Source organism: Vanacampus margaritifer, chromosome 12, assembly GCF_051991255.1.
Source record: "Vanacampus margaritifer isolate UIUO_Vmar chromosome 12, RoL_Vmar_1.0, whole genome shotgun sequence".
Taxonomy (NCBI): domain Eukaryota; kingdom Metazoa; phylum Chordata; class Actinopteri; order Syngnathiformes; family Syngnathidae; genus Vanacampus; species Vanacampus margaritifer.
In genome coordinates this window covers 18748656-18892834 of record NC_135443.1, presented here as the reverse complement: position 1 = coordinate 18892834, position 144179 = coordinate 18748656, and the positions used below count along the sequence as shown (strand labels likewise).

Here is a 144179-nt window from a genome sequence, read left to right as displayed (position 1 = left end):
ATTTTTTTTCTTGACTGCTTAACTATGGGACCTACGAATATAAATTACAACAATAGTCATAAACGTTGAAGATGCTTTGATAATCTGTCATGCAAAAAAATGTTGCTTCATATAACGTCAGAATTAATGGACTTCAAAGATAATCTGCTTTGCGTTTGAAAAAAAAACTACTTTTGAGCAAGACAGCTTGTCTTTTTAATTATATAATCATCAAATTAAACAATTGAAAGAAACAAACTATGGTACTAAAATTTCAATTTTTTTTTTAAACATAAATATTTAAACTTTGTCCTAAATTTACCATCTAATTGTTTTGTATTCGTTTTTCATCCTTCTCCAATAAAAATATACAAATAGAGGAGCTTTACATTTCCAAGGAAACATCTATTTATCCATTAATGATTGATTTTAGATCAACAAGTCCTCCCGACCTATGTGGTTGTATTTATTGGAGGATTGTCTCTTTTAGATATACATTTATAATGTACATTGTAAATGTCCATATTAGCTACATATATTGAAGTTACTTTTCAAGAAAATATGCAGGTGCTAACAACGTAATATTATACAGTATAAATGTAGGCATGCAACAGCAGAGGTGGCTCCTCAGGCCCGGCTGACAGAAGGAGGGCGTCTGCATTTGTCACGGGGTTGTTGTTCAACGTGACGGCCATGTTGTCCCCCCCCCCGTGTAACTGTGGCACCACCGACATGATGTGGCACGCGTGGCGATGCTAAGCAGATCTGAGCTGGCTCCTCGCCTCACGCCAATCTGTGTGGTCTCCTCCCAGGGCAAATGTCTCCTGCAGCGCTGACACACAAATACAAACAACTACGCACATGGAGCTAAATGGCTAATCATTCATAGTTTCCGTGTCCTCCCCTTTGGCACTCAGATTTATTCCAGTTTTAATTGAGGAAGTCTTATTCAGAGACACAGCGACTGTTGGAGTAGGGGCCAGTATTTGAGGACAGGGACCAGGGACCAAGCCCTGCTGTGAATGGCAGAAAATAGAATTTAGGAATTACTGTATAGACTATGTTATACTGTACATATGGTATCCCTATTGTTATCTGGTGAGATTAATAATATTAATGCAAATCATTTTGTAAATATATTAAAATATGTTCAGCCATAACTACAGCAGGAACTCAGTTTTTGACAGTATTTCATTCCTATTTTGACTTAACAGTGATTAGCCCTTCTACAATGGCTGCCGTGTAATGGAGGGAATAAATGAACTGCATAAAGGGTCAAAAAGTGAAAAGAAATCCACAATATTGAAGCATGACGAGTAAGCTATTTATACTATGAGAGGTGCTGATGGTATTATCTTGACAGTTGACCCTCGTCTGAACCAAGCATACTTATCCACCAAAGGCTCAAAAGTTTACGATTATTATTAGCTTCAATTTTGTTTTGTACTTTGTCTCTTTTGGTTTTAAAAAATCATTCATTTCAACTGTACTATTTTAAACCTCAATAATTAGTAACCCTGGAAATAATTCCCCTCCACAAGTGGGTCACTAAGCAGCAGCAACAGCAGCAGCAGCACAAGGTCAATCTTTGAGATGCATTTAATTATTGGTAGCTCACAGGTAGGATGTTGTGATCTTAATGAGAGTCTATATGCGTGTGTGATCATGAGTGTGTGGATGTTGCTTAATGTGTTGTGGGTCTTTAATAAGTTCGGGCCACTGGAGCCCTGGGTTTAATTAAGTGTTCAAGACAGATTTAGGCCTCGGCAGCACACCGCACTCGCCCTCTACAGGACACACACACACATACACACACACACACACACGCACACACACACACACACACACGCACACACACACACGCACACACACACACGCACACACACACACACACACACACACACACACACACACACGCACACACAGCATAATGTAATGCAAGCATTATTCTGTATTGCTCAAGATTAAACAACTGGACTAAAATGACACTAAGTAGAGTGTAAACATTTGTCGTGGTTGAAAGTGTGAAGTTTGTTAGCTGGCAGGTTGCAAAGATAATGTAAAACGACAGGATGGCACCATTTTTTTTTCTGGGGTAGGCAGGTTCTTCCACCGTGACTTGTGAACCGGTAAATTGAGAAACTAATTCACTCAAAAAAGAAAAGAAAATGCCATGTACTTTTTAGTAGCTGGTAAGCTACTTTGTCTTACAAAGGAACTCCAAGGACAAATAGACAAAATAACACAACTATAAAAATAAAATAAAATATGGGAGCACTGTATTTCCAGTTTTCTCTATGCTTAGCAGGCAAACAGCAAATGTTTGACTTTCTAGTAATAATGTAAAAATAATAGAAGGGTTAACATGCCATTTGCATTGAAGCATGGTGGGAATGGTTCCATCACGGTAAAAAAAAAGAAAAGAAAAACTTCCAGCTATGTTTTTATCCAGATATATTTATTTACCTTTTACCAAACCTTCAAACTGACATTTAACATCAAAGCATTTACGCATTATTCATATGGGACATTATAGCAAATAAGTGGTAAACCAGACATATATTTTTTAGCACTTTTTCAAGGTGGCAAATCATAATAAATGCGAGAATTAGTGAATAGCAAATAAGTGACATTTGTAGTTCTTCCTGTGCAATAAATGTGTGTATGTGTGTAAACCTACAATCATCTCCTCGCAGGTGACATAGAACCTGCCTATTTTGGTGTCGAACCGTCTTACTTGAAGCTTCCTTTACGATGAAAGTCAGAAGTATGTTACTGAGTGAGATTGTGCCGATTAGGCTCCTCCAGCCTTCTTACCAACATCTTCATTCCACATCACCCACCACCCCTTAGAGAAGACAGGGCATCGTTAGTATGCAGACCAGCGCAAGTACAAACTGCATACTTCTCTTCAGAAATATGAAAATGAAATATTCATGACTTGAGAGAGCAATCGTTTTGAGAGGGAGTGTGTGAGTGAGAAGGATGAGGATGGTAGGGAACAGTTGCCACTTTTTCTCCACATTGCCCATCTTGTCCAACGATTTGTAGGGAAAAACTCCTCACCTAGATTTACTTACACCTGCTGGCTTTTTGTAACCTGATCAACATAAAGTACAGTGTTACATCATAGATTATTTTGTGGAAAGCTGATTCTTTTTCTTTTTATGCCCTTGTGTGGAGGTTCACTGTCTTAGTTTGTTTCTTTTTTCCACTCTGGTCCTCTGGCAGCTGTCACAAAAACACCGCAAGCGCTTCCTTTCATGGTGACGCGTTGAAATAAAAATAATAATAATTTTTTAAAAGTGTGAAAATAATTTGGAAGCATCCCAGATGACAAAGTGAAAGTAATAACTTAATTTCTTTGATCAACAATGGGGAAAATTATGCGCTTTGTTTTCCACATTTCTGAGTGATTTATTTTCTTGTCGATTTTTCTGGAGTGTGCCTGCATCTTCCCTTTGCAAGTACTGCACTTTTGATTAGTGCCACACTGAATATTCAGTTTGACTTCTGCAGGTTTTTGTTGACGACTTCCTGTCTGCGCTCATTAACTTTTTGCTCGCCTTCAATGTTATGCGAGTCAGTTCTCTGCTTTCCATGCCTATGACTTCATGAGCATGTTGGTGTTAATTTTGTGAGCATAGGAAGCTGCTTTACCCATGCAAATTTATTATTATTAACTTAGTAATTGTTAATTCCTTATCTGGTGAACATAACTACAATATATATATATATATATATATTATGTGTTCTATATTATATTATATTATGATACATTCATTAACATTTAACTTTAGTATAAAGCACTATCTTCTGTCATTAGCATGCGTGTATGAACTTGTATTTAGCACTGAAGGTGTCACAGAAACTTGCGTAGCCTCTCATTATTCTTCACAGACGGCAGATGACTTATTGATTAAAAGGACTCATTTATTCAGATGAGACATCTGGAGAAGCCTATTTTAGTCATGAAATCAGCCCTGCTTTTCTTCTCCAACCCCCACACCCTAAAAAACACATCACACATTTTATAGCATTCATCCCGGAAGATCCAAATCCATCCACAAACAAAACACTTGAAGATTAAATCAATTTAGGAAGGTACCTAACTTTTGGGTATTTTCATTTATAATGGTCTATTTTTCAAATCAATCCTCATCCATTTTCTATAGCCCTTGTCCTGATTAGGTTGTGGGCAAGCTTGAGCCTATTTTCTATTGCTATTATCTTTTATCGCCAGTACTTGGCAAATTAGTCATTTTTCTCTCTCTCTCTCTCGCACATAATAATAATAATAATAATAATAATAATAATAATAATAATAATAATAATAATAATAATAATAATACGCTGTTATACCCATAAGAGATTATTTTCCAGTATGTAAAATGAATATCACCTCAGGGCTTTTCCAAATTATAATTTTTATAAATGTGTTGTGTCACTGCATACACTGCTAAAATTAATATACCATTTATTGGCTGTTGAAGCAAAATCTCTCCAGCTGTAGTCATTTATATTATCATTATTCATTAGCATTCAATAGTCAAATAAGAATTTTATCCAGAGACTTTAGTCTGAAGTTAATAGTAAAGTAAACAGTGCTTTCGTGATGTCATACATCCAGCCAAATGACATGGAAAATATTTTATACAAATCAGTTCAGTCCATTTTTATGTCCTGGGCAATTATCCCCAAATAAAATACATTGACTTGATTATAATTGTATTTCATTCATTTAGGTGAGCAATGTCGATTTTGACCACACAAGTGAGTGAGAAAATATGATTCCTTGATATGCCTGCTCGAGACTGGCAATTGGAGAAAAAGTCAATGAAGAGGAGGCATGACTTGCTAAAGGGGAGTAAAAGTCAATGTTATTGGCTGCAAGAGTCAGCAGAGCAAAGGGCGAAGAATTAGGAAGGTGGATTCGAACTGCTGCTCCCATTTGGTGACGTTATCTCTTTCTCTGTACCACAAAGCCTTTAATCTCAGGCCAGTATTTTACGGGGGGGGCGGGCGGTTGGGGGTTCAGCACAGTGCCTCAGTTCAATAAGTATGCCATGGCCTTCATGTGCCTCCTGTGTACATATGTGCACACGTGTGCTATTGAAGTGGAGCTTTTTGCAAGTTCATGTGAAAGCTCTTGTTTTGACAGGCGCTTGACGCCAGGATTAGATGAGCAATGAGAGTTATATTAATCCTCGGCTGCTAAATACCACCCTGCCCTTCCTGAGCCCCCCAAAGGCTCCTAAAACTGGGCAAGGATGGAAAGACCGGGATGGTGTAAATGTGTTGTCAAAGCACACTCATTACACAAAGGTTATGGATGGTTGTGCATCATAGTCCTTAGTAAGTCCTTCGATTTGTGTACTGTATGACCTCTACATGAACCTGCTTCTAATGAGATCCACATGGCCCCATCATGTAGCTAAGTGCCTAGATTGGATTTATTGCCAATTCTGATTCTTGACCGATATATATCCTGAATATCAAAAATAACTGCTGTCCTTGCAGTTCTGGCATCAGGCTGGCGGCCGTGGCTCAGGGTGTAGAGACAGCCGTCCAGTGACTGAAAGGATGGCTGTTTGGTCCCCGCTCTCCCCGAGTCATGTGTTGTTGTGTCCTTGGGCAAGGCACTTCCCACACATTGCCTCCATCCAGTGCTACTCACACTGGGGTATGGAAGGTGCGAATGTTTGGTGGTGGTCGGCGGGGCCGTAGGCGCACACTGGCAGCCATGCTTCCGTCAGCCTTCCCCAGTGCAGCTGTGGCTACTTAAGTAGCTTACTGCCACCAGTGAGAATGTGTAAACGCTTGAATAATGCACCCACTGTGAAGCGACTTTGAGTGTCCAAAAAAAGCTCTAAATACTGTAAATCGAATGCATTATTTTTATTATTATGCTTACATTTATAGGGATTATGCATTTGGTCTTTTTACTCTGCAGTCCACTTGGCTGATATCAGAGCCACATTTAGAGGTCAATTAATCAATTAATTGATTAGTTGTGTAACTGAATGATTTGAAATCCTGTTTCCATTCTAGTGTTATCCTGTGTTGAGCTAACTAATGTTGCCCGGAGGAGTTGCTTATTGGATGGAGCTCAAGTTCCCATAGCTGTCATCATGTTCGTTTTCTTTAAACAGCAAGCTGGTTGTACTCCATGTCCATCTTACCTTAATTGCTTTAAGACTTGACTCTTCAACAGATCAATTCCACATAATTGACCAAATTATTCCCAGTCATTTGAGTACTGCAACATTAATTACTTTTGCGTTCTAATCAAGGAATATGTTCCCATTATAAAGACTTTTTTTTAGTTTTGTGTTTTTTAAATCTTTACATGCATTTACCTTACTTAATAAGCCCTTAAGTTATTAAAGGTAACTTCCTTACAAAAGTTATTTTTTAAAGCTCCCTCGAAAGAAAATCAGAATTTCTAAATGTTTTTATTATACTGCAGTGACAGTAACCTTGAATTTAAAGTGAACATGGACAGCTTGGATATGACATTATAACTGGCAGATGTGACATGAGGAGGCTGAGCGATCCATCATAGCACTTTTTTTTCTCGCCATCCATTTCAAATGCGTGCCTGCATGCGTGTGTGTGCGTTCTCTCCTTGGGCATGTGATTGATGGAAGTAGGACGAGAGGCTCGCATGATCCGTTTAGATAAAGGAAACTTCACTCAAGTCCGCTTATATCGCGCTCCCATCGCGCGAGCAACACACTCCTGCAAAATACTTTCACATTTTTACAGAACCCGATCAGAATATTTTCCTCGTCAGCAGATTTTATTTTAATTTTTAAACTGCCAAAAGATCGTAGCTGGTTAGTTATTTACTTTCAGTATTTAAGAAATGTTAGTCTTTGTTCAATTGCACTGAAGTGTCTTACATTTAACACAATTAGTGTCCAAAGTAGGCTGTTTCAGAGCTGCCCAGTGTTGGCAGAGGTTTGCACTCCATCTACCTACTGCCTTCAAACTTTTATTTGAACATGTTGGCAGAGTGCGCAATGTGAGGGCGTTCATATCTGCATACAGGAGGAGTGCCACGTAAAGAGACAAAAAACATCTTACCGTGTGGTTTTGAAAAATCTAATTTGAACTTCTCCTGATGAATACAAGCCTTTCAAGGTTCTCCTGGGAAATAACAGAAATAGATTCAGTATAATATTCTCCTGGGCTGTAAGCCACATTTTAACACTCTTATGTGGTTTAACTGTGATACGAAATCAGCAATTGTAGTTCTAAGATGTGAAAATCAAAAGTCCTTAAATTTGTGTAACTTTGGCATCATGTGGGAGGGATCACAGATGAGAGGTCTGAGGTTCAAGTCCCAGTCCAGGTCCTCGTTTTTGCTGTCGCACAATTTTAAAAAGAAACTATTGTTAATGTAAAACATAATGTCATCATTTGATTCTTCACCAACAGAAAAATGGCAGCAGTTTGAATTCAGAAATATTGTGTTAATTTAATAGCTTATTATCACCAACAATTCTAACTTCAATTACTTTTAGGAAAGAGTGTAAATCCAAACAACAATTCTAAAAAAAAAACCCATCCATGTAATTTCCATCACCATAGAATAAATTATCCTTTGTCTTATTTTCCATTTACAGGACACAACCTTCTGTAACCTCTGTATTTATGTCAATGAGGGTAAAAAAAAGAAAATAAAAAAAGTTGATAATCAGACAGGATTAGCCCCAGTAGGAGATGGAACAGAGGCTGTTTTGGAATCTTAATTGAAAGACTTGCTGCTTTCTGTGTGTGTTTCATATGTAGGTCACGAGCGTGTTTGTAAAGCGTGTGTCTGGTGTACACGAGGGTGATGCTGTTGTGCTGCAAAAGTCAAGTAACTTAACAAAAATCCTTGAGCTGCCTCCACTGTCAATGTGATGAGACGCCTCGGGAGTGGTTGATCACTGGAGTCATGGTCAAAGCAATCGAGGGCCACTGCAGATGAATGCCTGCTTTGAGTATAGGCACGAAAACCTTGTACAGACTTTCTATGTTAAATTTCTAGCTACGCCCCTGCTCAAAGCCTAAGAAAATCTGAGTTAGCATTAACAATATAAAACTTGACAGTAATTATTTTTTAGATGGTATTTGTTGACAAGAAGAACTATGCTGACCTCCTTCCACAGAACCGCCACAGTCTAATTAGTGATATAATCAGTAGTGTATATAGTCTGAGGTCCCCAGGCAAAGAACACTACATAAAATTATCTGGTTTCATTATGTTTGCTAACTTTGTTGGAGGTGGCCTTGCTAGATGAACTTCAAAAGTGATGTTAACTATTTTCTGTGTTGGTCTAAGGAAATATGTTCTAAAAATAAATGTAAAAAATCACAAGCTAACGGTGAAAGTATTTTTCAACAATGGTCGACGCTGGATGGAAATCTACTAGAGACAGCTTATAAGAAGACCAAGCAGCAACTTAGGGCCCCGGCCACTAGGGGCCGTCCAATCTGGCAACCACATTTTATATATATCTTGTTGGTGGTGGTGTTGAGAATCGATTGGGACTAACATTCTGATTATCCTGAATCGTTGGCATTTTTTTTTTTAACAGCAAAACAACTATATTTAAAAAATTTGAGGTGGCCAGTGGTCCTATCGAATGATGAATGGTGCAGGTGACTGTATTCAAAGTCAAACAATGCCCAGCCCTGGATAATATACTCTAGACTGTTTTGCTTTTGGTCATTTGTACTCCTGGCAGTGACTCCTACATTTCCAATAAATACAGGTACTGTGCCATAATACTGCTCACGTTTAATACCTTACATAGAGTGGCTGTGCAAATGCTAGTATTTCACACTACAGTCCAGAGTACAACCAGTGCGAGAAATGAAGAGAGGAAGTGTGAGGGAGGTAGATTACAACAGCAGAACTTAAAAAAAAAATGTATATTTTTAAAAAGGCTGGTAGAAATTATTTGCTGGTAACTCTACAACGTAACCAGCCACATTGTTTGGTGATAAAAAAAACAAAGTCCATATAGAACTCTAATTGTTTATTATAGTTTGTGTGACTTTAAAACAACTTATTTTGTCAGTTTCAATACTTAATTACAAGCTTAAAACAAATGTAGCTCAAATTCTTTCTTTTCATATTTTCAAGTACTGACAGTCAGTTGGGATGAGAAGTTTGAATTACTTTTGCAGTGCAGCAAAATCTGACTAACAGATATGAAATATGGATGTATGGGTTACACAGTAGACGATGAAGAAATGGCGCACATATGGGCCCCATGACATTATTTTGCTTAGGGCCCCCCCCAAATGGCCATATGATCAGACAATTTATTTGTCTTAAGACTTGGTCAAGAAGCATGTGCCTCATTATCCAAAGGTTATTTTGGACACCATTTTCCAAGTAAACAATTGTATATTTGTGATGACAAGGCAGCTCAATACAATCGTGATTTTCTGTTGTTTTGATGTTAAAAATGTATTGTTTTTTGTTGTAGACGTTTTGAAAGACACAACTGAAAATTTTAAGCAGGGGCCACAAAGCCATTCCTCGCCAGTGTGAGGCCTTGTTCTAGATCACAGGTGACAGATGTCAGTTTTACACCCTTGTTGCCTTTGTATGCTAGGTCATGGTTATGTGTGACAAATTACACGTACATGTTCATATTGGAGTTACGTGTTCTATATTAAGGCTATGGAGCCATAACATTTCCATTAATCAAAACAATCCCTCTCAAAGCTATGTGTTGGCATAATAATAAGACACCTGGGTATGTGACCTTGTGGGTCTCGAGGCTGGAACACAGGACCGTTTTGTGTCTGTGTGACCTTGTAAACCTGGAGGTAGGAACAATATGAATGTTAAAAGATCATAAAAGGAAAATGAATATAGTAATGTAGTAAATGATAAAATCACATTTCTGATAAAGTTTCCCTCCAGTCCTGTAGGTGGTAGTAATGGGCATTGCAAAATGGTTTACAGCTGCTGCCCAACAACTAACCAGAGCTGACAGTGTTAAATGATACATTCTGAGTGTTAAATGATACATTCTGGCAGCTGCTTTCTGGATCAGGAAAGATATCTAAAGGTTCCTTCTTTGGCCTCATGCCACATCATGCCCAAAAAAGTTATAGATTTCCCAGTAGTAAAAAAACCAAAACCCTACATGTTCAAATACTGTAATCCATACATCGTAGCAGCCCCCCCCCCCCCCCCCTATTATATACAACAACAAAAATGCTTCTTTGTGCAGGTTACCAGTTTATTGTAATACTTCCTCTTTTGCTATCCCGTCTTGCCTATTGACAATACACCCTGAATACTCAAGAATCAAATTGGAAAAATGCTTCTGATGAAACCAAATGTATGTGTTTGCAATTTCCTATTTCAACCCTGTAGTCCTTTAATCTCTTGCAGCGTCTGTCAGATAAACCACTTTGCATGGCGCTGAGTCACTCATTCCAGGGATTGTTTTTTTTCATTATTATTTTTTTTAAATAAATGAAATAATCCACTCTAGTGTCACTGCCAACTAGAGTTAGCACTTACTCAGATGCAGGAATTGTTATGATAGCATTTGACCTGCTCGGACATCCTGGTCTTCCTCAACAAATTCAGACTAGTGGCAATTCTGCTTCAGGGAAAAATTAGAGCCATTCCCCTTAAGATTCCGCAGCACTTAAAACAAGTAGTACTAGTTATTCAATATGATAGTAATGAATCAAATCCTATTCTTGTGAGTCTAGTGCTATGTGCATGTAGACATCTCTGGAGACCAAGCTGTGTAGGGTCTTCCACATTTTAAAAAATCGATTAACAGTTTTAAAAAATCTGTAATGTGTGAATCAGGCTTAAGTGCTGGCTAATATTTCCATTTCCAAACAGCACTGCCAAACAGGAACAAAGCGGCCTGTCAAAAGCTATGACATTTCCGCATGATCCCACCGCTAATCGCACGCTAGCCTTCTTGAAGAGTCATCAGCATGTGTCGGCCTTCAAAGTGTCGCGCTCGGCGTATTAAAATCCGTCTTTGTCGCCGCTTCTGATCTCGCCGCGGAGCCTTCAGCATGAGCCGTTGCATGTGCTCATCATTTTTTTGCGGCGGTGTGTGCCGTTTTTCTTCTTCTTCTCTCTCTCCGATATCCCCCCGCCAGTCGTGAGCAAGCGTGGCACCACGTTAAGACCGAGAATGTGCATGTGTCGGAGCTGTCCCTGTAATCCTTACAGCAAATAAAGGGAGGCTTACCCAGTCTGGTGCACATAAACACCAGTGCCGGCTGGCAGGTCCATTTCCCATGCATGTTCCTTGTTTCTTCTCACCTCCAATGCTTCATCTTGCGGTCGTTCCACTTTCACTTTCTTCATGCTAGTCTTCCCAAGAAGTCTAAATGACCCCCCTCTGTTCCCTTTCTCCCTCTCTCATGGACTTGCACACAATCCCAGCAGCTGAAAGCGTTGCTGCTCCTTTTGCCAAGCCATTTCAGGGATTTGGGAAATTGGCTCGAAAAGCAAAAAAGGATTACCCTCGCACCCACAACAATTACACTCATCTTTACCGAGCCGGCCGCCAGAGCCGTTGAATAATAGGAGAGTTGCTGAGGAGGGATTTGCACTTTGCTCTGGCTCTCCGAAACGGCACATTCGCAGCTGTCGCCGGTGCATATTTTAGTCTTTAATATTCTTAAATGTGAGACTTTCTTTGTCTCAGTTGTTTCCACACCAGGGCTGGACTGGCCATCTGGCATACAGGGCAGATGCCCGGTGGGCCTGCGTCTATTGGGGCCGATGCAGTGCTTTTTAATTATTATTTTCCTCCTTTTTTTTTTTTTTACAGCAAGAGACCGACCCACAATTTAAACGGGCTAGTCCATTAATCCATTTCAAATATAGACAGCAAACTAAACCAACATAATTCAATATCAGTGTCAGAAATATGTGCTAGGCAGGGGTGGTCAGGAGTCGGGGCCAAGTGGGCGGGCTTAAGTCAAATGCAAGGGCCAATATTTTTGTGCCAGTCCAGCCCTGTTCCACACTAATAAAGATCCATCAAATGCATTTTTTTGGGATAAGGGTCTCTATTTGGATGACTTGCGCGCCATGCATCATGAGGACATGAGTGATGACTCTTTTAATGAATCAAGAAAGAGCCAATTATAAGCACATTAATGTCCAAATTCACAAAATGTTTGCCGTCACCCCTCATCATTCATCTGCATGTTGGAAGCTGATTTGCGTATGAACGTTACATTACATGAAACATACAACTAACTACTCTTTCAGGTGAAATTTCAGAATTAAAAATGAAATAATGTACACATTTTGATATTATGAGACCAATATAAACTCTAACAACTGAACAGTTGCCAATGTGAGGCTTCTAACAGGAATGATCTCAGGGGGAAGTTGCTGACAGTGGCAGAGTGTCATCAGTAGCTTGCAACAATGGTTGTGTCCAAATTCACAAGGCTGGGTTCTCCGAAGGCCGAATTTGTCAGCTGCATGACATCACTCCTGGTGCAACTCGATCACAAGTACGGATTTACACATAAATGGACTGTTGGTCAATGCGCTACTGACAAGCTGCATTGGTTTCACTCCAGGTCACAACGTTCCCTAAATATTCCCTAAACAATCTTAATGGTTCTTTAAACAGTCTTAATTGTCTTTCTTGTATTGAACATTTTCAAAATTTCTTTGCGGCAAAGAAAATGAGAAATTTTGAACGTGTTAAAAAAATTCTTGCAAAAATAAAAAACATTAAGACTGTTTTGAGAACATTTAGGAAACTTTGCGACCTCGAGTGAAAACTGACTAACTCTGACGTGAAATCAACAAGCGCTAGTGTCACAAACATTCACCCCTCAATTAGAAACATCGCTTTACTAAACACTAAATGATGTTTGTCGAAACTGTAAACCGAGGACTCTGTGGATGTATGCTGATAAGAATTACTCCATCTTTGTGTCCAGATATCTACATTTATTTTATTTCCAGTTCCTGTCACAGCCAGGTGTCCCGATACTTTCATCTTTACAAGGTACATTTCGGATATAATTGAATTCTCTAACTGTCCAACTCTGCTTTATTTCTTTGAGCTGACGTTGCACTTAAAATGATGACTCTATAATAAAAAAAAAATGCACAAAAAAGACTAAAAGCAAGTGAGAGAATGTGCAGTGATATGCAAGAGAGAACATCCAGAGCATTTATTGCACGAGGGCTTCTTTAAAAAAATAAAAATAAATCCCCAATCATCATTTTTTCCCGCCTGAAAACATTTGAGGGCTTGGCAAATCAGTTGAATCTTTCCTCCCCAAAATCCCAATTCCCTGCCTGTTGAGATGAAAAAATGGCGTCCTTGAAAGAAAACAAAAAGACAAGTGTGCACACTATGTAAGAGGCTGACACACTGTCACATTCCTGACGTGTCCCTCCCATTCGAGTCCGTCACTTTTCCGTATGCATGATTAAGCCGTCACAAGGTTGCTGCTTTTGTGTTGCTTACGGGAGAAAATGTCCTACTGTGAGCCAGTGAGAAAAAGCATTTATAAATAAACAACGACATCCTGCTTTTTGCTCAAATTAGGCAGATTCCCTGGGAATGAGTGTCTATTAATACACATTTTAGCTGCCATACGCTCTTTAGTGTGTTTGGTGCGCTGGCAGCGGCGTGTTTGGTGGACTGTGTCAGTGTAATGCGACGTGAATAAAGACAACCTTGAGGAGAAAGTTGTCAGTCGTCGTCCTCCTCGTATGTCAATGCACACGTCGCTTAGTCCTTTCTCATCTGTTGGTCTTGGTGGCACTCGAGTGATTAGAAACACACACGCAAAAACTCCTGCTGCTTACTATTGAATTACTATCATCCACTCGAGACCACAACTAATCCCATAGGCATCCTATAAAAAGCAAGTGGAGAAAAAGTCAAACTAGATCATAAAAAATGTAATTATCCATGCACGTAAAGTTGTAAGTAGGTAGCAACAATACATTATCCTCCTGCGCCAGCTGAGCTTCACATTAAAATGACATTATGGTAATTTTTCTTTTCTATTAAAAACTCTATTGGCACCTGAAGAAGAAACTGAACCAGCCAAAAACACTTACAGTGCAATCTATAAAGTCAAAGATCCATGAATTTGGAAATCAACCCATTTTTGATTTAAGTTGGTGGTTCTCAATTATTTTTTGTCACTCCACCCTCTTCTCGACAATAAATACCATACTATCATTACCTCTGAAGATGAGCAAATACACTTTGTGCACTCTGACAATGAGTGCAACTGCCACCTACTGTAGTGGGTGTGCAATTACACTTTATTCTGATACAGCAGGGGGAAGATGGGGGGTTTGCCCTTTTATTGACTGTCGACCAGTCCAACCAAAGTCAGCAATGACTGACTACAGCTCACCTTTATGAGGATAAGAACTATAGAAAATGGACGGATGGAAAAATACCATCTATATTGGCTTTATGGCGGATAAACAGCATTACATTGAACAAAGAGTAGATTTTATTTAGGTGACTTTTGGATCGTGTGCATCTCGTCAGAATAAATCCAAGTGAAAGCAAACATTTTTCTGCTCTAGCTTACCCAATTTCACTCCTGTTTGCTTCGTCCATGTGCTCAGCCACGCTGCTGCCCCATCCCATTAAGTGCGCACGAAACATGTGTAGCGATTATTTGGGTTACCGTAATGGCTTATGAGGAATTTAGACGGTACTGAGGGGGGTTGTAATTTCCTCAGCAACCTCTGGGGCACCAGTTGTTTGTAGGCGCAAAATAAACAATAAAAATTCTATTATCAAGTATTCATAATCTGAAGTTGATAATTTAGTTAATCGTGGAGTTCTTTGCTTTCATAAGAGAATTACTAATCCACTCAGTAAAGACAAATGATTCAGCAGAAATGAAATTTCTAGACAACAAATTTATTTTGTAAACACACATATATGAGTCACAGCCTAACCTATTAATGAAACGGAATAGAAATGTGAGTCAAAGATAAAAATAAAACTTGCAACCTAGCTAACTAAGATAAAAAAAAAAGTGTAGATGAAAAAGGTAGATGGGGGATAAAGATGGAAACGTTTGACCTGTCAATTCTTTTATGTTTGAATAAAAGCGTTGCACCAGTAGTATATGGTCAGATTGCAATGAAGGCGCAACTCACGGACTGGTTCAGTCGCACGGGAGAGAGAGAGAGACAAAGAGAGAGAGAGAGACTCGAGCGTCGATCCTCGGTTGAAAGCTGGAATGCTGCACCAGGTTTCCACTTGGTGGCGAGGTGCACGAGCGACGTGGAGGCCGTGGCAGGTCCTTGGCTGGCGCACGTCCAGCTGGAATGCTGCCCGGGAGTCTCTGGCTGCTGGTCGATGATGCACGCGCGCCGTGGAGGTCGCGGCAGGTCCTTGTGTGAGCGCTGCAGGGCGGCTCGGACTCACGGCTGGAACAGACACGCACGCCTTGGGGGATGCGCAGGATGTTTGCGAGTCCTTGCTTGATGCGCGCTTTGGGACGCGCATTGTGACTCAAAGGAAGAAGCTGCATGGTCATCCTCAGCGACCATGTTTCTCGTGATGATCAGGAAAAGTACATGGGCCCAGACGTGAGGTGGAGAGAGGGTGGAGGAGCTGCAGGAACGGAAGAGTCCTTGAGCAGTTCATAGGGCGAAGGAGAGGGGAAGAGCGTTCAGGAAAAGAGTTCCAGGAAAAGAGAGTCCTTGAGCAGTTCATAGGGCGAAGGAGAGGGGAAGAGCGTTCAGGAAAAGAGTTCCAGGAAAAGAGAGAGAAGTTCCTTCGCACGCTGGTTTTAAAAACTGTGTCTCAAGGGGGGCCGGGCCGTAGTCACGGCCCTTCCGTGCGCATGAAGCAGACTTGGTCGACTAAGACCAAGCTTTTGGGATAGTATTTGATATTTTTTTATCAGAATTGACAAGCCAGATGCTTCATTTATCATTCTGAACACATTTCAAACATTACCGCGATCATAAAGTTATTGAATCCGCTAAGCTTACTAATTAGCTAAACTTAGGTGGCTACAGAAATTACACACATCATTCATTTGAGATAGACATACAGGTTGTGTACAAAGATTACAACAGGAGTTACTTGATGTCAGTCAAGTACATACAGTTCGTGTATGTCCCGAATTATGTAGACTTCAGATTAATTAGGAGCGGCAGGATTCTTGAGGATAACCGATAGTGACTGTTGGAGGGCACTGTTGTACCATACACCTTCCAAGGGACATTGTTTCCCAAAAAAACACATGGCTAATTCCTGTGGATAGGCCAGACCATAAAAGATGGTCTGGGGACTGCTTATCAGATAGGATTTCAGGTCTGTCGGAGCTGTGATATGCGTTTCCTGGGGGTTATAAAACGAAGTCCAGTCCCTGCTGGAGGGAAACTCAAAGAGTCCTTTTGAACTGAAAACACAGAGTCAAGACACGCACACACATTCCCCAGGGGGAAATGTTTAAAAAGGCACATAAGATGGAGAAATTGAGGGTGACGGGCAATATTCGTTACACATGCGAGGCCCTTCAAAGTAAATACATATTCATTGAAATACCGACGCGTGGCAAGAATGTTGTGTGTTTAATGTTGATTTTTTTCCAAGTACAGGAAAAAATATGTTTTGTTGATGTCATCGCTGCAAGCTTGATTTGCTCTCATATTATTTGTGCATTTGCCCAGTTTTTGTTTTCAGTAAGTGCGCTAATGATGAATTGTTTACTGGCTTGTTTTGAAGCACTGTTCACGCTGCATGTTAGTGTTTGATTGTGAGGTTTTGTTTTTGTTGAACCAAGGCTTATTTTGTGCAAATTTTTTCAAAGTACTTCCTCGCAGCAGAAAACCACAGCTGGAAAGAAATATTTTAATGAATAACCAGTGGATATATTATTCACAATTCTTGCCACACTGCAGCTGTTATTTTTTATTTGAGTGATGTTTTATGTACATGCTCAAGTCACCATTTACGTCCAAGCCATGTACAGTAGTTGGATAGGAGAGGCTGACAGAATATTGTGTCTCAATGGATAAGGCGTTAACAACCCTAAAAAATAGTAAAGTACTGTACAGTATATTAGAATCATATTTATTGGTCACGTATGTAAAAACACACACAAAATAATGTGTTACGTTATCACATTAACAACCTGTCCGAGAAACACACAAAAATAACACAGGGAAAGCCTGGTGGTTCGCAATTCAGTGTCTCAAAATTTTTGGGGAAAAAAAAGATACATGAGGGAGGGAAAAAAAATCAAGGCCCAATATGCGTATGAACCTCAAATGGTGGGAAAAAAATCGAGCCATTGTCTACTTAGTGCGCTGAAACCACGGCCCTTTCAACTGTTAACTATCAGTCGAATATCAGTAATATGAATACCAGCACTTAGAAAACGATGGTATACTTTATGCTTAAACCAAATACTTGTTGGGAACCTTACCCTTAAGATTGAAACGTTAGAAATTAATGTCTTAATTTTGGGTGAAAGTTTTGCTGTTATTAGTGTGGTTATACACAATAAATTCTGTAGAGTAAATTTGACTCTATTTTAAGTGGGACCAAATAGACTCAGTTCTGGAGTAATATTTACACTTGGAAGAGAGTAACATAAAGAATTGAAAATAAATAAATAAAAGCCACTCAAGGGTTGAGGAAAGAACTCACAGCCGCCAACTTGGTAGACAGCCGATTTACTCGCTGAGCTACGCAACTCCTGCTGTGTGTTAGTACAGTATATCGTTCATGTCAGCTGGAATCGTCCTAACTCCAAGACCAAAAACAATGTTTTTTCTCCTCTTGGAGATGGGCAAGTCTCCCAAGTTCAATGTCGGGAGTTCATTCCCAACCCTTGGGTGACTTTTATTTTACAATTTTTTTCAATTATTTATTTTACTCTCTTCCAAGTGTAAATATTAGCCTACTCTAAAACTGAGTTTATTTGGTCCCACTCTAAATAGTCAAATTTACTCTACAGAATTTATTATGCAGTTTGTAGTGATCTAGAACTGCACTACAGTACACCATACTGAGAGGTTTTCCTCATATGCTTGTCACCCTATTTATTGCATTTCTTCACAATGTAGCCGGCAGCGTTTATTTTTTCAAGGCATTTATTTTAAGGATGAGAGCTCCTTAATCTTTGATGTGGATGATTCACCAGGCAATTAATTTAGTGGAGGCTACTATTTGAGAAAATGGAGTGCCTAATTTCATTTTAAAACCACAATAATAAACCGATAATTGAATTAGTACCTCTCTGAAAACTGAGCATTATTATCCAGTTTACGTATTGACTCTCACGAGATTGTGTTAAAGTGTACCCACTGTTGTGTGATTGTGTAACCCAAATGTAGATCATTGTTGCTCTTAAAGTTCTCCTCGCTGCTTTCTTTGACTCCTTTTCTCTGCAGTGCTGTCAGATGAATCTTTGTCTGTTTAAGCAGTGTACCATCATTAATGATAAAGTGTGTGTGTGCGCGATATTCTGGCATGAATGTGGCTCCTTGCCTGGGCAATTATTCCCTCTGTTGGAGGGAAACAGCGCGAGCACCTCACAGCTCAGCCTGTTTGGCCTGAAGTTGCCTGGGGAAAGTGAGCGCAAAGTCATTGTGTGCTATAAATGTCACTTTGGGATTGGGCAAAATTGTCATCCACGACCACCCTCCCACCCTTTTTTTTCTTGGTGTAACGGTGACTGATGAGGAGTCATTTCTCTTATATTTAGTGGAGTTTAGCACCTATTTGTTCTTATTATTGATCCAATTGTAGTCCTCTATTTTACTAACATGACACATAATCCTGAGGGCTTTGATCCTACTGCTGACCTTCCTATAGCCTGTAATCCTCTATTGCTGTAAGTGTGTGTGTAGGTGAGTGTGTGTGTGCTGACATGGGGCTGAGGGAGCAGTGCGCTAATAGAAAGTCTATTGACTGGGCTAGTCACTCATGGCTGCTGTAATAGCTGCCGGGCCACTCTGGGCGCCAGTCGATAAAGTGCTGCTTGTCTCGGTGGGCCGGTGTGAGACCTCTGTCAGCAACCAGAACAAAATTAAATGTTTGATCGACCACCTTCAAGATGCAGTTTGTGGTGCGTTTGCCCGAGAGTGCATATGTTTTCATTTACTGTACTTGTTGAGGAAGTTGGGTTTTCATCGAATTTGAGCGTTTGCAGTTGTGGGCACAGAACACGGAAACAAAGTTTGCTGGATGTAACATAGGCTACAGGTAGACAATAAAATAGAAAACCTTATCATGCTAAAGTTTTGGATTATGCTGAGTTCATGTTTATCGGGATCTAAATTATTATTATTTTTTTAAGAAAATGTGGTCACAGTAGTTGTGTATCACAAGTATTTGATGTGTTTTTTAGTGATGTGGCAGTATCGTGGCCTGACGGTTGGCATATTTGCCTCACACTTCTTAACTCTCTCAATACATATGACTTATTATTACATCATAAACGTCATAGTCGCCGCATACACATGACGTATCAATACGTCATAAGTTTTTTTTTTGATACACGAGTGTACGGTAGGGTCTGGCACAGCTTCTGACTGAAGGAATAGGCTTGACTGCAATGTTATTTAAAAGAAACGGCCAGCAGGTGGCAGCAAGTATAAGATCAGGCAGTATCACGCAAGGATCTTGTTGAAGAAGAGAAAAAGTGTAGATTGAGACTGGGAGCGTCGTCTGTCACTACCAGCGTGTTGTAGAGCAGCAGGGAGGAAGAAGAAAATAAGCGATCAGCATAAAAAAACAGTTAACCCTGCATGTTTGCTTTTTAGCTTTAAAAAAAGTATCCTCATCGGTTCATCAAAGCATAACAGCGGTGATCGAGTTGCTGCTCGTCAAGGAATGACGCTTCGTTGGGCGAGCAAACGCAACGAGCAACCGTCGAGCGATGATCCGCGGGGTTAACGGCTCGTTTTGCCGGTCACATTGACCCCTGGACGACTGGATGCTGCGGCAGAGCTGCAGTTCGACCAGTCAATTGTTTATTTTTATGTGTAATAAACTGTTATTTTGTTATCAAAAGCACTTTTTGGAACATTGGTTTATTGCAAAAAAACATTATGCAGATGTTTGCGCTGTCACAAAAGAATCAATAGTCGTGTTAAATTCGAAGTTGTGCTTGAAATGTTTGTTTTACAAAAAGCAAATTTTTCAGGAATTGGAATTTCGACAAAACTTGTCTATATTCTAACGCTGATAACTAAAGCACGGAAAAAAGATAGAAATACACTATACATAAAATATATATATGTATATATATATATATATATATATATATATATATATATATATAACTGTAAAGTTACTTTTAATTTTAAATGAAATTCTCAGTAAAGTATGTGACTATTAATGACAAAATGTAGGCATATGCTGGAGGTGAGTTTCAATGTGGAAATGCAGGTTTTACATAGCACCCATAAATCCATGGTCCTGGTGAGTAGCTATGGGTGCGTCTCAGTCATAATCCCTCAAACTGCACTCTGCTGTATGCCTGGACAGCAAACAGCTGACTCCATGGTCACATTGTTGATCCATCAACACACGCAAGTTCCAAGTCTCCCTGGATACGTTTTTTGGCAGCAATAATGGAGTCTTACCGGGAGACAAAATTAAATTTGCGTGGTTAAAACTGACAGATGCGACAAATGATGTTTTATATAGTGTGCACAATACTGTGACTTGCACCTTTTCGGTCCGCAGAGAAATAAACAAGTTTGTGCTGAAACTTTTAGAAAGTTAGTGCTGTGTTGCTGGACAGCTCAGGTCATAACCCCAAAAGTTATATATATATATATATATATATATATATATATATATATATATATATATATATAGATATATATATATATAGATATATATATATATAATAGAACATAGAGAACAGGTCAAAAGTTTAAACTGAGAGAATGTATAATTTTAAGGGAAAACTATGTTGTTTTAAATTCCATGGTGTCATTTACACCACTGTGAGGCATCCCCTCTTCTTCTTACAAAAATCTGCAAATGTCTGGGGATTGAGGAGACTTGTTTCTCAAGTTTAGAAATAGGAATGCTGTCTCATTCTTGTCCAACACGCGTCTCTCTAACTGTTCAACTGTCTTGGGCTGTCTTTGTTGCACCTTCCTCTTTATGATGCGCCAAATGTGCTCTATGAGTGGCCATTTCAATACCCGGATCCTTTTCCTACGTTGTCATGATGTTGTAATTGGTGCTGCATGTGGTCTGGCATTATCGTGTTGAGAAATGCAAGATCTTCTCTGAAAGTGATGATGCCTGAATGGGAACATATGTTGTTCTCGAATCTGAATATACTTTTGTGCATTGACGATGCCTTTCCAGATGTGGAAGCTGCCCATGCCTCACACACTCATGCAACCCTATACCATCACAGATGCAGGCTTATAAACTGAGTGCTGATAACAACTTGGGTTGTCCTTGTCCTCTTTAGTCAGTATGATATAGCGCCCCAGTTTTCCACAAGGACTTTCGAATCGTGATTCGTCTGACCACAAAACAGGTTGCCCCTTTGCCACACTCCATTTTAAATAACTCCTGGCCCAGAGAAACTCCTGCGCTTCTTGGTCTGCTTTAGAAATGGCTTCTTCTTTGTACTGTAGAGTTTCATCTGGCAACGGCGGCTGGCACGGTGGATTGTGTTCACCCACAATGTATTCTGGAAGTATTGCTGAGCCCTTTCTGTGATTTCCCTTACAGAAAGCATTCCTGTTTGCGGTGCAGTGGCGTTTATGGGTTCGAAGATCATGGGCATCCAGTATGATTTTTCGGCCTTGACCCTTACACACAGAGATTGTTCCAGATTCTCTGGATCTTTGGATGATGTTATGCACTGTAGATGATGATTACTTCAACTTTTTTGCAATTTTTCGCTGGTAAACACCTTTCTGATATTTCTCCACTCTCTTTCTGCGCAACATTGGAGGAATTGGTGATTCTATACCCATCTTCGCTTCTGAGAGACACTGCCACTCCGGGAATCTCTTTTTATACTCCAATCAAGTTGCCAATGGACCTCATTTTTAGTAACTTGTCTTCCAGCTGTTTTTTTTTATAAGTGCAATTGACTTTTCCAGCCTCTTATTGCTACCTGTCCCAACTTTTTAGAGATTTGTTGGCACCATGAAATTTACAATCAACAAATTTTTCCCTTAAAATGATACATTTTCTCAGTTGACCTGTCTTGTTCTACAAAATATTGAAATTTGAACAAAATATTGAAATTTGGCACTTCTACATAATTGCATTCAGTTTTTATTCACAATTTGTATAGTGTCCCAACATTTTTGGAATTGGGTTGTATATATATAATGACAGAATCAATCACAGCAGCTGACTTGATGCATCATGTCTGTCGCTAGTAGGGTCCCCGAAGTAATGCTGGGGGGTGAGCGGAGTAGTGAGGTTGACTGACAGCACAGACATTCAGACTGGGGGTTACAGACAGGTGGCGACACAGCAAGGTTCCTCTCACGGGAGGCTGAATTTGGATGGACTTATTCGACATGCACGTACTTGGGATGACACAGTGCATTATGGGAAAGCACCTCCTTGATCACATGATCCTTTGGGGGAGTGAAGCAGGGGTTGTGTTATCGAGGCATGGCAGCCTGACGGTTTTAATCCCGCTGTCTCGCCTCTAACCTCTGACACCTGCTTCCTGTCACCATGACCGGGCGGCCATGGTGACAGGCCGAAACGAGGTCATCACATTTGAGTTGCAAAACACCTCGAGAGGCAGTTCCGCAGCCTCGCATTCCGCCGTCGACCTTTCATCATCCATCTTCCTTTGTTGGCGCTCGCGTGACCATGACAGACAACTCCCGTCTCGAGATAAGTGGCACATGTATGCCCAGCGGCAGACGCGGCTAATACGATCACGGCTAATTTCTGCCGAACTGATGGTAATGCGGCTCTGTGAGAGAAACGTTTCCAAGTGCAAACAAACATGTATGAAAATCAAAAGGAGAGGCTGATTTAATTAAGGTAAAATTAACTTTGAAAAGTTATGCTGCCTCCCAGTGAGCCAAGATCCGCTTCAATTTCATTGTCGTACTTGGCGTCAGCAGGTAGCAAGACAACCTGCTGAGATAGACAACATAACACATAATTGGGACCTTGGGCATTTATTTACACAACTGAACATTGAGGCAGATGCCAAACTCCACACAGGAAGGCGAGAGCTGAGATTTTAACTACAAATCTCAGAACTGTGATGCACACATGCTAACCACTTGTCCACTTTACTACTTTTTGGAAAAATATTAATGTATATCACCAGAGATGGGAAGTAACAAAGTATAAATACTTTGTTACTTTACTTGAGTACTTTTTTTAGTAGTCTGTACTTTCCTGAGTATTTTTTAGACCAGTGGTTCTCAACCGCAGTCCTCAAGTACCCCTGTCCAGCCTGTTTTTGTCTTCCACAGCCATTACCGGTGTTTAAAACAATCAGCTAATCAGCAAGCTCTGCATGGAGCCTGATAACGATCATCAGCTGTGTTGGCTGTAGGAGACATGGAAAACAGACTCGATGGGGGTACTCGAGGACCGGGGCTGAAAACCAGTGTTTTAGAATACTTTTTACTTTTATCCGTTACATTTTAAGAGTAAATGTACTTTTTATTTTATCATTTTCAAAACACGGTTGTTACTTTTGTTTTTAAATGTACAAAAACGATTAAAATACTTGACCTTGACGAAAAAGCAGCCGTCAGTGTATCCTTGCTCCGCCAATAATATGAAGCGTTTCACACGGTCCCCTGTAAATATGAGGGCAATGTGCGCTGCCACAACAGAGGATAATTTGAACTTGATAACAAGTCAGAGTCAATTGGCTAATGTATCGCCCTTTTTGCTCCATTAGCTAATATTTTTCAAATTGACGTAGGAGGAAACATCTGGTAAAAATGCTTTTTTACTTTTACTTTTACTCGTTTAGTACATTTCGTTTAGTACATTTCAGAGCCTGTACTTTTTTACTTTTACTTGAATAATTAGAGTGAGTACTTTTACTTTTACCAAAGTTGTTTTTTTACACAAGTAACTGTACTTTTACTCAGTACTTATCCCATCTCTGTTAATACCACAATATTGTATGTCAAGTGAAATTGGGGTTTAAAGAAAAATGAAAGGAGCAGAAAGAGAGAGAGAGAGCAGATCCTTCGTCAGTGCTGCTTTTTTGGTTAACAATGAAGTTTAAATGGGATCAGTAGTTGTTTTAATTTGTATTAATATACTGATGCAATTACAGACAGTACATGTGTTTTCATTACTCTGATGGAGACATTTATTTGGGAGAGGCATTTTACTTAAAGCAACACTAAGCACAGTAAAGTCATTCCACTATGCCTTGCGGGACCTTTCTTGGACCAAGCCGTAAAGAAAAATACAGTACAATTTTTCACAAAACAAAAAGCACTGATTTATGAACTAAAATGACTGATTGATGAATTGATTTTGAGAAAATTTTGAATCTAGTATCCTGTACTAAATTGAAAGTTCCTAATTCCTGAGGTATACCATTCTAGCCATTCACCTGTCACACATGCACGTGATGCAATTTTGCACAATTAAGTGGGTCAACTGAGGGTATGAAAAGAGACGACTGGCGACAGGTGTTTAACACAGATTGCCAGACAGAGCCGCGTTTGCGCACTCAGGAGTAATGAGCCCCTCGCTTCAGATGAATGCACCTGTTTACAGCTTGTTGGCAAACAGTTATCATTAAATGAAAGGCCCTGATTGGCAAAAGATGCTGGCAATTAGCCGCGTGTGTTGCGCAAACAGAAAGTAATCGCATAGACTTGGCTGCAACGTTGGACGTGTTTAAAATTGGTGTAAATAAATAATCTATCCGTCATTAAAAACCACGCTTGATTCAGTTGATCTTACCGAGTGGGCTTCCTGAGACAGCAGTGATGTTGGCTGTAAACTGATGCGTACGATGCCACCTGTCATGGATGGTGTGAGGGTGACTAATGCACGCGTGCAGTTTTGTTTACCGTTCTGCTGGCTTCGCTCGGTTGTGTTGACACACTTGAAGTGACGCTCATGAGAAAACTGTCACCCGCAGGTTTTAGGAACCTGAGCCATATGGCGTCCTTCACCCTTCACTGATTGACAGCCAGCTTTGTGGCCTAAAATAATTGTACACTGCATGGAATCTCTGAGGTCGAACACAATCTGTTTCAAGACACTGGTTAAAATGATGAAAATGGAAGTAATACATTTAAACGTAAAACTGTACTAATTATTGTGTCAGCAAAGTTCCAGGACTGGTGTAATAAAAGATATATTCACACCTAAACTATAAGTTTTCCATTTCAATTGATGTCAGTGGTTCAACCAGAATGTGGACCAAGACATCCTGCTGCATTTGCTTTAGGTCAACAATATTCTGAGCATCTGAGACTTCCTGGCCAAGAAGAACATCACCGTGATGGCGCAAACCTCTCTACTTACCTAACCTGGCTGTAATTTTTTTTCTTCACGTTTTTTTCCCAAGCTCAAGGGGTCAAAAAGAGGACCCATTTTGAAGATGTGATCAAGAGGGCTTAGTTGACAATGCTGCAGAGGATGCGGGAAGAATCCTTCTAGGAGGGCATGATTGCTATGAAAGTGTGTTTGACTCTACCAGGATCTTCTGCGACACAGTCCTGGAACCTTTCTGACACACTTTGTAGATACATCAGCAAACTTGAATATCTCCCACACCAATTCCCAGAGCCATCAGGTAATTACTAAACTCTAGTGCAGTTAGCTAACTCAGTGTAGCACTACTTACCTTTTGCGAAGCCACCACTGGGTAATTTAACCTTAACTCTCCGGCCGCATATTGACTTCCAGCGTTTTCCTCCTCGAGTGAAGGCTAAGTGCTTTTCAGTGTTCAGTGCGTCCATCTAATCTGGTCCACTAATACAACAGTGGCTCATTAATGGGCTGCTCCATTCACCGTGCTGACTGCTTTAGAGTGAGGAGAGGAAGAGAATGGTTAATTTATTTCAGTCTTTAATGATTCATTTCATGCAACCATTCTCCCATTAAAATGGTGAACTGCTTCACACTGGAAAGATTTAATTCCTGGATTTTGACATGAGCATACTGAGCTGGTTTTATTGTTGTCGCAATCAAAGTAAGACGTAACACGGCAGTGCAGCGCGGCTCGTAGACTACAGACCAGGGCTCAGTAGACTCATCTTTATCATAAAGGTTTTCAGGTTTTGAGACTTATTTGCTTGTCAACAGACTTTACAGCAATATTGATTGTGACTTTAAAAATGCCTTAGAGGGTTTTGTTTTTGATCAAATGTTTACATTGTAACCCAATCCAACACGGCTAAATCTTTCACTGCTTGACCACATTCCCCCTTTTCCTCTTGCTCCTACATAATGCTGATCCATTAAAACAAACTGCTGCCTTTTTATGTCCCTGCAAAGGTAATTTTCTGCTTAGCTGAAACTTTTAATTGAATTTGTTGCTTTTTTGTTGTTTCTGCTTTGGGAATCAGTTTCATCCAACACTTTTTTTGGGTATACAATTTAATGGCATGTGGGCACTAATGCAAATTTTAAGCACTGTCGAGATTTAATGCGTTTGCAAAGTCTGTGTCTAATATTAATCAGTGTTGATCTGGCCCACTGTGTACTGTACATATATCCTCCCTTGGCTGTCCAAAGTTAACTATGTCCATCACCAAGTTGGCTGGGATAGGGTTCAGCTCACCCATGCCCATAATGAGGACAAGCTGCAAGGCTAATGAATGAATGGATGGAACTAAAACTGAGATGCTCTTTAATTCATGTCGGCCATTGCACATTTTTGCATCATCACCCTTAATCTAATTTCCATGTTGGTTTCCCTTAATTGCATAAGCATCAATTTGACAATGGTGGGTGGAACTTTAACACAGAGAAAAGTGCGGGTTGGTAACAGGGAGACACCTGACTATCTGCACGCTGGCTTTGACAAACTAATTTAAGCTGAGTGTAGACGGTTTGTGTGTGTGTGTGTGTGTGTAAGTGTGTGTTACAGATTTAGCTTGCCGGCTGTGGTTGTTGAGATGACAGCAGTCACTTGGGGGGTGGGACATCAGATGTAGTCGTCAACTGACAGACACACTTATTACACTGGCTGTCCCCCTCCTGAGTGTAGGCCCAGATACATACAGGATTAGGCCAAATGCTGTCTCACTTGCCTCACCCACTTTATGCACATTTTACTTTAGATGTGTGGAACGTACCCGGATGTATTCCCTTATGTTCCTGTCTCAACTACATAGCCTACGATCAGTAGTTGTATTGTTCAAGAGTACCTTCAAGTTACTGGAAATGATGGTTGAACACCTGGCCTTCAAAAAGTGTGTGTGTGTGTGTGTGTGTGTGTGTGTGGCAGGGGTGGGGGGTGGGGGCGGATATATTTCTATTTAAAGAGCGTGTAGCTAAACAATAATTGTCTTGTAAATTTGACACATAATAAAATGCCAAATTGAAATTATTTTAATAATTATATATAAAATGAGGCTTCAAAATCAAACTCGCTGAATGTACTGAAAGCACGCCACATCTGAGAAAGCATCTGGTAGCTAAGGGACACGGCAAAAATACAACTCTTGGTTTTTCCAATTGTTACAGAACAATGAGTGGGCGGCGTAACACGGTTCAGTAGTTATTTCTGTCATAAAAAGTAATGTTCAGATGTGCATTTTTTAGCCAATTCAATTTTAATTGAGAGCAAATAATTATTTGTCTGCAGATGGTGAAAAGGGTTTGGATGGTGCAAAACACACACACATACACACTCAAAAGTTGCAATATATCAAAACTTACACACACATCAGCATGCAAGATAACCCACCTGTGCCTTACACCCGCACACAACACGTAGACAAACACACACGCACGTACGTATGCACGCGCATACACACACCCTGCATGCCACAGTGAAGGTGTCAGTTCAGCGTTTTAATTAAAGCTCCTCTCCCGAGCCGTGCAGCAGCAGCAACAGCAAAAAGCTTTTTACCGGAGGAAAGCTTTTGCACTTGGCAAAGCGTCCTCATTTGAAATACAGCGAGAGACACATTTGGATTATTGCAGAAGCAAAACAACGTCTGCGTGAGTGGAGAAACAGTCTTGTTGGCTTCATCCGAAATTAAGGTTAAAAATAGTGCATATTCTGTCAGAGTTGTTTATTCATGATTTAATTTTATTATCATGCAGTTACATAATGACTACGGCCTTGGTCACAGAGGCAGACACGGTGGCTTCTATCGTATCATAGAAGTTTTGTTTGACCTTGTATAACAACAAAATATTTATATTGGATTGTGCTGAGAATAGATGAAAGCACTGACCTGGTTAGGCAGGTAAGCGATACAGCATCCATCCTTTGGTTATTCTCATTAGAATCGATCGAGGGTGAGCTGACTTTGGGTGGGAGTTGGGGTCCACCCTGGACTGGTTGGGTTTATCTCAGTCTCTCAAGATATGATTGGAACATATGGCTGGTTGTTGGACCCCCTGTACATGTTTTTTTTTTTTTTTTTTTTTTTTTTTTTTTGTGAGTGTTTGGACTAAAACACTCACACGCACAAGTTTGGCTGCAATGCCAAATAATAATATCAAAGAATGATTTAATCCTGGATCCCGAAGACCGCTAAGGCCTCCTAGCTTACATCAACGGTCTCATCACAATTGCTGCCATCGGACATCTTATCTCTGTCTGCAAGTATTAGCACAATATCTATTTGTTTTTTGTTTGTTTTTTTGTTGGCCGTTTCATGCCGCCAAGCTCCATCCATCGTCTCAAATGCCAGCCGAGGCTGTGGGCTTGAACCGAGGAGGGCTGGGATGTGTGGACAATGCTTTTTGACAGGGACTGACTATGAACATGCTGTGTAAAGAGGGGTAGCGAAGTGGAAATTGTTTGTTACTGTCCCACTTGGGCTCACATCAGCATTGTCAGCAGCAACAGCCAGTCATAGTTGCAATTTGTCTTTGACTTTTAGGATAGCTGGAAAATGAGGTTTTCAAAGTTCTGTGCTTTTGAAGCATAGTGTGCCTTTGGATTAAAAGTGGATTTTAATGACATGTTTACGTTTACACTCACAGCTGAATTTAAACATGAACCCCCCCCCCCTTTTTTTTTAAATATATATATTTCTAAAGGTTAGCAGTGAGTATTTCTTCATAAAATTATCTTTATCCTCTAAATGAACAATTAAGATTAAGTTGTGTGGCTTGTAGGAGGTAATTTCCTTATGCAAAAGGCTGTAAAAATTGTGACAGAGACACGCAGAGGCTAAACTGTTGATGACATGGTGGTGATTTTTGGACATGGTGGAAGCGCTGTCATGTTCTCTGATGCTAAAATGAAACTGGCGCAATGTTGAATTTGTGCAGATTATAATGAAAAGGTCTTCCTGAGCAAAATGTGTCAGAAAGCTCTGTCTCAGTTGCAGGTCATGATTCTTCAACAGGATGTGAGACTCACTGTGCATCTTACAATCATCAAGAGATAGCAACTGTTATTTCCTTTTCTCAGGAAGACTGCTTGGCTTGCGTCACCCTTGAGCCACATCCTTCCTGGGAAATGTTAACTGAAAACATACTGACATTTCAAACTAAATGTGTTCTTTTAATTATGCAGTGGCAGACGGTCACAGTCAGGAGACTGTAATTAATCTACTAACATGACTTCCTGAATGAGTGACCCTTAGGCCAATTGACACGGTTTCTTGATTAGGTGTGCCATCCACAATAAATGGCTCTATCCCTTAAAAAAAGACAGTAGCTGCAGTTTTATCCACTTGATAGATTCATACATCTTGGTGTCTGCTAATCCTCCAAAAGTTGTACATATGATTTAGAGTAAAGGTCTTTTTTTTTTTATAACCTCACCATTCCAAAGCAAACAAACAAACATAACAAATTTTAAACATAAAAAATATTTATCTATTTTCTTTTAAAAACTGTGAAAATTTGAAAGAAATTTGTAGTCTGCAGTTTATATACAGTATATATATATATATATATATATATATATATATATATATATATATATATATATATATATGAGTGGTCTTACATTTGCTTTAAAAGATGTAAAGAAATTGCACTTTATTTAAAAATTGATTGTGTTCATTTGAACCCTGTTGCTAACCAGAACAGCAGCACCTACTGAGATACTAAACAGTCTCAGCCTGTTCCAAATTTTCACTCCACATACAGAAAACATGTACAGAAACTCTTCAATGTTGTTCTTGAAGACAACGTATTCAACAATAATACTAATAATACAACAACAACAATAATAATAATAATAATAAATAACATCAACCAAAGTCACTTTTCATTGAAAAACACTTTTTCCCTATATTTTCCCAAATTTAAATTTTTTATTTCATTTTGAACTGGTCTATGTTTGGACATTGTTGTAAATCAGCTCAAAGTTGTTCTTGAATACTTTGTCTTCAAGCAAATCAGCAAAATGTCACATCAACACATAAAAAATATCCTCCTAGTATAACAATTCTTACATTTGATAAATGTGGCCTTGTTGATGACATGTTCTTTATTTTTTTGCGATGATCATGACTTATTTATTCCACCCAATGTCTTTACATCATTTTTGTTTTGAACAAATAGCGAACATTGAAAGATTAATACTATAGCTCAATTTAGATGCAATTCTAACATCCCCATTTGCAGCTGAGTAAATGAACGACCCTGGCAGCTTTTTTAATAAAATATGGCATTTGTTACAAACCCTTTAGTACTATTATTAGTCTGAAAGCATTGATCACTTATCAAAGGTAATTGTGTGAACATGCAGCACCGAGACTACCTGCATGTTGGCAACTGCACAGGAATTTACCCACCTGAGATCATCAATATAAATGAACTTGATACTTTACTCCATTGTGGGCTAACCGGAGGGTTGACCTTGTATTCTAACCCCACTTACTTATGATACACATAGGTTGGATGGAACAGTGCAAAAGACATGATACCAGTTTGAATCTTTTATTCAGTGCATCTCCTGTTGGCCATTAAGAATGCGCAGCATCTCCTCCTTGCCTGAGTTCCCCTCGCTCCTTTCACCGCTCTTGTTTTACTCAAAAGAAATATAAGAGCATTAGTAAACACGTCATTCAGTTATCCCGCAGCTCCATCCTACTGGCAGGTGATTGTGTTCTTTATGTCAATATTTATTGAAAGCGCGAACAGCATCTGCGACGCGCCACAGCCGCTCGTCCTCAGTCTTTTGCATCAGCGGCGTTACCATGGAAACGCTGCTGCTAGCGCCAAGCTTTGAAGCAGCTCCCTCATTTGGAAACAAGCGGAATATACTTTTTCTAATCTTCCAGAATGCTTGCCGCATTTTTATATTCAAAACAAATCACATCCAAGGTTTACTCCATTCGCATGCAGCGCCACGTCTGCTTCCACTTTCATCTTAGATTACATTACTTGCCCCTTTTTTTTTAAGGGACAAGAAAGTCACTGATGTCGAAGCAATTTTAGAAATAACATACAAACCTTTATCGCAGTAGTCAGTCTTAATGTCCACAATAAAATGTCTGGTTAGTATTACATGTATAGAACAGTATTTAAATGTTTGACCCAAACTAAATGCATATTTAAAACTCAGAAGCCAATTTCCTGGATTATAGAATCACCAATAAGTGTTCATTGTGATGGGAATGAGACCTTCTTATGTTGACTGTTGTATAATAAATCCATGATGATTAACACTAAGAAATACAAAAAATTGTCATGTTTCGGTTCTGTGGGGGTGGGGTTTTTGTTTGTTAAGGGTGTTCTTGTTGTTTTTGTCTGTGGTTGGTGTTTTTTTTTGTGTTCCTGGTTTCTTCCCTTGTCTCGTTATTTCTAACCATGTCCACCTGTGTGTGTCTTCCCTTACCCAGGCGAGTCTCATTAGTGTTGGTGTACTTAGGCCCCGTCAACACGAAAGCCAGTTTCAATGTATCCTCACAAGTTTCTTACCGTTTAGGCCGTTTGTCCAAAAGATGGCGCTGTTTCAGAGCTTGAAACCGATCACTTTTGAAACCGAGCTCCAGATTGGAAAGATTTCAAAACGCGCCCCGTGCGTTCGTCTGGACACCATATGCAGGATACTCCTCTAGTGATTTTTTTTCTTTTTCTTTTTCATGTGTGCGTGCGTGTGAGTGTGTATTCATTAGTTCACCTAAAACCTATTTAAAAATCCCATACCGTTCACCTAAACCGAACACTTCCAGCCAGAGATGTGAGACCGTCAGGAGACCCGAGGAAGGACCAAAGAAAAGAAAAGAAAGTAAAATCCAGCACCGACCAGACACCACCCACCACCCACCGGGCCACCAACCAGAGTCCTTTACCAACCCCAGAAACATCTAAATTCCAACAAATCAGGGAGACTTCAAGAGACCAAAGGAGAGACTGAGGAAAGGAAGGAAGGACAGACGAAGCAGAGTGAGATCCACAGACACCAGCCTCCACCGATTCAATGACTTGAGGAAGAAGCAGATTGTGTCTGAGTTTCGATAGATGCTGGTGTGGTGGATCTGGCATGCATGAAAATCTCCACCAAAGAGGGGAGGAATCGACCCCTGCCAGGACAGCGCAAGCGCAACACCTCAGGGCCCCCCAGGCCATGGCAGCGCCAAGGGACAACCCCCAGGCCCCGCAGGGGCCACCGGCCGGAGAGCAAACCCAGGAGCAGGAGCGCCCCCTACCCCAACACGGCCCGCGCCCCCAACCCAACGCAGCAGGACGGGGCACTGCAGGCCCTCCAGGCACCCCACCGGTCCACAGCCCCAACCCCCCCCCCCCCAATCACCCACAACCCCCCACCCCCCATCCACCCCAATCCAGCCCCAGGCCCCCAAACCCCCAGACACCCCCCCACACCCAGCGTTCTTGGTGAAAGCTAACCCTGTTACTGAGTTCGCTAGCTCGCCGACTGGCGAACTCTACCCCTAAACCTTGAATGTGACCCCACCCAGTGTATATATAAGTGTGTGTGTGTGTGGTACATACTCCTTTAGTGATGACGTAATGGTCGCAGCTCGATGGCGCATTGTCGCAGTTTGATGACGTATGCGCCAATTCTTGCGTGACTGCGCGTGAACCGTCACTCTGTCAACAACAATGGCGGATAGCCGTGTCGTAGTCATTTTGCGCAGCCTCCTTAGCTGCTTATACTTTTGCAGCTAAATATTTTGCTTCTCTATTCATTTCTCCTGTGATTGTCTTTTTCATGTTGATTCAATACATGCAAAGCCATGTTTGTTCTGTAGATTGCAATAAAGTTAGAAAAAAAAAGTGTTTGTCTTCTTCTACGCTTTCCGTTAACTCCCTGTGGTTGCTCTACAGCCCCACTCCAGACTTGGCATATACATTACAGCCGTTAAACGTCCTCAGCGTCTTCTTTTGGACACACGCAAGTCTTGAAATGATTCTGTGTGAACGAGATATGTTTGAGAAACGAAGCCGGCTTTGCTTTAGTCTGGACAGGGCCTTGGTCTCTTGTGTTTGTTCAGTCGGTGTGGGTGTATTGTCTGTAATGTGTGAAAGTTTGTGTGTCAAGCCATCGCCACAGCCAAAGTCATCGCCACAGCCAAGTAGCCAATGTCACAGCTAAGTTGTCCCAGTCACAGCCAAGTCATAGCCACTCCATGGCAAGTCAAGTCGAGGTAAATCAGGTCCTGTGACATCACGCTCGTTCCAGTCATGGCGACCAGTCTGCTCACTTCCCGTCCAGTCACGGCGACCAGCCTGCTCATGTCCTGCCCAGTCATGGCGACCAGTCTGCTCATGTCCCATCCAGTCATGGCGACCAGTCTGCTCATGTCCCGTCAAGTCATGGCAACAAGTCCAGTCATGTCCCATCCAGTCACGGTTGTCTGCTCACCTTTCTCTCTATGGTTAATAAAAGTACCACATATTGCACTTGATTCCTGCATTTCGGTCTACCATCCCTCATCCACTCACATTCCATCATGACAAAAATTAGACTTCAAAATGTAAAAAAGATTAAGAAAGTAGTTGCTTGAGAAACACAAATGGCATATGGGATTATAGGAAAACAATGCACATGGTAAAAGTTTTACACCCTCCATTTGGTATTATTATTGTTATTATTATTTTCTTTATTTTTATTTTATTTATTTTTTTGTTGGCGGGTGCACAAGCCAGAACTGTGTCTGTCAACAATAAAATAAAATAAACATGAAGCCTAATAAGATACTGTTATTTCCTTTAAGACCCTTAATTAGAGACGCATCAGTCTAATGTTGTTTATGTAATTTATTTACTACCCTAGGGATTTGTATTAGAGTAGATTTATTTTTGAGTGAATTTGTTGATGTCTCCACCCAAAAGAAAAAAAAAAACATCCATCAGAAGGGCTAATTATTCTGTATTCTGAAAATGATGAGCTGGTTCTGGAGTACAACAAAGCCTGAAACTGTGATGTTCTCACCATCTGTTACTTTGAGGCATAGTTTCGTCTTATTTAATGTCTGAGCATTTCATCGTGGTGGAGAAGTGGACAGGGAAAACATTCAAAATGTGAATTACTCCAGAAGTGTGGAACTGCCAATGTGGAATAAACATTTTTTTTAATAGCAAATACATTTGAATATACTTGTGAATATGTTTACACATACTTGCAAATTGTCATGGTTCGGCTCTCAGTCCTGTTGTGCTGTATTCTTTTTTTTTTCTGTTTTCTTTTTTAGTGCCAGAGTGAGTGGGGGGCGTGCGTTCCCCTCGAAGCACGCACCTGCAACACATTAACAATCAGTGGACTTTAAAAGAGACTTCCGGAAGAGCACCCAGCTGTCAGATTATTCCTTGCTCATCGTCTTGTCCAAACCAACTCTGCACTAGAGTTTTGCACTTCCTGCCCATTGGCATTAGCTTGAGTTTTTCCACGTGTAAGTTATCCACGTCACTTTCTGTTGTAGCTTTTTTGTGTTTATTAGCGATTTTAGCTTTTTCTATTTCCTTGCCTACTGCAAGCGTTTTTCGTCAATTGTATCCTCCTTGCCTTTTGCAAGTGTTTTTTCATTACTCTAATATTCCTTGGTTCCGTGCAAGTGTTTTTGTAGTGTTTATTCTTGGAATAAACAACAAATTGTATTTTCCTTCCCGAGCATATTTGCAAATATGTTTATTCGTTCGAATGTAGTAATACCTAATCATGTACTAATGCATAATAAATTACATTAGTGCGTTTGAATGTACATGTAGGCTAAATGCTAAAAACTTGTTTTTCCATAATGCCATAGGGTATTAATATGCTCTGTAGAAAATAAAAGAAAATCCACAGCACTATCATGATGTTTCAGAATGTGTGTAATTTTCTGTAGTTTAGAAATTATATTTTAATCCACCAGTTTCATTCCCCAAATCCCCTGTGTGGTGTTAAGTGCAGTCATTCTCCATTACACACTCAAAAGTCATTTTATTCTCATATCAATGTCAGCATATTTATTTTTCAATAATAAGAACACATTTCCCTCATCACCCGGTGGCTTAGTGCAGATAAACAATATAAATACAAAACTCTCGTAAATCTCAATACACAGACTTGAAGCTACTGCTTATTTACACAAACCTTTTTTCTTTTCTTTTTTTGCTTTTCCCGCATCTAAGCAGTCTTTTCAATCGTCCAGCGAAAGCTGTCTAATTACAGTAGGTCATTTGCAGTTCATTCTTCTCTCACAGAATGCACAAATAAAAACAAGTGAAAAAGACTTTGTTCGAAAACAAAGAATACTAGCTTAGTGGTGCTGTGCCGTTTCTTCCTTCCACTCTACCATTGGCTAATGCCAGTGTAGCAACAGCACAGGAAAGCGGAGACTTTACCCATCTTAAAGTGCTACAAACAATTCAAAATTCACTTTACAAACACTCTGATAAGAGGATTTACACAATATTGACAGTTCAGGTATCAAAAGGTGTGACTTTTTAAAGAAACTGGTGAATCTGTACTAAAATTTGCCATCTTTGTTGCTGAGGTGTGAGCCATAATGCATTATTAAGCTATAATACTAGAGAGTTGCTCTATTGCCAAAATGTGCAAGCAATTTACACAAAGAACAAAAAAGAAGCAAGTGAAAGCAATATTTTCCATGCATGGAGATACAGTATCATTACACACTGACTGCTACATAATTTGCAAGTGATGTTTTTCCTCTGGCTCTAGCAACAGAAAAAGTTAGAATACACATTGCCCTTTACAACAGACCAGGAGAATTTTTGTTGCCTCCGGACTGCTTGACATCAATATTCAGCTCTGTAGGAATGTTTTCACTATCTTCGACAAGAGCTTCCAGTTGAAAAACTGCAAAGTCATTTTTGTGCTGCTTTTTGTCTGCTGTCATCAATCCAAGGCAGCATTTGATACTTCAGAATCACGTCATTGATGGTTATTGATCAATGGTTTGGTTGGAGCTCCTTCCGTTGCTGTCACACAAAAAGAACTTTTCATGCAAGCTGAGGTCATTAGGGCTTTTCTTGTCCTTGGATTTTGAAAGAATGGGCCTGAGAGGTTGTCGTGTGGTGTAAGAAGGAGCCGAAAAATTAATATTGGATCACTGTCCAAACACTTGGCACCATCGACCGCTTGATAACTTCAATATTAAATACTGTTCTATGGCCATCATTTTAATATACGGTTCAAAACAGATTATTCATACCCTGGCCAAATGAGGAGTTCAAATGAATGTCTTGATTGAGTCTAGAACGAAAGTGGCAAAAACTAGTGTGTTAAGGGATACTGATGACAATTATTTCTTTTTGGGGTGGGGGTGGGGGGGGGTGTTGTGATACTTCTTTATATATATTTATCAGTCGTTCATTTTCTATGCCGCTTGTTCTTATTCGGGTCACGCGTGTTCAGGTGTTTTTCCTTGCCGATATTTTACATTACTCAAGCATTTGCGCTATTTTACTCACGTAGATCCTGATATCAGGGAAAACATAAATTTTAAAAAATCTTAGTTATACTGTGCACTCTGTAAAGATTTTGTGTTTGTGTGGTAGAGTGGAAAAGAAGAGGGGCAGAAAAACACATCTATACAAGTAATGAGATCCCACAAAAATTCTACTTTATTTAAACTGCAACTTTTATAGCCTGGTTGTACAGCACCTTTTTCTTCATATATGTACCAAAAAAAGGAAACAACATATTAGGTAGTGTTACGAGGTGAGTTGATAGACAAAATAGGAGCTAAAACAAAGGTGCTATTTAATGTCGTCACTTTTAGCCAACTCACAGTAAGAGAATTACTTTACACAAAAACTACTAAAACATAAGCTGGCCTGCTGTAACTGCTGGATAGCACTTCTGTTCATTTCAATATTAGTCTAGTTGGTTTATATTCCGCAACACCGTGTTATGGGATTTTTATGTTTTGATTTGTGACTGAATGTGAAGCTATCTCATAAGCGCTCTAGTTTTAATTCTACAATGTTGCAATGTATCAAACTGATTCACTGACTGACCATTTAGGAAGACCTTTATTTGCTTACTGCACCAAGTAGAATTTCTGGTATTTATTTTTTTTGAGTTTAGTTTATTTAATACACAATATTTAAATATATTAATAATTAATATAAAAAAAATATTCCCCTCTGTATTGCCGAGGTATCGAATCGGGGTCGGTATAAGCAGATACTCAAGATTAAGTGACTCAGACTCTGGTGCAAAAAAATTGATTGGGAAATCCCTAGTTCAGTTATTTGGAACAAAGCATACACACATAACCTTGAGTAAAAAGCCACATGCTGCTTCACCAAGTTCCCATTTGCAGCCTATCCCAGTACATTTAAATGACAATAGTCCTTTTTACAGTATTTAAACTCCGATGTCACTTGAAATTAATTAAATATTTTTATTTATTTAAAAAAAATAATAATAATTTGAGAACGTAAACTGGACTCCTCTCCACGTCTGCATTTGAGTAAATAAACATCCATGACCACTATTTGCATAAATATCAGAACATTCCAATCCAGTATACATTTTGGTCATTGGATATGCGTGTACAAAGGGTATGAATAATTTATAGACAAAGAAATTTATGACCACAAATAACAAATGTTAACCAAGTTAATATTCAGATATATAATTCACAAAAAAAAAGAAAAAAGTTTTAGTTTTTTTGTTGTTTTTTTTTATAGCAAAAACACTCTTTTATAGAAAAGTAAATCACTTTAACTGAACATTTGGCCAGTGTATAAATATTTTATGCTTAACTGGAAGTAACATTCTGGGCATTGACATCGTTAGAATCCAGGATTGTTTCACACGAGTTGTTATTTCATTATTGTTATTATTATTGTCATTATTATTATTATTATATATGGCAGTCCACAGCCACATAGCCTCTGGTGACTGTCTGTATACAACTCCTGTCAAACACTTCGGTTTCAAATAAATCTCGAGAGATATCATTTTAGGTGACAAAAATGAAATAACCCACACGTGCATGATGCAGATGTGTGGACGGACGTCTTGGACAGTCACACGCACAAACACACTCGCACACTGTTCAGTTTCGGACGTATGGCAGGATTTCGGACGTCGGCTGACTCCATCTCGTTCTCTCACTGCTGTTGCTGCTTCAGGCTGCAAACGAACAAACACAGAAAAAAATGTATTAGTCTTGTTTGGTGTCTGATGTGGGTTCATGTGACAAGAAATTGCTGTTTTTACCAGGGGGCAACATGGATGAAGCCCACGGGGAGAAAGCAATTCTGTTTGTGGCATGCCCAGGACCACGGCAAGTAATCTCATTTACCTTTAAATCCATGTGGCCTGCCATTCTTAATCTAGTGTATGACTGCAGAACAAAACAAAAGTGTTGAAACTAATAAGGAGAAATCAAATGAATATTTTTATACTCTGTGAGGCATTTATCTCCTTTCAAAATAATTCACCTGGCTATGCTTAAATTTTTTAAACAAAGCGAGCAGACAAAATGCAAAAATCCTTATGTTTAACTTTCATTTGGGGTACCTCAATTACCGTAAAGGTGGCCCTTTATCTAAAGCCACGGATTGTATGTCACAATGGAAGCCGCCGTGGCTGCATTCTGCCGTGAAACAAAGCACCTAGCACTTAATTCAAAACAAAGAGATGAATTACGCCAAAGAAAATCCACTTAATCAAGCATTTTTAATCACATTTGGACTCCCTGCAGAATAGCCAGATTTAAAGGATCTATTATTGTGACTAATCCCGATCTTTGGAGTGCAGCTAAATTTAATAAAACAGCAGGGCTGCTCAACTGGTGGAATATAAACCAAAATCGTTTTGGGTGGGTATGCTGACAGCTAGTTTTATTTAGTTATTTATTTATTGAATGAATGGCCATCTAACTTGTTTTGTCAGGCATTTTTCATACTGTTGTGTTACTGTTCTATTGCTTTGGAACAAAACTTTTATCTTGAAAAATCAAGCTGTGGCCGCTTTCTGTCCTCTCATTAAAACTAATTAATAATTCAAATGAGATATCGTATTCAGATTTAGCAATATGATGATGCATTCACTTTATTTATTACAAAGCATCAGACAGTATCTGCATCAGTATTTGCATCTGTGATACTGTGATTACTTCATTTAGAATAAAATCAATACCAACTCTTCCAGTATCAGGCACCAGCATCACTAGTGATATATAGTAAAGTGTGTTTTCATATTTATTATAGTCTCCTTTAGGCAAGGCAAGGCAGCTTTATTTATATAGCACAGTTCATACACAAGGCAACTCGGTGTGCTTTCACACAAGCAAGGATGCAACACCTAAAAGCATTTAAAAACAAAGCACGTAATGACATTCAGAAATAGAAAAGAAAAATAATTGACATTGAACAAATTATTTAAAAGAAAAAAAAAAGAAAAGTAGGATTCTGAAATTACTAAAAGACTAATCTGTGAAATTGATTTTAAAATTGTGCAAAAAACTTGAATCAAATGTAAATCAAAGGTATGGAAGAAAGTATTTACACTTGAGGCTGACTGATCTTATTCCGTTCGCTTGCAGCATAACAGCTAAATGTGGCTTCACCATGTTTGCTTTAAACTTTGGGCTGCTGGGTTATACTCAATCTGCATTTATCACATGCATTTGTCTTGTTCTTCCCCGGTTTCTTTGTATTGCTCTTGAAAAATGCAATTTACACATGTAAATGCTTCAAATGTTAGAATGATGATATGGAATTTCAAATATTATTTTTAAAGAGCGGCACGGTGGCTGTCTGTCCGCCTCCCAGTGCAGAAGACGTGAGATCGAGTCCGGGCTTCGGCCTTCCTGGGTGGAGTTTGCATGTTCTCCCCGTGCTTACGTGGGTTTCTCCGGGTACTCCGGTTTCCTCCCACATTCCAAAGACATGGACGGCAGGTTAATTGAACACTCAAAATTGTCCAAAGGTGTGATTGTAAGTGTGGATGGTTGTTCGTCTGTGTGCCATGCGATTGGCTGGCAACCAGTTCAGGTTGTACCCCGCCTACTGCCCAAAGCTAGCTGGGATAGGCTCCAGCGGCCCCCGCGACCCTTGTGAGGACAAGTGGTTAAGAAAATGGATGGATATTTTGTTTGGTTATGCTTTTATTGAATGGGCTGATACGTAAAGTCAGCTTTTTAAGTTAGCATTTAAAAGTGGCTAGGTTCTTTTGACACTGTTTGACCTTAGAGTAATATACATCTCTTTCTGAAGTAGATAAAACAGTGACGATAGAAAGTTGAATAAATAGTCAGAAAATGAGAAATGAGGCTGCACACAAGCGTGGAAAGGAATATTTAATGATATGCTGTACCATGAAAGTAGCAGAAAAAAACATAGGGTGGTTCAACTTTGTATCAATTCAGTATGAGGAAGAGATTGAAGAGACTTTGGAAGTGGGTTCATTTTCGGGGCACACTTGGTGGCGGCCTGAGTTGTGTGAAACGAAATTCTAACTTCAGTGCTCAGAATGAGTTTGGCATTGTGGTTGTGCTGGATGCAAATTGCTCATCTTTTTCTGTCTATAACTGCACTGGAACAAAACAGAAAAAGCAACAAGCAGCCATGATGCTTGATTGTCCCTCAGAGCAATACAAGCAACAAGAATCTCGCCCTCGGACTTGAGTCTGAAGTGCTAAATGAATCCTGACATAACAGACAAGGTGTAGGGGCCACTGGTCTAAACACCATGAGCAGTATCGGTGCTGCCAGCTTCTGTAAAGCATGTGTCCAAACCTTCCAATTAGGACGCGATGGAGTGGTGTTGTTTTTGCAAGGTCCGCGATACGGGTGGATGGATGTGGGACATTTTATTCCATACGTACGGAGGCAAACACTCTGCTCACGTCTCACTTTGTTTACCTCTGTGAGCAAAGGTAAAAGCAGACAATGTGGCGTAAATGGTTATAAATTTTAATTAAATTCCCATTTGTATGAATACTTTGCATACAGTAATAATTACATTACAGTAATAATTGCTAGGGGTGTAATGCTATGTATTCAAATGAATATTTTTCAGTATGGCTCACTCGGTATGGTACAGAGGTGGTTCCTCCATGGAACCTAATAGTTAAACAACAGAAAGAATAACTGCCTTTCACTCTGGTCACATGTCTACTGTGTAAACAAATGCAGTGCAGCTCAGCTTCAGGCTAGTGGTCATCTTGGCTAATGTTTCAACCGTATGCACTCTAAAAACAGTTGGGTCAAAAATGGAGCCATCCTCTACTTTGGTCAATTTGACCCAACTTTGAGTCAAGAAATTGGTTGGCATAAAGTGGATCGGCCCTTTTTTTTTTTTTATCCATAATTGGGTTACTTGTGATCCAACTGTTTGTATAGTGTGTTAAGTCATCTGAAAAAGCATCCCATGAATATTGAAAATCAGTGCAGCATGAAGAAAAAATAAATCAACTTCAGCTGCATTAAACAACCTCTCTGTGGCTCTATAGATGAGCCATTGGTGTTTTATAGTATAATCATTCAACCTGCTCAAACTAGGGCTGTTGCACGTTGTCTCTGCTTATTTCCTAAAAAATGTTTTTTTTAGAATCTTTCTTTCATTGAAGAAGTTACGGTTGGCAATTTGCAGATTTTATTTTATTTTAAGCTTTATTAAATATGTCCTTTTTAACAGACGAAAACAGTTTTAGTTATAATTTTGTTCCCTTGCTACCTCCAACGTCAACTGTGACCTTACAACCAAGGTACCACTACAGTCCTGTATTTCCTACAAAACAAAAAGTGCGACGTTTGAATCATGAGGAACAATGAAAGGACAGAGGACAGGCAGAGTTAACTAAATGAATGTAAAGTACACTGCAGCGAGGTGATGGCATACAAAAGGCGTGCGGTCTGTGTGGGTCCATCTTAAGTGAAGGTTTTAAGCCCATAATCTGTCCCTGAACCACACATGTGGGCGGTGAGCTATATGAAGATGAGAACATGAAAGCAATAGAGATAGTGTACTCAGCAAGTGAAGGTCACCTTGGCATCTCTCATTTGTGTTTCCATGTGTGCCAGGTACAGCATCAGTGGTTATGGGTGTAGGCTGCAGTACTGTGAATCATGATTAAGGTGTGCTTTCTTCTTACTATTGGCATGGAATGTTCTTTGGGCTAGGACATCATTATGCGATTGAGCATTTTGACACCTTATTTGAGGACAATAGCAAAGTTACCTGACAAATTATGAGTGCAGCTGGCAGTTATTTAGTAAATTCTTCCTATTGTTACATAACAGTGGGGCGGAATTGTAAACTCTAGCAACCTTTTTGTTTGCATTTGTATGTCCTCTTTAAATAGCCATAGTCAAATCAGATCAGCTCAAAATGAGTTTGTTTGTATTATTATTTATTAGGCTTTGATATTCAGAAATAATAGTAAAAGTGTTTACTAAGGTAAGTAATTTATGCCCCCACGAAGATAACAAAAGAAGAATGTGTGTGCATGGCAGATGCGATAGCGGGAGAGGCTAACCAACAACAACAGATCCAATTCCAAATGCATGTATGCAAGCCTGCCCATTAACTGGTCAATCGCTTCCTACTTAGCACTGTAATCTCTCGTGCTCTCTGTTGCCCCCTCCCTGCATTTTACCACCACCTCCTGATAAATGTACATTAGCTGGTTTTGCAGTTTGTGCAGTGCCCTCTGTGACACTGATGACAAATAATTAGCAGGGTGAGCAGGCTAAAAGGATTGTCCTCGACTTCACCAGCACACCCTCAGGGCCTTTCGTTCACGTCAGCATCAACATTGCACATTGCCGCAAATAAACTGTAGACAACACTTACAGTTAATGTCAGGCCAAAGGTCAGAATCATTAAAGCACCCAGCATACGTTATTTATTCCTTGTGAGGGATGCAAACATAATTGATTAGTATTATTTTGGCTTTTATAAGTCATCTTCAATACTTGAAGTTTTTGATTGGCCTTCATACCTCAAGTATGTAACGCCTAAGGAGGAATGATTGTAATGAATTGCAAAATAGTGCACCTTTTTGCACTTGTGAGTTCAGCTAGCCAATAGTCAGGCTTGCTTTATAAAGGTGCTAACGCAGATCATCGGCAGTTGGTGTTTATGCCAGAGGCTTTCGCAAGGGAGCATAGAGAGCAAAGATTATTTGTGATATCTTTTACTAAAGATTTAGGAGAAAAACAAGATTTGGTAACATTGCAACTTCTTAGAAGAGGTAGCAGGAACTTTGGACCACATTTTGAATTAATCAAGAAAAGAAGAAAAGTGGATACGGTTGTGAATATTACCTGCTGCTGTAAAGTACAATACAATGTTTTCATGCAGCCAATAATTCCCTTTAAAACCTGAATATTGGTAATATTCAACTTTTTAAAGGTTATGTAAACATGCGCAAAAACTTGAATGTGCTCTTATTTGGGTTTTTAAAAACCCCATTTGTAACTAGAATATTTGTTCATTTAACACATTCGGAATATTAGCTCATTCGGAATACCTCGACTGAACGGGACATGAGTTTGCCGTTGTGCATTCTCTTTCCACAAGGAATCTTGGTCTTTGGAGTACAGGAATGACTTGTATGCACGGCGCCGTTCGACTCACTAAATGAACCTCACTCGAACACAGGAATTTCTCTGCTGCGTTTTAATGTTACTTTCTGTCTCTATGGCAAAAATGCCACAGTGTGTATACACGTGTATTTAAGTCCATGCTTCTGCCGTGTAACCCACCGGAAATACTCAAGCACAGGTAAACAAACCTGACGATGCAGCAAAGAAACACAGATTTGGAGCGAGGAGAAAGTTAAAAATGGAAATGGCGACTATTAGCATAATGACATTGTCCATGTTACGCGCTTTTGAACGGCGTATTCCAATTGAGTACAATGACCATGTATACAGGAATTTTGACCAAATATTGACTGCATGTAAACATAGCATCACAACAAGCAGCTCAGTTATTCTAATAACCACCATTGGCCAGTATTATGATTTGTTCATATGATAGTAAACTTTTTTTTAAATAATTAGTTAATATGTGTTTAAAAAAAAAGTATAAGCGTAGAAAACACAACACTAAGGTTTTTGTACAGTACTAATGAGAGCAGCACCCAATATGTTTTGCAATGTTGTACTTTGTTTTCCAATATTTTGTCAAATGTAATATATTGTAATTGGAGTGAAACATATTATGAATCCTGTTATATCACAGTACTGTGTGGGAGTGTAAGTGAATCATTGTAATCTGACTGAATCAGACCCTGATAACAAGTTCCACCAAATATGGTAGTCCACAAGAACCTCATAAGTACCCCGCGGGCCTGTTCCAGAACTAGCCCACCAGTGAAATGTATCCAAATTTTTTTATTTTTTTTACCAGCAAATAATTTCAGGACATTCAGAAGTTAATATCTCACTGTTGCATTAATCAGTACTCAAGAAGTAGCTTTCAATTTTGGAGTGTATCATCTCTTAATTGTATTGTATTGCATCATTACATATTGGCTCATTTCATATTCTCTAATCTACCTACAAAAAAATATTCCAAGTGGATTTATAATTTTTTATTTTCTAGTGGAAGTTGACCATGCATGCAGCTGCCTACCGGTGCTTCTGTAGTACATTCAGGTAAGTACCCTGGCATCATTGCAACACATTGTGCAGTGAGAAAATAGCCTGCCAAATAGATCTCGTTATATCTCTGCTGTTATCTTCAAAAACAGCTCCAATTACAGTGAGCAATCTGCTGCGACAGCGTGCAGGGAGAATGGAGTGTTTCAAATGACCTGCAGCTGACGGTGAGCAAAACAGATGTGTGGGACAGATAAAGAATGCTGGCACATAAACACATGCAGCTGCTTCGTAGCGGAGCAAAATCTGTTGTGGCTTTACCGATGACACATCCCAAATGTCCAACACACGTAGAGCCATGAATAGAGGTTGAAGAACACAATTTTCATGCTTGTTTCTTCAACGAGCGTTAAGATCTTGCTGCTGTCAGCTGTGCTTTCATCTCCCCTGGACGAACAAAGAAATACGCACGGGAAACTTACATATCCTCACTCTCTTGAGTGATCATTAAATTATACCACTAAAATAAAATTAGTAATACATACAATGAGTACAGACGCTCCCCTACTTACGAACATTCGAGTTACGAACAACGGTACATACGAACATTTCTGCGCGTACAGTATGTCGAAAAATGTTCGGAAAGAGATGCTGTAAGTTAGATTTTGTATTGCGCGTAGTGCTTCTTTCCGCCGCTAATACCGACGCTTGGCGCTGTGAGAGCTCATTGGAGGCTCAGCAACGTGTCGAGGAGGAGGAGGAAGAAACACCGGTCCCAATAAAGGAGGAAATAACTTTTGAAGCCGATTCCAGCGACGACGAAGAATCTCTCATGATATAAAATCCTCCCCTTCCTCCTCCTCCATCATCTCCTTAAGCATCGAGTACATCTTCCAAAAGTAAGTTAAACGTCATTTTATTTATCTTATTACGTACATGTACATACTGTGTGTGTCTCTCTCTCTCTCTCTCTAACATACGTAGTACAGTACAGTACTGTACGTATTCTCTCCATTTTATTATCATTTTAAGTTTTTTTCAGTACAAACCAATGCAGGTTACTTGTACAAGCCTTAAACATACTTATATAAACCTTCAATATACTTATATAGGCTTTAAACATAAATTATAATACAAAATATAGCACTGAAGCAACTTACGAACAAATTCACCTTACGAACGATCGTCCGGAACGTAACTCGTTCGTAAGGTGGGGAGCGTCTGTATTTGGTTTAGTTTTTCGTGTTTTCTGGAAAAACTGAACAAATGACGTAGGCCATTCATTTAGGGGAGTGACAATATTCCAATACATTCTGACCTTTTCCCCCACATTTGCATTTTTGATATATGTTTATAAAAAAAGGAATACTAATTCCATCCCCGTTATCTCATTTGTATGAGGTCACAGTCAGCATGTTTACATGATACTAGAGACAAACTGTTGCATTAGCCTACTTTAAAGGTATTAGAGAGAACTTTACTACAAATTAAGTTGTCTGATTCACTTAAAAATCGCTTTATCAACCTGTAAACGACTTGTACTTATAATTAACAAAAATAATAATGGGTACACATACGCACTATTGAGAAAACTACAAACAGCCGTTGGGCTACTCGTTCACCGCAGAATCCTCTCTAATACCTTGAGCCAGGGGGGTCATTCTTGGATTTATTTCATGTCTGTATGTGAAAACAGTGTACAGTTACTACAAGAAGGGAACCATCTATTTGAGGACATGTGGATGACATATCCAGTGTTTAATTGGGGGCAGGGTGTCTATTAGGACAGCCACAATTTGAGGAAATTGGGTATGATACGGAAAAACTACAATCAGTTCAAAAATATAGTTTTGGGAAATTGCTTTTTTCAGACGTCTAATTGACTAGCATGTCCATGCATTTAGGGGTTCTAATAGGACTGGGCATAATAATCCATCAATTGTGTGAAATGGTTTGTTGATTGATTGTGTCTTGAAGCAATTGAGGCTAAATAGAGTGCAATACTTGACTGCAGACGCACTGTTGATTTGATCTTTACTAGTTCAGTGTGTCGACATCAGCTATGGGACGCTGATCAACACAGCTTTTCTGGGCAGCATTATTCAACTCAATACATCAAAACATTCTGAGAGATACTTATTAAATTAACAAATCATCGATTGAAGTGACAGTTAATTTTCCACATCAAAATCAAGAAAACTTAATAAAAGGCCTCCTGTTGCTTTGGAATGTGTTTAAAAGCCTGCAAATGCATTTCTCTCATGTGGACATAATCTAAAACGTGACTGTGTGGCCCAAAATAATAAACGTTTACCAAATGACATTGAGTTGTTTTGATGTTTGTGTTCATGTCATGTGGGCCAACACTAAGGCGACATACAAATCATCGCCTGTGGAACCTCATGTCACCTTATTTTTCTGCTCAGATTCTATTCCAGCCTGTCTAGCACATTGAGTGTATTTCCATTCACATGTCAGCAGAAAAAGTGACACTCGGCTCAATGTGCTGCACAATACAAGATGACAGGGGCTTTACATGCTATCATATCATGCCCCAATTTTGACTGTGCCGCAAAGATGACAAACTGCACACTTACTCGCTTATAACTGGAGAGTGTGCACAGTAGCGTGATTTAGACAAAAGTGGTTTAACACGGAGTCAAGCGCACAAATTGAGTAACACCTGAGTGACTGGAAGAGGGCAGAGCAAGTGAAGTTGATGAGGTAGAACCCCTTGGTCTTGTTCTGATCCCCAGAGGATAAATGTTGGTTTAGACCTATTTCCAGTACCATTCGCGCAACTAAGCCAACCCAGCGTGCCTTTGCGATACGTCTGCACTTTAAAATGGATTGTGCTTCCAGGGGCTCTCTCCCATGGACTTTTTCACACTTCATGCATACTGTAAGTTTGCAGCAGACTCACTTTCAAGGACTTACCCAGAATGCACTGCAGTGAATTGGGGGGCAGGGAATTTCCAAATATAATTTAATCAAATTTGATCAAACATTGCCACAGTGCAGTATCTGTTTTTGGCCACATTGCTGTCTGGTGAAAACCTTTTGTGGCACATTTGTTTTTCCAATAATGTTTCACAGCACAAAGTCCTAAAACATTTTTAAAAAATATTTTGAAGCCACATCTGATTTATAGATCTCTATTATGAAGTATGAGTCATTTATTATAGGTAAAACGTTTCCACAAAGATGGTTATCATAGCAATGCTTTCACAATTTGACACTCAAATTAGCTTTATTTCGGCTTACTAGAAAAATCCTAAACGTGTCTAGGCCTCTTATGGGGGTGCTGAAGCACTCATAAAATTAATACAAGCACACCCAAAATTTTAGAGCTCTTTTTTTTTTTTTTTTGACAGAGAGCGCAGTATTGTTCATTTGGTAATTTTACCGATTCGACATGTCGTCATCATTGCTCTCTCTCTCTCTCTTTTTTTTAATTAAAAAAAAACATACTTTTTTTAGAGCTCTTAAGATAGTATTTACTCTATTTCCTTTTTTAAATAACATGTTGATTTCTCGTTAAGGTTCGCTTAAAGTGGAAGTCAACATTAAACATTTCTTGACAATAATATGTTATATGTGACTTCAGTAGTCATGACAAACATGACATTATGATTAACATTACATTTGTGAAATAAGAGTTATGAAGCAAAATCCAGCGTTTTTTATCCATCTCAGCGGGCGGCCATTTTGCCACTTGCTGTTGACTGAAGATGACGTTAATGTTGCGCAGGGCTCAGACAATGACCAATCACAGCTCACCTGTTTTCTGAAGCTGCGCTGTGATTGGTTGTTATGTGAGACCTGAGCAACTGGGATGTCATTTTCACTCAACAGCAAGTGGCAAAATGACCGCCTTCTAATATTGATTTTAAAAAATTGCTGGATTTTGCTCCAATATTAATCAGAATACCATATTTAGACTAGTGGGGTTGCATAAAACATATTGTGAAAAAAAATGGATTGACTTGCCCTTTAAGGTCACAACATTCACTAAACATTCTCTAAACATTTACCAACAGTTCAGAGAACTTTCAAGAACAGTTGAAGAGTGAGACCTTGAAAGAACTCTGATGAACCTTGATGTGAAATCAACATTTGCTACCTTTGCAAATGTTCCCTCCTCAGTGGGATACGGGCATACTTTAAATGTGGAAAAATTCTTCACTTCTCCCATTCAATATAACCACATTATCATTACCAGGCCTACATTTTTAAGCATTTAACTGTAGGTTACTGTTTATGCTGTTAGTTAGGAGTTAGTAGACTAATTTGATTTCCTTAATTCTGTATTCTAAAAATGTCCCCTTCGCTACTGTGGAACGCTTTGTTACCGAGCATGCCGCCAGCGGAACATTTCCGTAGGTGCACTTTGGATTACCGTAACTCTGGCACCGTTTGTACTACCTGAAAAATTCCAATGGTGTCTGAAAGCTAAGCCCTTGTGCTTTAACAGAAAAAGTACTGTCATTACGGTAATTTCAGTCCTTCTCTCACGGAATCCAGGGAAGTCAGTGAGTCACGACGAAAGAGTGCAGAGAAGAGCAGTGGGACATTTCTACATCAAATTGAACAAAAAATGAAAAAACAAGAAGGTATGTATATTGACACTTGGTGGCTTTTTATAGAACCGTACGTACGTAATTGTGGGTGACGTTTTCCTACAATAGTTACACATAGCCACGTCGTGTTTGTATCTTATTGTTTTTTAGAGTATTTGTAGTTTACAGTGTACATTGCATTACAGTCTCCCTCTCTCTCTCTCTCTCTCTTTCTCTCTTTCTCTCTCTCTCTCTCTCTCTCTCTCTCTCTCTCTCTCTCTCTCTCTCTCTCTCTCTCTCTCTCTCAGGTTTTATATATATTTGAACAAAAAGTGGCACGTCCAAAATTATTCATACCTTTCTCCTCAAAAATCAATAGAAAAGCCTTTATTGGGTATTACAGCAAATAAAACGCATCCAATATTTGCAGATCGGCTTTTTGCTTGACTTGGCTGATATTTTTGCCCATTCATCTTTAGCAATGACCTCTTCTTGTCATCACCCTAATCTTAAATTCCCTCCACAGATTTTCAACTGACTTCAAGTCTGGACTGTCTGGGCCACTGCAAAACGTTAATTGTCCGCGAATCATTTCTTAACCACGTCTGCTATGTGTTTTGGGATTTTGTCATGCTAAAATGTCTACATATTCAACATTTGTCGGGGGTATGAATAATTTCAGGCTTGACTGTTAAGTGCCCGAGCTTGGTCAGGTGTCCCTTTTTTTCCACAAATCCAAGGTGGCAACCCTAGCCTGGATGCCCATTATCATTGAAACTCCTATTTTGTTTGTGACCGTCCTAATTCCTTTATATGATAAACAAACAAACAAATATTGGATGTGCCCTCGTGCCAAAACTGTTAGCACTCCTAAACTGCTGACCCTAGAACCGCCCCAGAAAATACTTCTATTGTGAATCCATCCATCCATCCATCCATTTTCTTATCCGCTTGTCCTCACAAGGGTCGCGGGGGGCACTGGAGCCTATCCCAGCTGGCTTCGGGCAGTAGGCGGGGTACACCCTGAACTGTTTGCCAGCCAATCGCAGATCTGCTCAAAATATTGCATTCATAATTCACTGTTGTCTGCACGTGGTTCATTCAAAATGTAATTGTGTTACAAAGTCAAAATCAGGATAGAACACACGGTCACAGTCTTTATATCTCACACACAACTTGGATCCCAGTCAAATGCCACAGTTCCCAGATAAACCCACTTCCTTAGAATTAGTGGGGAGACAACCGCTTCCTCTAAACCGGTTATATACCATAGTGCTGTAAATCCGCCTGAGGACCATCTCTCCCTGATGTCTTTACCACATTTGAGCCCTGCAGCTCTCAGCAAGCCTGAGACTTTTTGTATTAGTTGCCTTTACTCTTTGAACCTTTAAAAAATGTATTAGCACACCTCCTCATGTTCTTCTGTCTCTTTTGCAATCCCTCTGCTCGTTTGTCTCCGACACCATCGTTGTGCTGCGCCGCATCTCCCTGGCCATCTGTCTGACTTTGTCCACAGCATGTACTGTCTGTTTATGAAGCTCTCCCATAAACAACTCTTTCAGTGTCTCGGCATCCTTCTCCACTTTACCAGAGGAAAAGTAACAAAAGTTAGATTTATGAGCTGCTGACTTGAATTATAACCTACGAGCAGAAATGTCAAACATTACAATGTGAGAGATCAGCACTCAACCTTGCCAGCTTACCCTTGGGTATACACAGCATTCTTTTGCCCACTGTGTATTTACTGTAGTTGCAGTCCAAGAACAATGGTACCTCAAAATTCGATTGCTCCAAAAGTTGTACAATATAGAAATATGGCAAGTACATTGTGTCACAATGCTCACTATATGTTTCCCTTTTCTATCATCCGCACAGATGTGAGGCCAGCATTATTTTTACTACTTTTCTCTATTACTTTGCAGTTTTTGTAAGCATGTAGCTCGCCAATTGACATTGGAGCAACGTTGCAAAATTGCCACCTGGCAAGCCATTTTTTTAGAAGCTTATGCTATCCATGGCAGTTTTTTTTTAATTAAGATCTGTTCTTGACGAAGCACGTAGCGGCAGGTCTATCTGGAAGACTAATGAGCACAGGTGTGATGCAAAATGGATGGCTGGATGTTTGTGCGGTTGAGTTCTGTCCTGATATAGATCGCTATATTAGCTTCTTGTGCTAGGAGCTAGCCAGTGACTGTTTAGCTGCCATGTGCTTGTCACTTGTGATAAAAAGGTGGAATGCTTTATGTGTGGTTGTCTAAATGTTTAACATTAGTGGTTGATTTACAATGTGTCGGTTTTGACCATAAATGATACAACTCAACTTAAGTCATTCAAACCCAAAAACGTATGAATATGTTTTTTAATGCTTTGTCCTGCACTCCCCAAAACGTATTTATACATTTCTTATGTTTTTTTTATGCTAGAGCATACAGAAGGCTTTGATACAGCTTCTAACATAAAAAGTGTGCTTAAAGCAATGGTAGTTATTACAAAAAATGGCCAGCAGATGGCAGCAGAGTATAAGAGATCAGCCAAGGCCATGTTGCAACAAGCTCTTTTTCCCAGTGTTTTCAACAGGATTTTGAATAATGATGAAACTTAGCTATATTCCAATGCTAGTTGCTACAAAATGGAAACAGATAAGAGTGTACTTTTTTTTCCTAATAAAAGAAAATACTATAATCTTTCTTTTGATAGGGTGCATGTTTTTATAGCAATAGAACAGAATATTCTGTGGGCCTTGCAAAATCAGGCAACACTGCAAAAACTAAAATCTTAAGTAATAATTTCTTAAATTTAACCTAAATTTGCTTATTTTGATTTGACAAGTTATTTTTACTTAAAATGAAATTGTCAGGCAAGATCATTGTGCTTATTTTAAGATACTTATTACTTAATTATCTTATTTGATCAAGCAGTCTTGGCATTGAGTGTTAACAGCCAGTTTTAAGTACTGTGTAGATTAAAACAAGCATTTCCCACATTTTAAGATGACAACTAACCAACATTAAAGGCCCTGAACTGGGGTTTCATAAGTTTTCTTATTTTAAGATTTTGTATAATCTAGTAATAAGATAAATGGAAAAAAAATACAAGTATGAAAACAGACGAGTGCAATATGGTTAATTTCGTTTTATTTAGTAAGCTAATTTTTCCTTGCTTTCAGTACGAGCTCAGTGGTCCAGTGGTAGAGTGCCTACACTCAGACTTGAAGGTTGTGGGTTCAATTCCTAGCTTGGTCATGACAAAGAAAATGGGACCTGTTACCTCGATGCTTGACACTCAGGCTAAGTTATCCAAGCATACAAAAAATACTCATGTAATTTAAGAAAATAGTTATGTTTTTTACAACTTGAAAAAATTACTTGTTTTTTTTATTTTTCAAAATTCTACAGGTAAATTTAAATAAAAATTTCTTGTTCTGTTGGCAGATCATTTTGCTTATTTGAAGAAATAATGTTCTTATATTACTATTTTTTTTTTTAACATTTCTACAGTCCTTTTTGCAGTGAAAGTTCAGTAAAACAGCTGGGAGCGAAGGGGGTTGCTTCAGTGAAAATGGCTGGGAGTGAATGAGTTAAGTTGTGGATACGATTAAGTTGCCGTCTGAAAACCTCAGCAGACTACATTAAGCACATATTTATTGTGTACAACATTTACTTTTTTGTTCCTATTGTAGCACGTTGGAATATTAATGGTGTTTCGATCCTGGCCAGTATTTGACTACCAAGCCACAGATGGATCTTAACAGTTTTTTTCTTCTCTCTATCTCTTTGCCTTGTTTTGTTCAATGAAGCTCTTTAAAATACTCACAGCAGGGTGAATACAAGCACAGTCACGCAGTCTATTATGAAATCCTATGATTGGCCTGATGAATTAGAAGATTGAAATCTAATTTTGAGCTTCACTGCATGCAAGCGTTTTGCAGGCGTAGCAGGTCATCCACTAATGAAGTAGTCAGCATATGTGATAAATTAATAATCCAATTATTGCAATCTACTGCAATCTAAATGATATGAAATCAAGAAAGTTTTAAACAATTTAGGGGGTTAAAAAAAAGACGCAGCATTAAATACTGTGCAGAGAAGTCTACATGCAGAAATTCACACTGGCATAGACAGCCTGGAACCATGCTAGTAGCTATTTCATGGTAAATGCATGATGTCTAACTGTTCCATCCCAGTATTTCGGCTAGTGGACACATTTTGGGAAAGACACAACCACAAACCCATTTTATTGTTCATTACTTGACAGGCTAATATAGGAAAATGAGATAAATATGACAATATTAAGTCTTTATGTACACTTTATAGAAACCAGATTTTGTGATAAGGATTTCTTTCCCATATACAATAACGAAACATTGAAAGTGATGTCAGCAAGTTTGCAAGCTATTAATTGTGTAACCGTTTTCCATTTTTGCATGTTTATCACACTGCTGTCAAAACATTGCTTGGTTCTCTGTAGGCCAGAAATGAGATTTGACTTCGCCTCACTTCACCAGCCAAGAAGCCATCACACACACGCACACACCTCCTCTTATTCAGATCAAATGCCTCGTAGGTCGTTTGTCCTCACACGCTACGATGAGCCGTTGGTACTCACTTGTTCTGATGTTTGGAGCCCTGGAGGTGTGCATGGTACTGTTCGATGGAGTTGAGGACCACGCTGCAGACGCTGCACGAGTAACTACTGCGCAGCCCTGGAGAGACATTAAACACACAAGTCACACTTACTTTCCAGGGCACTTTTAAAGACGTATGTGCTCATTTTAAAACCCTTAAGAAACTGCTATCTTTATCATCATAATTATAAGCAGAAGCCAGGCCAACAATGACAACAATACAGTGTAACCTTGAACTTTCAATAGGTATTTGAAAATAAGTATATATATATATATATATATATATATATATATATATATATATATATATATATATATATATATATATATATATATATATATATATATATATAGAGAGAGAGAGAGAGAGAGAGAGAGAGAGAGAGAGAGAGAGAGAGAGAGAGAGAGAGAGTCATTATAAAACCTTTAACAACATTTTAAGGATCAATTAAACTTTGTTAATTTCTATAGAAGTATACTTAAGTTAACATATCCATTAAAACCAGGGATGTCCAATTTATTTCCTCTGAGGGCTACGTACAGAAAAATTTAAGGATGCAAAGGCCACTCTTTTTTTTATTTAATTTATCAAGCACACCAAAATCAGTCAATCAAGCAATTGCTTATTCTTTATAAATTACAGTGCTTTTTTGGAAAATTGCTACCAGAATAGCTTTCTATACGGCACATACTGTAAGTTTTTGTGATGGTTAGAGACCCTCTAAGTCACCAGAAAATACAGTATCTGCCCCTGCACTGAACAGCAGCCGAATTCCATGTCTATAATCAGAACCTAAACACCACTGTAACAAATTGACTGTAGAATTTACAGGAAATAAATGGCAAAAAAGTATGTAGTATGTAACTATATTTAATCTAGTTTACAACCATTTATTGTATTCTACGTAATTGATTGGCAAGTCAATTCCTGTAAATACACAAATACAGTATGTCGTTGTAAAATCATCCATCCATTTTCTTTACTGCTACAATCACACCTAGGGACAATTAAGTGCTCAATTAATAGGGCATGCATGTCTTTGTATTGTGGGAGGAAACCGGAGTACCTGGAGAAAACCCACGCAGGCACGGGGAGAACATGCAAACTCCACCCAGGAAGGCCGAAACCCGAACTCGATCTCATGCTGTCAACACTGGGAGGCGGACGTGCTAACCAGTCACCCACCATAACCGCCCTTGTTGTAAAATCAACCCTTGTTCTGCATTCGAGTGCATAAATGAATGTTAGCTCTAATGTTGCCTATTTATCGGAGAAATGTAATGCGAAGATGATGCAGGCTGCCTTTGCACTAAAATATTACTCTTGTCCTTGCTCCGGTGACAATACAGGGTCTGCTATTAGCTTTATCTCCTATAGAGATATCTGCCAAAATCCAACAATCTTTTTTAAGTATTTACCTGTAATCCACATAAATACGTGCAAAAACATAGTTGCTGTAAAATTAACTTTTTAAAATTTAATATTTTGCAGCTAATTATACAGCAAATTACTGTAAATTGTTTTACCAATAATGCATTCCGTTTTACCCATAATGCATTGCTGTACACAGTTAAACACTGTAAAATAAAAAAAACAAGAAAATGCTATAATTTTTTACTGTAGATTTTATATAAATTTGTTACAGTGAGGAGCAATCTGTCCTAAATTGACAATTTTAAAAGCTGTTACTTGGTAATCATGCATGTTCACAATTTGGGCCTTGACAGAGCACGAAGTGGAGGAAAAATTTATTATCTTAATTGTTAATGATTCATTATAATTCATGTAAATCTTCTCTATATCAGTGTTATGAAGAAAATTGTTGTTACTAGTTTTTTTGTGTAAATAATTAATTTTTAGTTTAGTTTGTTTGGTCTTAACAATCAATAAGCAAAAAATAATAACATATAGGAACAAAGACCAAAAAGTGTAGACTGAAGCCAAAGCTTATACTGTCTACCCTTTGCACATGATACTACATCAAGGTAACAGACCTATCACAAGTTCATACATTCACATACTGCATCTACATATAAGTCCAACAATGAACTACGTATACGCATGCATATATTTACAAAAATAATAATAATATTATTATTACCGACATACATGTATCGAATTTTTTTTCTTCATATTTTTGCAATAACTATAGACTACATTGACATTTCATAACTATTAATAATCTTACATTTATACATGTATTTGAAATTCTTAATTGAGTTACACAGTTTCAATTCACAATCAAATTGCTATCTCTGTGTTGGAAGAGCTTCTGAACACAGCAAGGCAGCATATTATTATTTATTTTAAACATAAATTGGGTGGGTTTAAAGTCCACCAGATCGTTAAATTAAAGTATATGTGATTTTCTAAATAGATTATTAGTAGGTGCACGATAATCAACAAGGTTAATCATTCTAATTGCAGTCTTCTGTAAGATCAAGACTGTGTTTGTTATTGATTTATATGTATGTCCCCAAATCTCCACACAATAACTCATGTATGGAACTAAGAAAGAACTAAACAACAAGTGTAGAGAATTTTGGTTGAATATATACTTACATAATAATTTGAATAGTATAATATAATTTGCATCTTTACAAAAGCTCTACAGTATATAAAACACATTTATTAGCAGCAAATGTCATTTTTAGTACCATAGATTCTGCAGGTTGCTTAAAAATGGTCGCGAGACCATAGTTTGGACACCAGTGATTAAAACAATAAAACACTCTTTTTTTCCCTCTCTTTTTTTGAGAGAGCTCAGTATTGTTCATTCGATAATCTTACCAATTCGACATGTCATCATCATTGCTCTCTCTCTTTCTTTTTTTTTGTATGTGCGGAGTATGTGCATATGTGGGTGTGTGTGCATATGTGCATGCATGTGAGTGTGTGCTAATTAATTCACCTAAAACCTATTAAAAATCCCATATTTTTCACCTAAACCGAATACTTCAGAATCCCGCTAGAGTCGTGAAGTTGTCAGGAGACCCGGGGAAGGAGCAAATAAAAGAAAGAAAAGTGAAACCCAGCACCGACCAGACATTACCTACTACCCACCGGTTTACCAACCAGAATCTTTCACCAACCCCAGAAACAACTAAATTCCAACAAATTAGGGAGACCTCAAGGGACCAAAGGAAAGACTGAGGAAAGGAAGGAAGGTTAGATGAAGCAGAGTGACATCCACAGACATCAGCCTCCACCGATTCAACGGCCAGAAGAAGAAGCAGATTGTGTTTGAATTTCGGTAGATGCTGGTGTGGTGGATCTGGCATGCATGAAAACCCCCACCAAAGAGGGGAGCCGTCGACTTCGGCCAGGACAGAGCAAGAACAACCCCCCAGTGCCCCCCCAGGCCGGGGCAGCACCAAGGCACAACCCCCGGGCCCCGCAGAGGCCACCGGCCGGAGAGCAAACCCAGGAGTCCTGAGCGCTCCCCACGTCCCGCGTTCCAAGCCCAACGCAGCAGAGCAGGGCACGGCAGGCCCACCAGGCACCCCACCCGCCCCCCGCTCCTGCCACGACCCCGCCCCCTACTCACACCCACCACAACCCAGCCCCCAAACCCCAGACACCCCCGAACCCCCCCACCCTCAGCACTCCACCACCACCACCAAGCCGTCAACCCCCGACCCCACCCCCGCCAGCACATCAAACCCCGACCCCCAAACCTCGGGGACCCCCTGTATCCAGGCATCGTGCCAGAGAGGGGCCAGAGAGCGGAGCATTAAAATTGGGAGCAGGTGAGATAGAACAGAGGGAATTCATATCCACCCGCTCTGATCCACCTGCTTCCCAGACGTGTTGGTGAGTGTATGTGGTGCATAAAGAAAAAAAAATAGGGGGGGTGTGGTGGCGCGGTGGGGATACAGATGGTGGATCATAGAAGCCCCGACCGATGGCTCCCCACCTCGACACACCAGCCCCCCTGGTTGTGGGGTGCATTAAAATTTTAGCGAAGACGGTGTCTCCATCCTACCCAAGCCCCCCAAAGTGTGTGTTATGTGCCCTATGTGTATATTAACAGTGTTTTGTGCAAAACTAGTGTAGTGAGTTAAGAGGAGCAACCAGCGGGGGCTCTCTCAACCAGGAGGCGCACCCGCCCCCAACACCACCACCAACTCAACCCCACCGACCCACCCCCCCACCCCAAAAAAAAAAAAAACGGGGGGCAGATGGAAACAGCACGGCGGGGCGATAGGGCTTGCCCCCTGGATACTGGGGCCCGTCCGAGGTGCCAGGAGGCTCACTGGAGCGGGGCAGGCACAACACCCCCACCCGCCCGGCCCGCGGAACCCCGAGACCCGGGCCAGGGATGGAGCCCCCGGACCAGGGGAGGGGGAGGAAGGCGGACAGGGGAGGCGGACGGGATGGGGGGAGGAGACAATAAGAAGGGCAAGGGGCGGCGGCAGGGCAGCAGGGGGAGGGGGAGGAGGAGGAAGGGTGATGAGGGACACTCTTTATCTTTAATTAAATTTGGCTGAAATGCTAGTGAGGTGCGCTGGCAATTCAAATTGTGTTTAAACACCAAATTATACTTATGGGGCATTCATACTTCAAGGTATCAAATAAAAATTACGCCAAATAAGCTCCTATTTTCCACTCTGCAGAGTAGGCAAATATTCCTAACTAGGCTAAATCTGGAGAAAGATTTAAATCTATTAATCATTAGCAGAAAGCTGGTTACATTTTTAGATCACAGCTTTTTTAATGTGCTGCTGAACTTCAACAAAGGGAGGGAGGAGGGGAAGGACAGTGCAGTCAGCTGTGTTGTCAGATGGTGTATCACTCTGCTGTGTTTGCGCATGCGTATTGTGTTGGTAAATGTATGCTCAAGACCCAGATGTGAGCAAACTAGAGGGCTTGCAGGTGGTTGAGATGAACGCGCACCCCCAAAAATAGATGGATGAGGATGAAGACGGCAACGGAGAGCAGACAGGGCAAATTTCCGACAGGAAGTGAAATGAAAGGGGAGAGGAGATGGAATTGTGGGGAAGGAGATGGAGCTGTTACACTAAGCTGACAGACAGTATTATATTTAGTATGACTGCATATGTATTTGTGATTGAATTGCCATGCAATACACGAGTTGTATCAAAAAATGTGTCTTTTAAGTGGAAGTCAACCTTAAACATTTATTGACAATAATATGTTATATGTGACCTCACTAATCTAAACATGACATTCTGATTAACATAACATTTTTGGAACATGAGTTATGAAGCAAAATCCAGCGTTTTTTATCCATCTCAGGGGGCGGACATTTTGCCACTTGCTGTCGACTGAAGATGATGACATCAATGTTGTTCAGGGCTCATGCAATGACCAATCACAGCTCACCTGTTTTCTGAAGCTGAGCTGTGATTGGTTGTTATGTGAGACCTGAGCAACATTAATGTCATCTTCAGTCAACAGCAAGTGGCAAAATGGCCACCCACTGAGATGGATGAAAAAACGGCAGGATTTTGCTGCTTAACTTATATTCCACTAACGCAATATTAACTCGAATACCATATTTAGAGTAGTGGAGCTGCATTGAACATATTGTCCCAAAAAAATTGGGGGTTGACTTCCACTTTAATAGAACGTTTACAATGGTGTAGAAATGCACTGCAAGAAGTTTTGACATTGAAGGCATATTTATTCCTGCAAGTTTTTCTTTCACTTGCAGCAATTTTATAAGCTTTAAGGCATTTGAGGCACTGAACTTCCTCTCTCAGACAAAATGTCATTACTCCTAATGATAAGACTATTAACTGGAGGGTAGAAAGGCACTCAATGACCGGCCTATCTCATTTTTTATTACATTTCACTTCCCTCTTATTCTATACCACAGCAAGGATTACACAAAGAGGTCTGCTCTTTTATACGCTTGTCAATGATTAAGTGTGGTTGCTGCCTTTGTATGCAAGCTCTTAGTCTGATTGACAGATTGGCCCTGATCTTCAAGATAGAAGAAAAGCTACCTACCATGTTCTTGTTTAGATACAATGAAGCTGTCTTTTGGTTACTCAAGCGGTTTTGGTTTATGAGACCACGCAGTGGACTAATCCATGTAAATGAGGTGCAAGACACAGTGGCTGCGTGCGGGGAAGGGTGGTGAATTTATGCGGGCGCGAGCAGTATTTTGTGAGGGCGTTTTAAGCCTTGTTAATTACATAAAACAATATGCTAGAGACAGAAAAGAGGGGTAGGGGGGTAGGAGGGGGGTTTGGCAAGAAGGCTGTTGTCTAATGTACAGCCTTGCGGCAGATCTGGCATTGCCGGCATGGAGACTTCCCGAAAAGTAATGATCTAGTGCACAGAAAATGGAGTGCGCTGAATTGTGCTCTTTTTCAAAAGCATTGTTGCGCTTTGGGTGTCTGATGCGCCTTAACTCGGCTAAAGAAACCTTAATGGGCCCATTCAGTGCATGTTGCAAATTGGCCATTTCGTCAAGATGCTCTGCCAAGCTCTAACAGTGCCTTGTTTCTTTTATAAATGATTTTTTTTGTAAGTGTTCAGTGCTAACAATCATGGAATCTACCGCTGCTGTCAAGACACTTGCTTTAATAGAAAAAATTGACTCCAGAGGAGAATGAGGAAACGAGCCCTCAACACGTCTTTTAACCACCACCTGTGAATATCAATGTGGATCATTTTCAAGGTACTTTCCACCTTCCAGTGGGACAACTCAATGACAAGTAGTCATCTATTAATTTTTCTCACCATGGAAGCAGGATAATAGGATATAGAGGTCCTTGCAGCACAGACAATTTACTGTATCCGCTGTCTTGCTTAATTAAACCACCACCAAAAGTAAAAAGAGGCCTGTTGAGAGCAAGGATGGGCATTATAATTACAACGGTGCCTTGAATTCTGAGTTTTATTCATTCCGTAAATGCAGTCATAAATCAAAACCTTTACAAAGCATATCTCAATTCTTCTTTCAACATTGAAATGAATAAAAATCCCATTAAGCTTAACTAGCCCCGTCAAAAACACAAACAAAAATCCTTTGATCTGTTGATGAAACACTGAAGAAGACTCTCACAACTAAGCTGCAATAAAGTTAGCCATTTTTCGGAGAGGATAATGCCCGTGAGTACTGTATGCTGTCTGCATTTGTTACGATCATTTGTCCTCAAATATATGTTTTTTAGGGTTATACCTTCCGCAATAGATATGCTAATTTCGAAAGCACATCAATTACATTTTGTGTTACCACTAAAGGCCTAGATACGCCAATGCGTCTGACCAGTGTATAAATTACTGTTGGAAAGTCGCATCGAGTTGGATGGGGGGGGGATGGTGCTTTTCAGCAGCGGTCCGATGCCCAATCTTTTTTTTGCATAAAACAGCACTTTCACGTGGCGACGTACTTTGACAGGGCATCGAAGCCGTGAGTAAACAAGGTCATGGCAGCCACATTACGTTTGTTTATTCGCACCGCGATGGAAAAATCCAAATGAAAGCATCAGAAGTAACACTTTATGGACATCGATAACTTGGGAATCTTTTGTTCTAAAATGAACCCAAGGACACAATTATAGTAGCAGTGACATTCAAAATAAATCTTCAGTATAATTTAGTGTTTTCATTTCACATGTGTGAACAGTCTCAGGAAATTGTTGTTATGACTACAAGAATCATACTGATGTACTGCATGGAGTCACTAAAGTGAGATTAACAGTGGATGATGATGAAATTCTTTGTTAATCATCTTTTATCTGTATTTGTCTGAATATAAAGGTCATCTGACGTTTATAACTCCTTCAAATGTTTCTCTACATGTGTGTGTGTACACCTGCTAATAGTGCCCCAGTGTCACGTAGGCATCGTTTCAAGGCAGAGGAGGTCAGCGGTGACTCCTGACTCAGACGGTGTCATCAATTACACACCATTTTCTCTGCTTTGCTCCTTGCTCCTCTCTGAGGTCTTCGTGCGCTCAGACGCTCATGCTTCAGCTCGAGACGCTTATCTCACTACTCCTAATTCACCGCCCTGTCTCCGGAGAGAAGAGACAATCGTCCAACTATGTCCTGAGGGAGTTTCTACCCCAGTCGTGATTTATGTAAAGACACATCCGAGTCCGCCAGGCTCCTTGCCTAGCCGCCGCAGCTTCCGCCCGCTGCCACCTCATACCCTGTGATCAATCTCACAGGGTTTTAGTCTAGCACCTAAATAGTTCTCATTCTCTGCTGCAACTTGTCAATGGTGTAAGAAAAAAAGAGAAATTATGCAAACGTGCGTGTGCCATGAGGCGTTACAATATGCAAGTACAAGTAAAGGTCAGTATCATCAATAGAAAAACAACAATGGTGTGAATAAGTCACCTGCACCTCACGGGTAGTTAATGAGAATGACAGATGAGACATGACACGGTCGAAGCCCCTTGTGGTCCACACACACACATGCGCGCACACATGTACGAATTGCACATATATCAACAGAAGACTGAATGAAGCAGTAGCAGAATGACAGTTTGTAGGGCACAAGCATCCTCTGCAGCCAAACAATCTTAAAATGGATCAGCACTAAATCCTCCCGGATATGTCCGCCTAGAGTTCACATGAATATTTCACACAATGTCTATAAAATCACATTAAAAACATCTTTGTCTGGTATTCGTGGCAGTTAGAACCGTGTGCATATGCAATGTGTCAGATTCCCTTCTCACTGAGGAATGACTAATGACGGATTGACGATTACAATTTGGTCCGGTTCGAAATATTGGTGGATTGACAATGACGGAAGCCAGGGTGGCCCGACTGTTTTGACCAGTGCTCAAAATTCATTGACGCACCCAGAAAACAGAAATACTCAAAATAATTCTTAAAGTCAGCAAAGCAGACAGTTTCCTTTTGTTTAATGTTATCATGTTTTCTAGTTTTACTTCATCATGAATTGTTGTATTCATCCCCATCTGCTGTCAGCACTGTTCCTTGTGTCAACCAATCAGCTCCCTCCAGCCATCTGTGTCTTGTCCAGGTGTGCCTTGTTTTCTCTTCAATATGTTTGTATTTAGTTCCCATTGTTGGTGTCATTTGTCATGTTGCCTTTGTCGCCATGTTTTATCCATTTTCTTTCTTGTTGTCCGATGTTTGTTACTTGAGTGATTTTTAGATTTTGAATTCCAGCTTTATTTATTTTGGTGTCTTACTTTTTGTTTTGCCTTTATTTACAATGTATCCTTTGCGTACATTCCCTGCTTCCCTCCGCTTGGGTCTTCCAGCTTTTGCCACCAACACCACCACACAAACCTGCCTGTCTGACATCATTTTGACTAGGTTATTGTGTCACAAACGTACAATGACTAGCGGTGTCAAGCGTTAAATTTTTTTTTAGCGGAATTAATTTCATGACTTCAATAGTTAACTCATGATTAATCACAAATGTCATATCTGTTCTAAATGTCCAATAAAATGTACAATAAAATATTTCTGCTAAATTTTCATACTCTTCTTAAGATAAAGTGGGAAAAAAAATTAAAGTAATAGAAATATAGCTGCATCTTTTAGTCATTGATAAAGTAATTTCATAATAGTTCATAAAATTGAGAAAGATGTACTGTACTGTAAAAAAAAAAATAGTATTGCATCCATTTTTTTCTGCCACTAGGTGGCATAATTACATTTGTAAGACGTTGGTAACTTTACTTTTTCTATAATATACTTTCTTGCATATTTTTTTCATATTAAAAGCTTAATCAGGAAGAAACTTATAAAATTCTGCACATTTTTAAAATTGTAAAATACAACTTGTCTCCACAAATATATATATATATATATATGCTTAAATTTATGACTGCTAAATTTTGACCTGGACCTGTCTGCTGCGCTGCAACTTGAATTCCCCCAGTAGAGGCTTTCCAAGTAAGGGGCGGTCATTAATCGCACGTTAAAAAAAATTAGTGCTGTTAAAGTAACTTTAAATTAATGCACTATTTTTGACACCCCCAGCCCTGACACATACCAATCAACCTTCTTCGTGGACTAATTAACATTTGCAAACATTTCCACCACGTTGCACCTGAGAGGCGTCAAAAGCCATTTGGGATGAGGGAATCCTGTGCCAATGGAAACATGCCACACGAGAGGACAAACAATTCCTGACGATAGTGGCATGATTAAAAGATGGCTGAGCCCAGGCGTGATTGATGGCACGTGTAATGAATCACATCAGCGCCGGGCTCACTTCTCGGGCCGGCTCACCCGCCCTTGAAGGGCAAGGCGCCAAATAGATTCCGCAGCATCTTTGGGTTAATGAAAACCTGCGGGTGTAAATTACACAAAAGCAGGATGGCCTGACTATTTGCAAGCGCGTGCTGCACTGTGAATTGGGATTGAAACGTTGCCTAAAAAGACAGTGGACATTGTGGGATTTGGGTCACAGCGAGTGGATGGAGAATAATATCCAACTTGACACAACTTAAAGCCTCTGAGCCAGTGTAGGCGGCAACATGACTCATGCTTTTAATATGATTGGTTCCTTGAGATGATTGCTTTTGTCATGGCACCTGGAGCACACAGCTCGCGCCATGGCTTTGACGGACAGAGCATTGGAGTTTGTGTGTGTGCGTGCGTGTGTGTGTGTGTTGCGTGGAGTGCTCACGTGCATGTTGGGCTGCTTACTTCAGCAGAACGACATTTCACCAGTGGGGAACCAGAAAAGAAGAAATCTATCTGTACTAAATAGTTATACTATTATATAATAGTTATATAATATGTTTATATTACGTACAACATTACATCGAAAATGTTCATATTTTCATCTTTCTTGAAAAAAACTTTCAACCCTATCCTCTCAATTAAGTGTTTCAAATTTAGGTTTCAAATTCAGATTTAGGTTTTTCCTGTGAAAACTTGTCAGAGGTAGGTCTTGTGCATACTTGTCAAATTTACTAGTCCTCAATGACGGAAGGCTTGTTATCAGCTAGTCACTTACTTAAGTTTGCCCTGCTTGAGGGGAAGGCAGAGCCGCTTATAGCAACAGATGTGTGCATCCGTCACTTTAATTGGAATAAACTGTCTTCTATTTCTGAATGTGCAGATTTGGTAAATGAGGGAAAGGCTCAGCAGTATTTTCAACAATTTTTTGGGGCCGCGCTATCAAAGTGGAAGGAGAGTGGGGAATTATTCCACTGCACACCAAAAGGTCCATAATTATTTTCCAAACACTGAAGATTTCTACGATGCAGAATCCACTGCTGTTGATGGACCCAACAAGGGCAAATTTCCCTGTACGCGCATCGTATGTACAGGTTTTTTTTTTGTCTGTTAATATAGATGAACGTTTTGCAAAGCATTCCCTCACCCTATGAATAATATTGTATATACATATAGTGGCTCTTAACCTTGTTTTGATTGAACCCCAGGGGTTTGGTGAGTCACTCTCAGCGGTTTGGCGGAGGTCAACACAAACACCCGACTCATGCTGATACTTGGTCTGATGCTTGGCCATCATTGGCTGCAGGTGATCATGCTACATTGCTTGGCCTATATGTGCTGCAGGGAATTTGGTGCACTCAGTAGTCAACGTGTGGCTGTTGTGATGGTACGTCATGTGATTTCTTTATTAATGTAATCCCTTCATATTATGTCGAGTGGTCGGACGAATATGTGCAATATGAATTGACATGTATCTCAGAACGTATGGTGTTCCACAGGGTTCAACTCTGGGGCCTCTGATGTTTTCTCTAGGTTCTATCTTAAGAAAACAAGGATTGGTTGATTTAAAGTGCTCTATAGAGTTGAGTTGAGTGATGGGAGTCAGCATTCTAACTGCATGATTTATCTGCATGATTTACAATGCCAAATTGAGCAATTCTAGTCTAGCTCAATTAGCAACTAGCAACTGAAGGATAACCTTAAGCTGCAAGGAGATGGGGGATATAACAACACAACGCTTCTAAATTCAAGGTGAAAAGAGCCAGATTGAATGAAAAGGCTACTCTCCCTGTTAATTTTTCCATTTTTCATTCATTTTCATGTTCAGTCTTGAATTTGAAAAAAAAAAAAATTCAATAAAGAAGGGTTTGGTGAATGCTCCAACAAGGTTAAGAACCACGGATATAAATATATAAAATTGTATTGACTACGTTTATGACTTACTTGCCCATGTTTTAGTTAAACTGAGATCGAGTTCATTAGGGAGAAAGAAACATGCTCCATTTGATGGATGACCAGTTTTACAACAGTAATCCAGGGGTTTTGAATTCTATTTAGCTGGAGCCTGAATGGATGTGCAGAGGAAACCAAAGCTGCTGACCATGAGTCAGTCCAAAGCTGCTCTAACGGCATTTCCTTAACCTCAAATGTAAATCATCCAACCTTAAAGCCTCCACACTAAAATTGTAATGCAGGCTTTATCCTAAACCTCCTAAAGCCTTTTGTGTTAAAAGAATTGGAAAGCATTTCAAAACTCTGTTGATATTTAAAGGTACTTATCATAAGGTAATCCCTCTATCTTTAGTAATATGCTTGGAGTGTGACTGTGAAGTTACACATTTATGGCACTAATTATATCCAACTGGAGTGACGTTGGTATAAAAACTAACACAGAACGAAATGTTTGAAACATCCTACCGCGGATGTTAAAAATGATCTCCCCTTATCGTGTTTCCCTTTCATCCCAGCTGCCTTTCACTTGTCACTTGCATCGGTGGTGAGGTGTCTTTTCGGAGGGATTACGAGGACTGACCTGTGCTCTCCGTGGCATCCAGGCTTCCCGCGAGCTGCTCCACCAGCCGTGCTCGGGCGGCATTCCTGCGATGCTTCTTGCCCTCGTAGTGCTGTTGGGCCATCAGCGGGTTGTTAAACCAGGCGCCGCACAGGCAGCAGTACTTGCCGGCTTCTCTGCCGCCGTTGCCGCTGACCACTGATGCGGATGGAGGAGGGGGACACGCCGTAGGGTCTGAGGGAAGTGGGGTTGAAGGGGAGGAATCTAAGGGGGTAATGAGACAGGAATGTTAAAGGATTGTAATGACATCCCAATACAAACACAAAAATTATGTCTCAAGATGATTTTTTTTTTATGCTGCCAAAAAGAGAGTCATATAACTACACTGTGTTACTACCTGAGCTGGATGGATGATGTAGCTTAATTGTGTGTTCTTCTTTTTTTTTTTTACTAGTTATTAAATGGATGCATACTTCCCAAGAATAACTAGAAATAATACGCGTCCTGAAGCCCAGCTGGCTTTAGCAACTTCTTTCTGGTATCTTCCATTCCATTTCTATACCTCTGTGTGATATCTAGGGCCTATCCCAGGCAGGTTGAGTGGGGTTCCTGACTCAAAGAAGGGTGAAATAGAACAATTGCAATTCGCCACCTTGTCAATTATTAGTCGGAACCAAGTGAAAAAAGAAGAGTTCTTAAACGGATACTTGACTCATTGGGTAATTTAACGGCATTCATTAACTCCTATAAAAAAATACATTATTCCACTTGCTGTCGACCGAAGATGACATCACCTGTGCTGAGGAAATCTGTAACGACCAATCACGTTAACCTGTTTTATGGGTTTGGTTAGCAAACTGAGCCATGATTGGTCATTACCTGTTTCCTCAGCACAGGTGATGGCATCTTCAGTCGACAGCAAGTGGAAATATTTGGTTTTAAATGCATAAATTGTTTATGAAAAATAATGAAGTTATCACAAAATATTTTCTTACTGTTGAAAATGGTTCCATGATTCAAGTATTCCTTTAACTCTTTGAGCGCCGGTATTATCAACGCGAACCCTAACGAGGAGCGCCAGCGACGGAAATTTCTGTTCGTCAACTCCTTTTTTTTTTCGTGAGAATTTGTGGGACAAAAGTCTTGGGCAGCTCAAAAAAACTAACTATGGCCTTCAGATGTCAGCATCGGGTCTCTTGATGGATGACATCACTATACATCAAAACAACACGGAAGCTTGTGAACATGTTGGATCTTTGGAAATTGGATCGCGACAAGCAGCTTGGCTTTTTATTGCCAAAACAATTTGGTAACAAGGATCCAATGCACAAATACAAAAACACACCACATCCCCTCAGCCAAGCTCGTACTCAATCTTCCTGAGACATGTTAACCCACACGGGCTAATTTGAAAGTGAGTTTTAGACGAAGGGCAAAGAGCAATCGATCGTAGTGAGCCACATGTGTGAAACACAGATGAGGGTCACGTGAAGATCGCTGGCCCTCCAGAGACCATCCTTCAAAAAACTGCCTCTCTTGAACTTGTACTTCAGAACTTTTTTTTTTCATCTTTTATTCTCATACCTTCCTTTCTTGTATCCTCCTTCTCTTTTCATCCTTTTCCTCACAGTGAGGGAATGAAGCTAGACCCCCAGGTGACCCACTGCTCATGACATGACACTGGTTACCATGGTGATTGTCCATTAATAGCCACTAGCAATGACATGCCTATTGCGGCTCATGGCTTTGGCTCTGTGTGTGTTTGTTTGTGTGTACATGCCGTGTGTAAATCCAAGCTTCCATGTGTGTGAACCAAGCTCCAGAATAGTGTTGGCTGCATGTAAGGTTCAGTACATGTATATTTGGACACACGAGAGGTGGGGGTGTTAGGTCCACAGCCAAACTGCCTGATGAACGCTTAGAACGCCAGATGGCGTGTCCAAATGTGACGATCCGCCATCCACAATGTGACAGTGTACCTTGAGTTGTGTTGCTGATGATTTCAGCGCAACAATACCACGCGTTCACACAAACAAAAACACCACTCATACATGAGTCATAACACCTCTTTCACAGGGACTGTTTACAAATGAAGAGCTCGCGTTAAATGTTAACTTAATATTAAATTCATTAAACTTTGTTGAAGCTACTTGTCACAAAGACAAATTTCTATAAATTATTTTATTGTGGTGAGGAGCTGTGTAAAGATAATTTTTTATTTTACATTTTTGTGTCAGTCAGCGACATAACCAGAATTTGTACACAAACACTCTTTAACTGCACTATTTTTTACCTTACAGTGTGTCTGTGGTTTACAACTGAGATCTGTTCCACCGAGGAGGCACAACATACTTGTAACAGTAACACTACATTAGCATAGATTAATGATAGACTACATCACATCCCAACATATGGGCTGCTTTTGGACAGTTTTTTTTTATAGCACTTTATCTACACCAAATGGTTCCCAAACCACTTTACATGCTGCCATGCAGGGTGCTGCTAGGTCCACTGGGAGCAAATCGGGGTTCAGTGTCTTTTAGACCACTTTGACATGGTCACCAGGGGTGAGGCTCAAACCCACAACTTCATGAATGGGACGACTACTCTGTCACTAAGCCATGCCGCCCCCCAATATATGACATTGGTCAAAAGCCATTACATTGCCATTACAGGAACGGGATTGTGTCGTGGACTTGATACAGTATTCTTTTAATTGGAGTTCTTTGGACTTTCCCTTTGATCTAACTATTATTGTCAAACCCATGAGTACCCGTCAAAAGATATTCTAGAAACTTCAGCAACACTTATAAAAGACTTTGTCACAGTCAGGAGCTCACTTTGCGATGGAGTTCTGTTCCTCTAGTGGCAAAGCAACCTAAATTTGTACTGACTGCACCACACTCTGTCACTAACATGCACCAGAGTGACCTTATTTTCATTTCTAAAAAAGAGGACACTTAGCCCGGCCTCGGAATAATTAAATAATACTCAAGGTTTACTCAAAGATCCTATACATTATAACTATTTTAACGTTTGACTAAAACAACAATTTTAAAAAAATCCTACGCAATCAACCTTTTTTTTTAATGGGGCAAGCCAGGATCAAACCCAAGTCCTTCGTTTTGGCAGTGCAGAGCATCGCCAGTAAGTTAAAGTTTTGGGCCACTGATGCGGCTCAGGACCATATGTGAATGCTTATAAAGTGAGGTGCCTAAAACGCTGACCTACATTTTTATTTTATAAAAAAAAAAAAACTTTAAAAAAAATAACACGTACACACAAAATCCGCCTTTCTTTTTTCCCTACAACCCTCGCCATAGACTTGGTAGCAGTCTGTGAGCTAACAGTTAAGGCATTTGCGGCGCAATGTAAAAACTTACATTTTCATTTATTTATTTAAAAAGAAAAAAAACGGACACCAGGACAGGATGTAAAAAGTTGGTAACCATAACCTAAGCTAATGCAGTATTAAGACAAAGTTATAGTAAGTACTATGTATAATAAGCATTTCTAGTATGAACATTTTTATTAAATGAAAATCAGCAAGTACAGAGGTAACTGAGCGTACCTCCGTCTGCGGCATGATGTCATATTTTTACGACACTGTGCAAACTAGTTCATTGTCCACCGTTTATAACCTCAAAACCGAGACGTCATAAACCGAGGAACCTTGTGGCTATTCGATTCCACCCCAAAGTTGGTAGTTTTGAGACTTGGCAGAGTGCTATATATATCATTTCTCTTAATGAATCCACTTTTATATTTGAGTCAATGTGAATGCAATGATTTATTTTCAACTGATATGTGACTGGAATGTTTTGTGTTGATATCAGGACCGCAGTCATTCCACCTTGGCGGAGGTCTGAGCTCCATTGAGTGCCTTTCGGATTTCGTCTATTTTAGTGCGACTGTGCTAACAGAAACCTTGCAAGCCGATCGTTATTATATTTTTGGCTAATCGTTCCACTAACCACGACTCATATTCCCTTCTCCTCTTTTTGGCGCACCATAAATCTCAATTAAAAACTAAACCCCTATGCCATTTTACTGGTATTTAATTTTACGGATAGAAAAAAATAAAAAATCTCTGCACCTGTGTGTGTCTGTAGTGGCCAGCATGTGCTCGCTCTCTGATGCAAAAGGTAAAGATTCTTGGATGTATCTCTTCCCTCCACACCCTGTTCTCATGTTTTCCCACCCTGTCTTTTCTCGTGACTGTGATCTCTGCACACTGGAACAGAAGTAAGTGATTTTCACGGAGTGGGAGTGAGAGCTTTAGAGGGGGTGAAATGTGCAAAGAAAACTGCAAAGAAGAATACAAAGTAGAAAACAGGTCCGATTCAAAAGCTTCTCTTCTATGTGAGTCTGAAAACTGTATTTGCACTGCAGGTATTAATTCCCCATTCCCAGACTTAAAAATCGATAAATAGATAATGTTACTGTATTTTCTCGTGACTCATCTGATATATGTGTTTATGGTGCACAAGAAACAACCTGCATGTGCACGGGCCAAAAATGCAGAAAAAACAACTAGACAAGGCATCTACATGGACGTAAACAACAATCATATAAATATTTGATTTGGACATAATTGTTTAGTTGGCTTGGACTGACTCAATGGTTTAAATGCAGTTTAGATCAATATTACTCCACTGGCTGTTGTTTTCCTTATTGAATGATTATGAACATCTAAACATATTGTTTTTAACGCTAATTGATGTATTCCAAATTTATTCAATCTGAACTAAATTGTTATCCACCTTTGGGAGGGACATGACTCTGATCTGAAGATATAAAGTACAATTCCACAAATGTGGGCAATTTCAAAAATTTTGCAGCTCCCTGGGCATCCTTCCGTCATGTCAGTCCGTCATTTTTTCAAGCCAAACCAAACTGTAATCGTCAGTTTGTCATTTTATTCTAACCACGCTTCCGTCATCACTTTGTCACCACTATTTTAGGACAGACGGGCAAAGGTGGGCAGTCTGTTATTTGTCAACAAAACAGGCACCAGTCAGTGAGGGACCGAGAGGTCCGTCGGTGCTTGACCCGGTTAGTGACGATTACACTAACGGACGAAAACTCACTTTTGTCAGTGCTTAATCTGTCATATTTTTCTAAATTTAACGGGCATCCGTCAGTAATGGACTGACAGACAGTCCATCATTATTTGACTGAATGCCCACCTCTGCAATTCCATGTGTGTTTTTTTTCTCTTTCCATTGTCTATGCACCTGCAAGCTTTAGCTGTAGGTTTGATTTCCCACGGGAGTGTTATTTGGGTTGACCTGTTATTGACAGATTTCAACGTCGGCCAGTACGCACAGACAGGGCAGATCTCCGATCTGTCCACATTGACGAATTCAATCCAATTCATATTTGAATTGCATGATTCCGACCTGATATCTGACATTTGTCATAACTGGACCACATGGGAAAAGCTAATAGGAGTTGTGTCACTTGAATTATTTAGTGTAAATGCAGCCTTATGCTGCATTCGAGGATGGTCGGAAGTCATATATATATATATATATATATATATATATATATATATATATATATATATATATATTTTATTTTTTATTTTATTTTTTTTTATTTTTTTTCCAGTTCCAACCTGAAAGCGTTCAAGGCTAAAATAAACAACCAAAATGGCGGATAGTGATAAATTGTTTTTTATTTTGGGCCTCAGAACTCATTTTGACCTCCAGCAAACTTGCCTTCTTGCAATTTTGCTTCATTCATTGTTTTCTATCTTATTACATAAGAATTCCATACAGTTCAGTTGTTCACCGTACAATTTCATGCAAGGAGATGAGATGGCGGCATACTGTCACATATGTTGTCTTACGTGAAGTCATGTTGAATATTTATGAATGAAGAAAGCTATCTAGTTTTATACTAGAGTAAATTGTGTTTTACCATTCACGGTCTGTGTTTCCAAAGGGGTCACCATTGTAGAGTGGCGTCACATGTAGTCCGTCGGTGAAGTCGGGCTAGGCCCTACTTTTTTTTTCTGAATTCGCAAGTGGAATTTCTGAGTTCAAGGTGCCGTTCCCGTACACACTCTCTGGTTTGAACTCGTAAAGTCCGACTTCCGACTATCCTCGAATGCAGCATTAGTGTCGTAACCTCCTGAGATGGAAACATGAAGGCACGCTTCAATGTGTTTCTTGTGTTAAGCAGTACGTTTTGTATCAGTAGTGTAGTTAACAAAATTGGTATTTTATTATCAAGCTTGGTATAATGACCTACCGTACCAGTTTTTCACGGGTGCCAACCAAAGGGTAATGTTACCTTTAGGGTGGATCTTGATACACTGTATTTAATTGATTGATCCATAAAACTTCTGTATGACAATGGGAATGGAATTGGAAGAATAAAAAACATGCTATTTCTAAAATCTGCATTTCATGTTAATCGTTCTCGTCAATCAATATTTACAGGTCACCATTTCTGTTAATTGTTGATAAATCATGGTTTGCATTGCTTAGCTTCAAAATAGTATTTCCGAATAGACATGTCAAAAAAAAAAAGCCATCATTTTTACACAAGCGGGGGGGTTCTGCCCAGCAGTAGTTCTTTTTGATTGCTAAAAACCTTTTCATGAACAGCAAAACAGACAAACTACAGCCAGCATACCGAACCGTCCAAAAGTTACCATTCAATCTAAGTGCTTCCTCCATAAAGGAGACACAAGCTAAAGCATGGCTAAAGTAAGTATGTGTGTTCATGTGTCTTGTCAGATGTCAGATTGAGAATGAAGGCTACTTTGGACTTCAATCCCAGATGAAACACTTCTCTTCTCTCCCAGGATGCCTGTTTGCTTTCCTTAGATAGGTAAGGTTCTTACACTAGAGGAAACTGCACACCAGTGGCATATCACCAAAGTAGGGCAAAGTTGAAGAAAAAGTCACTTTGGGGCTCATTTTAATGCTCCTTTTTGTGAGCGTGTAAAATCTGCAAATTCATAGCTCTATGAATTGTGACAATAAATCCAATTAGTCACATTATGTAAAGCCTCCCTGGGGACGACTCACTAGCGTCAAGACAACCTCATTTAAAAAAAAAATCATGAGTTTGAACAAACATTAATTCATCTTCATTAAGCTTCACCTTCCGAGATTTCCCTCTTGGGCCTCAAAAATGTTTGCAGACATTTTCTTTCCTCTGAAGCAGACGCGACGTTTTGACATGGAGGTTGACTAAATATTTCTATAAAAAGACCTGCTTTCAACTAAAATAGTTTACATTGAAGCAATATATAAACACACAGTATATGCAGTGTGTGCTTGTTTGTATAATAGCACACAAGATCATTTTGGCCTTTAGAGCAGGAACATCAGGATCCACTAGTGGAATTCAATAGTAGTATTGAACTTGAAAGGAATCAGATTATTGTCTAACCAAGTAAATATTAGATACCGGTACATCATCAGAAGATTGAAATGCAAACCAGAGAAATGCTTTTCCATGGGAAGTTTACAATGCTAAAAGTTGTTGTACTCATCAAACCTTTTGAAACTGATACAGTCAGTTACCTAGTACGATAATTGTTTTCCAAAGTAAAAGCAAATGTTTGCTGATGTCTTATTTTGATAAACCACAACAGATGATCTTTTTGAAGGAGAAATACAGAAATCAGACAATGATTACTGTTGAAGTTAAACATGGCTCTAAACGATTACTCGATTATAAAAAAATTGTTTAATTTGATAATTGATTAGTTGTAATCAATTAATTTTGACATCTCATCAAACTGTATCCTTTACGATGATAATCTGTTGTCATTAGCAGACATCCATACTAACTAATGTAATTTTTGAATAATAGTTTACTTTGTCCGTTTCCTCAAAAACGGACTCATGTTTTGTCACTATTGATTTATCCTTACCAGTTAAACTGCAATAGATTGAATACATTTTCACAACTAACCGAGAAAACCTTTTTGTTTTTATCATCATTAAATTTCTTGTGTTATTCAAATTTGCAGTCTTGTTTATTTCCTCTAGTGAGCATGGAAAGTTTCTATACATTAAAAACTGTAGCAAGTGTAACTAGTATTGGTATCCTTTGAAAAAGTATGAACGTATGCTTTCCCTATTGATCAGAAATACCGTACACAAACTTCAATTTAAGAACACTGTTCTTGGATTGGCATGCATGCTTTGAAAATCGTATAGTGTGATTCTATTTTCAAGGTAACATTAGTGTATGTTTTATATAACTCTCTTTTTTTCCCAAATATAGTATAGCGTATTCTGTCAATCAGTAGCTCATGGTTTGTGGTGATGCTCATAGTAATGAATGAAATGAAACAAGTACATTCCTTGGATAAAAAAAAAGGAAAAAAGAAGTGCATTTTTGACTTAGTTACAATTGTACAGATAGAGAATTACACACATAAAACCTTGTTGAACAGGATAGTTTCATCCAACTATCTCACGGTGAAACATTTAACCACTAGCTAACGGGGACAAATGGTGGAAATTTGACTTTGTATTCAAATAATAGTTCTCTGGAGTGCCTGCCCACCCAATATTACATGAGTAAATAAGCCAGTGGTGTCCACCCGCAAGTGCTATTCATACGGATACAAAGAGGTGAAATGTCTCAAAACTCCAATAACATGTCTGCAATAAAAGTCACTAGATTTGTTGCTCATCACTGAAACAAAATATTTGCCAAATTTGGAAACGAAGTCACCACGCTAGCAACGCAGAGTAAGTAGGTGCTCACTTTGCTTAGATGCCCTTGCTGTACACCAGTCTTCATGGTCACGAAAGCTGTGCTTGGCATTTTTATGAGACTGAACCACCCCTCAAAAACGGCATGATTTGAACAAGTGTCAAGTGGGAGTTAATGCTGCTGTAATTCTTTATCATTTGTATATTTTGAGAATTTGGTAATAATTGAAATCATAATTAGAACAATCATTTGTTTTTTGGTTCAAAACAAGAAAATGTTTAAACATAAAAAATATTAAATTATTATATAAAATTATTTGAAACACTATAATCATGCAAGTTTCTTTTGGACTAAACAAGATTTATTAAATTAATTATTTAAAAAAAAAGCAAATATACACATTTAAAAAACTCTAAATTAGTATTAACAATCTTTTATTTTTGTTTACGATTATGACAATTTTGTAATTGTGGAGTGTAATACTTGAAATGTAATTGAATTTTGATTAATTGCACAGCCCTACAGGGACTATGTGAAAACACATATGTCTTCCTTCAGTTATCAAACGCTTGAGCACATTGAGGGTGGCTCCTCTGCTGTTCTAAAACGTCATCAGTTTGTCAAGATGGGCTGGACTTTGTTGAATACCTGCGTTGGTAGGCTGCGTGGTCAAGGCTGCGGGGCTGCTCGGAGTCTCACCTAGCACCAGGCGGACTCTCTTGGCATGTGTTTTTCCCTGGTAGTGGGACTGAGCCACGATGGCCGAGGTGAAGAACATGTTACACAAAGTGCAGCACTTGTTCTTGTCCACCTCTGTCTCGTCGCAGTCCTAGAAGTGGTCAGAGAGGAGCACAGTGGTGAGGAGTTGATGGGGGTAAGACACACGGCACAGATGGATAATCAACTGATCATTACAATTGGGATCGAAACACTGCGGCATCATTTCATCATGTTGGAACATTACAAAGGATGGTGAAGCGGATGAGGCGCACAAAGAAAAAGAGCAACTGCCGAAAAAAAAACTCCACTACCATGTACACACGCACAACAAAGCCGAGCTTTATTTCTCTTGAGCTGTTCCCTCTTCTTTGTTCTTGCCCATCTGGTGTATAGGCTGGAACAGGATGTGAAAAATCTAAGAATACTCAGTAAACCCAGAGAGGTATACACAACAGACTTCAACTTAGGTACAGAGAAGCCATGTAAACAGTCTAATATACTTGCCTTTTATATATGCACACAGATGCACACTGGACAAATTATTAGGTACATCTGCACAATTGAATATGCTGATTTCTGACCAGTGGCACCCTAATGTAGAATATATGAGATCTCATCAGGCATGTTGCAGGAAATTACCCAATCATTCCATTTAATTTGTCCGAAAATACATCTTTGCTCATTTATCTAGGCAAGTGACATATACAGCCAAGCAGAACAATTTAATGTTGGGTATGTCAGCTTTGTGTTCAATCATTTTTTTCCAGTATTTTTGACGGCACCATCCAAGATTCTCTATGAAACCTCTCCTATTCTCTGCCTATAATAAAACTACAACTCTTGGTGCTTCTGCAGTGCTTCTCACAGTAATATAGAAAATATTGCTGATATTTTCCCAAAGGTTAGTAAACCATTCCATTTAAAAGGGTTCGCACTGCTTTTTGTGGTACCTCCTATTGGGACACTTTTGCCCATGATGGATAGTCTGGATTGTAGCAAGATTAAAAGAAAGTAGTATTCCACTTTTGTCTGTGACATAAATCTGCTGTTCATGTTCAGAGTCCTGTCTGGTTTCCTTGTTCACGTCTCTGCTCACTTTGAGGAGTCAATTCATCCACGCTTGTGCGCTCAACCGTCGTCTTGCGTCACTTTGGCTCTCTGTGACTTCTTTTCACACCAGCGCTCCCGCTAGTCCAGGTGTCAAGCTGGAGGAGACCAACCTCGTTCGGGTCAAGAGGGTTGAGGGTAAAAGAGAAGTGTGTGTGACACCCTCATCTGTGTGTGTGTGTGTACGTAAGGGCTGTCAGCTCTGCTTTGCATCACGGTCATAAATGTTGAGGACACCTTCACCTTCCAGGCTTTGCTATGTCTCAGCTGTCCCCACTTTCTCTTTTGCCTCTTTACACTCACTCTCTTGCCTTTCTATATTTGCCTTCCTCCTCCCCCCCTGTGGGCACCAGGCTCACTGACTGTGTGTGTGTTGTAGGATGAAATATTTATCGGTATTGGCAGGTTTTCCACCGGCCCCCTCTCCGGTCCTCCCCCGTGTCGCTCCCCTCCATGCTGTGATCCTCTTCCCGCTCCCCTCAATTCCACGAGTGCAGTCGCCGTCTGTGTTGGCACATGTCTGCTTTATTGTGCTGGCTTGGTATTGACGAAGCATTGTTTATGGGTACCGCATACACATGACGGGAGTGTACGTAGACTAGTAATTATCTCCGCCAAGGGAGTAGTCTTTTTTATTGGCTTTATTTTGTGTGTGCTGCAACTTCTTCAGCATGTATTTTTAATGATACACTATCTAGGTACTCTTTCACACATGTTCATTGGGTAGAGAATCCATACATTAATAACATTTGACGAAATATGAATCTGACAGATTATAGACTTTAAAAGAGTCTAAAGGCATGTCTTCTTAGACGAGTTTTTTTGTTGTTTAGTATTTTTTTCTCTTTCAAGTTTTTTGTTTTAAATGTTTAGATTGCTTCTACTTGGAATATCATTTTGCTGGCATTCACTTGTTAAAATAACTCCTGTTAATACTCGACTATGGTATTCAGATTGATTGATGAATGATTAATGAACAACTAATTGATTACAATATTATTTGGAGGTATCGTAGGAACAATTTCAGATTTTTTGGAACTCCTGTTTTGAGCACCATAATGTTGCTCAGAGAGGTTTATCAGCACTACATAGGTATTGCTCAACTTCCTATTGCTGATGTTATGTTGGCCTTCTTTAGGCATCAAGCTAGTTGATGCTGAATTAACAGAGCATTTGACATTTTCAGCCATGTAGTGCTGTTTTCCATTTAGTTTTGGCTCAATTGCTTGAAGGCACCATTAACTCAGTCACTGCCATGAACGTTTATATTCATCAAGCGGAATCCAACCAATTTACTGCCACTGACGAATATATCCGACAAGAATGTTTTTGAACAGGTAGGTGTGGAAGAGGGGCTTTAAAGCACTTACTGATGGATCCCTGTTGATGGCTGTGTTAGATAACACATTTTGAATAGACTCTCGAAGACTGTATATGTATGGTGTAAGCAGAGTACATATTGTGGTAGGTAATAGAAAGTGTGTTTCACCATTGTGAGAAATGATGCAGTTCATGGACTGACATCAATATCGCTCTAGGATATATGATGAAGAAAATGGGACTCTCAGACTCCGACATTTGTCTCCAATGTTTACAAAACACTACAGACACTTACAGTATGTTCATGCTTTACGGTTATGTATTTCTGGACTAAAGTCTTAGAAAAACTTTCCGCTATTTTGGACTGTAGGATACCTTTATCTCCAAACTTGTGTTTGCTAGGTGACCTAACAACAACTGACTTACCACATAAACAATTTCAATCTACACTTCTAGCCCTTACTATCGCTAAAAAAACAATTCTTGTTAACTGGAAAAATAAACAAACTCTGAATATCGACCAATGGTCTAACCAGAACCTCCAGAAAAAAAAAGAAAGAAAAAAAATATATCGCTCTAGGTATGCTTACATTTCTTTATCTTTTAAGAAATTATTTTGCATTCAAAAGTCCTTTCTCAGTTTTGCTTTTGTTGTCTTACAATTAGAAGTGACACTAAAGCAATATATATATATATATATATATAATGTCAAAGTCTGAATGACAAATTTTCACAAAAACACATTTTCTCTGCTTTTTGATCAGAAACCTGCATTTTTGGTGAAACCAACCCCGACTTCGACAGCTGATTAATGAATAGATGATAAAACATTATTCTGTGCATCTTGAAAGATTAGTCAAACTTTTCTAAAACAGTTGGCAATATGGGGAACTACACATACGTGTATGCTTTGAAAATTGTTGGCAGTGAATAAGTAAATGAAACTACATTTTCACAAAAATATTAACCAAATTGTTACAATCAATTATTTATTATACCCATAGATGATATTAAGCAGTAAAACAATACATGTGGTTATTAATGCCAGGCATCACATAGAACTCAGATATTTTGTGCAACACTAGTGACGTAATTTATAACCAAAATCATTGGCGTGCAGGACCCCTAGTGGTGCTCACACCCTTGCCCCTCTGCCCTCTCTCAAAAAAAGTGCCCTTTGGAAAGTTTGTTTTGTTTTTTTAATAAACACTTTACTAAGGACAGGTCAATGTTGATACAATCTTTTAGAAAAGCTGCGTGATTAATCGCGTGTGAAAAAAACAATATGCGTCCCCTGCGCACACACACCCGACCTAGCTCTCTCGCTTCCTTTGTCACGTGAACGCTAATTACCCACGGTCGCGGTGTGGGACAGACACACACACGCATCTCCTTCCCCTGCTGCTCCACCCCAGCCAGGTAACTGTGTTATGAATCAAGTGAAATTGTATTGTTTGTTTGCCCTCTATTCCCTACCTAAAATCATTTTGTTGTAAAATAGCATGTAGCATACAGCACAAACAACTGAGCATAAATTAGCCGATATTAGCCACCTAGTTTAAAATGCTATATGCTAATTCAATAATAGATAACATGATAACCACCACATAGTAAGACTAATGAGGGTGAAAGGAAGCTGTTTGTGATCCGTGCATTGAAAAGCATTGGACTTTGTTTTGTTTTGCAATTTGATTTGTGGGGATTATTTTGACTTCAAAATGTGATTAACTGTTGTTTGTGTCTGGTTTGTATTATGCTAGTAGTCACAGGCAAAAACAATCCAAGACGTCATTGGTGATCAATGCATTTGCATTGAATTGCATTGTGGAAATATAAGAAATGCTCGGATGTTTGGAATTGTCAATTGCCTGTGAAAAATACCCTTTTGCTTTCTTGTAATGATGACAACAGTCAGTCTTATTCGTTCTCATGCCATTGTTCTGTTTGGTTACAACTGGTCTATTTATTTAGTAATTGTAGCATAATGCCGAGAAAGGAGAGGCTGAAAAGGGGAAAAGAAAAGGAGCTACAGCAAGCAGTGAAGGGAAGCATCGAGCTGCTCTCTTGGATGAAATCAAAGACGCATGAAGATGAAAGGTCAGACTCAGAGTCAAGGCCAGAGAGAGTCATGTTAACTAGAGTTTAGCACCTTTTAAGATCCCATTTTTATATTGATTTGATCATTAAGGTTAATTGTACTGAAAAAAAAACTTTTTTTAAGTAGTTTGTACTAAATCAGCAGGCATGAAGCTATTATTAGCTAAATTATTAGTTCTTATTTAGTACAAACCATAACTGTAAGTTACTTCTATGCAAGTCTTGCAGTCATGTTGCCCTAGTAGGCTGTTATTAAAACTAGCTGTGGGGTAGTATTAATTATTATAATATGTGTGTAATGTTTATTCAAAAACTTTTATTGACATTTCCGAACATCGGAGCATTTCTGATACGTCTCTAATGCAACACAATGCAAATGCTTCCTTTTTACGGTGAAAACAAACAGCAGACTGTAATGCTTTTTCCTGTGACTATCATACAAATGACATCTCATCACATTTTGAAATCAAAATAATCCTCACAAATCAAATTGCAACAATCCATACTCCAACCTTTTTTAATGAGCAGATAGATTTAGTTCACCAAATTGACGGCCATCTTGACTTGTGATGTCATCTCGTAATTGTCAGTAAAGTATATTCCTTGTGCACAAAAGTGATCTTTTTTTCCCCACGGAGCACTTGCCCCCCAAAATCTCTGTGTCACTGTGTCAATCACTGCCCAAAATGTTGGTTCAATTTCGAATTTGACGACTTGATAAGGTATTATAATTAGCTATATTTATAATCGGCAATATGTATAAGGAGGTGCAATTATAGGGTAAGGTAATTAGTTTTAACAACAAATGCCCTTGTACCCCCCAAAAAACACAATATGTTGCATACAGTACACACACAATAAATACTGTCAAATCCAAATGAATTTACACCATTGCTAATGTTCAAACACTTAGACCATATAAAACCTCATTAGATAAAGTTGCAATTTGAGGCATATTAGTAGGATTCCGTGACATATTGGCAAATTTGATCAAAATGGAATGAGATTTGATATTTATGATGAGGTAAAAATGGCTGTTTAGTAAAACCATTGACCATAAACCCACATGCTTATGTGTATGCCAGCTGAGAATCTCTATTTCCCATTCAGATTGGACATTTGACACCAATTTGACATGGAGATTCCAATTTAACGCTTCCATCTTTGTAAAATCCCTTCAGCTCAAGTTGTAATTTGATGCGCATAATTGTATTTTGTTTTGTGTGCTTGGATACAGAAGATATTCCAAACATGGATGAAACTGTAGCTCCTGTTAGCATGAAATCGTTGCCGCGCCTCATTGATTTTTGCAGGTGAGAAATGTCTTGTTAAATCCGTGCAGTCTATAGTCGCCCCATTTCCATATTTATTCATGATCGTGTCATGGGAGCCACAAGTGCAACCAAGTCACATCCATCCCTTGCTTTCGTGCCTATGCATTCATCCCTTGTGCTCATTAGCATATCTTCTTACTCTGCTGTAATGCGTACTCGCTGCTCCTGCGCTCATTTTTCTCACTCATTATTATCCCGTTATTCTTTCTCCGCCACTTCGCCTACTTTATCTCCTCTCCCGTGTGTATAAGGATGCTTGTTCCGCCAAAATCGTCTCAAGGACTATCAACTGCTTTGGTACCTGTCAAAACACTAAAAAGCAAACAAATAAGTTTCAAACAATTTGAGTGTGTGTTTGCATGTGTGTCTGTTGGCACTCCACTGAAACAAATAAGATGATAAACAACACTGATGACTCAACTTTTGCCAAGTGTTATTAAGCGTCCGCAGTTAATTTTGAGTCTTTTGACTTTTCCTGTATGTTTGACTTCCATTGTTTAACGCCTTAAATTAAAGGGCAAGTCAACCCAAACATTTTCTTTATAATAATATGAAGTATGTGCCCCCTCTGCGACAGAATTCTGATTAATATTGTGTTTGTGGATAATGAAATAAGTGGCAAAATCTACCTGTTTTTATCCATCTCAGGGGGGCGGCCGTTTTGCAACTTGTCAACTAAAAATGACATCACAGTTACTTAGGGCTCAGGTAACGACAAATCCCTCCTCACCTGTTTTCTGAGTTTGGTCATGTGACATTCACAAGCTGAACAGTCATTGGTCGTTACCTGAGCTCTGAGCAACTGTGATTTTCAGTCATTTTCAGTCAACAACAAGTGGCAAAATGTCCGCCCCATGAGATAGATAAAAATGGGTGGATGGATGGATTTTGCTGCTTCATTCATATTCATAACGCATACTGACTAGCGAGGCTACATTGTAAAGAATATTTTTGTGTTGACTTCCTCTTTAAGGCTGGGAATCACAAAGTAACTCATGATAATGAGTCTAATTAAAGAAGACAAACCTGGGATGAACTACACACAATATATAATTCTTTTTAACCACAATGTAGTTAACAGATAAAGTTAGCTTTGCATCTTCTATTTCTTCTTCACAGTAATACTTTTTCTTCTTCTTGGTATTTACCAGCAGTCAGGATGCCCGGTGGCACTGCATGCTCCCTTTCACAGGTCACGCTTAAAACTATAGCAGACATCTGGTGAGGAACTCCTTCCTATTTTAATAATACCATATTACAAATCGCCGATTGTCGTTAAAAAACTACAGAATAAAATTGGTAATTTACATCCAGTGCATAAAGGATAACGTGACTATTCAATCAGTTGAAATAATCACAAGGATACAAACTTAGCTTTCATCAAACAATATTTTAGACTAGTGTATCTAAGAGTGCATTGTTAGAGATAAAATAATGTAAAAAAAAAAAAATCCCACATCTATCTTGACTATAATATGTTGATTGTTGTCTGTGTGTATGCTATTTTATCCCCTGCCTGATGTCTGAATCTCTGAATATTTTGTCTCTTTCTGCCTGTCATACACCTCACAATAAGCTCCTAATTAGCTGTGTTTATCTTTCTCTCCTTCTGTTTTGCTTTCTGTGTGCTCCTACTTTTACTGTGCTGCGTTCAGGCACCGTGGGACACATCGCCGCTAAATATACACTTGAAGGACGCTCCCATTTGGAGGTCGAGGATGAAGCGCTTGAGAGTGTAAATTAAAAAAGAGGTGATGCAAATATTGTGTTTTTTACTATTTTACTATCTTCTGCCCTTTTTGTCAGGTACGTCGCGTGTGCAAAGCCTCGAGGAGTAGATGAAAACATGTATCACGTCCCCCCACCTCTTCACACACACACGCACACCTCGCTTTCATCTGCGAGCACCTTTACGACCTAGTTTCTCCACGTTTTATCTCTACTCTCAAACAAAAAGAGCCACAAAAAGCTCTAGGCATGGCATTTCACACCGAGTAAACATTGGCATTTCCTTCACTCTACCCAAATACCTTTGCACTTTTCCATTGCATGCACAAGGTCAACCCAGGTGAGAACGGGGGAACAGTTTTTAAATTATACAATTTTCTGTTATTTTCTTTTGTTTGCAAGCAAAGAATCCTGAAAACTGACATTTCTTGAAAATTCTATCACTTGCTTGTTTGGGTTTGTGATTCAGTGTTATAGACCTAGTGTGTTTCTGGAACTTATTTGGCCGCTGGCATGTTATCTACTCAACTAAGGTCTAAAGGGTGCAACTGGGGGTGGGCCAGTGCTTGCCTAATGAGGGGGAGGACACTTAAATACTTTCTATCAAAGCCCTAAAAATGGCTTTTCGGAATTAAGTGTTGACCCATAAATTTGCCGTAATTGCTAGTGGTGCAACGGACCACAAAATTCCCGGTTCGGATCGGATCACGGATTTGAGTCACCGATCGGATCGTTTTTCAGATCAGCCACAAAAAAGAAAAAGATAAATAGTACTAGTAATAATAGTAAAAAAATAAATAAAAAATTCAAAATGTCTAATATAGGATTTAGGAGCACAACTTTTAAATGCAATCAATAAGAGGCAGAAACATTCTTATTTTTACACGGTTCATGTGTAAAATAAGGTATTAATGGCATAAAGTTGGGTTCCTTTTATCTTAACAGCTAAGTTTGACATTTTGAGTTGAATGTTTTTCTTTTTTAAGACAAAGTTCTATTTATCTTTAAAAAAAACAAACATATTTAAGGCACTTCCCTTCCTTTAAACATGGAGAGTGAATTACAAAGTAGCCTTGGTCCAGAATATTGAAAAAGAATTAAAGTACAATGTCAAACTTACTTATCAACAGGCAGCCAGATACTCAGACAGTCGTTGATCATGCTAACAGCTAGCCGCTAGCCACGTCGGAGACTTCTACCGTGTCATACAATGACAGAGTAATTAATTAGCGGTTTCTTAGCGTCCTAAATTAACGATTGAACATAAGTTTGGTATGGCGTTGTGTTGATGTTGGTCACGACTACAATGTCAATAAACTATGATCAAGTAACGTCTAAAAGGGAAGTTAACTTGCCATCACGTCACGACATGGGCGAACTTCAAAGTAAAAGTGTACTAAATGCTTTGCTGTCAATATATTACTGTATTTGGTAAACTTTATAGTGAAGTTAGACTTAGCGTGTATACTCCGTTGAGTATGTTTCAGCTTTTTGTCAGAATGGACTGTGAATGCGCACTTTGTTTTTGTTCCGCAGATCGGGTGGGATCCAAACCGTGGGGCCTGATCCGAACCGAACACGGTTCAATGTTGATCCGTTGCACCACTAGTATTTGCGACATAGTATCAGAGGTAGCACAGAACAGTCTGTATGTAAGGGGACAGCGGGACTGTCACCTTTTACTTAGAAAATAATTCTCGCTGCGTTGAGACAATAATTGCCGCCTTGACTTTACCAACAACTTGAAGTCCATTAATCACCAAATTGTTAAATCACAAGATGGATGCCTACATCCTTCCAACATATTTTGACCTAGTGTAGTTGCCGTAGTTGGCAAAAAAATATGGCCGACCTTCTGCCTATGCATGCCTCAGAGTGTAATCGCAGCCTTCTTCAACCATATATGGTGGCATTTTCACCCTAGAGACAGAAAATAACATGAAAACGCCACCGAAAAATCAATGTATTAGTTATGTGGCCTCAGCAAGTGGCAACGTAAGATGGCCGACGGTGGCTTCAATTTTTGCGATGACAAGTGGCATTGTTAGTCCAACTCTGTGATCTTGACAAACGTCTTCTTTTGAAATCCATGTTTCCAGTCCCGCCAGATGCTGGGATTTTAATGACTCTATGTCTTTCTGGTCATTTAATGTTAAATGAAACAAACTATCGTCTCTCCCGCACACCATTTTGAATGTTACAAGGATTCGCAGAAGAGTGACATTGCTAAATAAGAATATTTCACAGCAAATAAACAGATTTCATTAAATGGTTCGTTTTGTAACTGGGCCGAAATGGCAGCCTGTCCAGTGGGTGTGGCTTCCCAGGCTAGATTAGCACTTTTTGCCTCACCCTTCTAAAGTTCTGGATTTGAATCTCATCTCATAGTGTTAGGTTTATTAATACTCTAAATTGTAAAGTGGTGTGGATGTGACTGTGAATGGTTGTTTGTCTTCTGTATGTGTGCCCTGCAATTGGCAACCAGTCCAGGTTGTATCACCGAGTGGAATAGGCTCCTGTTCAGCCATGACCTTTAAGGACAAGCACAATTTAAAAAAGTAAAATAAAAAATTAATGGATAGTATGGGAAAGCATAACCACCAGTGTGAAAACAAAAAGTACAATAACAGCTGAAAAAATGTGCTACGGTTTTAATGCTTGTTCAAAATAAGTAGATGTATAGAATGATCTTAAGCTATTAAACAAATTGAACAGGCCTGGATACCGTAGTTCATTCTTGGGTGTTGTCTGGGATGTCTATATTATTAACAATGTCACTCAGATAAAGTAAAGTGTAGAGAGAGTGCCAAAAACAAAGTCTGGAAGTGAATGCAAATGAAGTCATCTCTTGACAAGTGTTTGTAAGCTGTGCGGCATCCTACGAAAACAACGCGAGGAAAGGTTATGAACGAAGTGCTGACCGCCGTAATACTCGCACAGTGTGAGTGTGAGCGAGTGTTTGTGTATTTAGAGCCCACATGAGGTTAAAGCCAGAAGGGGCTGAGTCATGTCTTGCTCACTTAGGAAGGCAGATGGAGACGCAGGTGTGATGTGTTGTTGTTTTTTTCAAAATGTGTATGTCTGTGAGCAGGAACGTGTGTGTGCCCTTAACATGCCAATTTCATACGAGTAGGTCGTGTGGCGCACATGCATGACATTTTTCCACACAGCTTGTGAAACATTTGTCACTCAGAGAAGAGGATGGAAGCTCGCATATGCCCTGATTTCCACTTGATTTGCTTTTTGTACAACTCCTTCATACCATACTACTGTACACATTGCTTTATTTCCCATGTGACTGGTAATGGACTCTGTGATACCATTCAGGGCTAATGACATTTTTGTATGCATTGCAGAAAAGATCTCTACTGCTGCAATTTGTGTTATTTTGGATCGTAGTAGTGCATAAACCTGATATGACGGAATGGAAATGGATAGGGATATAAACTGCTGATATAGAAAGCTTGTAATGTGATTGGACAATGCTGTCTACACCATGTCCATTCCTGGCACAATCACGATCGAAAACATGACATCAGTGAGTATCTTTTATTTACAAGCAGCCAGATGTCGTTTTGTTTTGGTATATTATCATGACGGAAAAGTATGCTTGGTGCTTGGCAAACGGATTTTAACACTGAATTAGACTTTTTGGACAATTGACTTTTTAATTGCTTGTGTATGAGTACAGTAGTTTGATATCTAGAGTGCTGTCAAACTTGAAATGAAATAACTAAGTGAATGGTTTGTGAGCTGCTTATTTCCAAAAATGTGTCTGTAAGCAGAACCGGTCTGACCTGATATAATAATGACATCACACCGAGTTAGTCTGCCCATGACTGCTAGCTTGGCTGGGTGAAGATCTGCCATTTTCAAGTGCCAGTGACATGATGACAGAAATAGGCTTTACGCGATCAGGATTTTGGGCCGATCGGCGATCAGCGTGTCTGAAAAAATGATCATCGTCATTGTTTTTGATAGATCTATTTAACTTATTCAAACCAAAAAATGTCTAAAAACTTTTAAAAATACTTTTGCCCTTCACTCCCATAAACATGTTTACACGTTTTTTGTGTTTTTTTTTTATGCAAGAGCATACAGAGGGCTTTGATGCAGCTGCTGACGTGAAGAGGTGGCTTAGAGCAATGGTAGTTATTTAAAAAACGGAGGAGTGGCAGGAGTGTATAAGAGATCAGCCAGGGCTATGTTGCAACAAGCTCTTTTTTTCAGTGTTTTCAGTGGGAATGTGAATATTGACGAAACTTAGCTATATTCTAATGCTAACTGCTGCAAAACAAAAACAGATACAAAAAAATCCTGATGAAAGAAGAGACTCGAACCTTTCTTTTTTGAGGTTCCATGTTTTTATAGCAAAAGAGCACAATATTCTGTGGGCCTTGCAAAATCAGTCAAAATCCAGTAATAAGGGAGTTGCTTCAGTGAAAATGGCTGGGAGTGAATGAGTTAAACAACTTTTATATTTACTCTAAACCTTTCAACCACCGCCATTCATGGGTGATAGGGACTGACTGACCCTGCCCAACGAATAGCAAAAACCCATGTATATGAGTCGATCAATGACTGGGCAAATTAAGACAAGATTTGTTTTTGGCAGTATTTTTTATTATTATTAAATACAAAGCAGCTTGTGTTGGGTAATACTGCAAGAACCTGAAGTGACTGTGCCGTCCTGACAGTACTGGGGTTTTGATCCTTGTTTCTTATTGGTCTACAAATACATCTTGACAGCTTCCTTTTTTTTGGTTTGGAACTATAAAAAAAAAACACAGTATGCCTCTGCCTTTCTGCTTTTAAATCACTTCAAATTAAAAACTAAGTATAATCTCTTTCTTTGAAGATGATTGCCCGGGGCTCTCATCCTATTTTATCATTTAAAAATGTGCGCATTTCTTAAATCATGGACACAGTTATGCAAATATGTGTGTGTGTTTTGGCACAAGGGCTCAGGTTTGTTTGCTGACTGAGCTAACAACCAGACAAGGTCTCCCCCCTTGCTTTGTGTGGCGGCACTAGAATTTACCACCTTGTTTGATTTGTTTTTCCACCAGCTATGTCCACATCGTGTGTACTGTGTGTGCTGTGCTGTGCTGTGCAGAACTTCCAGTCTTGGTAGATAAATGGACCATTCGCTGTTATATAATTATTCTATTCACACCTCTTTTCCAATGCTTGGTATCATTAACACACTCAGCTTTGTCTGTCATGCAAGCACACACTGAGAGCCACGAAAAGCTCAACTTAATACCCAGACACAATCCTGACACACACACACACACACACTCACACACACATTTGGATTGGAATGCACTGCCCTTTCCAGCCATTGCCTGCAGTCGGCCGATACAGAGCTACTTGGCAGCCACTGAAGCTCACCAGAAACGGTACCATGACCTCTCTGGGGAGAATTACAGCCCACAAAAACCACACGAGTGATTCAACAACATATAAATCCCCACGGGCGCTGCGCTGCCATGGCCAAGCTTGAGAATGAATGGTCCAGGCGGGTTACACTGGGGGAAATCAGGTTCTCTCTATGCTATATAGTCAGGTACAGTCAAGGACATCGTGACCCATTTTCACCTGCAAGTTGCTATTTTATCACGAGAAATGAAAATCATTGAGTTAAAGGCCACAAAGTGGGAAAAAATATATATAATCTTTCCTCAAATATTGGCCTCCACTCTAATAAATGTCACGGCTCAATTAGAAGGCTTGTGCATTGTCCACCTAATAAATAACTGGCACACCTCAAATAACCACCTAAGGGTCAAAAATAATAAGTGACTGTAATTACATTTAAGATATTTTTTTAATGTATTCAACTTGTTTAGTACTACTTCTACTACTACTACTACTACTACTACTACTACTACTACTAATAATAATAATAATAATAATAATAATAATAATAATAATAATAATAATAATAATAATAACAACACATGCATCCATCCATCCATTTTCTGAACGGCTTATGCTCACGAGCCATAAAGTAAAAAACTTGCTGCAGTGCATCGCATTCCTAAGTGTGACACACAGCAGAAAAAAAAAATTGGTTAGCCTAACAACATTGCCTGAGATATTTGTTAATATTAACAACAAATGTAACAAACGCGAAAATTACAGTTCAGCCTCAATTCAACTTTTGCAGATGACCTGAATGACTACACTGAATTTTTTCACACAAAGAGAAAGCACAAACTTTAGCAAGCACTTTGGTATTTTTTTTGTTAAATTGTGCCAATAAGTTAAATATTACTTATGCAACTATACTTTTAGGCTAATATGTTATTACAGTATTTTGTTGTAAAATACCTTATTGTTTTATGATTTGTTTAAAAGAAAATATTAAATATTTGTTAATAACAATATCATCACAATTAGAGACCTTCCCTTTAACAAACCCCTTACTAGACACCTGTTACTTCCTTGTGTTTTATACAAAGCGATAAAGTGTCAATCAATGCCTTGTCATCCAAATCCTAAACTGAATTGATGAGATTTGACAGGTAAATATATGAACATGTTAAATTGACAATCTGGATGAGCACTGCTTCTGTCCCTGCCTGCATTTGCATAACAGGTTTCACTCAGATTGGATTCCATTTGACAGCACCATCTTTTTTAGATTGACAAAAAAATTGGCTGTAAACAAACATACACAAACACAACAGCCTTCTTGGTGAAGCTTTACGCACACATCCAGTATGTAATGAGTACAGTGAGTGACAACATACCGGATTGTCCGGCCTGAGTCTCTTCGAAGGTGGCCCTCCATCTTCTGGGTGAAGCATATAAAACAGACGCACCTTGTTGGCGTGTTTCTTGCTCTAGAAGAGGCACACACAAAAAGAGACAGGAAGTAAGTGTCAGTTGATTTGTACCCTGGAAGACCACTGTGCGTATTAGTGCAGACAGGGTCTCCACATGTTGGTGTTGTGAGCCTCTATGCCTTGATTAGCAATAGTAATCAATTTATCTTGCCTTTTTGATCAAGTGATTGATCATAAATATTTTCAGTCATCGGGCTGTGACAATTTGGATTGTCGCTGGTGGTACGAAATGTCTTACCTTGTATCTTTCATGCGCCTTTATAATGAGTCTGAACTATTCCAAGCAGAAACGCAGCACCTGAGGCTATATTCAAAATGACAGTGAGCTGTCCTTGAAACTGCTCACTGTCACTTTAATGCATCACAATGGAAATCAACGGAAAAGTGCTGCGGGCAAAGAAAATCAAATGATAGCATGTGTTTGTGTGCTGGGTTGACACGACTATCTCCCAATATTTGTAGGATTCTATTATAGCATGACCTCTGATAACCTCAACCATATGCTGTAATATGATGTAGCTGTGTTAAGATGCTTTCTTGCCATGTAAATCAGGAGTGAAAGGATAGATTAAATATTACATGATGAAATATCAAATAATAATATTGTGATATTGCATATTGTATCGTTGTATATTATTATCATGTTGCATGTTTTGTTTTTCTTTATGCCTTTCTTACAGTAATGGCACAATTGTTGTCTTGATATTAACTGTATTGTAAAAATGATGCAATAATATATCATGACTTAAGAAAAATGTTTATTTGAGTGGGGAAAGTGTATGTACACTATTAAAAACTATTATATTATAAACTATATTATAAACTATTACACATCAGATAACAGTCATGTGTGGGGGGGGGGGGGGTGATGAGATCCCTTGTTTTCTTCAACATCTTGTTCATTTTAATGCCTAGTACCACTAAAGGTGTATCATACGCCTAACAGAAAACATGGAAAGAGAGACTCATTTAAATCAATACACTCCTATTTTAATGTGTAAAGTAATGGCAAAATCAGAGCCAGAATTCCAATAGAGGTAATGATTTAGTATTTTTAGATAAGTGTTAAAACAAGGCAGTGCAGCTTATAAAGCAAGTGAATAGCCAACTTTGACAAGGCATTGTACTTGCTGCTTTGCTGCATTGATTGGATCCTCGACACCCATCCTTGGGATAGTAAACCCCCACCTTCCCCAACATCTCTCATGCCCCTCCACCGCTTGTCAGACTACTTTAATACATTTTGTGACTTGAGTGTGCGGCTGTGCGGCTTCAAGCAGCCTTGTGTTTGTACATAAATGGTCGTTGATGGCAGCGGGATGGCGGCTAAAAGCGAGACATGGTAAAGCCGCGCTGACCCTCAGACCATCAACGTTAATGGACTAGGCTTGTCTCGCATCTTTCACTGTTGGTCAAAATCAAGTTAGGTCAACAGTGCGAAGGACACGGGGACGGATGGGTAAAAATATCTTCGCTCGGTGTTACTGGACAGCAATTGAGGGACGTTGCATCTTGATTTGATTCACTCTAGAAAATAAACAGAAGCATCATCATCAATTTCAGTAAAAGCAAGGACCTAACATAAAGATTGGAATGGTTTGGGCTCACTATAAAAAAATATATAATTTATGTTTTTGCCTTACTATAGGATATTTAAAGTACATGCTCTGAAGAAAAATATTTTTGTGGGAACAATGCTGGCTTGTCACTCAAATTGGTTCTTTCTTGGGCTTTTGTAGTTTTGACCTTTCTTTGGCTCAAGAACTTACGTGTATCTTCTTGGCCCACCAAAAGTTACAACCGTAAAACATCATACAGTACAGTTTAGCTTCAGTTTTGTACACTTTGTTCCAAAGCATCTGAAAGTTGACCATTCAGTGGTATCTAAAGGATAGATGAAGTCATGGGCTGCTCGACGGAGAACCATTCCATTTGGAAGGGAAAGGCCAGCACACACTGATAGATATTATAACATTTTTAATACTTCATTTTATTTTATTAACCATTGTTACACATTATTAACATTTTAATTCTTTATATTAACCTTGTCGAAATGTTTTGTGTCCTGTGCAGAGCAGATGGTGTTGACTTCGTATAGGCTGACCTTAAGCTGGGACATACTATTTAGTCTAAAAAAGTTCCTTCTCAGCGCCTTGTGCGAAAACACATTTGGTCCTTGAGAACAGAATCTGTTTTGAACACCCACACCTGACTCTGTTTTCGCCATCGCTCACGGAAAAGTACCAGAGAGTATGTTTTGTCTACAAATGAAAGAGAGGAGGTCTTTTTAACTATAAGAAACCGTTGTGCACGCGGAAGAGCTACATTTGACGCTCTGAATCCCACCTGTTTAAGTGATGATTAGAGGCAGTTATTTGTCCAGAGATTCTCTGTTTTTTATTAAATCATTTTTGCAAAAGGTGTATTTTTCTTACATTAAATCTATCTTCATTTTTGGAACACGCAAAGAGGACATAATAATTTATTCCTCTTTCAACACCAAGAAGAATACCAATGTTGTGTATTATGATGTGTAAAATACTCGTCGGACAGCAACATTTGCTGAGCGTCAAATGAGAAACTTTTCACCTTGCTATCTTGTAATGTCAGCATTTTCCATTCACGCAGAAATTGTTACGGTGCTGAAATGACCTCTGAAGTGAGAATATTGCCTGTGTCTTAACAAAACAGCATACCTGTCGAAGTAGCATACCTTGCACTTCTGTGCATGCGCTGTAGGAAACAGGCCATGCGCAGTAAGAACAGGTTGGGTGTTTGGTTGAGTTTAGGGTGAGGCAACAGATAGAGTTTAGTATACGGTTATGTTGATCTGACAGAACACCGGCTTCATTTTGTCCCTGCCATTCAGTCTCAGAGTCATTCTCACAGAATAGCAAAATGGGACAGGCAGTGTGAAAGAGGCGTTTGTCCTCACATTCATTGGGAGATTACATCAGTCACGCTATTTACATTTACTGGCTACCTCCTCTGCACACCATGCCTTGGAAATGCAAGGTTTACCAGACAGCTGAACTGATTTGTTGAAGTGTGTCTTGAAACAAGTAATGACTACTATTTCATCCTTCATTGTGACAATTCAGTGTTTGGCAAGGAGACACTTTTAACCCTTCCTTTGGAGCAAATGTGAAGTAGATTTTTGAAAACCACTAGACCGTCCAGATTCATGAAGACAAATCAAGACTCAACACACAAATAAGTGAAAAGACCACGATGCACTATTTCTGTCTGTAATTTAGAGAATCTTGGGTGCTCCACTCAGGGAAGGTACAGGATTTAATTTTGACGGTCAAACGTGAAGGTCACGTCTGTCCAATTTCCATGACCGCAATAAATCACCTACGCCTGCAGGGAATTTAATTACGTCCGGCACAAATATTGACCTTACTCAAAGAGAAACTGTTTTGAACTTGGAGAGTCCGGGTCACTGTAACCATGTTGTCGCATTTGATAGCAAGCTGGTGGAGGCAATCCACTAAGTCGATTTGGTATGTGATCAGGTGAGGATGTGTGGTACATAAAATGGATGGATATCGTTAGAATTTTTGTTGTTGTTAAGTCAGAACATTTAAAGTAGGGATGGGCACGTACCGATACCTTATTTCAAGGTATCGGTACGCATGACGGCAGCAGATACCTGAACTACAAATTAGAAGAATAGAAAATTACCGTGAACTCAATGCAATTTTAACTCATTCAGTGCCATTGACGACTATTGACGTCAAATATCTTTTTTAACTGCTATCAATGGTATAAAGGGATATATAGGTCTTTTGTTTAAAATGATGTCACTTTTATTTTGGGAAATTGTATCTGTATCAGTGACTACTCAAGAGTTGAGTACTCATAATGGTATCGATCTAGAAAAAAAGTGATGTCGACCATCTCTAATTGAAAGTTAAGAAACCTGCATTTGTTTTGCAGTAGCTCAAAGTAGTGAAACACAATTCAGAGACAGTCATATTTTAATATATGTAATTACGTACCTTTAAATGACCACTATGATCATCTCACACAAACTTGACATCTTTAAGTAACTTTTGGATTTGGGTTGACAGATTGCAATGAGTTTATGTGCACAAGGTTCTGTGTGTGTTTGTTTATCTAATTAACATATTTGGTACACGCTGGAGCATGCGAACACACATTGTTGCAGTCCTCGCTCTCTCTCTCCAGATAAGTGCTTGTCCTGATTAGTTTCCTTGTTAATCCCAATTGTGCCTTGTAATCAAGAAAGACCCAATGAATGAATGTTGTGTGTGCATGTGCGCATGTGCACTTTGTAAATATAGGACAGGGCTGATTATTTAATGGCTATTCATTAAATTACTCTTAGGGAGTATGCAGTGAGGTAGAGCACATTAAAACAAATTGTGTCTGTGTGTATGTGCTTGTTTGTGTGCGATCCCTAACCATTACCATGCTGCATTAAGTCTATGGATAATAGATGAGCACTGTTTGTCTGTACAAATAAGCCATGTACGAAGACCACAGCGCAGGAATCTGCCTGCCAAAGCAGATTTTTTTTTGTTTTATGCGTGCCATTCCTTTGTGTTCACTCAGCTTGCAAATGAGTCGTGCTGCAAAAAAAGCCAACGATGACAAAAAAAGAAGATGTACGGAGACAGGCTTACCTCATAGTGTGCCGTGCGCTGGGACTCGGAGATGAGCTGGGCATTGCAGATGTTGCAATAACTCTCTGTGAACAAGCCTCCGTCCAGCATACCTTCAGACTTCATCTTCATCGGAGACTACACGCAAACACAACAATAACAAATAATTACAAGTGTAAGGAATGTCCGCGTGTGTTTAAAGTACACAATAATGAATGCTGATTCAGGAATATTTAGATTCAGAATGCCAGATCTACCATGACACTGTGGATTATTTCAGTTCAGTCTGGGGAACAATGGCCTCAAACTTGGACACACTGTTTAGCAGGGAACTTTTTAATGATCTTACCATCATTTTGTGAATCATAAATTTATAGTCTACATCATGAAGGAAGGTGGCATTAAGATACAGTGAATCATGTTTGTATTTACGAGTACAGTAATGGCTTGCTGAGTGTCATCTAAGTAAATCGTATTTCTTCATATAGTGGACGGGCGAGTTTATTTACACAACTGCAGATTGAGGGACGCGTCACGTCGAGGGAGTCCTTCATAATATTATACATAGATTTCCATATTTTTCACCAATAGAATATGATACTGCACTTTAAATCGAGTGAATCTTGATATTAAAACAAAAAAGTGTCTTCACCTAAGAGTCTGTTTACATCAGGCATACCCAATCCTAGTCCTCACGGGCTGGAGTCCTGCAGGTTGTTGATGGTTCCATCCTCCAATACCCCTGATATTAAAGACCAGGAGTGTTATCAGGCTTCTGCAGCACGTACTGATGAGCTGATTGTATAACTTTTATTGGGCTCCGCCCCTCGAAGACCAGGATTGGGGAAGCCTGGTTTACTTTTCGGTTGGTGCTTCTGTTTTGGTTAGCCAGTCTGTTAAATTGTATTCTATGCCCACAATATCAAAAGGAACAGCGTTTAGAATATTTAGATTTATTGTACATCATAAATGATATTACATAGGTTGCACCGCGCCCTACAGGAGGCTGAACTTTTTCGCCGCCATCTTTCTGCTCCGGATACCCAAATGACAAGAACCTCATGAACGTAGTAATTGATTGTAGGCTTGCGAAGTCTCAGACACCGTAGTGTGCCTGCTACAAAATGCACATGCTTCGAATTTAGGTTGTTGCATTCTATTAGTTCACCACTAGATGGCAATACATTCTGGACACTAAAAACAGTCTACGCTTATGCTACTTAAAATGAATTACTTGTTTACAATAACCTACTAAACTAACTTGATTGTGTCTCACAGTTTTACACAACGTACAATTTGCGGTGTCGACACTTCTTAGAAACAAGCCAGTTAATCGGCCAGGACCCGAGAAGCCCAATGGAGTCTGTCATTGTGGATTCTTAACAACCCGAAATTGTCTCATTGCTTTCGTAGCGAGTACCGTGGTCGAAAAAATGTTTTAATGATGCACTCGGAGCTCCAGTGTTGAATTTTCTATTCTCTTCGTTATGTTTGCCCTGCAGTGCAGTGATCTGACAAGGTTAGGGAGCGTAACGGGTCTTGAGGGAATGATCCGGGAACAGCAACTGCTAAAGTGGATTAGATCTTTGCCCCAAGGAAAATCTAGATACAAGGTGTTTGCAGGGGCAAAAATGGTACACGGCAAGAGATGCAGGGATGCTTCAGAGGTCACCTTCACCTAGGGTGAAATAACACCGCCATTACCCTGAAAAGATTGACAATCGCAGTGTCAGTGATGGTATTCCATAAAATTGACTCACTAGTGACAGGAAGTAGAATTCTTTATCTCACGTCGAGTATGTAATTGCTTCCCACCAAAGCACGACACGTCCCTTCAGTGCACGCACACACCTAAACACGTATGTGAAAGCTTTTAATTATGCCTCTATGCTCCCCACGTGTTTAGTACACCTTGAACCTTTCAATTAACTGCACACATGCTGTATAGACATTCCTTTATTCTGTTCAACCCACAAGACCTTCAAACGTCAACATTAAATAGTGACGCAGGTGCTTTCCATCCTTAGCTGAGTGCAGAATAGAAAATCAATTATTAAAAAAAAAAATTCTCATTTGAAATGATTGTGACTACACAGTCGATAGTGGGCTGTAACACTAACTCACCATATGAAATTTGGAAATATCTTGGCTTCTGGCACTAGTCAATTTCATCATAATTTGCATTCATGCTCCACCCACATTCAACTTTTTAAAACTTTGTTTGAAGTCATCTATTCTGTTTGTCTTGTCTACACTGTCAGATTTTGAAATTAATACAATATATGAATTAAGTGCTTGTATATTTTTTTAGACATTCTCTGTTACAACTAAGTGGCGCTGTGGCACATGAAGTAAATAGACATATGAACCTCTCAGAGCGGAACGTTATCCTACACAATAAATTTGGTTTTCAGGGATCCCTACCAGGCCAATTTGTAGAAGTCCTGCTAATGACTGTCCCGAAGCAGTTGTTCACCAGGATATACACTTTCTGCAGTAGTACTGTATAGTAAACATAATGGACAATCATAAAGTACAATTTCCTATAGCACAAAACTAGGTCTTCATAGACAATCATCCCCTTTTTACAGGTAAAATTAATGAATCACATTTATTCACAACTTTTTGCATAAGCACAAATGCATGCGATGTATTTTCTCAACAATTGGCTTGAAATCAGCCAGCTGTCTACCCGTTAAACCGCTGCCTAATTAAAAGATGGAGTGACAGCAGGAATTGCCTTATCTGCTTAATATCTCCATTACTTGTGAATATCACAAGTGGGACGTGAGCGGCAGCCTAATTAATAGAGGCAATCTGTTGGTGGGATTTGCGGAAATGTATGACCAACAAAGCGTAAAGATAGAAAAACAGATAGCGAAGAAATTAATGAAAGTGGGAAAGAGATTGTGGGGGGAAGCAATGAGAGAGGAGATGCTCATATTGTAGTGGGCTGCTTGTGATATCTTCATGTTAGGAATTTAAAGGCACTCAGTTCCCAGAGGAACATATGATGTCACAGAAAATCCCATTTTATTGTTGACATCATGATCAATTTTGTAAGCGGCATGTACCAAAAACTGAGCATGTTGTCTCCTTAGCATAAGCGGGCTGTTCAGTCAAATCAAACCGGGAGTAAATCTTCAATCTCATCTTTTGGATCCTTTAGCGGCATCATTTGCATTTCGTTTTCGCTCAAATGCATTTAACGAGGGCAGCGCAAGCTGTGGACTTAGTGAACCCATTTTCTCAGTCAGGCTCTGATGCAGGGTCCAATTTGAGCTTGAAATGACTTTTAATACTTTTGCTTTCTTTCTTTGAAGTAGCTGAGGCTCAGTTGAACATGGGTGTCAGCTGGGGAAAATGATTGTGCATTGGAATTTAATCTAGAAAAGTTCAGAGAGTTAAGAACTGCAACAAATCTCATGAGACTTTGGTAAATCTCATGAGACTTCAGCTCTGTCCATGTTTATGTGCCTGGGTGCTCCCAGAAATATTAGTTCCGCCCAGTCTGCCTAAATGATTGCTGCTTCTCCGTAATACTCCTTTTTCTTTTGTTTTAAGATCAAGTTTTACTGGACATAAATTATAATATACAAGTAACATTATTTGCTATACAAAAATGCCCCCTTAGTTGTGTATATAAACCAGGCCCCAAGCGGCACACAGTATTTACGTTAGAACTTGAAACTGAGAATACATGAGTTTAATTAAGGACAAGAGATGGACACGATAAACCATCGTTTAAAAAAATAGCCCTAAACTCTAATTAGACACAGCTCTGAGAAAAGAAATAAAACAAGGATTAGCATGCTAGCCAGATCGAGGCGCCTGAAGACAGTCAACATTAAGCGGATTCTCTTTTTAAGACCACATCAAGTATTTAACATGAATGTGAACTCTGAGCCTCCTCACTGAAATCTCACTGCCTCTGGCCCATTATTCATTAAAAAGCTGTCACCGCACTTGGAGGTAGCTTTTATATCTTTCTAATAACAGCTCAGGTATTTTTCCACCACCTGAACTTGGAATATCCATTTTGATTTTTAATATTTCTTGTACTCAGATAGCTCCGTTCAAAATGAACACCTCTTGTTCAGCGAGATATCTAAATTTTTAACGCAATAGGAGGCAGGATTAGCATAAATACTGTATAGTCAGCGTTCTTATAATGTCTGTCAAAGTCTTTTTGAGAACAATGAACATGAAGTTTCTTTCCATGGTTTCCTATCAGGGGCTATTTAAGTTTTTAATAGACCTTCGAGAGCCATACTAATCCTAACACTAAACCTACTAATCCTAGCCTTAACCATAAACCTAAACTCTAACCCCATACCTCATAACCCTAACCATAACTGTTACATGAAACCCTCACAGTAACAATCTATCCCTACCCAGGACCAGCACCTAAACCAGGGGTGCCAAACTCATTCTAATTCAAGGGCCATTTTTACCCAAATTTGATCTCAAGTTGGTCGAACCACTAAATCCTGACTCGAATATTAATCTGTGGTCTTTCTTTAGCACTGGGCTTTTATTTGTTCTCTGGATTTCATGGCGAGGCGGCTCTGCAGAAGGAACACAGCAGGTGATTGCAGTACTTTCTGCCAAGTCCATCAAGGAAAAAGCTGCTGTGAACTTCACTGCAACACCCTGTTGTCTTTCTTTGACATTTTCTCTCGTAGCTCTTTTGTTTGAACTAGAGTTGCTTTTTTTATTGAAATGTCAAAAAATGCATCCACAATATGAAATATTGACCACAGCCTGTGAGCCAGTGACCTGTTTAATGACTCACTCACGAGACCAACAAGCTTGACAATATTAAACCTCATAGATTGCAAAGCACTTGGCAGTGCCACTTTGAAGGTTGACATCACAAGCAGCTCACTTTGTTGCTACCCCTCGAAATACGTTTGCACCAAGATGAACAAGCCCTCCTCCCTTTTGCACAAAAGCAATCAAAGGTTCCAGGCTGAGTCTGGTAATAAAAAAAAGGAAAGTCTTCAAAGGAATCCAAAAGCTAATTCATCGCAATTGCACTGCAGCAAGTCCCTTTGTGCTAAATACAGCAAACTAATGCAAATACAGCCCAGTATAAACAGAACTCTGCATTATAGGAATACAATGTAGAAGCCGAAATAGCTGACACAGATATTAGGATTCTGGTGCATGTTCCAACCCTCATTTCATGACAAAAACACTTTTACTTAGAGGTGTTTAGATTTTATTTTTGTGGCAGTAAATGCAACTCAAAATCAGAGCGAAAATCGAGAGCTAGCATCAAGACACATTCAAGCTGACAAGATTTAACATTTCATGAACTTTATCAGCATGCATTTGTCCACTGTGTTAAGACTTACATTTCTGTTTAAGTCCAGGGTATCTCCAAGTTAAAGGAAATCAAATCAAATACTTTATAAGGCCACCCTCAAATTTAGTATGTCTGTTATGCTGTAATACAAAACACTATTTTTCCCGGCATTTCAATATTATGTACAGTATTGTATGGCATAAAAAACTGCTGGGAAATTGGAATTTTGGAGATCATTAGGCCTGATTTCAAAACAGGCACTCCAATGAACATTTCCTTGGAAGTGACTGATAACTACGGAAGCGTGGAACTGCCAATGTGGAGTAAACATTTTTGACTGGTAAGTACGTTTGAACGTATTTAAATTCGAACATACTCACAAGCACGTTTGAACATACTTGTAGGCTAAATGCTACAAACATAGCATATTTTCCCCAAAAGCATTTTTTTTTTTTAAAGCATTTGGCCCATTTTATACCAATACTGTTCGTTCAAAATTTTGAAAAAGAAATTGTTTAGTTGTAACTTATATAATTTATTATTATGTCTGCAGTGCATTATTTAGGTTCAGCTTTTTTTTGCTTCGGGGTATTGATTTGCGCATGCGCAAGTAATATCCCGTGGCATTACAGGAAAATATGCTATGTTTGTAGCATTTAGCCTACCAGTCCATTGGAATGTACTCGCGAGTTTTGTTCAAACGTGCTTGCGAGTATGTTTGAACATATTTGGGAAAATGTATTTAAATACGTTCGAATGTACTTACCAGTCAAATTGTTTACTCCACATTGACATTTCATGCTTCCGTTATAGAATTTGTGTGGAAACTTTTTCTGCTCCCGTTTCCCTGTTGTTCCAAATTGCATGTGGTGGTTGAACGTTCAGTCTGCCTGTGTGCTCCTCCTCCCTCTGCTTGCCCTTCCCGTGGTGCTAGCATGGCTTCGAGTGCAGTAATTATTCATGAGGGACAGTGCAGGCTAGACCTATCTACTCTCCAGAAAGAAGAGCTACTGTATCATGCATCTTACTACTACGACAATGGATTAAAGTGCATCATGATTTGAAGCACTCTTCCCACTGGCTGATAATTTTTGAAATCATTCATGATATTTGTAATGCAGATGCGTGTCTGCTTATTTGCATTTAAGAGTTCATTCATCTTCACAATCTGGAAAGCGATAAACATTCCAGTCTTGGCGAGCTGCGGAGGTAAGAATTTTAAAGAGTACCTCGTTTACTTGAACGTGAATCCATCATTGAGCAACAAAGATTCCGGAGAATCATCTCCTTGCAATCAGTGCAAAAGGGATTTTACAACAACCAGTTGGTCCAGTGATGTAAAACTTTCTTCATGTGAGGTAAAATGGAGCTCTTGTGACCCATCAGCAATGTAGTAAAATAAATGTCTTTGTTCTGGTGTTCATCTCTGAGATTATCCGCAGCTTTACTACTGCACGCCTGCTTGAGCTAAGACAGTACAACAAAACAATACAATGGCATCTGAGATATAAAGAAACAATAAACAATACCATCTGAACAAAGGTTGGTATTGATACAGTTATGTCTATTCAACAAGGGATACTATACTGAAATAATATAGTTAAACAGTGATACAGAGAACTGATACAAGAGCAACAGCCACTAAAGAACTAATTTCACTTTGATCTATTCAGTCAGATTTTTTTTATGAATCCTTTTATTGATTCTTACTAGGCGAGGGAATAAAATCATTCAAATGCTTCAAGTTTTTAATATCTTCATGATCTTTAATGTATCTTAAGGAGGCAAAAAAAAAAAAAAAAAGAACAGCGGGCAACTTGTCAAACTATGTCAAGAGACCAAAATGCTCAATTTTAGTTTTGAAGTACCTTATAATATATCAGTGTGTGCCTTAGCAAATAAATAGAGCGGTCAAAGGAGAGCTTCTAACTTTCCTTTGACGCATGTAAGGGAATGTTCAGACAGCTAATGAGCATTATGTTAAACTGTTTAGCAATCACTCAATAAAACCCATCTAGACAGTGTATCAGCACCTTTGACCTTACTTTGCTGTTGGCCTCTGATGCCGTCCTAGCACAAAGGGAGTTCACAAATTTGACACATAGACTGGAAAAGAGTCTGGCTGTTACCCCAAAAATGTTTGTTAACTAACAAAATTTGAGAAATTTCTTTTAAAATAATTCACAGGTTTTACCCCTCAAATGGTCATATTGTTAAAAGATTCAAGAAAGATATTGATGAGAAGTGAACTTTCTATTCTGTGGAGGTCAAAACTGTGACTCATTTATTTTAGCTCTGCCCCTTTGTCCAAAGCTTTTGGAGTAACATCTGTAAATTTATTGCTAAAACGATTGATGGAGATTTTGAACTGTTTTGGAAAGATGTACTGTTTGGTCTCTATGACCTTAAAATAAATAAGTTAAAGCCAAAGGAGATTTATATTATTAATCTAATCATTCTTATGGCAAACTTTTACATCCATAAATGTGCATTTTTACAAAGGAAAACTTTTTTTTTTTTTCTATTGTGAAATCAGGCAGTACATCAAGTCCCTTAAGTTTTCTCGTATCCAAAGGCTATCAAGACCTACAATTCATGTGAACATTTCAGGGTTTTGTAAACTTATCCCCCTTGGCATGTTATTTTGTTTTCTTTTGTTATGTATAGTCAACAATTGTTTCAGTCATTGGTTTGTCATTTTTAAGAATAGCTATTGTTGTATGTTTTGCAAAACTAAATAATATATATATATTTTTTTTTAAAGAGTTCATAAATTTGGACGCTAGGCTGGTTAGCTTAGCGCAGGGGTCACCAACCTTTTTGAAGCTGAGAGCTATTTCTTGTCTACTAATTAATGTTCAGGGCTACCGTTATGATACACACTTCTGAAATAACACATTTGATCACAATCATATGTTACTATTATATGTTGTTATTAGGGCTGGAAAAAATTGGTCGCCAAATATTTCTGCCTCGCTGACTATCCGAGTTATCAGTGAAAAAATCGATAGGATAATTGAGTCTAAAAAGATTTGTTAGTGACAGCTCTAGTTAATATTACGAATTAATTACATTAATTAATGTGAAGACACTGATCATGTTCATTTCTCACAATAATTTGGAAACAAATAGCCCAATGCACACACTTTGTTACTATTAATCTTTTCAGTTCTTTACATTTTCAAATGATGAGTTATACAACATTCCTGCAAATTCACAATGCGCCATCACTGGTGAGGTGGGACAGACTCACTGGCTACTCATGTGGTCCTTGGGGACTACCTGGTAACCACGTTGGTGACCCCTTGCTTAGTGCTAGCTAGCTGCTATGACAGACATGCAGGGTTGGGAGGGTTACTTTTTAAATATATTCCGTTACAGTTACCTGCTTAGAAATGTAGTTAGTAACGTAATCCAAGTACCATAATATTAAAGTAATGTTATTTGATTACTTTGGATTACTTTTGGATTACTCCAATACCAAGTATGGTCATGAAGATAAAATAAAAATAAATATCACCACAATAGTGCGCCCCTGCTATTTGCGAGTGATAGGTACCCGAACAGCCTACAAGTAGTAAAAATCCTTGTCTAATTGACACCGATTAAAATGCATGATTGTATAGGTAGGCTGATTGATTGATTGAAGGCCATATGCTGTTTTCAAACTGTCACTGAAAGCCAGCCACGACCGACCGACAGACACATCCAATGAGGTAAAGTAAAGCTTTACTTGCTAACAAAACTGTTGTTGCTGTGTGGAATGGGGAGAAAAGGGACAAATTAAGCTTTTTTTCCCCATAGTAGTTCATTTCACCCACACACACTAATAATGATATGAGGATGACGAATCGTAACATCAACTGCAAAATGAGTTTAGCCGTGTATATTATGTAGAGTGTTTAAATAGTGAACGCCGTGTGGGACTGAGGGAGATTTGTTTGGAAGTTAACTCACATTATGGTTAGCAATAAGCTAGTATGAAGCTCAGCATAGCATACCACAGGACTCTCAGCTCAAACTTTCTTTCGTAATGGCAGGCAAAACCCCAAACTTAAAAAATATCCTAAGGAGAATTGTCAGAACTCTGCTCTGTGCTATCTGCCCCTCCTTCTAAGTAGCTGATTGGCTGATGTGTAAGGAGGGCGCTGCCAGCCAGTCGCTCTACGTCTCACTCACTCTCCGTGGAGCAGAGCAGCAGTAGCGCATAGACACACTGCAGTGAACAGAGCTCAGCAAGTTGCAACTATTTTTGATCGTCTTCTCTTCTGCCGTCTATCACCATATTATATGAAAATATTCAGTTACTCAGTCTCTTTCTATCAACGTACTTGTTTCTGTTTCTGTCTGTCTCACACTCTTGCTTGTATTTGAGCCAAGTGACGAGTGGACGGTGCACAGATTTCTGGTAGCAGCTAAAGCTAAACCTAGCTCTAGCTCTGCTGTCCCCGTCATTCCCAGCCCCGCCGTGGCAGCTGATGATGACAACGTAGGCTTGAACAATGTAGCACCATCACAACCCCATATGTGACCTCCCTTGTGATCGGGATATCATCTGCATCATGCGAGAGTTCTTTCTCCACTTTGTCTCGTGTTCTTACTCCCTTCCGCCGCACTATGTTGCATTGGAAAAAAATACATTTAGTCATTCTGGTTCACAAAAAGGCCATAACAACAGGCCTAGATATGTATACATTTGTTAGGACCTTTGCACAGAAAAGTAGGCGACTGATGTTACAATAACTGATAGCAGCCATGCTGGTACATAGCTAAAGAAATAAAAACATCCATAATTACAGATAGATAGATAGATAGATAGATAGATAGATAGATAGATAGATAGATAGATAGATAGATAGATAGATAGATAGATAGATAGATAGATAGATGGACGGACGGACGGACGGACGGACGGACGGACAGACAGACAGACAGACGGACAGATAGATGATGGATAGGTAGGTAGACAGACAGACAAACAATAGACTAGAAAAGAAAAGAAACACTAAAAAATGTAAATAAATCAATAAATACATAGATAAAAAATAATAATTAATAAATGCAGTCTCAACAGGACAGTAGCCATCCAGTGTCCTTTTTGTGCCGGTCCCAAGCCTGGGTAAATGCAGAGGGTAGTGTCACGAAGGGCATCCAACATAAAACGTTTATAGCCTGCAGCAAGACAAATCAAATGGATCAAAGGAGAAGATAGATATAGGCCCTGGTTTAAAATATTACTAAAAACAGGGGGTGGGGGTGGGGGCAGTGTATGGCAAGGGATTCTGGAGGTAAAAGTAAGTCATTTTAAACTAAAAATGAAAACCTTTCCGGTTATTACGGGGGCGTTACGCGTCAGCCGCATATGTACACTGTTGTTTTTTTTATTTGGCTTGGTAAAGTGCTTTGGATAATATAGTAATAAATGGGACATATTAAACGCAATGTAAGGGTACTCCCTTCACCATTATGATCAAATCAGATTTTTCACGTTTTGGACAACGATGTGTTAATAACCCATTTGAATGTGTTCAGAATATGATGGTTATATGGTAAACAGATATGTAGCCTAAACACGGATTTGATGTACGAGTCCAGGCGCTATAAATGAGTAAGTCTTACTCTTAGAAAATAATGCTAGCAATCCTTGACAAAACCTTCTTGCTGGTGAGGTGTTGCGGTTCCTCTCTCAGGGGGTCCTTAGTGGTATTAATGGCAGATTGTCTGCCTGGGGCCACAATATGGACTCATTAGAGGGTGAATCAGGACTATTATCATGGACGGGGGAAAAAAGTTTTCCAGTTAAACTGAGCCCATCCCTGCCTCCCTGTGTGTTTAACAGCACACTGACTTAATGGGGGGTAGACAACATAGAGCTGTTATGTTGCTGTAACATATGGGAGAGGATATAGTGGATGGCAACAAAACTGCTGGGGTCTCCATATTCTATTAGGGACTGATTGCTCTCTTTTATAGTTGTTGGTGTAACTTTGCAGGCAAACTCTTCAGGAGTTGTGGGTCTAAGGCTGGGCGATAAATTGATTTTTTTTAAATCATTCAAGTGTTTTGTTGTGAACGATTACAAAAATTATAACATCGATGTTTTTTTCCCCCTTTCGTTTCCCGAGTCTTTCGCCTCAATGGGCTTTTGTAGCGTTAGCTCTGCCAATCGTGTCCTCACACACTCCATACGGGAGGAACTCAACAACAGCAAACAAACTCCCGCAAAAAACAAACAAAAAAAACTGTTTACTATGTTACCATGGAGGAGTCATTTACACAAGGTAGCACGTATGACAAGAAAGGGGCACAATAAGAGCGATCACCAAAGCGGACACATTGCACCTCGCTAATGATATGGCACCCATGTATACAATGAGGAAGACTCGATTTCACCACTTGCTGAAAACGGGAGAACCCAGGTATGTACTGCTATCTAGCCGCAAGTATATTGCTCAAGTTGCCCCACGCCGTTTGTTTAGGCAGTGGTTATTTTGCCATGACTGGCAACTCAAATGCTAGTGATATTTTTGCAAATAAAAATTCAGCAAACAGTTGGAGGGGATGACCTCGATTCTACAACAAAGCCTAATTGTGATGTTTATTTGTGTCATATTGAGGTACACAAGTAGCACTGTTTAGCTTTTAAAACAAAGTTGACAAAAAAGTTTTACTTTTCTACTTTTTAAACACATAGATTTATATTTCCAGAAGTATTTGATTTGAGGTAGAAGTTTTGCACATTGATTCCAAGAGAAGAAATATGGTTACTTTTGTTAACTGATAAAATTTATTGGTTTATGTAAAAAAAAAAAAAAATATATATATATATATATATATATATATATATATATATATATATATATATATATATATATTTATATATATTTATATATATATATATATATATATATATATATATATATATATATATATATATATATATATATATATATAATAAAATAATAATAATAACAATATAAAACCCGGAAATTGTAAATCAAATTTTTTGTTATAAAATCTGAGATTTTATTTTTAGGCAAAATCACCCAGCCCTTATGAAGTTTTTTTGCATCCACATTCAATATCACATCTGTATTGGATGTGAAACTCCAGGGGTGTCAAACCCAACAAAATGATAAAAAAGCAATAAAAGCATTTTTTTTTCAAAAGGTAGTGGAAAAGAAATACAAGCTTTAAAGTTGTTGTTTTTTTTTTAGCATTCCTGGCAGTCTACTGTATTTTGATCAGCAGCGAGTAAAGTCATTTACTTCAGTATTTTGAGGAATATAATCCCCAAAACCTACACTTGTGAGCAATCTTTTAAAGTTTTTGAAACAGGTTTCCCCTGAGGCATCAGGTACACAATATCTTAAACACTGGCTTGGTTAAAAATGAATAAATATTAGAAACTATTGAAGTCAGGCAAATGGCATTTTGTAATACTTCTCTCTCGCTATCCCCCAAGCCTCAATTATTGCATCAACCAATTAGGAAACAGAAACAGGCTCTTTGTGAGGTGACACCAAGGGCTGGAACGCTGCAAAGCGAACGCAGTATAATTTATTTGACGGCCTCCCACTTCCTTCAAGTGCGGTGCTTTAGCTTTAAAGCAGCACTATGCACAGTAAGTATATATAAATAGAATCTGTAACCATAGGACTGACAGATAATGTGGTGTGGAGACACGCCCACGTGTCCTTGTGGGATCAACTGTCAATCACAAGGTTCCAAATCCAAAAGTGTATATGGGTTCAAATCGCGGGCGTCGGACCAAAACCTTGTGCCTTCAAAATTGTCACTTTTAAGAAGTCCCCAAAATTGGCGTGCTTGTTCAACCGTTAATTAATATTATGTCATCAAAAAGAGAAAGCCATTTTCATCACTTTAAATTGGTTGATAATTTTTAAGAACGACACACCGTGTGGACTGACCAAAAGTATAGATTTTTGAAGAAATATTAAATTAAATATTAAAGAGATTTTGGCCCGACGCAAGTGAAATATAAGTTGTTGATGGAAGTCTGACTGAGATATGTGGAAACAAGACCAAAATGGATTTTGGCATGGTGTTATAGCTGTGCTGCAAGCACAAGCCTGAATAGATGTATCACAGCACAAATCCATGTAATATCTAAATGGAAGGAACAAAGTTAGTAGTGTCACAATACTTGTCTCCAACTGCACTGAATTTTTGATAGAAACAAGCCCTTGTATAAGATTTTGCACTAATACAACAAAAACAAATTTCAAATAAATTCCTGGTACTCCCTTGTGAGCTTCATGACCAAGCTTGTAGCTCAAATTTATTCATATATCAAATCAATTTTCCCCATTGAAATAAATTGAAATGCCATTAATTCGTTCCATCCCTCAAGAAACCACCACCATTTTTTAGGTTTTAGAAAGCGGAATTTCTGCAATCTGTTGGATGTGTGTCTTTAAGGGGTGTGGTCTATCTAGTAAGAGATGCCATCAGCTGGAGTCAAGTTGGTTAGAGTTATTTTAATGTGATCATCTGTGTATCGATTGTGACCTACATCACCTTTTGTTCCCACTTTGGGATAAGGGTATAACATTAATTAAAACATATATATTATTATTTCACTTCACTCGACTGTCAGAGTATCTGAAGCTGAACCTCAGACTTTGGCTCGCATCCTAACACAAAGAAAAAACAAACAGATTGAAAAATGCCATCTAACATTATATACCGGTAAACAGATTTGCATTGAATTAGTTTATAAGGCAAATTATCACGTGTCTCCAAGAGCAGACATCATACACACACTTGGCTATTTATATATTCTAGGTGCTGCAAGGTCATGCCCTATTTAATCTACTCCACAGTGTGAGTGTGATGCTCTGGTCTCAGCGTGCCCTTAAAGATCGTACATATCAATAGTGTGTTGCCGTCTGAGTTTGTCAGGTCAGAATTTGCATGAACACACCAGAATAAGATATTGATATCAAGTCTGTTCGCAAAAAGAACGTGCGTATGAATATGGAAATCAAACACTCTGCAAATTCATTGTCCAAAATGCCCATTGTTGTGATAGAGCCTATCTATCATTCCTTTGAATATGAAAAAGTAATTAAAATTATTCATTAATATTTAAAAAATACAATTAATTAATTTAATAAGTGAAACAGTTGAACTTCAGACAGTCATATCATCCACAGTTATAGTTTTGATAATTGAGTTTTGGTTGTGATGTTTCGGATTTCCAGCTAGCAAAAACCTCCAATTTATTTAATTTTATTTATTTTTTGGTGCGTGAGTATATGTGTGTGTGTGTGCGTGCGTACGCGTGTGTGCAGTTATGCGTGCGTGTGAGTTTGTGCTCATTCATTCACCTGAAACCTATTAAAAATCCCATACCCTTCACCTAAACCAAATACTTAAGAATCCCGATAGTCGTGAAGTTGTCAGTAGACCCGAGCAGTGATCAAAGAAAAGTGAAAACCAGCACCGACCAGACACCACCAACTACGCACAGGGTTACAAACCAGAATCTTTCACCAACCCCACAAGCATATAAATTCCAACAAATTAGAGAGACCTCAAGAAACCAAAGGAAAGATTAAAGAAAGGAAGGAAAGATAGATGAAGCAGAGTGAGATCCACAGACATCAGCCTCCACCGATTCAGCGACCAGAGGAAGAAGCGGATTGTGTTTGCATTTCGGTAGATGCTGGTGTGGTGGATCTGGCATTCATGAAAAACCTCCACCAAAGAGCAGAGCCGTCGACCCAGGCCAGGACAGGGCAAGCACAACCCCCCAGGGCCCCCCAGGCCTCTGCAGCGCCAGGGCACAACCCCCGGGCCCCGCGGGGGCCACCGGCTGTAGAGCAAACCCAGGAACCCGGAGCACCCCCCCACCCCAACACGGCCCGCGCCCCCAGCCCAACGCAGCAGAAAGGGGCACGACAGGCCCACTAGGCCCCCCACCGGTCCACAGCCCCCGCAACCCCACGCCCCCCACCCTCACCCGCCACTCACCACTCACCACAGCTCAGCCCCCGCCGCACCCCGGCCCCCAAACACCACAGCACCCCCCGCCCCCAAACCCCTAGACACCACAGCGACCTCCAATTTACAATGTTAAGATATTACAATATTAGATAAGAAACAATCAACTGAATTTTTAACATAGAAATTAGTTGGGAATTGGTCTTCTGAAAAATATGCTTTTAGTGATACAATATTGCACTTAAGCTTTACTGTTTGAATCAAACTATTGAAATGGATGGCTGATGATATTCAAACTTATTGCACTACAATTCATCCACTGAAAAGTTGTTAAATCTACAGTACGTACTCATTGCATCTATAGTGTTTTCACCATAGTCTTTTGCACCAGCGCAGATTGCCTTGCATAGTCCGTAAACAGCTACGGCAGGAGAAGGGGAGTTGCCAAATACATGGACTTTAATGCAATAATCAATTGCTTCCTTATTCATGTCATTGTCCTTGTGCCACAGAAAGTGAAGGAAGTTGCGGTGGTCCTCTTGAACTCTAAAACAGTGAAACATTTGCTGTATATCTGCCATAACAGCAATGCTCTCTTTCCGGAAGCGGAGCAATACACCAATTAGTGTATTATTCAAATCAGGGCTCGTAAGAAGGACATTGTTAAGCAAGACACCGGCAAACTGGGCACTTGGAAACAACCCTGATTTGATTCTTTTTTTGTGGGTGATACACTCCAAATGTGGGAAGATACCAGCACTCTTCTCCTGGTTTAGCGGAGGTGCTTTTTCAGCATGGTTATTGGAGAAGATTTTTTCCATGAATGTCACATATTGTTCCTGAATTTCGGGTTTCCTGTTTCAGTTGTGTTTTAGGGACGAGAACCTACTGATGGCCTGTTCCTTGTTGTTTGGCAGTTGCTGTCGAGGATTTTTAAATGGAAGTGTGCCGTGCGACCCAGCTGTTATTTTCATCTCTGTACATAGCATCATCCATGATTTTTAGGAAGAGTATGTCCTGAATTGAGAGAGCTGGTTTGTTGTCGTTTTCCATCCTGTTGAACACTGTTTGTCTTAGCATCTATTCAGGTGCTGTTCTTGATCTATTTGTGTGCGGTGTTTTCTTCAGATGAACAAGACTATTGCATGGTTTGAAAATAGTAGGGTGACCATATTCCAGAACAACTGTTTTGAAAGAACTGACTGTTGGCTTGTGCAGTTTTACCTAAACAAACTTCTCCGACGACGACCCAGCCTAAATCTAAGCGCTGGGCGAATGGCGCATTGTGAGGGCCATTAATTCTCTGCCTGACCTTGTGTGCCCGTAAAACGTCACGTCCTAATAGCAGAAGTATTTCAGCGTTAGGATCAAGTTCTGGGATGTACGTACTTCGCTATGGACTGGAGGTGTGGCTGGTGTAGCACGGCGCTCAGAGTTGGAATTTCGCTCCTGTGGTTGGGAATGTTTTGGCACTCAATAAGCAGTGCTAAAGGGACAACTACTGACCCATCGAGTGACTCAATTTGTAAACCTGCCATTTTGCCCCACGTTTCAACTACACCAGAGCATGTTTTAAGGTTGTATAATAACTTTTTGATAATTGATAACAGCTCGTTTTTAATGTAAAAAAAAAAAAAAAAAAAACCTCAGGTCTGACTAAGGAATGGTTACTCTGATCATCCAATATAACGTAAGCTTTGATAGCCCTCTCCTTTTGACCCTTATGGTACATATTTTGGAACATGAACGACCTAGCTCGGCCTAGACCGCACACGTCGGTGCAGCTTGTTGTGACATCAACTACCTTTTCTCCCTCCCCGCCATTATCTTGAGCCAGTGAGGGAGCTTGGTTAGTTTGTGGTGAAGGACCATAGTGCATGGCTGGGACATTACTGTTGCGGTTATATTTAGAGCACTTTAATTTATAATTACAGTCCTTTGCAAGATGAGTGCAGCATTTAAAGCATATTCCTTTTTCTTTGAGGAAGGCCTTTCTTTCATCAAATGGTTCGTTTACTAAATGTTTTGCAATTTTCGAGTCTGTGTGGCTTATTATGCAGTGGGCAGTTCTAATGAAGGTCTTGGATGGGGGAAATATCAGTTTTGTGTACAGCAATCGGTTGAAACGTAGATCATTGCGCTTCTTTGCCTCCTTGCATATGAAATTGCTGCGTTGAGTGGGGGGTGCGGGCCGTATTGGGGTGGGGGGAGCTCCTGGCTCCTGGGTTTGCTCTCCGGCCGGTGGCTCCTGCGGGGCCCGGGGGTTGTCCCTTGGCGCTGCCGTGGCCTGGGGGGCCCTGAGGTGTTGTGCTTGCTCTGTCCTGGCCGGGGTCGACGGTTCCCCTCTTTGGTGGAGGTTTTCATGCATGCCAGATCCACCACACCAGCATCTATCGAAATTCAAACATAATCTGCTTCTTCCTCTGGTCGTTGAATCGGTGGAGGCTGATGTCTGTGGATCTCACTCTGCTTCATCTATCCTTCCTTCCTTTCCTCAGTCTCTCCTTTGGTCTCTTGAGGTCTCCCTAATTTGTTGGAATTTAGATGTTTCTGGGGTGGGTGAAAGACTCTGATTGGTGACCCGGTGGGTAGTAGGTAATGTCTGGTTGGTGCTGGATTTCACTTTCCTTTATTTTCTTTGATCCTTCCTCGGGTCTCCTGACAGCCTCACGACTCTAGCTGGAGTCTGAAGTATTCGGTTTAGGTGAAAGGTATGGGATTTTTAATAGGTTTTAGGTGAACTAGTGAGTACACACTCACACGCACGCACACACACACGTGCACATACTCACCCACATACAAAATAAAAATATTAAATTAAAAAAAGAGAGCAATGATAATGACATGTCAAATCGGTAAAATTACCGAATGAACAATACTGAGCTCTTAAGGGAGAAATAAAATAAAAAAATAAAAAATGAAATAAAATAAAAATAAAAATAAATTGCAAACATATTCAATGGGTGGGAAACAGCCCTGATTTTCCTCTTTAAACTGGGAGCCGTGTGACATCCACCTCTCTTGACGTCCATATGGGAGTTTGTCTACGATTGGCCCAATCCCGCGAGATGTGTCTAGAAATAGCAGGCCAGGAAGGTACCCATCTTCCTTGGCACCTTGAATCTCTTGTAGCTGATCTCCTAGCTCGCGCAACATGAAGTGGTCTTTGACTGTTTTTTTTTTTGGAATGGGGGGGGGGTGCTGTCTAATCAATTGAAAAGTGACTTTTCAATTATCTCAGGTGCTGCGTAACATTCATTCAGTCTCTCCCATGCTTTGCGCAAAGCGAATATGGGATTGTTGACGTATACTGAACGTATGCGCTTCACTTGTTCGCTTGACTCTTTGCCAAACCATTTTGTCATGAGATCTAGTAGCTGAGTAGGACTGAGTTGAACCTTAGCTGTTGCACTAGTAAATGAAGAGTACCATGCTCTGTAATTCTCTGGTCTGTCAACTGAAGGCCTGAAGTTATCAGATCACACTTTTGTCACTATTGTCTTCATTGGGGTGATGCCATGTCACAAATGTGTTGGGTGAGCTCACTTGTGGGCGTGAGGTAGTTGGTAAATCTTGAGGGCATGGAGCTTGTTCATTGTCTATTTGGAATTGCAAGTATTCACTTGTGCGTTAAATTTTTTCTTTTTCTGGTAGTGATTGTCTGCCTTCGGAATCCTCTTGGTTTGCTTCAGCTTCCTCAAGCACTTTTGCTTCAGCTACGGCAGCATCAGCTTCCCTGTGTAGTGTCAACACTTCCAATTCTGCGTCAAGTTTGGCCTTTTCCAACTCACTTTGTGCTTTTTCCACCTTCAGCTGTGCTTCTTTGGTTGCATACGACGCTCTCACCTTAGCAGCCTCCACTTTGGCTTGAGCCTGGGCAGCGCTTACCACTGATGCAGATGAGTAGCTTGTCCTGGAACTGCGTACAGACCTGTTACTGGAAGCCATTTTGACCACGAAGAATCATCGAATGATGACTTTTCACTATAGTGTTTTCAACGAAAGATGTTGGTGACACTAAGCTAAACCACAAATGAAGACCCTGGAGTGCAGTTGAAGCGTTTTAATTGTCTTCATAAGCCTGTGGTGAAAACTGTAAATACAAAAATAAAATAAACCGCTACATACACAAAGTAACGCTAATACAAAAACACAAAGTGCATCAATTACATTATGATAACAAATCGCCGAAAATAAGCATTGATATCCATGCTATTAAGTATTAAGTATAATAAAATAAAACTTACGGCATTCCTGCCTGACAATTCTAAATGGAAGGCACTGGATAGCATTTAGGCTCTGCTCCTGCGTTTCTCTGTTCACGAAAGATGACGTGCGTTCTCAGAAAACGGAAGTGCGTCATCAAATGGGAAGTAAGTTAAACGATATTGTTTTTTCTTTAAACATAAATAAAATTGTCATTTACCATCCAAACAATTAACAAACCTTCATTAATAACAGACATATTTTTAACATTATTACTTAAAGCAATGAACTTATTTACATTGAAAAAGTCATGAAGGCAACGCAGCATCTGTTTGAAAACACACTTGGTGGGGAAAACTAGCTGAAATTCAACACATGGCACCCGTGCGCTCTGGGTAAAAATGGGTGCATCTTCATTTTCTCGTGACAATTTGGTGACAGAAACAAGACTGCATTCTAGACTAGCTAAAAGCAGGTCTAAATTATGGCGCAAGTGGTCTAACATCATTTTGACTGCGCTTTGCACTAGACTTACGCTGACCATGAAATTAGGGCCCAGTATTTCTTCAGTGTGGTTTTTAACTATAGGGAGTAGAGTTGTTTGATACCACTTTTCTTTTTCAGACCAATTCAAGTACGAGTACACAACTCTTGACAGTTAGTATCAATACCACAAGAACTATTTTTGATAGTCAAGTCAAGTTTATTTATATAGCCCTTGATCACACAAGAGTCCCAAAGGGCTTCACATGCCCGCAGTTGACAAACATCAACGACATCTCCTAATCGAACCACAAGAGGGCAAGGAAGAACTAAAAAAAACAAACTAACAGGCAAAAAATGAGAAACCTTGAGAAGGGACCACAAATGTGGCAATCCCCCTTCCAGGATGATCGGGCTGCAATGGAAGAAGGACCTATTTATCCCAATTTATTGTATATTATTTCTTGAAAATATAAAATTGCTTGACAATAATGGCAATCTATTATTGGAATTTGTAGTTCCTGAAACAGCCCAACAGGGCGGCCGATAGTGAGTACTAATACCTTGAAATGAAGTATCGGCCCAATATGTCGCTCATCCGTATTTATTTTTAAGGGTTTTATTGCAAAATAAGTTTGAAATGATATTCAAGTCCTGTCCAGGTACAAGCCGATGCTGCTCATCCTTCGACAAATGACATATTGCACCTGAGTGGCGCTTCATTTTTGGGAGTATTTCCCGCCGTCTTCTTGGCGCCCCTCCCGACCGACTCTCTGTGACCAAAATGTCAAAGTGTCATCCCTCCCGGCTGTGTCAGGGTCGCCCAGGACATTTTCAAAGTAGCATGTCACTCACGCGGCCGCAGCAAATTTGATAATCTATTTTGATATTTCGACACCTCGTTCCCTAATGCGCCCTCAATATCCCCCTCACTCTTCCTGCCCACCTGGCAGACGGCCAGCTTCCCAGCACGGTGATGAGGGGGGAAAAATTGATTTCTAAAGAGCTTGGTCTACTCAACCCTGGATATGAAATATGCAAGTGGTTATTAGTCCAGCACTGATATTAACATAACATGACAAGCGCATCGAGATATATATTAAAGCTGTGACTGGTTCCCGCTGAGCGATACATGAATCACGATATGCTAACATTTGAGTAAACTAATCATTAGCAGCGCAACACGATTATGACGTGATCTGCTTTGTCTGAGAGAGCGACGCATGGCAAGATGGACTCGGCACTCGCGATATCTCCAGCGTGTACACAAGCACAGCGGGCAGCTCCCTAATGCTTGTTATGCCGCTATTAATGAACGTAGACTGAGAAAGGTCAAACGGGCCACACGCTGAAGCGCACACACGCAATACGCACACACATTAAGCGCTGATCCAGATACACTCATGCAAGGGCTGGCATGCACACAGTCAGTAGAAAGGTCACAGCATACGGTGCCTATGTGTGTGCGTGTGTGTGAGAGAGAAGGATATTTGAAGACGAATGCTGCCTGTTGCCATGGAGCGGTATGGCGCCATTCAAACACACGCACCTAAACACATCATCACATTCTAAAGTACACAATCAATTAATGCCAGGATTACAACTTTAAATATCAACTTGTGTTTCTATTTCTGAACCTCATTTTTGGCTCTCAATTTGATTGTATTTTAAAATTGTTCCTTTGGCATAGAGACAGACCGATATCTGTTTTCCTTTTTCAGGGTTGATACTAGTAGTAATCAAGGAGGCCGACAACCGATAATTGGAGCCGATGTTTATTTTCAGTAAAGGAGAAAAATATTGGTGTCAAAATTTAAAAGAAATAAATAAATACAAATTGCAACTCCTAACTTTTTTTCCTTAAAGCATAGGTTTATTGAACACGTTTTTAGATTTGCAAAATGTTGACATTTAAATTTTAGACAATAGACATATGTGTTTTAAAATTCCAACAAAAAGATCAGGGAGCTACCAGGGTAATCAGTATGCCTTAAAAAGTTCAATGAAAACTTAAAAAAATAAATACCATAGCCACCTCTACCTGCAATATCTTTGTTTTAATTAAAAAAAGGAAATGAAGGATGCTAAGAGTTCCCAAGGTCAGCAGCATCTCTTTTAAAGTTAACTGAAATATTATAAATAGTTCTCTGAACTTAACGGTTTCAAATGGATCTTAAATCAGCCGTCAGATTTTTTTATTTATATATAGATATTTCCACTGATATATCTATATAGATATTTTATTTTAGGCTACCAATATTCATCAAAATGATAAATTCATTGACAAATGCGTTGTCATTCCCATCCTGAACCTCCAGACGTGCATTTGAATTTTTTATTGGAGTTCAGAGAAAGAAAGCTAGCACTTTTCAAGAGCACGGCTTCCCGCTAATCCCTCCAGGGTTGAGTAAATTATGCCAGTTGGTTAATCAGAATCTCCCCCACTTGCACTTCAGCACCTCGTGAGAGACAGACAGCGGCACAGCGAAATGGGCTACTTCTGAGTGGCTCGGAGCTCTTCTGCATTATGTACGTGCTAATGAACTGGTTTGATTTAGTTGATTTAGTTCAATTATATATATATGATCTTGTATCTGACAATAAAGTGTCTGTCTATCTACCTATCTGTCTAGGTATCTAGCTACTTGTGGGAATGCTGAAGCATTCTTTGAAATTATTCAATCACACTTTAGCCAGATTGAAGTTCAACTTTTCTTTTTTTCATTTATCCACAATTAGTTATTATTATTATTATTTTTACACAATTTATCTTTCATGATTCTTTATTTAACACACAGTATATTTAATAAATTTAATTTACTTTTCAATGACATTCACTGGCATTCAGCAAGACATACTTCACTACCATTTCACAACACTTCAATGATGACATCAAGTCCATTGTGGCTCAGTGGATAGTGCGGTGGAGCTTTGACTTGTAAACAGGAAGTGATGGTTTGAATCCCACCTTAGACAGATTGCAGTTCAAGTTTTCTTTTTGTTCATTTATCATTTAACTACAATTAAAAATGTGTAATTTTCACTTAATTTGTCTTTCAATTTACTTCATAAGCACATGCATTAAAATATTAGCAATCACCTATTAGCATTCAGCGTTCAGCATTCCCATGCAATTTTTCCAGAAATTGTACTTTGTCCAGTTCTATCTAGTTATTTATCTGTCTAGCGGTCCAGAGATTGTTTTTCAATATACCCATAAGACTTGTCAAGTTGCTTTCCCTGCCTTGTGTAGGGATAGTTTCCTCTAAAGTCGTAACATTACATATTATTAGTGTAATTAACAATAATTTGTCAGAAGTGTTTTTCCCTTGGTGTAGCTATGTATCTGGACTATATTTACAGTACTATTTTTTTGAGTTCGAAACCAAATAAAGAGCACTAATATGGAGAAATGGCGAGCTCTCAGGCAGACCAGATGGTGCAATTGTGGAGTGCATTGTAGAGTGATCACATGTCAGCGTCTTCTGCAACAATAATTGGCCTTTTACAACATACGCTAAGACTCAACCCACAGAGATTATTCACATGCTTCAGGTGCTGCTGTTTGGTGAGTTCAAATGAGTTTAGCAGCTGACCATGAACAAATCATCTATTAACTGAGAGAACCAGTGTTCATTTGATCTATTTATGTATTTGTTTATTTTAAATCCATTCTGTTCAGCTGCTTGATATTGCAGAATGTTCAGAATTGCCGAATTATCATACCGGAACAGTTTTACTCTGCAACCAGAGAGTTTACTCTCCTGCCTCTGTTTCAGTTTGCATTGGCATTGACATTCATTGGAAATGCAGTCGGACAGAGGGAGCTTTGAGAGGGGGCATGCAGAGGAAAAGGAGAACAGAGCAAAAAAGAGCCAAACACAACAACATCATGATCATATAGGACAGCAATTTTTTTACATGAGAGTTTGTGGACTAGAAAGGAAATGCTAATCTCCCTTTTTACAATCCATCCATCCATCTTCTATTGCAAATGTTCTTATTTGAGGTTGCTGGTGAGCTGGAACCTATCCCAGGTGACTGCACAACAGCTGCCGTACACACGGCACTGATGGGCCAACATATTTTACAAACAACGATTCACACCTACTGTATGGACAATTTAAAGTCTTCACTTACATTAACATGCATATTTTCAGATAGTGGGAGGAGCGATAAGAGCATACATGGTAACCACTAGTCCACCTGTGAAGAATTTAAGTGCAAATTAGAGGACAGTCTGGGAAAGTGAGCTGATGAAAAGGCTGTAAATAGCAATTAAAGGGTGGACTTTTTTTTCCTGATGGGAAGTAGGACATCTATTTGAGGGAGGTGTTTATTTGACATTAGCGGGGTCCTGCACCTGGCAGCTAACTTGGGGCATGGTTTGTTTTACAGCAGCAGTCCCCAACATGTTTTGCACCATAGACCAGTTTCACATAAGTCATTTCTTGAATATATAGAAACGATTATTTTGATCTTTGAGTAATCGCTAGATTATTTTGTTGATTAATCAATGAATCAGATTGAAAAAACACATTTTATTTTCTATCCCTTTATTCAACAACGGGACATTATTTCAAATTGGTTTTGTCGTAACATGTCAGGAAATAGGCAACAATTTTGATCTGTGTTTGATTTTGATTCAACACAGATGATCTGCCCGTCTTCATGAGGACTACAGAAATTGGAGAACATTTAGTGTTGAAATTAAGACAATAGAATTGAAAAAAAAACATTTAAATAAATAAATAAATAAATAAATAAATAATACATATACATGAATAAACCAAAAATTTAAAATATAAAACCAATAAAATAATATAAAATTTAAACATAACATTTTTTTTTTAATTAATATTGTCAGTCCATTCTTGGTGTAATTTGAGACATTGATACCTCAACAACCCGATGGTTGGGGACAACTGTATTATAGACCGCTATTGGCTATTTGCACTTTTCAATTTTATCTGTCATTGTGATGATACAAACTGAGTACAACTTAGGTGTAAACGCTCACTAACACACCTAATTGACAAGGCGAGATCAATAAGTAGATGTACAAACGAGAGCGTGACTCCTTGACTACATTCTGAAAAATAGAGCTGGTTTAACTCATCCTATAAGGACAGAAGATTTAGTGCACTGAGGGAAATAAATGTCATTTTCTAAGGATTGAACCAACGGCTGTTTGGGAAGATAGAAAACAACACAATTGTGTGACCCCCGGGGCACTTCATTAAAATGTGTCTGAATGAATGATATTTCGGGCTTGTGTGTGTTTGTGTGTCTACAGAAGTGTGTGCAGGACAAGAGCAGTGAGAAGGCCATAAACTGGTATCACACTTCCACAGACGCGCAGTAGACTGGACGCTTGTCCCAAAGTGACGAGTTCTTGCGATTGCAGCAGTTTTAGTGAGACGAAGCAGAAATAACGGAACAAGTGTGGCGTGCAGTGCACCTCATCCACTGTGAGGGTTCAAGTTACAACTCTCCTCAGTGCTCAATTTGGAGGCTGAGAAAAATGCAATGGGTTGGTATATTATCCACTTAATTACAATTAACCAAATAAATGACTCTTTGATATGTTCATTACGTTTACCACAGCATGAACTTGAAATGATGATTTCAATCAACAAATCTGACAGCCTCACTGCAGACAAGTGCATTAGGGCATGACAAAGCGGCACCATAATCATTACGATGAATTACTCCAAAGCTTGACAATAGTCCCAAACAGTATGGCCAACAAATGAAGTTGACCCCATTTCAAACACTTTTACATGTACACGTTTAATGTTGAACATACATCTCTTGAAAAATATGGGTTATCTAAGGTCATTCATGCAAATATCCACAAATCACAAACGTGCTTTATTAAACTTACTATGCAGTTAGACAAAATACTCATTCAAGCCTCGACTCACTTAAGGCAATCAGACATTCAAAGTCCAATTTTCCATCTTAATGCTAGTCCTTGTTCATGTTTCATCCGTGCAAATAATGTCTGAAATGTGCGTCACTCCAGCTCTTAAACTTTATGTTGCGCACACAGACCCCTGCAAGAACTCCAATAAAAAAAAGATCTTATTTAAGGCACCGATGCTTTCGCCTGTGCTTTAAAACGTTAGAATGAACCAAAAAGTCAAGAAGGCTTTGCCTGATTCATTTGTCATTGGTGCAAATATTCACACGTGTCAGGAAAGTGCCATAAACTTCATGTTGCATGCATTTAAACGCACTGTCCCTGCAAAACTACATAGGAAAATAATTAATTCAGCAGTAAGATATTGATCTATTTTGGGGTCACCAACATGGTGCCACACTTGCAGAGATGCATAAAAATAGTGTTGTATATTGATAGTTATGTTCCTTCTTTGTTAAATCATTGTTTATAATTACTATGAGAAATCATTACATGATCAGTTCTTCAGAAAGTGGAGATCAATACAGTTATCTCTTGCTACATAGCGGTTCACATTCAGCTTTTACCTTTTGCTTACTTTATTGTTCTTGCTATATCGCAGATTTGCGGTATTCACGTAGCAATAAGTGCTAGCCAGGAGAAAGTAAAAAGAGAAAGTGCATAAAATACTTACACTTAATAAAATAAGGTACAGTGCAATGTGCGTATTGCAAAGTACAAGTGGCTTTATTTACACAATTGCACATCGATAGTAAACATCGTTGGTTAATTACTGCTAGTACAAGTGAATTGTAATCTCTTAAAGGTTCTATGAATAAAGGGAGGACGGACATTGTCACAGCTTCACGTTGTTTAACAAAATCAGTAAATACAAGCTCATTCTGTCTCAACTGATGCCGTCACTTTACACACACAATAGCTAACACTTTAGCCAGTTAACTGCCTGTCAACTGTACATCCTCCACTCTAAAAACAGTTGGGTCAAAAAATAACCCAACTATGGGTCAAAAATGGACCAATCCTCTACTTGGGTAATTTGACCCAACTCTGAGTCAAGAAATGGGTCTTATAGTGTAAAACAACTAAAAGATATTGGTCCACTATTGGTCAGATCATTTACTTGGGTAAAAAAAATTGGGTCATTTTGTATAAAACAACCCAGAAAATTGGGTCAAATCGACAATGTATCGGTCCATTTTTTATCCATAATTGGGTTACTTCTGACCCAACCATTTTTAGAGTGTCGATTGCTCACTTCCACGTCACTCAACAGGCCAAGACCGCACACACACATTCACCATCACAGATATTACAGTGTACAATGTGAGGTTGGCGACCACAAGTGGACAAAGATCCTACCTTCACCATTTGGAAATACACACCAAAAAAAAAAACTCAATGCTGGTCCCCATTCATTCAAATATTCACAGTGTGTGAAATATACTCAACTCATGTCTTAAACTTTATATTGCACACAATCCTCCTTTAAGCACCCTGTTGGGAAAACTATGACTTATTTAAAGCATGAACGGATGCGTTCATCTGTGGTTTAAAATGACAGAATCGACCAAAAAGTCAAAAAGGCATTTCTTTCATCCATGTAAATATTTACACAGTTTGTCAAATGTGCATTTAAAACAATATTCCTTCAAGACTTCAATGGGGGAAATTGGCTACTCTTAATTCATCAACACGGTGTCCAATGTGTAAAACGACACGAGTCAAAAAGTTAAGGCATGTCATTCACACAGTGTCATAAATATGCACCATAATGTGCCTTAAATTTCCTGTTGTGCGCATTTAAACCCACTCCATATTAATCAGCCATTCATGCAACTATTGAGTAAGTTGAGGTCTCACCTTGCAGAGGGGACTCCTCTCTTCAATTTCGACAACCATCCGACAGCCGAGTGTCTTCACCGCTGCACCTGCACCGTTACAAATCCGTCAACCCGGATTAAAAGCACTTTTATTGTTCCTTGGCAGTTCTCTTCTTGCGTGGAAGACACGCGCGCGCTCGCGCACGCACCCAAGTCCTCTCTTGTTGCGCGGCAGAGTGAAGCGTGTCCTCTAGCGGCTTCTCTCTGCCGTGTGCCGCGGAGGCAAGAAGCGCAGCGCCGTGGACATGATCTTCCGCTCAGACACGCGCAACGAGGACCGTGTGGGGGGTTATAAGATATCCCAGCAGTGGAGAAAAAGGGGAGAAGAGAGATGCTGCTGCTGATGATGATGATGATGATTATGATGATGATGTGCGCAGCCTTCACCGGGATGAATGAAAAGACTGAGAACCCTCGACTCGCGTGCACGAGGCGCGCCCGCACGTGTGCGCGGGCATGTGTGTGCGTTCACTTTGGATGCAGGAGATGCCACAGTGAGTGGGAGCACGAAAGAGTGGGTTAGTACACCCACACTGATATTAGATGGATTATATAAAATGATCACAAAGCGTGGACCGTGTGACTCATAGTAGTCGTGCACACGCACACCCTCCCCACACTATGTCAACTTTACACATTGTGACCACAGGTGAAAAAAATGTGTCATGATGATACAGTTATGGTCAAAATGATTAATCCCACTAATGAATATTTGCCTGAAACACTGCCCAATCTTTACACTTTACAACATTCACAACGTTGTATAACAGGAAATCATTCATCAATAATATGGTTTGAGGCTAATGACACTCCAAGTGTGTTACATATGTCCAGTTGACTATGTAATTCTGCTTTAGGCAGTAGAAATATAGAAGTGAATAATGCAGTGCTTTTTTTGTAATTTTGAAGCCTTCATTGCCTCATTTGCAAGCATGTCGCCTACCACATATTGTACATGCATTTTGATTTACAATAATATCACTGGCATCGGCCAAAACCTTGTAAATCACAATTTAGCAAATTTCATATTTTTTAAAAAAAAATCTATACATTTGTGTCATTTTTACAAATGTTTGACCAATCTAAAGTGTTGAAAATGGCTTGTAATGTTCTCTTTGATGATGAAACGTTAGAGGTTGAAAAAGCATGTCGTTTTTGGAGTCTCCTGAAAAGTGACGATTTTGGAGGTACAAGGTCTAGGCTCAACGGCAGTGAAATGTTCTACGTGCAACTTAATAAGAATGCTGTGTTTAGGCTAGTGAGGGAGCATAGATGTAATTTTAAAGAACATTTTTGGGTTGACTTCCCCTTTAACTGTATATCAGGAACATTACTCGAACTTTACTTTTGGCCTAAGGTGAGTGATGTAGAGACCATAGTTTATGCATGTATCAAAGCTCGTCTTGACTACTGTAATATGCTGCTTTCTGGTCTTCCTATCTGTAGAATTAATAACCTGCACTTAAAAAGTAAAATGTGCTACAGCAAGATTCTTGACGAGAAGTTCAACATTAGGATCATATTATCTATACTGGCCAACTCATATTGACTCTAAGTCCACGTGAGATGTGATTTTTTTTAGCACGAACATCTTTACCTACTCTTCTCACTGTTCAAATTCAACAAGGAAACGGTGGGTAATTCTGCGAGAACATAATTAATTGCAGCATCTAGTCAACTGTTAGGTTTGTTTGTTTCACCCGCCATCGCCGCTTATTGGTTTCGTCCTGCCTAAACAACGCTTGATTGATCCGACCTAAAAAAAAAAAAAAAAGGCATCACTTTCACATCAGCACATCAAAGGCTTGATTGAAGTCTGCCCGAGAAAACGGGCAACATTGGAATGGGTTTTGAAACTTCAGCATTTTGGGCATATGGATGCTGCTTTTGGTTGGCAAATGAATCACAAAGCCTTCAACAGCATCATACTGTTCCCAAAGTGAAACATGCAAATTGGAGCATAATACTGTGGGACTGTTTTCCTGCCTTAGGCACAGGAAACTTTATTCGGGAGGATGAGACCATGACACAATAGGATTATTTGTAGTGTAGGTTGATCTTGCTGGTACTTCCAAGACAAACTTTTTGAAAGATACTAAAATCAAGGTTCTGAGTGGCCTGTTTTCTATCCCAGATCTAAAATGAGTGGAGGGAGCTCAAGGTCAGGATCCATGCTCAAACAATTTGGATGATATTGGGACAGTTTGCCAACCCGTTGGGGTTTTTCTTCTTCGGTCAACAAGTAAATATACACTTACCAGGTATGCTAACTTCCTCACACACCGTTCTTCAAGCCTTCTCTCTTCTGGCTGTATCCCAAACCGATAGCTGGCCGTGTGCAACAACATACCGCGATGATACTGTTTTCCTCCAGTTGTAAATTCTTTGTTATTGCTACATTTTTGCATGCATTAGTTTATTGCCGAATTCATTTTGCAAAAGGCACGTTGTCCTTCGATGCAGCATTTTATGTCAGGCATGTTATTGAACAGCCAAGGGGTCCTAAAAAAAAGGGGATGTGCGAGATAGTATTTGTGGCAGTTGGGACTGTGTGCACATATATGGCGATAATAGGGAGGAGAATAGTTAACATAAAAAGAAAAAAAAGTCAAATGGAAAATAGTGGTAAGAAAATGTGATTTAGCAAGATGGAAGTTTGGTTAAAATAATGTTGACGGATTGACAGATTAACAATTCATTGACGCACCCACCTCTATTGCTTGGTATAAAATTAATTTAATGAATTGTATTGCTAGTATTGTACTGAGCATCTGCACCAATCACGCAGTAAGTCCCATTTCTTATTCAATGTTATATCTTCACACTTCCTCTTTGCCATCATGGTACCATTTTGTAGTGTCATCATAAAAACAAGTCTCACAAAATTTGCTGACATCAAACATGTCGTGTTGACGTTTTAAGCGTTTTGGCTTGAAGACAAATTGAACCCCTTTGAAGGTTCTACATGTTCATATTCTTTTGGCATGGTGTGAAGACAAGACTTTATGACCCGAACCTTTATGAATCGAATATTCCTAAAAAAAAAATTAACTGTCAATGTGGAAGCAGTGGTGGCTTTATTTGACCAACTGAGCAAATCCCAACTGCTGCAAATGAACCCGTTATTGTTAGAGCAAAGCATTTTGGAGGAAGCTAACAGCGAGAAGACATTACTTTGCCATAAGAAACCTCAACATGACTTGTGACTAGAGCCACAGCTAACAATTACCACACATACTGACTGTAGGGAGGAAAAATGACATTGTTATCCCCCCTGACTGTTTATAACAGTACGCACATCCAGTATATTGCTTGTTCGATTAGCCCCAAATCAACTTCAAATGCCAATTTTCTCCCAAGGCTGTCTATGCATGTGTGCTCATTTGTGGGGAAAATGAGCACCCATTACACACTTTCAGAGGCTTTTGACGGCGGCCAACGGTGGCACTTCATGGCTCAAACAATGGCACATAGCACACACGATCATAGACACACAAGGAAGCTATCACCCACAAACCCACGGACACAATGCACACCGACTAGATGAAAGGGCCAATTTATCAAACCACCAGCTCGGGCATGCCTGAGGATGTATAGTGCCAACACCGGTCTAAAGAAAGGGCAGGAAGTTTGTGTGTCTGTGTGTGCTTGTGTGCACTTTGTATGGCTCTTCATTTTTCTCCATGCTGAAGTCAGTCCTCCAAACATAACATGCACTGTTGCCCTTGGCCAACTCTCCCCCAAGTAAGAGCGATTCAGCTACCATAGCTGCGTGACAAAGGCTTTTGTATTATTTTTTTTAAAGTGATTGTCAGGTGTTTTGGCCTATTGTGTGCATGTGTGCGTTTGAGGCTGGAGAGAGAGACATAGAAAAGGGAAGCCACTGTTGTGGTTTGCCTCTTACTAATTCTCGTTAAAGTGCAAGAGCCGTGTTGGTTCTGCAGGGCTTTGCAGTATTTACTAACCCAAACGACATGAGATGCATGAGAGGACTAGAGGAAGCTTGTTTGACTGAAGCGAAAAACATTGCATGGCATGACATTGCTATATTGTTTGTTTTAAACCACAAAGGAGTGTTGTACAAGCATGTGAACACTGCACGGCATGTATATTTGATAGAGACACTTAAGCAACCACAAGAAGATAGATTCCACTTTGTTTTAGTGTGTCTGTGATCATGATTGGTGTCTTTGTTGTCCTTGGAAGGCAAAGTTATCCATCTATACATTTTGTATTTTGTTTGTCCTTATTAGGGGCATCTGTAAGCTGAAGGCAATCCCTGCTTTTGACTTTGACTTTTGATGAGACAATCAATTGGTGTGTGTGTATGTATATGTATATATATTAGGGGTGTGAATTGCCTAGTACCATTGGCAATTCGATCCATATCACGATTCATATCACGATTCATAGGTCACGATTCGATTCGACACAATCCCGATAAAAATCTATAAGTTGTTTATTGTGATTTTTTAACTCAAATTTAGAAAATACTAATCAGTAAAGTTGTACATGTACACTGTAAGATTTGTATGAAAATGTATTCAATTATCTGAAACTTTAGGCTTATAACTGAGCCACTGTATTTAACAAACAATCTGTTGCAATCTGTTTCATGCTTGAACAGCATTCAAATAAAATATTAAGTCTTAATGTTCCATTAATATAATATTCTTTCATGCTTAATGTGTGAACCCTAACCCCAAATGAGACGTTTTGTTGAATATTTCCATTAAAAAAATTGATGTTTAAACATCGATGCGGCCATATATATCGAATCGATTCGAGAATTGCGCGCTGTAATATCGCGATATATTGCAGAATCTATTTTTTAACACCCATAATATACATACTGTATATATATGCTGTATGTTTATATCAAGTTGTATTTCACAATTTAAAAAATGTACAGAATTTCATAAATGACCTCATGTTAAAGATTAGATAGCTCTTAATATGAAAAGAAAAAAGCTGAGCTGTCACCAGTTACTTCCAAAATGTAACATATTTCATATTACTAGTTGTTTGCATTTGAAAATAATACGTTTCTTTACAATTTTACCATCCGTGTAGAGTAACAAGTTACTCAAGTTTAAGTTAGTTTTAGTTTTGTTTTTTAACTATTTTTTACATCGGGATTAATTTATTTAACAATGATTTTGAGATTTTAAAAAGAAAATGAAAAATTTGCAACAATAGCTGGTAAAGTTAACCTGTAATGAGGACCCTAATGGCAAGCCCTTTAAGCATTTATTCCATATCCTTGATATCAGACAGTAATGTTTCCTAACTAGTGCAGCCTTCGTCAGAACTAGGTGGACATTCAGCCATACTACTGCTGCGCTTTGTCGTACTATTTGTACAAAAACACTGACATGTCACCCATTTTCTGCAACTTGTGCCACTTTAATCCAACTAGTGCTGACACATGTCTAACTAGTGACACATACAAGCATGTATGTAGTGCCAAACTCGCAGCTAGTCACCTTTTTTATGCACTAGTTGCCCACTGGACCAAACAAGTAATGTTCAAAGTCTTACTAGTTAACTAGTAAGGCACAAAAGCTCTAACATGTTTACCAGTTGACCGTGAATTATTCTAACATGTTAACTAGTTACCTCTGATTTCCTGCACTAGCTTACTAGTGAGAGCTGAAATACCTACTTGCTAACTAGTGGATGACAAAACACTGACATGTTAACTAGTGAAAGCCTCTTAAGGTCTACATGTTGAACTAGTGGCACTCAAACGTTTTTACTAGTTAACTAGTGATGCCCAAAATTTTCGCTAGTTACACTAGTGAGACATTTTGACTGAACTAGTTCAACTAGTGAGGTCCAAAATGTTCACTAGTAAAACTAGTGGATGCCAACATGCTCACTAGTCAACTAGTTTTACAGTCTTTTGAATTTGGTAAGTAGCTATGATGCCCAAATGTTCACTAGTAGAACAAGTGAAATCCAAATTGCTCACTAGTGGCACTAGTTACGCTAAATGCTAATCAGGAGGCCGGACAATGCCATAAGTGCCATATTGGCTCTATGATCAGAGCTCAACCCAGGAAAAACTTAACCCTGTAAAGCCTGAATTTGAGCTTCCACAGTCATTTACTGCCCCTTGTATCTATTCAAAAGCAATACAGTGCAGTCACTTTCCACTTTATATGCTATACTAAATAAAAAGGAATCCAGTACAACAGTTCTGAAATAAATTCTCCCTTCTTGAGGATTTGAATTGTCATTTGTTAAATCTGTTCAAACTGCTGGTGGTAGGAAATGTATCATGATTGGCTGATTAGCTGTCCGAAGTCACGCAGTACTTGTCTGGTGCATCCTGGGTAATGTAGGCGGAGTTAGAACACGTCTGGACGAGTAAGTGTTCAAAGTGCGGCAAGCACTTTGTATATTTATTCCTTAAAGTGTCCACTATAGGGCAGTTTGAACTTGATATCAAGCATATCAAGCATGTGAACATGCACACAAGGATGTCAACATGCACACCGAGCTTGATATCCGTGATATCAAGCCCAGTGTGCCCACTAGTAGGCTAGTAGACACATTACATTGACCTTACAAGTTAACAAGTACGCTTACATTGAGCATACATGTTAACAAGTGAGGTTTTATTGAGTGTACATGTTAACAAGTAAGCTTACATTGAGCTTAAATGTTAACAAGTAAGCTTACTTTGAGTGTACATGTTAACAAGTAAGCTGACATTGAGTGTACAAGTTAGCTTACATTTAGCTTACATGTTAACAAGTAAGCTTACATTGAGCTTACATGTTAACATGTAAGCTTACTTTGAGTGTACATGTTAACATGTAAGCTTACATTGAGCGTACATGTTAACATATAAGCTTACATTGGCAATTGGCAATAACATGTAAGCTCAGCAAAAGCTTACTTGTACACTTAATGTAAGCTTACTTGTTAACACATAAGCTCAATAAAAGCTTACTTGTTAACATGTAAGCTCAAGTAAGCTTGCATTGAGCTTGCAAGTTAACTAGTAAGCTTGTAAGCTTACATTGAGCTTACATGTTAACAAGTGAGCCCAAAAATGACTGCAACATCACTATAGTGTCCATTTTTGAGCCTCCTGGTCACTCTCTGTCTATGCACTGTACTGTATATTGCACTGTATCTATACAGTGCAAAAGTACTTATCCAGTTGTTTAAAAATATAAAAAACAAACTGAAAATAGCCACAAAGCTTATTGAGTTTAGTGGTGGGGGTGAGATGAATTAAGCATGTGTTGTTTGTTTGTTTTTTGTAAATACATTTTCTTTTCTTTAGAGTTATTGCGGTCCAGGCACTTAAGAGTTAAAGCTTCAAAACATCTAATTTGAATATCGACCAATCAGAGTTATTGTCCCGCCTGCTTCATTTGCATGGAGTCCACTAGTGAACATGTTGCATTTGAGTCGCATTAGAGATGTATATGGTCTATTGTTGCATTTTGCATGTTGACGTGTAAGGGCCGAATGTCCACTGGTATCACCAGTTGCGTTTTTTCTTACCTTAGTGGTTCACTAAGATTTAAAATTGATTACTAGTTAACTAGGAAGGCATAGAATGTCCACTAGTTACACTAATTAGGATCTTCCCAACCTTACTAGCTGACTAGTGAGGTACAAAATGTGATCTAGTGAACTAGTAAATGCAAATATACCTACTTGTGGCACTAGTTGACCTCACTTGTTAACTAGTGAATCACTTGGTTTCTCTCTTGCAAGCTAGTTATATCCAGACTGAGTCACTAGTTAACTAGTGACACTGATGTTTATTTAACTAGTTAACTAGTGAAAGGCATTTTCTTTCACAAGTCAGACCAAGAAATTAACTTGTTCAAGATTTGACAGAACACGTTAGGCATTTTTCCTATATGTTGGGTATGTCTTTTAACTAGTGGACCCTTATGTAGCACTGTTAAGCAACTGTGCACAACTAGTATAACAAATATCTAATATGCAATGAATGTTGTTGCACTAGGTAATGTTTCTAGTATAATAGGCGTCATTTACATCATACTAGTTTAACAAAAAATTTTACTAGTTGACATGTGTGCACAACTAGTGAACTTGCGAAGTGTTGTAACTGGCAAACATGTCAAATAGTAAAATGTAATTATTTTCACAGGTTAACTAGTTGTATGCACATGCCAGCTAGTGAGCAATTGTGTGAAACTTGCACAGTCAAAGTCTGTACAAGTTCAGTCTTCAGGCCGACACGTGAGACAAAATACCTTCTACTAGTAAACTAGTGATAAGAAAATCTGTGTCACTAGGTACCCACTCTGTACCCAGATAGTTTACTTGTAGGAAAACACGTGTTTCCCTAGTTAACAAGTGGCATCATAATGAGCCCAACTTGTGTAACTAGTGAATATCTCTGCATTTACTAGTTAACTAGTGAACATTTTGGGCCTCACTAGTTAGCTTGTAAGGTCCAAATAGATGCAAGTAGTTGTGTAGTCTGGGTTTCTGCATTCACTAGTTAACATGTAACCGTAATAGGCATCTACTTGTGAACGAGCTCCAATTCCTCAGGACAACTTGCAAACTAGTGTAAAACAAGCAATTAAAGAGGATGTGATAATGACAAAATCTGAATCTTGATTGGTGTATTTTAACTTCAGAGCCAATATGAATCCTGGATGCACCTCAGTCCCACCTCCTCATTAATTTTTTGGGTGTAACTAGTTTACTAGTGAGCATGTTGGCATCCACTAGTTCTTCTAGTGAACGTTTTGGACCTCACTAGTTGAACTAGTTCAGTCCAAATGTCTCACTAGTGTAACTAGTGGATATTTGGGGCATCACTAGTTAACTAGTAAAACATTTGTGTGTCACTAGTTCAACATGTAGACTTCAAGAGCCATTCACTAGTTAACTTGTCAGTGTTTTGTCTTTCACAAGTTAACTAATGGGTGTTTCAGCTCTCACAACCTAACTAGTGCAAGGAAATCATAGACACATGTCACTAGTGAGAAGAATTTACGTTTGACTAATTAACACGTTGCTGAAAATGAGCGAATTGTCAGAGTTTCTGTGCAACTAGTATGACAAAGTGCATAGCCAGTGTGGCTAATTGTCCAACTAGTGCTGACAAAGACTGAACTAGTGAGAAACACTACTGTCTGATATCAAGGATATGAAATAAATGCTCAAAGGGCTTGCCATAGACCCTTAACTGCATAGCGTGTGGTATAATGTTACATATTTTTACTCTATGGTGTGAGATCACTGCCTTTGATTCATATTTGTATCAATGTGTATTTTTTTCCAAATATAAATATTGGAACTGATATTTGGTCTGGTAAATAAATAATTCCAGAATGTGCACCATAAATAAAATTATCAAGATACTTAAATAAATTTACATACAAGGGAAAGATGAGTTTATATTGCCAATGTGTGTTCCTCTTCATCAATACCATAATCTATTTTTTTATGTATAGTAAACTTGTATGTAAAGAAATTGGCTAAAAAATAATAGTGATAGATGAACTATAAATGATAACAGTCTAACAAAATGGATGGATAGATGGATGGATGGATAGAAGTGTGTAATAAAAGCAAAAATATCTATGCTATGTTCACACTGCAGCCCAATTCATATTTTTTTGTTGTTGCCCATATATGCAACACGTGTCTGATGTTTCCCCCCCCCATGCAGTGAATAGGCTACAATTCCAATATCTTGTCTTCTTCTTCTTTATAAATAGAATGTGATGCGTCTGCAATATAAACCCAAAGTACCATTGTCAAATATATATTTGCCTTTAATTTAATTCCATTTGAAACATGAAGCATTAAGTTGACATTTGGCAGCCCGGCAGACGGTTTATTTATTCCGCGAAGCAATGACGTGACGTCAGCTTTAGTAGATGTCTCAAACTCTCCATTGATTGCCTCATTTCCCAAAAACATTTCTAGTACCTTCTCCTGTCTCACTACTCTGGCGATATGAGATGAAAATGCACGGACTTGACTTACATGTAAATCGATGTGATAAGGTGATCCATATTTACTCCAGTAAACACGGTGTTGGTGTTACGTTGTGTTTTGGGTGCTTTATTTTGTGTCAGCGTGTCTGTGAGTGGTGTCACAAACAATAACTTCTCAGCCTGCATGGACCTGATTGTCGTGTTAATGAAATACGATGCAGTTCTCAAAGAAGGGCAGGTGCCCAGCGTATTACCCTTCGATACATGGTTTTAATGTAACAGTAAGCGACTCTGCTCACAGATAATGTCTTTACTTTGCTACTCCTGTTCTAATGAATGGCTTTTTTCACTTAATCGGTGATTATATCAATTGTGGTCACAAAAATGTAACGCGTTACAAAAGTCATAAACTCATTATATTACTTTGTTACTGACTAAACGTAATGTATTACTGCAACGCATTATTTTTGGAACGCGTTACCCTCAACACTGGCTGTTACCAACGTCTTACAAATGAAATTATGCTATCTAGTGGCTGAGAAATGACCTCAACACAAATCAATATCACAATCGTTTTTTACAGTACAATACATGGTTTAAATTTTAACTGAATTTTATGACTTATTATGAAATTAAGGTGTCTATGACTAAAAGATGCAGCCATATTTCTTTTAGTTTAACATGTTTTACATTTTTATGTTAACAAGAGTATGAATCTTAGAAAAAAATATTTTATTGTACATTTTATTGTACATTTAGAAATGACATAATTTGTGATTAATTACGATTAAAATAATAATAATCGCCTCACACCCCTTAAATGTATCTTCTTCTTTTCCTTTTGGCTTTTCCCTACCTTTTCCTGTCGTAGTCCCAACATTCAAAGTCCCTACTCTCAGTCCTAGACTCTTGGTGTTCATCTTCTCTTTCTTCCTATGAACACACCTTCCTCCTCTCCTTCTTCGACCAACAGTAGTCCAGTTTCCAACGGCACCCTGTGGGTCAACAGCACCGATGGCGGTCGTTGTTAACCCGGCCCTCAACCGATCCGGTATGGAAGTTATACATTTGATTTGCATGTTTGTTTTAGCCAAATTAAATATATATTTATAAAATCTGAGTAAAAAATGCCTCGGAGTTTGACCTCGGTCTTGGAGTTTGAACACCCAAGCAAAGCAAGCAAAGCCGAACATACGGTGAACAGGTGGCCGAGCCGAGTGAAGCCGAGCAATGCCGAATGCTCACGTTGCGGTCATTGAGACGAAGCGCTGCTCATTTCCGGTCAGAGCGTGAACACTCGCGGAGGTTCTCCATACATTCGCGAGTGCATTTCGATTTTTCCACGACAATTTTCTTCAACATGGGCCCAAAGAAAGACAGCGGTTGTCAGTAGCACCAAAGAAAAAACGTAGTGCGTAGTGGATTATTTGCATTTACATTATTTCCTATGAGAAAAAATGTTTCGCAGGTTGAACAATTCGGACTTTGAACACTTCACAGGAACAAATTATGTTCACACTCCGAGGTACCACTGTGTATATACAAACCCAAATCCAAAAAAGTTGGGACACTATATAAATTGTGAATAAAAACTGAATGCAATTATGTGGAAGTGCCACATTTTAATATTTTATTCAGAATAGAACATAGAGAACAGGGCAAAAGTTTAAACTAAGAAAATGTATCATTTTAAGGGAAAACTATGTTGATTTTAAATTCCGTGGTGTCAACAAATCTAAAAAAAAGTTAGTACAAGGCCATTTTCACCACTGTGACGCATCCTCTCTTCTTCTTACAAAAGTCTGCAAATGTCTGGGGATCGAGGAGAAGAGTTTCTCAAGTTTAGAAATAGGACTGTCCCATTCTTGTCTAACACGCGTCTTTCTAACTCTTCAACTGTTTTGGAATTTCTTTGCTGCACCTTCCCCTTTATGATGCGCCAAATGTAATCTATAAGTGAAAGAAGTGGACTGCAGGCTGGCCATTTCAATGCCCAGATCCTTTTCCTACGCTGCCATGATGTCGCAATTGGCGCTGCATGTGGTCTGGCATTATCGTGTTGAGAAACGCAAGCTCTTCCCTGAAAGTGATGATTCCTGAATGGGAGCATATGTTGTTCTTGAATCTGAATATACCTTTGTGCATTGACGATGCCTTTCCAGATGTGGAAGCTGCCCATGCCACACGCACTCATGCAACCCTACACCATCACAGATGCAGGCTTATAAACTGAGTGCTGATAACAATTTGGGTTGTCCTTGTCCTCTTTTGTCAGGATGATACAGCGCCCAAGTTTTCCCACAAGGAACTTCGAATTGTGATTTGTCTGACCACAAAACAGGTTGCCACTTTGCCACACTCCATTTTAAATAACCTCTGGCCCAGAGAAACGCCTGCGCTTCTTGGTTTGCTTTAGAAATGGCTTCTTCTTTATACTGTAGAGTTTCATCTGGCAACGGCGGCTGGCACGGTGGATTGTGTTCAATGTTTTCTGGAAGTATTGCTGAGCCCTTTCTGTGATTTCCCTTACAGTAAGCATTCCTGTTTGCAGTGCAGTGGCGTTTAAGGGCCTGAAGATCATGGGCATCCAATATGATTTTTCGGCCTTGAGCATTGCACACATGGATTGTTCCAGATTCTCTGAATCTTTGGATGATGTTATGCACTGTAGATGATGATTATTTCAACCTTTTTGCAATTTTTCACTGGTAAACACCTTTCTGATATTTCTCCACTATCTTCCTTAACATTGGAGGAATTGGTGATTCTCTACCCATCTTCGCTTCTGAGAGACACTGCCACTCCGGGAAGCTCTTTTTATTCTCCAATCAAGTTGCCAATGGACCTAATTAGTGGTAACTGGTCTTCCAGCTGTTTTGTTTTAATAAGTGCAATTGACTTTTCCAGCCTCTTATTGCTACCTGCCCCAACTTTTTTTATTTGAGATTTGTTGGCACCATGAAATTTACAATCAACATATTGTTCCCTTAAAATGATACATTTTCTCAGTTTAAACTTTTGATCAGTCATCCATGTTGTATACTAACAAAATATAGAAATTTGGCACTTCCACATAATTGCATTCAGTTTTAATTCACAATTTGTATAGTGTCCCAACTTTTTTGGAATTGGGTTTGTATAAATCCACTGTAATACAATAGCATACATGCTATTGTATTACAGTAGTTACTAGTTTTATAAGAAAAAGGTGTTGTGACGATACATTGGATGCACTGAATAATTAATACATCAGAATGCCCAGTGATACATTCAAAAGCCACCTTTAAAATGCAGCGTAAAAAAAATATGTATTTCTATTCTCATTGCCAATGAAAAAAACACCAGTGAGACCTTGGCTCCATTACACATGAAACGGGGCGTAAAAGCAAAGGCGCACGAATATGTACTCTTCAAGGGTAAAGGCAAATCAGCAGAGATTAAAGTGATACACCAGATTTTTACTCGCAGCCATTCAACATAGCTGAGGGATTTGTTTATATTTAGATACCAGTAGGAGCATGTTTATGTGTGAAAGGATCTGTCAAAAGGTACCCATGTTAGTGACGTCGTCTTCAGTTCTGTGCATCGGTCATGCTTTGGCATCTGCGGTGGTGGGGTGGGGGGCATGGCCTGTCCTTGCTTGAGAAGCATCCGAGGTCTGTGGGGTCGTCCTCAGGCACCGCCCCTTTATACAATATTTGATGGGACAAAAATGGAAAGCCTTGGCTCTGAAAATAATGACTATTTATCTCAAGTTATATGGATAATTAACTCTTCACACACAGAGGTGCTGCTAAGTGACTGCAAGGCAATCATGCCACAAATATAGACTCAAGCTCTCTTTAATCAGGTGTTGATAGGCAGCAAGTGATTCAGAGATGCAGGTTTGATTTCATGGACATCAGCAGCTCTCGGACTTGGCTCACTTAAGTGTGTGTGAGAGAGAGAGAGTAGATACTGCACGTAATGTATAGTGCAATCAGAGTGCTAAATCAAGATTAATGCGAATTGATGACCACGGTGAACACTAGACAAGTGAGCTAAATGAAGAGACTAATCTTTGATTTCTTTCTTTCCGGCACCTTAAAAACTTATCAGATGCATTACAATGCTACTCTTATATCATTTCTAGTAGTACAATATGACATAAAACTTTGACAATAACAAATATTTTTTTCTTGTAGTACAATATTACATAGCACCTGGCCACAATATTATGACCACTTATATTATCTCATGAGATCCCATACAAATACTCATCTCTTATCAAGAGGATAGTGCTCAGTTTTGATTGACAATGCAAGAGAGCAATGTTGTGGAATTTCATCATACGGTGTCCTACTACATTTTCTTACTCAAGGAGCACCAGGTGTCTTTTGAGGCAACAAAATGATTATTATATGGCATAGTATGTTTACGTTACTTAGTTATGATTGTCACACCTTGACGAAATTCAAACTTGGTTATTCTGTCACTTTTTAGCTTTTAATGATGTCATAGCATCCATCCATCCATCCATCCATTTTCTTGACCGCTTTTCCTCACAAGGGTCACGGGGGATGCTGGAGCCTATCCCAGCTGGCTTCGGGCAGTAGGCGGGGTACACCCTGAACTGGTTGATGTCATAGCAGTGTCCTTTAAATATTATGCTTCACGATGCCAACTGAATTCTTCTGTGATCAATTTAAATATATTTGTTGTTTACATATACAATATTTGCTACTGCTACCAAGGAAATATTCTGTAGCCTATGTTCTCACATTTGTATGCATAAAGTAGGATATTTCACTAATAACGTACATTGTTGACATTTCTTAATTCCTGACTATCGCACAGATACTAAAGACCCAACGTCAGGAACATGGTCAGGGGTGCCTCTTTAGTGTACAATAGATTATGCTGTCATGCCTGACTGCTTGTTTTGTCACATGGTGACGTTAAACTGACGTCCGCTGACCTCAAAGCGCAGCACCGTGCAAACATGACTCACGGCGATGAGGCAGACAAGTCTCTATCAATCACACTCTTTCAACACCATACCTGTCACTTCATGTGTGCAAATGCATTTATATTACGACAACAACAACAACACCTGCATAACGTGAATATGCATGACAGTCTGTCTGGTGGCACTTTGGAGGGTTCTGGATTAAATGTGTATCTTTATCTCACACAAAATTGGGTGAATGTGATTATGTGAGTGCGGCATTTCAAAATAGCACATTATTTTTCTTATCTGGTCCTATTTATCTATTTATTCATTTATGTGTTTATGTATTTATTTTGTATTCATTCATTCATTTTGGAGTCACTGTGATGCTTTTGTTTCATCATAGGACTTGTGTTGAGGTTTTGTATTTCTCCATTTGCTGCGATATACTGCCACCTAGATGAGGAATTGGCACATTGCAATTCCAGTGATATATGCTTGCACGAATAATCCCGTGCAATGGAGCTGTACCCCCCCCCCCCCCAAAAAAAAAAAAAACAAACAAAACAAAAACAAAACAAACATACAGTACATGTAAAACAAAACAAAACAAAGTTATGTTCTTATTTTGGATGTCATTAGATTGTATTGCATACCGTACCTTTTTGTTGTGGCCGGTGAGTCTAATAAAGTATCAAGCTTTAGCTGTCTGATTTTGATTCGAATAAACGTTACTAATTATTTAAATAATGTAAACATACAATCATTCCTCCCGAACTACTTAATTTAATTTAAGTCGTCCACTCAAAGACAATAAATTACATAAAATTAAGTTAAATTAATTAAATGAAAACACGTGTAGACTCAATGTTTATTTTTAATACTACAAATGAGACTGCCACTTTAAGTTATTATTTTCATTATATTTTTATTCCATTGTATGTTATTTTAGTTCTTTGATTTTGGTCATGAATTGATTTTGAATGCTTGATTTCCAATTAAGTCTTGTCTTGTATAAAAAAAAAATAGTTTTTCCTAAGTGATTTTGTGTTGTGCCAGTGTTAAATCTTAATCCATCCATCCATTCATCCATTTTCGTGACCACTTATTCCTCACAAGGGTCGCAGGGGTGCTGGAGCCTATCCCAGCTGCCTTCGGGCAGTAGGCGGGATACACCCTGAACTGGTTGCCAGCCAATCGCAGGGCACACAGAGACGAACAACCATACTCACAATCACACCTATGGACAATTTGGAGTGTTCAATTAACCTGCCATGCATGTCTTTGGAACGTGGGAGGAAACCGGAGTACCCGGACTTGATCTCAAGTCCTCTGCTAAATCTTAATCCAAACACTTTATTCCATTGAAAGTATACAGGAATACTTATACCAAACTTATCAAAAATAAAATTAAAAGAGTCCAAATTGACTCCAAAGTCTTCCCAGGCCAAAATGCTGTAAACAGTAAATGTATTTCAAATATTTGTCTCTTCCTCTTCTGCTGTTGGATGCATTTGGAGTCACAGGGTGGCAGTCGACTCTGCCTAATCTGTCCAACGTCTGACTCAGCAATGCTGCAGCCTGAGGGAGCCTCATAAAAAATGTGACGGTGGCTAAATTGAAACATCAGCAAGTCTTTACCATGCACAGTCAGTTGAGTGCTTCCATTTAGACTAACATTAATTAAAGATATGGCGACCAGAGATGGCACACAGGAGTTTCCCTCTCGGATATCACTTGGAGTTTTGATTTACGCCATCTTTTCCCCCTGGTCGCCCATAATTGCGTCCATTACTTAAAAATGACTCAGTGCTCATTACAGATGTCTGCTGAAATTGAGATAGTTTGCATTGAGTTGTAGAGTGTCTGCCTGTGCTTGTGTGTGCAATCTGATCCCATGTTTGTTGGGACAGTGGAACAATTAGCGGAAGGCCTTTGAGGGCCATACTAAATGGATGAAAAAGATATGATCCAACGATCAAACATATGTTTATTGTTATATATTGTGACTGTTTGTGGGTTAAACGTTTTCCTCTGAGGTTTTTAGTATTTAGCCCAACGCTACTTTGAGGTCAAATTCATCACATTCCAGGACCTTCACTCTCTTTGTAATAAAAAAAATGACAGGAAATAAAATACTGTAATAAAATGATTTGTTCTAGGGTTGATTTATTCCAGGGTCCATTTGTTGTGTCAATATTTGTTTGACTGGTTAGCACATCCGCCTGACAGTGCAAAGTGGGTTCTTCCTATTTAGAATCACAATGTGTGACCTCAGTTTTTTTATGTTTTTTTTTTTAATTATTATTATTATTATTATTATTATTATTATTATTATTATTTAGAAGGTTTAGGGTTTTAAGTAGGGTTTGAGTTAAGATTTCAAAGCAGGGTCACAATCTATAATTGCTGTTACAAAATGTCGTTATTAAATTCAACTGTCAGGTTTGAAAGTACTTACAGTTTCAAAGTAGAGTTTCAAGTAGGGTTTCAAAGGAGAGTTAGGGTTTGAAATATGGTAAATAAAAAGTTTTGATTGTAAATTGCTTTAAAAAAAAAATCAACTTTCAGAGTGTGTGACCTCAGTTTTCAAAGTAGTTATGGTTTTAATGTAGAGTTCATTCATTCCCAATGACAGATTCACAAACAGAGTATGTGAGAATGATCCAAAGGCTGCTTCACCAAGTTTAAACCAAAGACAAGACATCTGACCATACTGTATGTGAGCCTGTTCTGGTAAATGTCCATTACAACTGGCAATGATTTCAGTGACATTTTAAGATTAGTTTACTGCAAAAAATAAAAAATAAAATAAAAACTTTGAGGGCAGCACAGTAGAACACTCACAAAATATTGTACAAAGTCAATCCATAAGAGTGCAAGCTAACCACAAACTCCATATTTTCACTTCCTGTATGGCCAATTCTTTTCGCCATTTTGGTTTCCATAAAATATTACTAAATATAAAGAAAGTGTGCCCATACAAGGTAAACTTGATTCCTTGTGTTATTCCATGTTTCCTTAAAATCTCCATAAAACAACAACAAAAATGAAATCATCTATTCAAGAAAGAAGTTGGCAAAGAGGAAACACTGAGCTCAGCCTGCGCCGACCACAAGAGCAACAGCTAAATCAAATGGAAGCCGAGACAGACTCATGTTTTGTTGGCATGACTTCCCCTTGCTTTATTTCCATCCTGGTATCCTTGTTATGGATCTCTAAGGGGATTGAGAATAAAGCCACTGGAGGATCATGTCATCATGTGCGGCGGAATAAAGATACAGGAAACAGACGTCCACGGAGCTTAGGTGGACCTCCATGTTGATGTGTTTGTGAGTGAGGATGAGAAGGAGGTGAAAAGTACACGCAAACATGAACATCACGTGATCGGATGCTTACATCATCATCATACATATACAGAGAGTGGAAGTTTTATAGTAAAATTTCCACTACTGTAAAAAAAGTTTGTGATTTATGCAGCATCTTAGCATTAGAAGTTACACACCAGAGGTCATGTGATTAAAACTCATTAGCTCCCCAAAACGTATAAATGCGTTCTATTTTAAATATCACCATGCTCCCAACGTATCTATATATATATTTTTTTTTTATTTATGTTTTTTTTATTGTTATGCTGGAGCATACAAAAGGCTTGGATGTAGCCTCTGAACTGAAGAGAATGGTTGAAGCAATGGTAGTTATTACAAAAACGGCCATGTTGAAAAAAGCTCTTTTCCCCACTGTTTTAAACAGGTTTGTGAATAATGATGAAACTTAGCTATACTCTAATGCTAATTGCTACAAAACGGAAACAGATAGAAACATACTTTTTTTCTGAAGCAAGAAGAGACTCTAATCTTTCTCTTGGTGGGTTCCATGTTTTTATAGCAATAGAACACAATACTCTGTGGGCCTCACAAAATCAGTCAAAATCCAGTAAAACAGCTGGAGTGAAGGAGGTTGCTTCAGTGAAAATGGCTGGGAGTGAATGAGTTAAGTACTCTTAAAAACACTCGATTAAGAATACTTGTTAGCAAAGGTCAGTTATGAAGAACTGTGAGGCAGAAATGCTAACCAATCGTTCAGTCTGATGCGGTCCCAAGAAATCTTTGCTAGTTCCATTTATTTTTCTTTCTAAGTCACTCATTTTATTTTAGACAAATAGAATAATGCATTCCCTCGCAAACATCGAGCGCCTCACTTTAGAACGAAGGGCAAAACGTTGAGAATATGCTCAAAAGAAACATAAAGAGCCATTCAGCTTCAGTTGAAACATATTCAATATTTCATCTTGGATGAGTCCTGTGAGCATGTTTCAATAACTCTTCTGAGCATGCCCACTTCACACAGCGGTCCTTCAGGTCAGCCAAGTGGCCAAACACAACGTTTAATACTACGCCACATGCATTCAAATAAGGGATGGAAGTGGCCATCAAACACAATTACTGCTGAGGCCTACACACACATGCACACACACTTACCTCAGTGTTGTATGTGTGCTTTGTGCGACTGTGACTGAAGACTGTTATTCCACTAATTCAATATCCATAATTTCCTACACTTTTCTACTCAGCCTTTGCCAAAAAATGATTGACAGCAGTGCCAAGTTGGTTTCTCTCCGAAGTGCGCTTTTGTGTGAGTGTGTTTGGCAGCGGCTCAACGAGCCTGCTGTCAATGATTTATGTCTCTCAGGTGGACACACGGCGGGGAAAATGTGAGATGATATTGAGATCAGCATGTAATTTGTATTTTAGCGTCTACTAATTCCTCTCAGGTGAGAGTAGGTCAAAAGCGGAAATGCTGCTGCTGTTGTGCGCGATGTTACTGCGAGTGCATCTGTAAAAGTACACTTGTGTGCGTGCCGTGGAAACTGTTCATATTTCATACTGACATGTCTTTTGGAGCAAGGAGCACGCTGGAAGATGTTCAGCTATCTGAAAGGAACATCCGGCTGCATCATAGTTGAAAGGACGTTTCTGGGTCTGCTGAGATTGATGCGATCATTGATCATGTTGTGTTGACTTGGAAATGCAGGATATAGTGGACACTCTGAGGTCAAAAGCAATTTATTCAAGGCTGCTGGTCCACATTCCATTTGTTCCTATTTCCCATAAGGAATTAAGGGAAATAATTGATTTCACAGTCAAATTATCAACATAAACCCTTTTTTAAGTCACTATTTTTAAATTGTTTTTTCAGGGGGTCAAAATTGCTTCTTTAACAGTAAAAAACATTAAAACACTTTCCATCCATCCATTTACATATCCATCCAGCATTAATTCAATATACAGTACAGGCCAAAAGTTTGGACACACTTTCTTATTCAATGCATTTGCTTTATTCTCATGGCTTGTTACTTTGTAGATTCTCGCTGAAGGCATCAAAACTATGTAAACATGTTTTATGTTATAGATTCTAGATAGCCATCCTTTGCTCTGGTTACTTTTTTTTGCATACTCTTGACATTCTTATCTCTGTAAACTCCATAAAGACTGTTGGAAAACACTTTCACTATCTATCACTATCTTTTGAAGCTCATCGAGAGAATGCCACGAATGTGCAAAAAAAGTAATCAGAGAATAGAGAGCTTATTTATGTATGTATTTATTTCATTATTTTCCCATTTTTTGTTAAGTACATAACTCTAAATGTGTTCGATAGTTGTTGTCATAGGTTTGATGCCTTCAGAGAGAATCTACAATGTACAGAGTCATGAAAATAAAGCGTAGTATTGAATAAGTCGGTGTGTCCAAACTTTTGTCCGGCACTTTATATCTATTCATCATTCACGGATAAAAAATATCATTCATTCATTCATCTATCCACCCACTTTTCCATCCATTCATCTATCATTGTATCCATCATGCATCCATCCATATATCAAGCCAGCCACCCTTCCAATCCATTCATCCATCCATCCATCCATTAAATAATCCTATCCATCCGCCATTATCTGATCATTCTTTCATCCATTTGTCCTCTACATCCATTCATCCATTGACCCATCCACATCCATGTAGCTACCAAATTCATCAACCAACCCATCCATCCATTCACTGTCAACCATTAGTCCAGCCATCCATCCACCCATCCATCATTAGTT

General features: G+C 39.2%; 1 protein-coding gene across 2 annotated transcripts; it reads right to left on the bottom strand.

Moving 5' to 3' along the window:
- Nucleotides 1-35501: 35501 nt before the first annotated feature.
- Nucleotides 35502-123655, bottom strand: LOC144061952 (zinc finger matrin-type protein 4). 2 transcript variants are annotated; one of them, XM_077582910.1, is made up of 7 exons: nucleotides 123174-123655; nucleotides 95440-95556; nucleotides 90692-90784; nucleotides 76276-76456; nucleotides 66958-67200; nucleotides 54251-54347; nucleotides 35502-38661 (listed from the first exon to the last, which is right to left on the bottom strand). In XM_077582910.1, the coding sequence occupies exons 1-7, from the start codon at nucleotides 123210-123212 to the stop codon at nucleotides 38640-38642; spliced, it is 792 nt and encodes a 263-aa protein (XP_077439036.1). In that variant the 5' UTR covers nucleotides 123213-123655; the 3' UTR covers nucleotides 35502-38639. The 2 variants fall into 2 exon arrangements, with proteins under 2 accessions (XP_077439036.1, XP_077439037.1); XM_077582911.1 differs by having other exon boundaries at nucleotides 76327-76456.
- Between the last annotated feature and the right edge of the window lie 20524 nt (nucleotides 123656-144179).

Excerpts from the sequence above, each read along its gene's own strand:
- LOC144061952 (XM_077582910.1), bottom strand. The coding sequence starts at position 123,212 with ATGGTTGTCGAAATTGAAGAGAGGAGTCCCCTCTGCAAG. Across the intron at positions 67,201-76,275 it reads CACGCAGCCTACCAACGCAG|ATTCCTCCCCTTCAACCCCA; the intron begins GTATTCAACAAA and ends TTACCCCCTTAG. Across the intron at positions 54,348-66,957 it reads GGATGCCACGGAGAGCACAG|GGCTGCGCAGTAGTTACTCG; the intron begins GTCAGTCCTCGT and ends ATGTCTCTCCAG.